Source organism: Erpetoichthys calabaricus, chromosome 10 (genome assembly GCF_900747795.2).
Source record: "Erpetoichthys calabaricus chromosome 10, fErpCal1.3, whole genome shotgun sequence".
Taxonomy (NCBI): domain Eukaryota; kingdom Metazoa; phylum Chordata; class Cladistia; order Polypteriformes; family Polypteridae; genus Erpetoichthys; species Erpetoichthys calabaricus.
This window is the reverse complement of record NC_041403.2, coordinates 149,208,532-149,329,411: the sequence shown is the minus strand read 5'-3', so window position 1 is coordinate 149,329,411 and position 120,880 is coordinate 149,208,532. Positions and strand designations below refer to the sequence as shown.

Below are 120,880 nucleotides of genomic sequence, written 5' to 3'. Positions count from 1 at the left end.
GACCCCCTTTTGCCTTCAGAACTGCCATAATTCTTTATGGCATACATTCAACAAGGTGCTGGAAACATTCCTCTGGGATTTTGGTCCTTATTGACCTGATAGCATCAGGCATTATGCGAATCCTCCACATCCACCACATCCCAAAGGTCTTCTATTGGATTGAGATCTGATTCCCGTGGATGCTATTTGAATACAGTGAACTAGTTGTCATGTTCCAGAAACCAGTTTGAGATGATCTGAGCTTTGTGGACATGGCGCGTTATCCTGCTGGAAGTAGCCATCAGAAGATGGGTACACTGCGGTCATAAAGGGATGTGGTCAGTGACAGTACTCAGGTAGGCTGTGGCATTTAAATCGATGCTCAGTTGGTACTAAGGGGCCCAAAGTGTGCCATGAAAATTTCTCCTACACCATTACATCACCACCACCAGCCTGAACCATTGATACAAGACCCTAAATCGAGACTCCTCAGACCAGGTGGGTGACGTTCTTGACACTCCTGTTCCAAGGTTTTGTCGCATGTAATAAAATGCATTCTGACAGATGGCATATAATACAGACAGTATTGCCTAATAAGTACATTTTTATAAAATAAAATTATAGGACGCAAAACAGACTGATATATAACATATTGTAATGTCCCAGCCAGGTTGAAGGCCCTTGGGAGTGACTGTTGGGTCCGATTGAGGGAGGGCAGTCTACAGCGCGGAGGACTGACAGTGGGTTATGATTGACACGAAAGGGGGAGGGGACCCGGAACGGAGGGGGCGGAAGCAGGGGTTTGGGCTCGAGAAGGAAGGGGTTGTTGCATTACGAAGTCGGTGTTTTGTTTTTTTTTTAGTTTTTCTTTAACAGCGTCTCTTGAAGTCAGAACAATGAGAGAATTATAGGCAACTGTACATAGTTCAAGTTCAAAGATGTTAATTTTTGCTGTTACAACCCTGCTACAATATCAATCCCACTGCAGACCACTGAGTAATAAGCACACGAGAGATGTGCTTGAGCAAAAACCAGGAGATTACACTTGGGGAAGAAACAAAAATTGTAGGTCAGACATCAAAAGGGCAGAAAAACAAGACATCAAGGCGCAAACATTGCGGAGAAAGTAAGGGTCTGGAAACAAAGCAAAGGTCCGAAGAGCCAAGGCTAATGGACAAACGTCCACTATCAAAAATAATCCTGAAGAAAACCCAACAAAAGGCTTTTTGATTTGTTTAAATGTTAAGATGGCAGTGCACAGACACAGGTATCCTATATGGACGAGGGAAGTGGACCCACTATGTCACGTGACCCCCACCAAGTCACATGACAGGCAACTGCCTAGTGACCAGAAACTACATGACCACCACTACGCCAAATGAGAAAGGAAACAAAATGGAGCTGCCTGAATAATAACAAACAATAAAGAATAAGAAAAACGAAATACTCACAAAGACAAATGATCAAAAATACTGAGAATCAGGACAGAGATCCCCCTCTTAAGGTATGGTCGCCAAATGTGCCCTAAAGGGTTGCATGGAAAAAAAAAAAAAATCGGTAAAACTGATACAGCAAGCTGGGAGCATAAACATGAGAAACAAGGATCCATAACCTATCCTCAGGACCCTTCAGTACCAAGGTGCTAAGTCCTGGAATCCCGTTTTTTGGGATCTACAATTTTCTCTAGATCCATCTCTAAGCAACACTGCAAGAGGTGGTGGTCAAGCGGGTGTAGACAGAAGAGATGATAACACAGTTATCATGAAATGTGTGGTGAATTTCTAAAGTGGGCAGGAAGAGACAAACTAGAAGGAACCGTTGGCACCATCCTGATGATTGTATAGGGACCAAGGTGTAAGTATCTCAGCACAATTTTTCTGGGAAGAAACCCTGAGGTGGGTATTTGACGTGGAACATCATAACCAACTCAGTTTTCGGGGGACCCATTTCTTCTTTTGTCAGAGAGAGTTTTTGACAGAAGTTACTTCATTCAACAAGTTTTCTCTAGCAACTTGCCATTTTCGGTGTGAATCTTGTAGACACTTTGAAGGACTAGGTACAGGTAATGTAACAGAACTAATGGTGATGAGATTTAATTTAAAGCTGTTTCAAACCATACACTACTCCAAACGTGGAAAAACCAGCAGGGATGGACAATAAAACATTTCAGAAAAAACTCAGAGTGAAGTCAAGCAGAATGACCCCTTTTATTGGCTAACTAAAAAGATGACAATATGCAAGCTTTCGAAGCAACTCATCTTGCCTGAAGAAGGGGCCTCGAAAGCTTGCATATTGTCATCTTTTTAGTTAGCCAATAAAAGGGGTCATTCTGCTTGACTTCTCACTCCATTCATAATGGCTAACACGGTACAACACCCGAGTACTACAGAAAAAACTGGTAAGGCTGGAACTCCTTCCACTCATCCTGCCCATCCATCGCTTCACAGATCCTTTTCTAATTCTTGATTCACCCTCTCAGTTTTACTGGTTACTTTAATGGTGATAACCAGAGATTAATTTTGATTTGATATCAAATTTCTTTCCAAAATTCTTGCAAAATTGAAAATAAATTGGTGGCTTTGATCAGAAACAATACCATTTGGAAAACCACAAAGTCAGAAGTATTCTTTGAATAAATCCATCTGCTAATTTTTCAGCAGATGGAAGTTGTGAAAAAATGGGCACACTCGAAAAACAAATCTACAGTAAATACTATTAAGAGTACAACTTCTGGACGGAGGTACATCTCTTAAAAAAAAAAGGGAGCTTTAATCTCAAGGTCTTTCAGGAGGAGGTTTAAGAAGCAAAATGGACATGAAAGACATTAGTTTGTCTCTTATATAAGGCAGGGAACAATGGGTCACGTGACTACGGAGTCAAATAATGGGCAAGAAAATGGTGTCACCTGAATGATAATAAAGAAAAAAAAAGGATTATTCACATGAAAATTTTACCATCTATATATCTATATCTATCTATATATACAGTAGAGTCTCACTTATCCGACCTTCACTTATCCGACATTCCGTATTATCCGACGTCTCATCGCAAAAAAACAAAAAACAAAAAAAGCATCAATCGGCAACAAGAACTGCGAGTTGCGAGCGTGAACATAGTCTATTTTTTGTTGCTAAGTTCATTTTTTTTCTGTTGTTTTGTTGTAAATTATGATTATTAGGTTCATAATGTGTAAAATTATAACCTAGTTTGACGTTTAAAAGGCTTTTTCTTAACACCTCCCATTATCCGACATTTTCGCTTATCCAACATTTTGCTGGCCTGTTTATGTCGGATAAGCGAGACTCTACTGTATATATATATATATATATAAATATATATATATATATATATATATATATAAATATATATATATATATATATAAATATATATATATATATATATATATATATACAGTCATAAGAAAAAGTTTGGGAACCCCTCTTAATTCTTTGGATTTTTGTTTCTCACTGGCTGAGCTTTCAAAGTAGCAACTTCCTTTTAATATATGACATGCCTTATGGACACAGTAGTATTTCAGCAGTGACATTAAGTTTATTGGATTAACAGAAAATATGCATCATAACAAAATTAGACAGGTGCATAAATTTGGGCACCCCAACAGAGATATGACATCAATACTTAGTTGAGCCTCCTTTTGTAAATATAACAGGATCTAGACGCCTCCTATAGCCTTTGATGAGTGTCTGGATTCTGGATGGAGGTATTTCTGACCATTCTTCCACACAATTTGTGAATTTCCCCTTGGGATTAATAAAGTATCTAATCTATCTATCTATCTATCTATCTATCTATCTATCTATCTATCTATCTATCTATCTATCTATCTATCTATCTATCTATCTATCTATCTATCTATCTATCTAGTTCAGTTCAATTTGATGGACAGCCTGCTTCAGATCATCCCATAGATTTTCGATGATATTCAAGTCAGGGGACTGTGACGGCCATTCCAGAACATTGTACTTCTCCCTCTGCATGAATGTCTTTGTAGATTTCAAACTGTGTTTTGGGTCATTGTCTTGTTGGAATATCCAACCCCTGCGTACCTTCAACTTTGTGACTGATGCTTGAACATTATCCTGAAGAATTTGTTGATATTGGGTTGAATTCATCCGACCCTCGACTTTAACTAGGGCCCCAGTCCCTGAACTAGCCACACAGCCCCACAGCATGATGGAACCTCCACCAAATTTGACAGTAGGTAGCAGGTGTTTTTCTTGGAATGCGGTGTTCTTCTTCCGCCATGCAAAGCGCTTTTTGTTATGATCAAATAACTCAATTTTTGTCTCATCAGTCCAAAGCACTTTGTTCCAAAATGAATCTGGCTTGTCTGAATGAGCATTTGCATACAAAAAAATAACCATCACGCAGAACCTTCTTGTTCTGTTCACCTGCCCGTTCTCTGGTTTCCTAACACTTTTAAACACGTTTCTGACATTTATTAACCCTTTTATACTACTTTTAAGGCAGATGCTATATTGTAATATGGACAGCATACCAAAACACTTTATGCATAATAACTATATTAACACCTAAATGACTACGTGACCCCCAAGTCCCATTTTTCTTCCAAGCTGTTAGGTGCCCGATGGAAGTCAAAAATTTTTGTCCAAAGGGGCAGCAGCCCTCTTAAGTCCCAAACAGTCAACCAGGACCTCTCTTTTTAGGGAAAGTCTAGAAGTGGAGATGAGCCACCTGAGATCAAGATATCTGCTCCTTGAACCGATGTCGTATGGAGAGGCAAGTCTAGCTATATCTTGCTAATGCCTTTGAACCTTTCATAAAAGTCACTGCAAACACTGATATTTTCTGACATGTTGCAGATGATCAGCAGATAACCTTGTAGCATGAGGAGATAAATGACAAGGACCGACAACAGCAACTATTAACAGCCAATGAGACCAGAAGAGAAGAACCAGGAAGACTTGGAACATTTACAAAAATGACTTTGACGAAGGCTCTTCGTGTTGTCTGCCCAAGAAATGAGCAGAGAAGTTGGTAGGGTCCCGGCAAGAACATAAGCACTTGTTTGATGTGCCATCCGAATATAAATCTCAACCAGCGGCTCCAGCTAAATTCTGGTAAGTGAAAAGTCACACGAAAAAAAGAAATTACTTCTCACGTGTGTTTGCATGAGCACACGGAAATCCCTCTTGGAGAATGATCTTGTAATTTGTGAACCCTCTTGGAGAATGATCTTGTAATTTGTGAACCTCGTCTCTACTCGATTATGTACTTCACCCACCACTTCGTCAGCAAGTGAACTCTGTGCTGTCACTGCCCAAGCACTTCTTGTCGGTTGCAAACTGAAAGCCTTTGGGTTACACAGAAGTGGGCAGCAATAGGAGAAGCCCCTTACCCTGAAGATGGTACTGCTTATTAACTACAAGAAGCACATTTCTGTGTCTACAGGTTCATGATTGGTTTTCTCCCAGCCTCATGTGTTTCTGGACTATTTCATTCCACCTCACAAAAGAGTGGAACCATTCGTTTCAGTCTAGGAATTCACTCTCTACCGCAAACTGGCAAATTTTGGGTTACATAGGAGGAGGAATTTCCTCACACTGTAGATGGTACCAGCTCTAAGTTGCAAGTGGTACATATTCGCGTGTATAGTACAGTACTCGGACTATTACAAAAGAGAATGTTGTTCAATGTGAATGGTACAGTGATTTGGGAATTCTGAATGTTGTGTAGTCTTCCCAATAGGGTTTTGGAACTTTGAGTAACCCATTTATGTCATAATTTTGTTATAATTATCTCACCCTCTTAATTTATAGTGGGCACTACCATTATGGCTGGATTTTGTGTATCATTGTCAGCATGTGATAACTGGACGTCATGATGTGCAACATCAGTGGTCAGGGTCATACACTTCCTGGTTGTCCATCACGTCAAGAGAGGTTTACGACTTGATATTTGGTACTGAGCATCAAGACTTTGTTCTCTTCGGTAGTTTTCACTTCAGCACCAATAACTACTTGTTATGTTGACCTCAAGTTTTGTAACATTAATCTCCTGGTCCTCCTCAAATTCTTTAATTTTCATTTTCCAGCCCAAGCTGAATAAACCCTTGCCTAGTTTCAGAAGTGGGTACTGGTCTCTCTGTTCAGTGTCTGGCTTGATTAGGAACAATTGTGTGGGACAAATTCTGGATCACTTTGTGTCTGATAGTAAAGGTACCCCTAATAAAAGGAAAAGGCTCACCATTACATGCTAGGCTACAACACTTGCCTATGCAATTGGATCCCGGATTTCCTGACAGATTGACTCCAGACAGTTGATGCCAGAATCCCCATCTCCACTGAGCACTGGTGCCCCCCAGGGTTGTGTATTCAGCCCACTTCTGTTCATTCTGCTGACTCACAACTGTATGTCTACATAAAGCTCTAACACCATCACAAAGTATGTAGATGATACAACGATGGTGGGTCTCAATAGTAATGGAGATGAGTCACCTTACAGAATGGAGCTACGACAATTGGTGGACTGGTGCAAGTGCAGCTTTTTGTCTCTTAACATGGATAAGATGAAAGGGATGATTGTTGATTTCAGGAAGGCCCATGCCGTCCACTCCCCACTGCAACATCAAAGGTTCAGCAGTGGAATTAGTCAAGAGCACCAAATTCCTCGGTGTGCAGCTGGTCGTTGACCTTACCACCTCCATAGCCAAAGAGGCATAGCAGCGCCTCCACTTTCTTTGATGGATGAAGGAGGCAAGCCTACCCACCCCCAGTTCTCACCACATTCTACAAGAGCACCAATGAGAGCATTCTGTCCAGCGGCATCACCATCTGCTTTGGGAACCGCAGTGTCTCTGCCTATAAGGTCCCATAATGGCTAGTGGACATAGCAGAAAAGATCATTGGGATCTCTCTACCCTCCATTAAGGGGGTGAGGGTGTGCCTTTATGTCTGATGTCACTTTTGCCGATATTGACATTAAACACAAGGGGCCTCATGTATAACGCCGTGCCTAGAACTCACACTATAACATGGTGTAAGCACAAAAGCGGGAATGTGCGTACGCACAGAAAAATCCAGATGCAGGAATCTGTGCATACGCAAACTTCCACATTCTTCCGCTACATAAATCCCGATCAGCATGAAAAGTAACGCACGTGCCTGCGCCTTCTGTCCCGCCCCAACTCCTCCCAGAATTACACCTCTTTGAATATGCAAATCAATATAAATAGCCCTTAAGCTCAGCCTTCTGTGAAAAGACAATGGCAAAAGCACGGGGGGGACTAGAAGAATTTCAGCGAATACCAAGTGGAGGCAAGGAAAAATGTACTATTTGTTGGTTTAAACAGTGGTATAATCAACAAAAGGAAGTTGATCGAGTGACATTGTGAACTTGCGCTTTTGAGTTTCTCCGACACTAAGTCGCACTGTGCCCGAAATAAAAAAGTTGTCACATATCAAAGTCGGTGTGAAAAGGCGACTCGCAGCCCACCGTCTGAGTGTCATATGAAAGCTTATTAGGATACAGGGAAAAAAAATAGGCACACAGTGGGGAAAAAAAGCACGAAATGTCAACTTTTAATCTCAAAATTTCCACTTTAATCACGTAGTTTATTTTGTCATTAAAGTAGAACATCATAAACTTCACCTTAAAATAGTTTATTTTACTAGTTTCTCAAATCTCATCGTAACTAAAGTAGCACGTTAAATGCTTTGTTCTGTGTTTGATCTTCTATGTGCTCTATGTGTGTGAATCACTACGTGCTTCCGTTCTTTCTCTTTCTCCGACAGGACACAGAATCCATTACATTCGTGATATTACAGCTCTCTGAATAATTAAAATACTGAGATGTATACGTGATATCTTTTTCATAGGAATGAAAGCATGTTATTAAACATGGGAACACGGTGGTGCAGTGATTGTTCATATCTCACGCAAGAGGCTTGCCGCGCCATGCGCAACCTTCGATGAAATAATTTATTACACAAGTTCTGTCTCTTTCAAAACGTACTAACCTCCAATTCCTGTCCTTGCTTTTCTTTCTCCAAATACCCAATCGCCACACAGTCAGCTCTGTAATAGACGTTAAGCCATCTGTAAGCTTAGAACGCCGATTCTTCAAAACGTTTAAGGAACATTGAAATATCTTCGTAGTACATGTTTAATTATTCTATCCGTCTATCCTTCCAGTGTCGCATCAGCACCAGTAAGAATACAGCGCAAGGCAGGAGCAATCCGTGAACTAGCTTGCGCTGCGGCACAGTGTCCTCACTTGTTTAATTATTAACGATACAGATTATTTACATGAAGTTAAAAGTTTTATCTGTATACTATAATCAACATATTTTGCTGAATTTCATCTTAAAAATGATATCGTCATCATGCACGCTTTATAAAGTGGCACAGGTTGTGCAATTTTATAACTGTAGTGGGATAATTGTACTTATCAGTACAAACTGTTCTAAAAGGAGCACTTGATGGACTGATTGAGTGCGTTTATAGTTCTTGGGATGAAACTGTTTCTGAACTGCGACTTCCATACAGAAAAGGCTTTGAACTGTTTTGCCGTGGCTGAGGCAGCATGCTTGATACTGTATACCGATAATTCTCTTTCCGATCAGCTGCTGCTGTGATTCCCCACTCAGATACAGTGATATAAATACTCCGAGTGGTGCAGTGAGAGTAATATGGAAAAAGGTGATCCGCTGTGGCAACCCTTAACGGGAGCAGCTGAAAGAAGATGCAGTGAGAGTAACAATGGTAAAGCAGTTATGGTATTTGGAATACTATGGCTATTCCCTGGACCATTATATTGCTACAGGTTAATTACAATCAGATGCATTACACTAATAAACAATATGCAGTTAATTTCAGTGTATTTATAAAGCCACGTGAGGAATGTGGGTCTAAGAAAGAAAGGGTAACCACACAGGAACAGTAGCACTGCTTTGACGCTGGGTGCCGCCAGTCTGCAAAACTGAGCGGAGAAATTGCATACGCCAGGGTATGAGTTACCGTGGAAGTGTGCGTGGCTTTATGCCAAGTTTAGGTTTTATACATCGCGATTTGAGCGTGGAAAAGTTCGTATGCAAGATTTCTGTGCGTACGCACCGTTTATACATGAGGCCCAAGGTGTCTTGCATTACTGCATTATATACGCAGCCCACAGCAACAGGCCTCTGTGTCATTTCATTTATTACATCTCAATGGATGCTCTGTTGTTTGTCTGAACATTTTTAACAGAGTCTAAATTTGAAGATTTTATCAGTATTTAACAGAGGGGAATAATCACAAAGAGCTCCTTTGCAGGAGAATGTCAACCATGCAGACATTTATGCTACTGAAATTTCTTAAAGATCCTGGATTGGACAGAAAAAATGAATAATTTATGCAAAATTAGAAACTGATCCTCAAGACAGGAGATCGCAGTAATATAGCATTAGTGATGAGTGAAACTGGCGAGTTGTGCAAAACCACCGCTAAAATTCATAATGGTTAAACATGAAACTCACTAAAAAGAGTAAGGGTTTTAAAGTCTTTTGGGGTGAAATATTGCTCTCTAAAGCTTCATTCACAGTTCTGTGTTTACCTGTGTTCTTTTCTGTGGTTGCAAAATTCATGCAATCCATCACACTCAAACTCAAATCTTCTCTTACCAGGTGGCTCTCTGCCTCATGTTGTGGTCTGACTCAGTCCATCATGCCATCTAGGATGGAAAAATGGCAGAATAAGTAGAGTCCGTTTGTTACCCTGTCATTGTGTTCGTCCAGCTTCCTTGATGCAACTCTTAGACCAATGGGATGGGCCAAGTCCTTGCTTCATTCGAGTCCTGTTTCAGCATGGCTCAGTCCCTTCCATCCCCAGCCGGACTGCCCTTTCATCTCAGCCAACTGCGTTACCCCAGGCTAGCTGGCCGGTTAAACTCTGCTTTACATGCAAAGGTTTTATTCGATACTGTACATGGACTGGCTTAAACATAAAAGTATTAACATCATCTCTCTATTATATAAAACAATCCTGCGATGAGACAAGACTTTTTGGAAGAAGTTACGCAAGATGAGACTTTGGCCATGAGATATTTTTTTCAAGTCACTCCCTCCTCTAAACCTTATTCAACCATGCACACCATAATCTCATCTGCCATTCGTGTGAATGCTTTTGACAGACAAAATTCATAGCTGATAGAGCAGAAACTGTACCATTTTCCTCACTTTAAGTTCCCAATTAAAGAAGACGTATTATGTTCAAATCTTATTGAAGAATTTCATCATGAAGGGTTATCAACAGAAAAAATGAGTATACGGGCAATCCTAGCACTGAGAAACAATGAAGTCAAACGAATTAACACCAAAAATGTCAATCGGTTACACGGCAAATTGGTTAAATGCATATCGATAGGCTACGCTAAAATAGTTGGTGGTGATCGTGTGGAAGATGAAAACATCAACTTACAATACCCCGAAGAATATCTACAATCGTTAACACTGTCCGGTCTTCCACTGCACAAAAATTACTGGAGAAAGAAGGATGTATCCAAGAAAGGTAATGTAGTACATCTTCCGCAGATAACATTACACAACAAAGGAGATCTTGATATGCCATTCATATTAAAACATTAACAGTTTCCCGTTAGAATAGATTTTCCAAAGACAATTAACAAATCTCACAATAGAGAAAAAAAGCGATATTCACTCACGGGCAGTTATACGTTGCATTGTCACAATGAAAGTCCAAACACAGAATCAAAATTCAATGCGATATTGACGAAAGTTTAATTTAAGAAATTGTTTTTACTGAAGTTTTACAGTAAAAGTGTAAGTTTAAAAAATATTTGCCTGTTAATTTCAAAGCCAAACAGAATGAAATTGTATTGCACATTGAATAACTCTAATGTAACATGAAAAATAATTTACTTTCAAATTATTATGTTTTACTCTTTTTTAGTATGGTTAATTACTCACTGAAATGTAAAATAGTTTTATTATACATATGTAACAATTCCCATGAAAATAAAAATCTGTTTAAATTGTACATTCGCATCCCCATAAGCAAGTGACAGAACCGCAAAAGAGGCTAGCACCTACCGCAGACCCGGGGGTTGGCGAGCGAAGCAAGCAGGGGGCAAAGCCCCCCTAGTTTAACAAATAAAGATAAACTGCAAGAGATGTTTATCACACAAGATATTACCATTGTACTCTTTCCACATTTTTTAAGGATTTGTTTTTATTTGTGAGGAATAATAAAGAATGAAAACTCTAGTTTTTAATAGCTGGCTGAATATGACTTGAAACTCTCCAGTGGAGGATCATTCTTGCTTCTGATCAACTATTAAGCAAAAGACAAAATGGCTCACAAGATAGTGGGCATGTGTTGGAGGTGAAGTGTATTTTGAAGTTTTTCAAGCTTAGAGCAAGCACAGGCTCATTCGGTAGATAAAAGATTACATTTGCAATGAGAGATAAGTGCCTAGTGTTAACTATTCATGAACCTATTTACTTACTACATATATACAGTCATATGAAAAAGTTTGGGAAGCCCTCTCAGCCTGCATAATAATTTACTCTACTTTCAACAAAAAAAGATAACAGTGGTATGTCTTTCATTTCCTAGGAACATCTGAGTACTGGGGCGTTTTCCGAACAAAGATTTTTAGTGAAGCAGTATTTAGTTGTATGAAATTAAATCAAATGTGAAAAACTGGCTGTGCATAAATTTGGGTCCTCTTGTCATTTTGCTGATTTGAATGCCTGTCACTGCTCAATACTGAATTACTTACAACACCAAATTAGTTGGATGAGCTCGTTAAGCCTTGAACTTCATAGACAGGTGTGTCCAATCATGAGATATAAAGGTATTTAAGGTGGTCAATTGCAAGTTGTGCTTCCTTCCCTTTGACTCTCCTCTGAAGAGTGTGACAGCATGGGATCCTCAAAGCAACTCTCAAAAGATCTGAAAACAAAGATTGTTCAGTCTCACGGTTTAGGGGAAGGCTACAAAAAGCTATCTCAGAGGTTTAAACTGTCAGTTTCAACTGTAAGGAATGGAATCAGGAAATGGAAGGCCACAGGCACAGTTGCTGTTAAACCTAGCAGGTCTGGCAGGCCAAGAAAAATACAGGACCGGCATATGTGCAGGATTGTGAGAATGGTTACAGACAACCCACAGATCACCTCCAAAGACCTGCAAGAACATCTTACTGCAGATGGTGCATCTGTACATCGTTTTAAAATTCAGCGCAATTTGCACAAAGGACATCTGTATGGCAGGGTGATGAGAAAGAAGCCCTTTCTGCACTCACGCCACAAACACACAGTCACTTGTTGTATGAAAATGCTCATGTAGACAAGCCAGATTCATTTTGGAACAAAGTGCTTTGGACTGATAAGACAAAAATTGAGTTATTTGGTCATAACAAAAAGCGCTTTGCATGGCGGAAGAACAACACCACATTCCAAGAAAAACACCTTCTACCTGCTGTCAAATTTGGTGGAGGGTCCATCATGTTGTGGGGCTGTGTGGCTAGTTCAGGGACTGGGGCCCTTGTTAAAGTTGAGGGTCGGATGAATTCAATCCAATTTCAACAAATTCTTCAGGATAATGTTCAAGCATCAGTCACAAAGTTGAAGTTATGCAGGGGTTCCAACAAGACAATGACCCAAAACACAGTTCAAAATCTACAAAGGTATTCATGCAGAGGGAGAAGTACAATGTTCTGGAATGGCCGTCACAGTCCCCTGACTTGAATGTCATCGAAAATCTATGGAATGATTTGAAGCAGGCTGTCCATGCTCGGCAGCCATCAAATTTAACTGAACTGGAGAGATTTTGTATGGAAGAATGGACAAAAATACCTCCATCCAGAATCCAGACACTCATCAAAGTCTATAGGAGGCATCTAGAGGCTGTTATATTTACAAAAGGAGGCTAAATTAAGTATTGATGTAATATCTCTGTTGGGGTGCCCAAATTTATGCACCTGTCTAATTTTGTTATGATGCATATTGCATATTTTCTGTTAATCCAATAAACTTAATGTCACTGCTGAAATACTATTGTTTCCATAATGCATGTCAGATATTAAAAGGAAGTTGCTACTTTGAAAGCTCAGCCAGTGATAAACAAAAATCCAAAGAATTAAGAGGGGTTCCCAAACTTTTTCATATGACTGTATTTCTCAAGATCCAGGCTATGGTTGGCGCCTGCCACGGTGTAGTGATTCCCCTGTACTCTGTGCACATCAGCAGTCACGACACCAGGATTTCGATGGATCGCCAGATGGACGAACATGATGAAGACGATTTCCTATGAAAGCATTTGGATTTTCTGTGATCGCAAAGCATGTTGCAAAAATAAAAGTAGTAATAGTTTTTTGTGCGGAAATGCTGTTAGAGTACAAGAGTTACTCATCCTCTCAATCATTTCACTTATGCAGCACTTAAGTTTTTTTTAAGTTGGCAGGTCACAGTATTTGATAGAAATTTAACAAAAAAGCAAAAATATATTAGTCACTGCTTGTCTACTTTGTTTCAGCACATCACACATAATTTATGACACTAAAGCATATAACATGCCAAAATTTAAATAAGCATGCCTATAAATGTTGTGGCATGTTTGCCTAACAACACAATGGTAATGGGCTAATGGTTTGCGCCAAGTTTGTATGGCTGCACTCTTAACGTGGTTAGGTTTCTCTCAGCACATGTCACTTGGTATCACAAAATTAGCCCAGTGAGGTTCAGTGTATTAGTGCACCCTGAAAAGAATGGATTGGTACCTATAGCTGGACACTGCATTGAGCTTGAACATGGATAAGTGGGATGTAATGGACAAATATCGAATCCTGGCATTCGGGTGCCTTCTATTTACTTTTCATTTAAATTCTGCTTTCATGATTTTGCTAAAAGTAAAAAACAATATAATATGATTTGTCTTACTTTCAGCCTTTACAGATGTGGACAAATTTGTTATTATCTTTACAGCTCATTGAAAAAAAGTGTGTCATGCCTCCTGAAAACTGATAAAATTCAAAGCAGTCACCCTGTGTGCCTGCATGCTTTTGATATGTCATCGAGTAAAGCCAAGCAAGTGTGAAGAGAGATCAAGTATTGCTGATTTTACAAAGAAATTCTAAAACAGTCTGGACACGTTTGTTGGTACTCCTAGAAAGAAAAAAAAAAAAAAAAAAAAAAAAAATCAAACAATTGGATTCAAGTGATTTTTCAAACCCGTCATTTTCTTTAATTTGTATCACACATATCTCTAATTGTGCAATCAGTCATTCAGCCAATTTAAATGGAGAAAACCCATCATTCTGCTGTTTGGCACCATCATGTCCCACACCCTGAATACGGGCCAGAGAAAGTAAGAGAGAGTTGTCTGAGGAGATCAGAAAAAAAATTTATAGACAAGCGTGTTAAACGCAAAGGCTAGGAGACCATCTCCAAGCAGATTGATGTTCCTGTGACAACAACTGCAAATAGTAAGTAATAGGCCCATGAGACGGCAGCCAACCACCCCATAACAGAAAGAAAGAAAAAAAAAAAAGACCCCAGACTGGACAGAAGGATAGTGAAAATGGTAGACAAAAAGTCAGTGACAACATCCAAAGAGATAGAAGCCGAACTCCAAAGTCAAGGTCCATCATTGTGTGATTGCATCCTCCGTTGTCTTTTAAGTGACAGTGGAATCAATGGAAGAAGACCCAGGAGGACTACACTGTTGGAAAGAAAAACATAAAACGCCACACTGGAATTTGCTAAAATGCTTATTGGCAAGCCACAATTGTTCAGGGAGAATGTCCTTTAGACAGGTGAGACAAAATTGGAGCTTTTTGGCAAGTCACATCAGCTCTGTGTTCACAGATATCAAAATTAAGCTTTCAAAGAAAAGAACACCGGACTAGCTGTGAAACACGGACAAGTCTCTCTGTTATGTTCTGGGGCTGCTTTGCTGTGTCTGGCACAGGATGCCTTGAGTCTGTGCAGGGAACAATGAAATCTCAAGACTATCAAGACATTCTGGAGCAAAAAGTACTACCTAATGTCAGAAACCTCCATCTCAGTCACAGGCCATTGTCCCTCCAACCTGATAATAAGTCAAAACACACAGCTAAAAGCACCCTAGAACGGCTAAGAACAAAATATTGGACTACTCTGAAGTGGCCGTCGATAAGCCCTGATTTGAATCCTAACAAAACATTTATGGAGAGAACTGAAACATGCAATTTGGAGAAGACCCCTTTAACCCTGACAAAGCTGGAGCTGTTTGTTCAGGACGAGTGGGCCAAACTACCCACTGACAGGTGTAGAAGTCTTACAGAGAGCTCCAGGAATCACTTGTTTGCAGTGATTGCCTCTAAAGGGTGCACAACAAAATATTAGGTGAAGGGTTCCTTCATTTTTGTCCAAGCCATTTTAATTTTATTATTAGAAATATTCCATTGAATCAAAACTCTAAAGCAAAGTCTGATTTTTGTTAAACAGTGATGGGTGCCATTTATTTTTGTCAGATTCAAGTTATTTTAGAGACAACTCAGAGTTCTTTTTTCATGGAGGAGTACCAACACATTTGTCCAAATCTGTACATCAACAAAGTGAAATTTCTACAAGAGGTTCTAGAATTTTGATATCTGCCTTGTTTCATAGTGTTTACATAAGGTGGCCACCTTTGTTGTATACCACTCCTTAGAAATGCAGTATTACACCACAGTCAATTTCCATGTTGGCGGTGTTGTTTTGCTACATTCTTAATTGGAAATTTGTAAATGTGGAACTTCACCTTTAAACCACAAGGTGCATATTTAATCAGAATTCATTTAGTCTTAACTGAAATAATGTAGTATGACATACCTATGGAAACATGGAGGTGTTTAGGAGAGATGGCAATGGAGTTTTTAACCAGATTGTTTAATGGAAGCTTGGAAAGTGACAGGATGCCTGAGGAGTGGAGAAGAAGTGTGATGGTGCCAATATTTAAGAATAAGAGGGATGTGCAAGACTGCAGTAACTACAGGGGAATAAAATTGATGAGCCACAGCATGAAGTTATGGGAAAGAGTAGTGGAAGCTAGGTTAAGAAGTGAGGTGATAATTAGTGAGGAGCAGTATGGTTTCATGCCAAGCAAGAGCACCACAGATGCAATGTTTGCTCTGAGGATGTTGATGGAGAAGTATAGAGAAAGCTAGAAGGAGTTGCATTGCATCTTTGTGGACCTGGAGAAAGCATATGACAGAGTGCCTCGAGATAGGAGCTATGGTATTGTATGAGGAAGTCGGGAGTGGCAGAGAAGTACGTAAGAGTTGTACAGGATATGTACGAGGGAAGTGTGACAGTGGTGAGGTCTGTAGTAGGAGTGACGGATGCATTCAAGTTGGAGGTGGGATTACATCAGGGATCGGCTCTGAGCCCTTTCTTATTTGCAATGGTGAAGGACAGGTTGACAGACAAGATTAGACAGGAGTCCCCGTGGACTATGATGTTTGCTGATGACATTGCGATCTGTAGCGATAGTAGGGAGCAGGTTGAGGAGACCCTGGAGAGGTGGAGGTATGCTCTAGAGAGGAGAGGAATGAAGGTCAGTAGGAATAAGACAGAATACATGTGTGTAAAAGAGAGGGAGGTCAGAGGAATGGTGAGGATGCAGGGAGTCGAGTTAGCGAAGGTGGAGGAGTTTAGATACGTGGGATCAACAGTACAGAGTAATGGGGATTGTGGAAGAGAGGTGAAGAAGAGAGTGCAGGCAGGGTGGAATGGGTGGAGAAGAATGTCAGGAGTAATTTGTGACAAACGGGTATCAGGATCTACAGGATGGTAGTGAGACCAGCTATGTTATATGGGTTGGAGACGGTGGCACTGACCAGAAAGCAGGAGACAGAGCTGGAGGTAGCAGAGTTAAAGATGCTAAGATTTGTTTTGGGTGTGATGAGGATGGATAGGATTAGAAATGAGGACATTAGAGGGTCAGCTCAAGTTGGACAGTTGGGAGACAAAGTCAGAGAGGCGAGATGCTGGGTATATTGGGAGAAGGATGCTAAGGATAGAGCTGCCAGGGAAGAGGAAAAGAGGAAGGCCTAAGTGAAGGTTTATGGATGTGGTGACAGAGGACATGCAGGTGATGGGTGTAACAGAACAAGATGCAGAGGACAGAAAGATATGGAAGAAGATGATCTGCTGTGGCAACCCCTAACAGGAGATTAGATTGATCATGTTTTTCACCATAGTATTATGAAAGAAAATGTCCGTTCAGCAAAATAATTCAAGTAGCACCTAGACATTGTTCAGGTACAAAAAGCATGACCATTATACTAAGTTAAGGCAGGATCAAGTGGGTCAAAGGCAGAGGGTTAACCGATTAGCCAAACTAACCAACAAAACTGAAGATCTGAAATTCTGTGAAACCTTTGACAGAAAGAAGACCATTGTGATTCTAGGACCATGCCTCAAACTAAGTAACGGAGGAAATATAAATAACGGTCGCATGATCTAGACAAGGTTATTAAACCCTTTCAAAAAAAAAGTACAAAAATCCACTAGAATATAAGTAAAAGGAATAAAAAAAACATTGGCATCCCTTTCCAAGAGCAGGATGATCTCATAAAACCTCACCCAAGGCCACTAGGAGAATAATACAAGAGGATAAAGATAATCCTAAAATAACATCCAGAGATTCACAAGCCTCCCTCATAGTAGTGCACTGATCAACAGTAATGCCATCTCTTACTAAGAAGAAGCTCTTTCTGTCAAAAAAGAGCAAAACTGCCTGCCTGAAGTTTACCAGAGACCAACTACATAAACAACCCTGAAAAATTCTAGAAGTTCATCCTCTGGACAGATGAATCCTGAACTAAACAATATGGGCACAACAAGAGAGCCCAAGTGCCTCATTTCTAAAGCGTGCATTAGCACAAAGTGAGACTTGAAACGTGAGTACACAATGTTCCACGCAGATGTCGAGATTTATAAAAGAAGTCTTGACGGACAAAAGTGCGTGCGTATATTTATGGCACCTCTGACCCATGCATAAGCAACATTTTGGAGAAACTGGGAAATGACAACCTCAATGGTCAAGTAAGGAAATGTAGGCGAACCAACTAAATGATGACTCACATGCACAATTCCTATCATAAGGCTTTATGGTGATGTGCGTTGATGTGATAAACATATTTATTTACAAAAGACAAATGTGATGTACAGACTGTATTTTAGAACCATTTTATGATGGCTAATGCTGTGCATTTCCATGGAAGAACTTTGTCTTTTTTTTTTTTTTTTGTCAGTTTGCATCAGCTGCCTGTTGCCACCTCTCAGGGAATTGGCCGACAGGTCAAGAATATCTCAGCCAAGCTTCACTCCATCATGCCCGTTACATTAGAAGCCATTAACCGACATAACATCCAGTTTTCGAAAGGTGTGGGTCTGCATAAATAAAAAAAATAACATTTTGCCAGGAAATTTATAGCAGTGTCTGGTTCTCCTAATGTAATCAGAACACTTTATTACAGGTATTTTGCAAAAAGGGCACCTAGTAAAATTGAAGCTCCTTTTGTAAACTGAGCAGTCACATTCCATTAATATTCAATTCATCTGTAATGCTGTGATGAGGCTGACAAACCTTGTGGCTCAGTGGCCTGGGTCAACCTTTAATTAATTTATTGTGATTCATTTCAGTATCGCTTAGGCAGATGTGAAGGTGCTGTACGCGGTGACTGGCATGTTGGTACAGTAACTGGCTGAACCCTCAATATTTTGAACGGGCTGTACTACTCATTGTAAAAGCAATCACATATGTACCAGGTGATAGGGGCTACAGGCACAGATGATGGCACCTTACGCCTATTGTGGACCCCCTAGAGTGAAGAGTATAGGCACTATAATGCCACACATGGTCTTGCGCTCCAAGTTTCGGAGCACAGCCAGATACTCCTGAATGCAGGGGACAGGGTCCTGACACATCAGGAGGGAGGGCTGCTCTACCAGCCAATGAAGTTCTGTAGCATCGAGACTGCATATGTATAAGGTTGATTAGCATACTCCATATATAGATGTTTCAAAGGTGTGTTTAATGCACATTAACGTTTGCATAATTACAAGGTGATAAAAACGGTAAATTACATAGAAACACGAATACTCCAGGGTTTATAAATCTGGAGTGTGCATATGAGGGAGGACCCAATAATAAACGAGAATATTTTTCTAGAGATTGGAGGAGCATTAGTGCCGACGTTTGCCGGTAGGAAGGTTTGCATCATTTGGTCAGGCAGTAGTCTTAGAAGTGCTCAAGCGATTGTGTGATGCAGTGCTGAGAAAACAACCCGAATTGTGGCGATCAGGCGAATGGCTTCTGCATCACGACAACGCTCCTGCATACACAGCATTGCTTGTGCGGCAGTTTCTCACAAAAAAACGGATGACAATGGTTTCCCACAAGCCCCCCAACCCTACTTCCTGGACTTCACACCCTGTCATTTTTTTCTTATTTCCAAGAATGAGAAGGGACCTTAAAGGAAAGCGTTTTCAGGATGTAGAGGAGGTCAAGAAGCAAACGATGGAGGTACTGAAAGCTCTCACTTTGCAAGAGTTTCAGAACAGTTGTGAACAATTAAAAATATGGTGGAACAAGTGTATTGTGTCTCAGGGAGAGTATTTTGAGGGTGATTCAATTTTGGAAATGTTCAGAGAAATTCTTTTTTTTAATTCTTGTTATTTTTGTGTCCCCCACTCGTATGTGTATTTTCCACACAAATTTTTAAAACAAGTCCCCAAGTTTTGAGAAAGAACCAAACCCAGCCTACCATCAACGACTGGTTTGGGGCAGTATTTACTTAAAGGAATACTCCACATAAAAATGATGTTTTTATTATATGTTCTTTACCCTGTGTGTTTCATAGTGATGGCCAAGAAAAAAATTTCGATCTCGTGTTTTATGCAGAATGGATATGACAAACTTTGATAGAATGGCTGAAAATGGTGACCAACACCGAAAACGGCAAGCAATATCAAAATTATTTATTCAAATTATTCTCATGTCACATGCTCCACACGTCAAATTATCCAGCTGGAGGCACACAACAGGTAAAACAGATGTGTTTTTTTGGTAAATATTGTTAAATAAGAACACTGTATACAGAGGAAGCAAGTCCATTGATCGAGAGAACCGTAAAGAGGACTGAGTAAAACTGCTAATGATAACTGACCATTAGAGGCGACTGTGTGTTTGGTTGTTGTTGTTGCTGCTAAGAGAGACAGAAAATATACTGATGGAAAACGGTAAATTTACTTTTGCACACCGGACTATCTGGTGTATTGTTAAATAAGACTGTTAAAATCACGTTTTACGTGTGGGAAGTTTTTATCAAGGATATTTAGTTGGCTAACAAAATTACAACACAAGAAAAATGTGTCATATTGGTCCGAAACTTGCAGGATGGATAGGTGGTCATGGTCGAGTGTGAAAATGATTACGAGCACAACACATATACAACTGTGTGAGTTAAGTCCCCATGACTTTTCAAACAATGTGGGTAGAAAAGGTGTCTGCAAAGGGTGCTTTACTGAATGACTGCTAGCAGTTGGTATACCCTTGGGGACTAAACATGCCCTGGCCAAGAGAACTTCAGCCATACCTCCTCCTCTCAGACTCTTAACAAGGGACAATTCTGGGATGTGGGATGGTGGATTACCCTTCTGGACAATCAGTGTTCATATTGTATGAACTGACAGCACTGTGATGAGAGTACGGTGTCAGTGAGTAGAGGAGGGTCACACCCTGTGAAGTGCGGATCTGGAGCACCAGGATGCACAAATGATTGGTAGTGAAGAGATTTTGTGCACATGGTAACAAAACACAGAACAGCCACATCAAAGACACCAGCCCAAAATTTCGGGTCTATTACATATCTAATGGTGTCTGCACATTGTTAGACGCTATCTGCAGCAACACCCATTGCTTCAGAAACCCTTGACCCTCGACCACAGGCATCTGTGACTGCAAAGGTGTCAAGAATTTGACAGGTGGATCTGCTCTGGAGACACTGTGGTGAAAGGCTCCTGGAAGTAAACATTTTGCAGATCCACATAAACCCAGATCCAGGTGTTATTAGTGTGGGGGGCCATTGAGTTCCAGGTCTGTTCCCACTACATATGCATTGCTGGTACCTAGACCAGCAAGTGATACATCACAGAGGCGCTGGAGGCTGGGGTGGTACACTATCTGTGCAGAGGTACCCAGTAACTGACCATAGGAGGTGACTTTAAATTCATAAAGGACAATTGTGAACCACAAGTGGCGCAACACATCCTACAGTTCCTGGATGACCATCATATCCCACTTCTTTCCTGTACTGCAAGTTCACTAGATTTGTCCACCATTAAGCAGATCAAGGACGTGGTTGGACAAAAACTGGCAAGCCAGAGACAACAAGAGGTTACCATAGATGAACTTTATGTGTTTGTGGAATGGCATGCTATACCTTATGTCCATGCCAAAGCATGTACAAGCAGTTATTTCGGCTCATGGTAGATGCTGATTAATGCGCATTTAGAATATGTAAGTGAGCTGTACTTGTAAGTAATCTGCCATACATATACTGTTTTGAAATCACGTGTCTTACTTTGCTTTGGGATTTTAATGGCCAGAACTGTTCATTAATTAAGAGTTCAGGTTTATATAATGTCTATAATATAATGACTACCTGGAACAGTTTCACATGCTTTCTGCATGGTAGAGCAGGCAATGGTATCTTCAGAGTTGGCCAGAAACCTACAAACTGGTAAGAAAGAAAAAAAAAATGAACACACATAAAGTCGCTATAAAAAGCAAATATGCAGAAAAGGTTCATGGTACTTTCTTTTATTACTACAATCTATTAAGTCTGCATTACATTCTTACACATGTAATCAAAATTAACAAAGTAAGAACTTTTTAATAATAATAAAATATGACTGTAAAAAAAGGTTGTTTTGCACATATACAGATTATTGTAAATTGATATTTAAGACTGCCCCGCAATCTTGCAGCAGAAAGTAAGCCGGTGTAAAATTCATTCGGCATTACTGGCACAATGTGCCAATATTATTAAAAAAAAATAAAAAAATTATATAATATATATATATATATATATATATATATAGCTAAATTAAAAAAAAAAAAAAAAAACACATTCAAGGTGTTCTCTATTTATTCAAGATTTTAACTAGCTCAAAAAAGTAATGGTGCTGTGTAATACTCTGATAAATGTTTTAGCAAGTGGCAAATACAAGTTCAAAAAGCAAAGGGGGCGTGGCAGATGTGTGTTTAAACTGCCTACACTAAACAACACTGATTAGCCATGACCTCAGACACTTAAAAATAATTGTATTTCAAAAGGTTAAAAAAAAAAATTAAATAAGTGCAATAAAATTTGAACGTTTTCCATATGAGTCACAATGTTGGGCAATTGTGTTCACGTGCAGTACATATTAAGGCAGATTTATACTTCACCAAGAGGTAAACTTCTGAGGTTCTGTGTCGCACTAAATTGAAATCAAAATATCAAGTGCAGACACGCACACATTTCAAGTAATGGATCTGTCTGTGCTGTCGTGCCCGTAAGGACCAAGTGAACCCGTCACAGCAGAAACCCAGAGGGGTCCATTCAAGAGAGCACAAAAACCGAGAGAAGGGTGGCCCTCCAAAGTATATTTCTCAGGACTTTTGGGGGGAAGGTTAGAAGTGTATTCAGGCTCTTGGCCCTTTCAAAAGGCACGTTTCATTGCTAACTTTGAATGTGTCACGCTTGGTAATTTTCTTCTGCTGACGTACACAAAATAAGCCTTGATCACATTCCTCGCTGAAGATTTGATCTTCGATCAACGTGGCCAACATCACTGTTATAGCTACTTGAACAAATAGCGGCTCACGTTAGTCATGAGTAGTGCAGCTTTCTGTGTGTGCCATTTATAGAAGCAAACATTATGTGCAAGCATATAGACTATGAATGCTTCTAACTGCCGCATGGGCTATTCAAGTTCACCCAAAGTTCTTGTCTGTGTGAAGTATAAGTCTGGCAGTACAACGTAGCCACAGGCTTGACAGAAAAGCTCACATACAGTACATGATGCCATTGCATACTGCAGTCACTCCCAAATCTGTGAGTTAAGAAATCCATCCTTCCTCAAAATTCTGATGATGATCAGTTCACAATCTGCAACCAAAACACTCCAACACGTTTCACAAGCTAGCTCTTTTCGTGAACTGTTGTTCCATTCCTTGGTGTAAGTCAGGTTTCATTTACTATCTCCCACATACAGAGCCTGCTGTACAACAAGCATGGGCAATAAATTTCAAAAGGCATTCTGTGGCAGAATAAGGGACAGTAATAAAGAAAAGATTTTCACTACTTACATCGTTATTTGTGCATTGCAAAAGCAAAAAAACCAAACAAAAAAAACCAAAACAGCCTTCATAAACTCTTTAGCATTGAGCCTGCATGCAACCTTATTTCGTAAGCAGGATCACCTTGGGAATAGAAGGAAAGGTCTCCCAAGCCTTTACAAATGGCGACTCAAGTGAGGGCCCACCACTCCACACCATTAAAAACAATGAAAGCCAAGAAGGCATTGGATGTCGGCATATTTGCAATTTTAAAGCCTAACGTAGCAGCTTTCAAGTGCACCTCACCGGAGAAAAGGCAAGAAAACAGTCTGTTTTGAGTTCTTTTACTTTAAACACTGACAGGTTTCCTATTAATATTTTAAAATATCAAATAACAGCATTTATTGAGGCAGCTCTGGTCTAAAGCTACCACAAAAGAGTTATGTGGGGCCTAGAGAGAGAGAGAAAAAAAAAAAAAAAAAGATTGATAATTTAGGAATAAATTATTCACCTTAAAAAAAAAAGGATAAGTGTGCGTGTCTGTCTGTGTGTCCATCCAGCTCAAATGTCTCTGTCATTCCAAAAACATCTGTAGTATTAAAATGAATTGCATGTGTCATTCCACCAGATTGTGCATCACAAACATTAAAACTGCTTTTAGGAAACCCATATCAAACTGTGCATGACAGAGACATATGCATTGTATGGTGCACTGCAAATGTTAATGCTGGGTTCTTAGTTGATTATTGATTATTAAGTGATCTATTAATACACTTTGACATAAATCTGTGATGTAGAGACAACCTCTTCAGGATCCTAACCATCTGGGAGTTTGAATAGAACCAAATGAACTTATTATAGATGATCAAGACAATACGATCATGACAATGACAACAACATATTTACTCACGACTACTTAGAAAATGAGGATACATTGCAAATTATGTTTATTTTTAGCACCTGGAACACAGGTAGATCAAGTAACTTACTCAGGTTTACCCAGCCAGTCCAAGGCAAAGACTAAACCACAAGGCTGCCAGTTCAAACTCCAATGTATTAGCCACTTCTCTTCACTACCTAACAGATGCAAAATGGAGAATTTTGTGAAATTTACAATATAAAGCACAATTTACATTTGGGAAATTCAAGTGCAATTTGCCAAAACCCTTAATTTTAAGGGCAACCACGAGTTGTAATTACAGGCAAGTTTAAAAGTTTAAAGTTGGTATTTTTACATGTACAGGTCAGTTACAGAGGAATTTAAAAGTGGGAGTTGACTTTATTTTGTATCACTGGCTGTATGCTTTGGATCATTATCAAGCTACATTATCAAACACTTTTGAGAACTTCAAAGAAATGGCTCACAACAGCAAATAAGATACAGTTGATATTCTAATGCTGCGTTCCATTTATGTTGGAAGTAGGATGTTGGACCGGGGAATGACGTCACACCTGAGTTGACCGTGTTCCAGTAAATCATTCGAAAAAACCAACATGGATGCGTCCAGGAAAACGTTTGCCATCCTTGCTCCATCTGAATAAATCGTACTTGATACCAACGCATTTTGCAGTATTTTGTGCATCCCAATACTGTAGCAACATGTCCACGGGTAGAAGTTGGACAGTACTGCCTACATGGCTGATTTAATAAGACAAATAGACAAAAGTGCTAATAAACAGTACATATTACAGCTTTCACTAAAGTTTGCGGTGCATGTCACCATTTTGGATTGACGTCATGATCTGAAGTCGGACAAACTTGGACTTGACAGACCAACCCTGAGTTTCCGAGTTGGAAGTCCGACTTAATGGGGCATTCCAGTTGAAAATTCCGACTTCCCACTTCAAATGGAATGCAGCATAAAACAAGGCATTTTTTGAAGACCAAGGCTTTGGTGAAGTTAATGGGAGAGTCACAGGCTTAATGCAGATGTGACCAACTACTAACTTTTACAAATACAAATGCATCATAAATATTTCCTAATACTTAGTATTGCTTAAAATAATGAGATTAAGAGACAAAATAATCTTATTCTAAAGCATCTGGATAAAACATCATAAATAAAACATATTAGACTACTTAACACTCCTACATTGCGCATCTGGAAACCTAAAATACAAATTGCTCAGACATAAAATTAAAATATCAACTTTAACTTTAGAGCTTTAGGAGGGCAATGTGTAAATATACAATTTATGTACATTCTGCACTTTACAGATTTTTCTCACAAATAAAACTGAATAATGGGGCCAAATTTATTGAAAATGTATTTATTGAAAATTTGTAACGTCCGATTACAAATTTTAAATTGAGAAACTATAGTCTGAGTAAACATCGTTAAACGTTTTCAGACTATAGAAACACAGCATGCAGCATCAGGGTCCAAGCCCTTATTACTAGAACAATCACAAAGCAGGCTTCCCAGATTTACAAACCTGGAAACATCTTCTATAAAGACATCCAATGCAAATCAGAACCCTACAGACTCATTATTTGCGGCAGAAAAGCTTATGAAAGATCCTTTCAAATGTAACATATTGAAGAGAAATTACGTTAAAATAAGCTTCTTGTGTCGTTTCCAATCAGGTAAGCTTCAACCTACTATTAACTTCACAACTTAATGCCAAGTCTTGGCTATTTAAGGGCTGAACAAGTTCTGTGAAGGTACAGCAGAAGAGAAGTATCAGCTGAGGAGAAGCCCAAGTCTTAAGAGAACCCTTAGCATGAAACTAAGTAATGACGATAATGGACGTTTATGGAAGGTTCTTTCCAGGAAGACTAGAAAATACGGTACAGGGACCATTGGAAGCTTGTTCAGTGAAGGCAAAATACCCTGCATGAAGCAGCAAGACATATGAATGGTTATTCTTTCATGTAACTTCTAGTCTGCAAATAAATGGTTATTTATTGTGAACCGACTGTATTCCCTTGTTTCATTTACACAACTGAAGAGTTTAAATTCTGTCACTGCTAACACTAGAGCTGAGGCACACAAAAAAAAAAAAAAACCTGACAGAATAGGAAGTGAAGTTCAACCTGCTGTGAGTCAACATGGCATGTCTGACAGTGAAAATGTAATACAAGAAATTCTAAGCCTTGTCTCAAGATTAAAATGCGCTCAGCACTACAGCTACTTTATAATGCAAAACAAATGCAAGTGTTGTGTAAAAACTGCAGTATATATGTGTATGAATGATTTGAAAAAAGGCCCATTACATTAAAAGTAAACATTCTATTATTATTACTTCAACCCTAACTTTGAAATGTACCTGTGTATGTCACTTTTTATGCGGATGTAATACAAACCAAAATATTAAAGGTTTAGAAACAAAATTTGAGTTTTTGAGAAAAAACATTTGGCATGGAATATTATCCGTGTCTCCCCGATACATCCTTTCAAAACGTGGGGGAACACCTTAATCTATCTACATTTTACATATAGTGCACACAGGTGTATATATGCCACACACATATATACACAAATGTGTACACCAAGGGGCATCAAAAAAGATCTCTAGGGTTTTAAAACGATATTATCTCTTGAAATATGAAACAAAACACTGTCATTTTCTCTATAAAAAGTGCAGAGGATCTTGAAATGTAATATTCTTTAATGAGTCTCTAAGGCAGAACTTGTTTTTTAGGTCTATAGTCTGTGGAGCAACCTACCAACAGCAGGAAGATCGACAAAGAAGCAATTGGAGAGTGTCAGGCTTTAAGTCCTTTACATTTTATATAAAAGAAACAACTAAAGCAAACAAAATAAAAGCGAAATCACAGCAGCCTTCCAACCTGAACACCTCTCATCCCCTCATCAATCTCCACAAGTCCATCATCCCGTACTGTGGTGCTCAGAGAGATAGGATCAGTAACGGAACATTTCAGCCACAAATACATGCTCACCTTGTGACCCTTTAGGATACAACATGAAATGCAAACAACGTTTGCATATTTTATATATTAAAAAAAAAAAAAATTATGGTGTTTTGTTCCACATTAACAGAAATGCATAGTTTTGAAACCTAGGAGATGTTTACCATGGCTGTATTGACACACACTCACATAAACACTATATATATCAAATATGTATATACACAAAACAAAAAAGCATACAATTGTGATACACACACATATATACATAGATTCCGTTACATAAAGCACTGAAAAATAAAAATAAAATAAAAAAAAAAAAAATCATGGAGAACTTTTGTTTATTTAATTTTGGTGCAACTCCTGATAATTAAAGCCCTGAGATTATGTTAAACAATCCTGTGGACTATTACAGTATAAAACCTGGTTTGCATTCTAGAAAATTAAAAAGTTCTGTTATTGGCCCTGCGGAGTTGAGGTCCCACCAAAAGGTGCTAGTGAGAACATCTTATCAAGTTATGAAATATTTTGGTAGCCATTTGTTCTGCGATGTCAATGGAAAAAGGCTCGGTAACAGACGTAAGCACCGAGTGCAAGTGCAGTGTAAAGACACACGTTAGCTAACAGCCTCTTCGAAGCGGCCACGGAGTTGCCATCTTCTGCCTCTTCTTTACTTCTGTTCTCAGAGAGAATTTTTTGTCCATCAACTATTTCAGACGGGATCACAGGATCTTTCTCTGCTCTCCTCCTCAGTTCTGGGTTTTCACTGGAGATGGAAAAAGATATAAATCTAAACTCTGTCACGTGGAAATTCAAACAAACTATTAAACACAGATTCTACCAACATTACAAACAAAAAGAACAAAGTTAAGATATAAAAGCATTTCAAGCATTCCTCACAACTCATACCTCTCAGTTCTGAAATCAGCCCTTGTTGTTCTTCTCTGGACTTTACTTGCGCTGCTGTGTCTTTTTTTGCAGCACAGAGACCAAAACTACACATAGTACATCTGCAGTGCATTATAAATCTTTGGCATAACCTCCTTTGACTTGTATTCACACATTATGCTATATAACCTAACATTCTGTAATGTCCTGAAAAAGGAAAGCAATGCATTTGAGTATCAAGAGCGCACATTAGACTGGCCTCCATCCATTTCTATACTACCATTCATGAGACTGGCTTCCATCCATTTCTACACTACCATTCATTGCTGTAGCTACATTTACTGGACGTCCGCTATCTCCTTGATATCACCTCAGGCTACTAAGGTACTTCGAAACAAAGGCTTTCCCCCCAACTCCTCCAGCCAGTGTCTTTCTCCACATATTTATGATATACTCTATATGTGACTTATACTGCGATGGACTTCACTGGTAATGGTACTCTTCATGCTTCCATATTTTTAAGGGGTGAGGATGTAATCCCTCCTCTTAGACGGTTTTCTTTTGTAAAGCGGGTGTGGATTAAAGGGATTAGGGAGGTGGTATGGTCTTGGACCCTTTAGTTTGTTACATGTGCATCAAGTGCTGCTGTTGGACTACATGTCATCTGTGATTTTGTATTCTCTTCATGCCATCCTTTCAAGGCTGTCAAAGGAATCAAAACAAGTATTGATTGTAACGTTTTTAAAATGGTTTCAATAGTCCTGTTTCATGACAATGATTCTGCAGCCTACATAATGAATATACTTCCAAGTTTGTTCTATTTTATGACAATTGAGCCTTGTAAGCAACAATTGGCCATGGGTAAATTTGCACCCTCATTTCTTTACTGTCTTATTTCTAAATTATGGAAGCAGTAATCAGTACAATACAAGCCTGTTAACTGTTGCATTTGAAGTTGGGATATGACATTTGGTTTTGATTTTTCTCCGCAGGTTAAAACATAACTTGTAGTCAGATAAATGTTTAATGCATTAAAACAAAGGTCTGTAATTATATTTATTTGTATGCCAGTTTTATTCAGCACTGTTCATTCGGGGCCAATACTCTTTAAGACTTGGGCTCGGTGACTCCCTCGTTGCGAAGTATGCTGCCATAACATATTAATCTATCACGTTTGAGTTTAAAATTATATTTCATCCCATTTACTACATAAAAGGCAGACACCATAACTTGTCTGTGCTCAAACAGAGGAGCTACTCCACTGTGTTCACATAATTGATGTATTATAGTAGAATGTGAATGTGGGAGGTTGACTAAAGTGAAAAGTTTATTGGAGACGGCAGGTTGTGATAGGTGCTTCAGAGACGGGGTCTCCATGAATGCAGCAGCACGGTACGTTTTCCTTTGAGCTGTTATCTAGTAAACTGCGGTGGGCAGGCGCCCTGCCCGGGGATTTCTTCCTGCCTTGCACCGTGTGTTGGCTGGGACTGACTCCCGAAGACCCCCATGAACCTATGTTGGGATATAGCGGGTTGGATAATGACTGACTGACTGTTATCAAGTAAAGCACGACTCAGTACAGAAATGAGTATAATGTGATTTATTTTTCTAAACTTTCAGGACGACCATGTTTTGTTGCAGTTTCCTCATACTGTTGGAGAACACAGCTCAAAATTTAAATCCGCCTATATAAGACTATAATTGCAGGTGTGTGTGGGGAGGGGGGGGTGGGGTGGGGTGGGGGTTGGTATAGTTTTTGTGATGGGCAATGTTGAATTGATGTCAAATTTCTTAATGTTGCATCAAATATTTGACATTTTAGTATTGTGACAAATCAATGTCCCTCACTTTCCAATTCTTGCACTATGGCTGAAATGGGAGTTTCTCCATGGAGGCTCTTGGGACGTGTACATGCTAATGTATCAAGCTTTGTGTTTTAATATTCTTGAACACCACAAAACTGATGTTGCATTATTATAGGAACTGTTTCTTAAAATCGATTATGCAGTTTAGAAAAGTGGTATCATAAGGCCAAAATTAAAATTCTCAATTTTCGTACACAATGTTTTAATTAGCTGAAATTGATGACAAAAAACACACTTATTTCTGTTTTCTATTTGGCACCTCATAAAAGTAGACATTTTCAATACCAGAATTGTCATATCTCTCTGAGTGGAAGCTAACATGGTTACTGGTTTATTCATCAATCAGTCCCTGCCTCATCCACATCACTCACCATTGCTCATCTGCTATGTCACTTTGCACTGGCCTAGGCTTGGTGAGTAACTGCTGGCCGTTAAACTCCTCTGCAATATAATGTTCAAAATGGCAGAATTGGCACTCCAGCCACCAAAAAAAAACCAAAAAAAAAACTTGCACTCTTCCATTCCATCTGATCTGCTGTGGTGCTGAGGTGTCACCCGTTGCATGGCTGCACTCGGGTCCTAATCTGTGATCTGGAGGTGGTTTGTCATGTGGTAGGTGCAGTAAAATATCAGACCGTGCTTCTAACCTCCTCCTCCTATGAAATCACTTTTCAGAGACTTTTATAATGACTACTGCATGCTGAATTCCTCATTCCAGTACTCTAGTACTAAATAACTACATGACCTAGAACAGGGACGAATTAATTTAGACCAAGATGGATAAGTTACTGGAGAGACTTCAGACTGTAATTCTCATTTAATGTGCCATGTTGAACTACAGTTCTATCGTGTTTATATTTGCTACTTAAATCAGGGCAGCTCTGAGATTCTGGCTCTAAAACCCCATGGAAATGAATTCCTGGTTTCCACTCTTAATATTGTAAAAATGAACACTAGCATTAAGCAAATGACTGCAAGAAAATGAACCATGAATTCTGGTAATTATATTCCAATGTATTTTGTAAATCACAAATTATATCTTCTAATTATAAACATTATCTAAATAGCCATGCTGAAGAAGATACCCAGCAGGATATGCAATGAACACTTTCCAAGTTAAAACCAGTATTTGTGAGTATGAGCAATAGAAAGGCACCAGATCTTGTTCGCCATACCCCTGATCTGTATTTCACATTCTGTAACCTGTGGCTCCTTCTCATGCATACATACATATTTGATATATTTCATCTTCTATTATTCTTATATCATGAATAAATTGTATTATTTGGTTTATTGCAGCAAAACCATTTGGGTTGTTTGTTGAAATATAGTTATTCACCATATCTGAATAAAAAACAGAAAGCGAGTTATGTAGATATTTGCCATTCATAAATTGCACAGATCTCTTTGTAGTTCTGGCCTCCTGACCCGAAGGTTAAAACAGAGACCCCTCATTCATCCTACAACTATTAACTAAGGATGAGGGTGCAGAGTGTTTGAAAGTGCCTATTAAATCTACCGGTCTAAGAAGGTCACATTTACTTAGGCTTTGCTGCCCTCTTATGAACACTTGCAGAAATAGCATCCAGCATTTGACAGGCTTTCTGTTCAAAAGAAAGAAATGGTTTGAGTGAGGTACAGTATATTGAAGAATACAGCATTTTCCATTGCCATAAAGGGTATAAAAATGCCCCAGTAGCAACTATATCATTGAAACAAGATCATAACTCATAATCCGTCCTTCACAGTAGGTCACGAGACTCCATAAATGAACATCTTTTGTTTTTAAACTTCAACAGTATTTCAGTGTGCTTAATAGTAGTCCAAGGAATGCACATATTTATGTCTTTTGAATAATGACTGAACAACTCCAGTATATTATTTTTGTTTGTCATTTAATACTTTAAGAATAATTTTTCCTTAATTTTACGGCATCTGCTGTACAAAACGTATGCTACTTGAAAAATGTAATTCCATTTTTCTGAATTTTAGTGATCTTGAACTAAACCTAATATACGAGGTGTGATCCAAAAGTTCCCGGAATGCATTTATTCTGCAGCCAGAAGGGTTTGGTTATATCAATCGCCGCTAGATAGCAGTTCAAGTTGTCCTTGAGAGCTGTTATCACGCGTTATGACATCAGCGCAGTTGTTTTTCAAGTCGCAGTTCTCATTTAAACTTTGGTTGTGTCTGTGAAGGGTTGTTCATGAAAATGAGTGATTTGAAAGAGCAAAGAGTGTGTGTTAAATTCTGTTTTAAACTGGGAAAAACAGAAAAAGAAAGCCATGAAATGCTGCAACAAGCATTCTATAGGGATGTTCTACGGCACAGGTGTCAAACTCCAGGTCTGGATGGCCGCAGGTTTTCATTCTAATCTTTTTCATAACAAGTGACCAGTTTTCACTGCTAATTAACTTCTTTTCTTTAGCCTTGTTTGAAGGATTCAGTCCCCTGAATTGATTCTTTACTTCATTAAATGACAGCCAAACAGAAATTAGACATGAAACGAGCCAAAAGATGACCAATTAAACTGGGGATTCAAACTCCAACCAGTTTCTTAATGAGATGCTGATTCTTGTTGTCAATTGAACCCGTCATTTAATTCAATGGCTTGTTGCTGCTCTCGTTCTGCCACAGCAGACATTTCCAAAACTGTAGGCCACACAGGTAAGAGGTTATCCCTGGTAAGCACTCTTAGGGGGGCAGTAAGAAGTGGATACCACTGTGACTTTTATGCCTAATCAAAATCAAAAGAATACTTGTTAACATGACAATACACATATATTCAGTTTGCAATATTTTAAACGACAGGCACTTGTATCTTTTGAATATCAATTGTAGGAATATTTAGACAGCTGCAAAATGTAATCATATTAGATAGAACTTAACTTCATACCAAATAATCTAATCTAACAATTCCATAGAAAACTGTCTTTTGATATTAATTCAAATCTCTTCACTTAATGCAACTGGCTTCCAAGACATGTATATCATAAGTGTCAAAAATACATCTATACCCAAAAACACTAAACCTATCCGTTAAGAAGGATGACAAGATCATTGAGTAAGGGATTTGAAGACAAATATATGTACATGCTCTCAAACATAATATTAACATACTCACTTCATCAATGAAAAATTACCTAAAACCTATTTGTTGATTATGATCATAATCATATGTGAATGAATTCTTTAAGCCAATTTTAGTAATTCTTCATTATAGATTTAAGACAAACTTTAGCCCGTATATTAATTTATGCAAGAGAAACTATAATCGTATTTCAAAACAACCACATGCTAATTAGCTATGCAAACATTGAATGGCAAACCTTAATCTACTGTACAGAAGCAGTGCAAGTCATGCTATTTCTTTCATTACATACCTGTAGACATTTATTGCAGGTATCTTCTGTTCCATTATTATGTCTGTGGCCTCTGTTTGTAATGATTTTGCTACTATTGGTGAAGGGGGGAAAAAGACAGTAGGATCACATGTTCTACCATTTGGTGCATCAACCCCAGGACGTTTTGGAGGGCGAGGAGGAGGAAGTGGTGGTGGGGGAGTGAACTCTGGCGGAGTGTCTTCCTCATTAGACAGCTCCTTCCAAGATTGCTTTAAAAAAAATAAATAAATAAAATAAAAAATTGATTACACCTAGCTTTTCATAATGTGATTTCAAGACATAGTTACTATTATAAGAACAAGGGTAACAGAGCTGGAAATATGTATGGAAAAAGAAAATACAACTATTTGAAATTTTCACTAAACTGCTTGTCTGTGCAGAAGCATGTTAAAATAACAGAATCTATCTACTATATAATAAAAAAGTAAGGCCTGTGTGCCCAGTCCCTCTGCGAAATCCGATTGGGTCAGTTAGGCTTAGGTGTCACGTTTAAAAAGAGGAAGTGTGAGTGTGACAACCACAAGGAGGAGTAAAGAAAGGCGTGAGGGGACCACTAAGAGCAACACCTTCAAAAGATGGAAAATATCAAACTAGACAGGAGGCAAGAAAGGCACCTTGAAAATAATGACAGTCAGAGAAGCAGGCTTTATGGAAACGTGCTTGAGAGACTGAGTGCTCTGAAGTGACGTTCACACACACACGCGAATAAAGAAAGGCACTGAAGGTACACGTAGAACAATAGACAGAATAATGAAAAAATACTTATTGCCTGTCTTTGACAGGTATTGTGACTAGTAGTTTAATAAAAAATATCTTATTCAAAACATTCCTTTATTCCCATAATAAAGAGTAAAAGAGCATAAAGAACACCAATTTCTTTATTTACTTGACTTTTAGCATCCCTTTCCATTATGTAGTGGTAAACTGAAAACAGGTAATCTCAGAAAATAAATATTCTCTGAAATTATTAAATTACTTAGATTTTCAAGTCTTCACCCTTTCACATCAATGCCACCCCTCCCTATTACGGTTACTGTGATTTCCTTGGGATCTGAAAATTCACAGTAAAAATAGTAGGTCTGGAAAATGGGAACTGGTGCTTTGATATTCCAGGGATTTTCTGACAGCATTAACGAAACGAGCCTTCAACCTGGCAACTTACCAATAAATTTCTAGAACTGCATGTATAAGTGAAAGTGGCTATTGATTAATTAATTAGAAAGGACACATGTACCTAATAAATCATCCATCCAGTGTAGAGTATGTGTTACACCACTAAAAAGGGACAAAATATACAGTCAACTCCGGAATAATTCAATACTCTCGGTGCTCAAATTAATTATTAAGTTAACTGAATTATCAATATAGCTGGACACGACTTAAGTAATTTTTTACAATACACGCTTGCCGCAGCGCCCCAAGGATTTTATTAAACTTCTTTCATTACTGAAGGCATGTTATTTAACATTTGAGAAATGATCTGAAAAAGCATCTTCATGAAGCTGAACAGCTGAGAGCAAATAATAACCCAGTGTATCAAATAACACAACAAACTCTTCTTTTTTTCCTCCCAATACTACTGCACGTAAACAACCGATGGATTGTGGCATCATTAAGAACATCAAGCATTTCTACCGAAAAAGGCTAAAGCAGCTGACGGATCATTTCTTTCAATCTGCTGGATGCTGTAGAGCTTCTCTGGGAATCACGGGATGTAGTGAAGGAAAGCACAATCGTCAGCTGCTTTTGTGCAGCTGGATTTTTCCATGAAGAATCAAATTGCGCAGAAACTCCTTCCGAAATTACGGACGACTTCTAGAACATCTTTTCACCGACTTTAGGATCTCTTTAGTGTCCCGCCAACCCCCCCCCCCAAAGATGCAACACAAAATCACGTGAAGATGGCTCAAGACCTTTGCGCATTTGTTGAGAACTCCTCGGCTGTAAAAGTAAAGCAGACATTTATCACTCAATTTTTTGCACCCGTAAAATGAATAAATGCAATGTGTATTTGGGCAGTAGAATATCGAGTTGTGCAGATTTTTTCCATTGGGGATGCCTAAATTTATCAAATTAAGTAGATTATCGAGTAACCCGATATCGAGTAAAAGGAATATTTTTTTAACGTGCCACTCTGAATAGTTAGTCGGGGTCATGGCATTTTATCTCGTTAACCAGATTATTGAGTTAAGCGGTATTGAGTTATTTGGAGGTGACTGTAGTTCATGATCGTAGCTGTAAAATATACCTGCACAGATGAGTCACCCAAGATGCACTTGGCTCCTTCAATAACTGCCAGGTAGGAAAATCTGAGCTGGTCTGCTGTCTGAATTAATCCCATACGATATTTTCGCATCTCTAACAAAACATCTCTAATTCGAACCGATGAAGGATCTTTTCTAAGAGACATCTAAAAGAAACAGAAAAATAGCAAAAGGTTATACATTTTATAAAATATTTCTACTTAAAAGACAGCTGCAATTAAATAAAAGATTACCTACGATAGCAGTATTACAAAATTATAAGAGTTCTCAATATCAAAACAGTTAACTGCCAAGTGCATATTTAAGACTGTGATTTGCATCTCTTGTTATTTGGTGTCTTCACTTTTCTTGATTATATCCAGTCCTGGGAGTTATAACGGTTCATACCGAAAACCATTTTTTATTTTTGCTAAGATATGGATTTTTCTTATACTGCAATACCGGTTTAAATAGCTTAAGCGACGTTCGGAACGTGGCGCAGCGGAAAACTTTTTTACGGGGGGCCTTTTCTCACTGCTACACCGCTAAACACGCATGCAACGGAGTACATGCGCTAGTGGAGGTATTGAGCGATGACAATGGACAGAGAACATTCAGAAACTAAAGCTGTAGCAGATGATGTAATTGAACGTGATGACTCATGAGAGCTTTTGCCGAAAAAAGGAGCTGCGTCTGTTGTCTGGAGATACTTTGGTTTTAAAAGGTCGGATGTAGACCAAACAATTATTTACTGCAAATGCTGTCGAGCTAAAGTTGTCGCTGGAGCCAGCAACATGAGCAATTTGCTGCACCACCTTTGGTGTACCATGAATGTATGGAACTAAGATTGGCACCCTCCATGTCCTCAGGTAAAACTGAAAAAGCTAGAGGACACTCGAGTCAGACGTGTTTGCCAAAGGTGCTGCCTACAACAAAAAAAGCAAGCGGTGGATCGAGATAACCAACGCTATTACAATCCATATACCTAATGTGTCAGTGGACAGAGTTTGGTAACATTAACAGAAAGTGTGGTTGGTTCACAAAAAATATTTACTATTTATTCCTTTTCTAAGACATGTTCAGTGCAATATAACTTTTGAAAAACACCTCTGGATATTTTACTAAGTCTAAATGCCTTTTTTGGATGGTTGAAAATATGTTGTCAAAATTATAGTTTAAGTTGTTTGCAAAATTTGTTCAATAAAAAGGTTCTATATTTTGACTGCAGCTATCATGAAATGTGATTCCTTCTCTTTATTAGTGCCACTCCCTTGAAAATTATCACTTTATGGGGTCATGCAAACCTGTATCAATATGTGTGTGCACATTAAAATGTTTTTTTGTACAATGTACAATTCTCATGACGGTGGAAAAGGTTATTCTTAGCCAGTCTACCACAGAAATTGCAGTGGAAAATGTCTTTAACATCCACTCATGCACGGGAAAAAAATACCGTAGAATACAGTGAAACCGGTATCATTTTTGAAAAATACCGTGATATAGAATTTTGGTCGTACCACCCAAAACTAATTATATCTCTACCTTCCTCACGTCTATAACCCCGAAAACAAATGCCGTTGTTCCCATGTTGACCAAAAAATAATACCAAAAACCATTCATTAAAAAAAAAAAAAAAAATCCCATTTCTTGTGCTGCACAATCCATCTTCTATTCGTCTAGCTGTATGTTCACTACCAGTTCTGGAAAATACTCTCGTGAATGAAAATTAAATCCTCTCAAACATGATTGGCCATTTGAACTGAAGAGTTAGTCATATTTTAGTACTTTGTGGCACATCCCTTGCATGCAATGACTGCTTGAAGTCTGAGAATCATAAACACCAGGTGCCAAGTATCTTCTCTGGCCATCTTTATATCTGAATTGTTTGATTAGTAATTCCCAAATATTACGGAGGGCATTTTTATTGACATAACTGTTATTATGGTGCAAAATGTCAGGCAAGTGTAGCAGTCATTCTTTTTAACCCGTGTGAACAACTGAGTTTGATTCTGCGGACAGAGAGTATCAAGCTGCGTGTACTCTGTTTTGTGAAACTGTTGTGTGCCAAACATGACGTGTACGGTATCACTTCAAAATGAAGCATGACACAAAATTCAGGGATGCGGTAAACAGAGCAGAATAGGCCAGGATAGCAATAGTAAAATCTGAGAAGTAGTGTGTTCAAACCATTGTGCAACACTAGAACTCAGTTTATAGAAGGCAGCTATAAACTCTCAGTATGTATTGCCAAATACAGAAAACAGTTTACAGACTAAGAGTACTTGAAAAAAACCTTCCAAAGCAGTGTAGAGGTTTTACTTGATGACTTTCTAAAAAAAGAAACAATTCTGTCCAGAATTAAACATTTGCCAATTTCAGCAAGATCTGTAGAAAGGCGTATTTCTGAAATGGCAGAACACGTCCATTTCCAACAATCAGGTGTCACTGACAGATGCACCAGTGATCAGACATATAGAAAATATTTTCCCTTACAACAGATGGTACCCTTGCTGTGGTGGGGAAGCAGAAGCGGTTTGTGAGTTTAATTGAAAATCAGATCAGTCACCCAGTCACAACGTTTCACTGCATTATTCACCATGAATATCTAAGAGCCCAAATATCTCCAATTGGGCCTCTGTTATGGACACAAGTGTTAGAAGTGTCAACTTTCGTATCACTCATCAGCACACTCTGAATGCCCGCCAACAGGGGTAGCTGATGTATTAATAATTAGGATGCTACTAGTTATGCTCACCAGCTGTTTTCCACTTCACAATTAAATGTGTTCCTTTCAATATTTTCATATTCTTTCTTTTTTCTTGTTTTCTGTTCCCAAAGCAAACATAGCTGGAATCTGGCAGCTCCATGGTCACTGCTCTCTCTCCCTATTGTCTCTTCTTCTCACCTATCCTAGCCAATCTCATTGCTGGTACAGAATACTGACTCTCGTTCATCCACTCACAACTGAGATTTTCAAACTTTATTAAAAATAAAATAAATTTGAGGTACACTGGGTTACACCTAGTTTTGCAATTTATGCATTGACCCCAAAATGCAAAAACTGGGAGTCATACCACTTGCACTTCAGAACAGCTAATCCACCTGAAGCTAAGCACGTTTTGGCTCAACCAGTACTAGGATGGGTGCCAGCAAGGAAAAAGCTAAGGATGCTGCTGGAAGAGACCATCGGGGTGGGTCATTACCTTGTGGTCTGTGTGTGGATCCCAATACCCAAGTGCAAAAACAGGGGCAGAGTTCTGAAAAAATGGTGCCTTCCTTTTGATGCAACTTAAAACCGAGGTCTTCACTCCACGTACTCATTAAATATCCATGGGCATCTTTTCTCAACTAAACTGCCCACCATGACCTCGTCCACTCTGAAACCAGTATTCATCCCCGGCTTCTAACTGGCTAACTAAGGTAACTATCGCTAAATAATAGCTTGTTCAATTTGGCTATGAGCCCATTTAAAAACAAAGGTTGGTTGGAACAAAATCCTGCAGCTGCATGGGGTCTCCTGGACTAAGTTTGAGAACCCCTGATTTAAAGCATTTAAAAAACATGAATGGCTGGATTGTTGTAACATAAAAAGTTGCAACTTCAAATTTGACCACTAGATGACAGTACTACAAAAAGAAAGTATTTTTAAATTTTGTGTGCAAAAGAAAAGTAAACAGGCAGAGATGGGGTTTATCAGTGTCTGGGTAGGAAAACTAGACATAAGGGAAAAAAATACAGAATTATACCTTCCTGCAATTCATTTATTACAACAAGCTGATTACACATTTTTTAAGTGCTGTACAATACAAAGCAGCAGATGCCATAAAATGTAAATTAATTATGCTAAGAAGTGATTGCTCTGTCAAACACAAGGTATCCAGAAAGTACTACAAAGTACCAACAAACAACTCAAGTTCTCACGTCCTTGCACTGCCTCCTTTAAACATATAAAGCCTTAAATGACCATGTCACTGGTTACTTATCTGAATAAATCATTTGTTACAAACTATAGCACACATTAAAATCAAGATGCCAGCCCACTTAAGTTTCCAAGGATTAATAAAATAACTGTGGAAGGTCGAGCTTTTATTTACAGGGTCCTGAAGCCGTAGGATGATCTGCCTGATTATTTAAGAGATGCCCCTTGAGTCTCAGCTTCAAAATCCAGGCTAAAGACTTGCTACTTTAGTCTACCATACTCCAGCAACAGTAGAGTTGATGTGCATAGTGCATCTCTGTTTTACAGTCATTTGTACTAAAATAAGTAAAACAATATTTATAGACTATTAATTATACGATCTCTATTGGCAATTACCCTCATCTACACATTCAGTTTTCAATTTAGCTTCTGTGGGTTATAAGAGAACCTCCCATAGACTATGCACTAAAATATAGGCAAAAGATTTTAACATAACTAAGAAAATACTTCAATGAATTTAACATAACCTAACGCATGGCTATTACGACACTATACAAAAAAAAAAATTGTATTTTATTGTATTTACCGTATATACTCGCATATAAGTCGGGTCTCGAAACCTGAAAAAAGTCGATCATAAATTCAGACCCCGACTTATATGCCCGTTCAAAAATACGACACTTAGTTTTTTTTTTTTTTTTTTTACATCTTCTTGCTTCCTCCAATCTTGCATCACATCAAATTTTGTTGCAGCAGCGCAGTTACCAGTTTCTTTCGCCTCTTCAACAACTTAATTTAAAACCAGCTTCATATTTTCTTCTGATCGAATGCTCCATCATAGATAAGGGATGATCTTACGATAAAGGTGTATGAGGGTGTGAGATACAAAAAACACAAAACAGTGCAAACATTGCTTCGGAATAGTTTGGGTATTACCGTGTGGTCACGTAGGCACAATACATAGAATAAAAGGCAGTGTGCTCTGTGGTTACTCTCTCAGGTGGGCGTTAGCATAGCATAATCTCTTGGACCAATAGCGTCAGTTTTCCGCATACAAGTTATACGACAGACATTATAAAATATCAGAAATTATACGGTAAAATCAAGCCCCAACTTATCCGTGGGAGAACGTAAACGCGAGTATATATTGTAAGACCAAATATTGTACAAGTATTAAAATAATCTGCAAAGCAAAGCACACTGAAATGCACATTGCAAAAAAAAAAAAAAAAAAAAAAAAAAATGTAAATCACTTGTACCTGCAGAAAATGAAACAATTTCACATTTCCAGATGTGCATATAGTACCATACAAAAATAAACAAAAAAAGTATTTAGCCCTCATACTTTTCTTGATAATTTCAAAGTGTCACAGCCTGGGACTTTGTTCCACTGAAATTATATTTGTGATTTTCACCTTTAGCACCTCATAGTAGCCCAAAAACCATCAAAATTCAGAAGCCAGCTAATTTATAAGCTACATAAATTTAAGTAAGGAAGTACATCTTCTCTATTGTTAAATGGCCATATCTTATGTGTTCATTAATGTTATAACTATTTTACATTAATCATGTTGTTCTGAGATTTCTCAGCTAAGTGACAGACAGACACTGAGGTAAGGTACTCACTAATCAGGATGCCAGAGAATGAGGAAGAGCTGCATGCTAATTAGCATAAGGCAAGTAAGAATTTCTCTGTACTCAGGGTCAATATTGTCACATGTACCATTACCCAATAAAAATTGTTAAGACTTAATCTGCCATAAATATTGGCGCTCTGCCTCACTGAATAACGAATCCACTAGCAAACCTAAAAATTTAAATTATATTTCATTTAGATCAATGATTGTCTGTGTAGTTCTTAATTCCCCTGACAAACAGGGAGGAATATAATAGTAAAATGGTGACAACTATACATTACCTTAAAAATAAAGAAAGTCAAAAGCAATAAATCATGACATAAATATACTATGAACTTATTCACTGTAATGTAGCCTCACTTCTCATGTGTGTTACAGTACCATGAAAAATGGAAAATAAAAAAACAAGCATATTGCCCTTTTCAAACATTTGGCTGCCTCAGAAATAGATTTAAGTTTTTCTTTTCTCTCTTCACATACAAAGTACAGAGTTAGAGGTGGGAAGTTACTAAAAAACATTTTAGCCACTACACCAGTGCCAACTTACAAGTATCAAAAAATCTTAAAACAATTCATTTTATAACTATAATCCATAATGACACTGTACAACAATGTTAAAATAAAAGTCAGATAGAAAACATGTTGTATATCTTACCAGCAGGAGACAGGTATCTGCAAGACAGAATGTCCCAGACCGGCCGATTCCTGCACTACAGTGCACAACCACAGGTCCTTGGTCAGAATTTAGGCATCCTGACTCCCGAACCTTGAACAAGAAATTGAGGAAAGATGCAGGGGATTCAGGAACTCCAAAATCGGGCCATGTTGTGTAATGGAAATGTAGTATAACTCTACTTTCCTGTGTCTGTGAAATGAATAAAGAAAATCAATTATTAACTTGTAACATTTATCAAAGCCATCATTTCATTATTTCAAAGGAACAGTGCATGTGTGTAATTCAATGAAAATACTAGTTATTTAAAATTGTTAAAACTAAATACACCGTGTCAATCAAGAATAGGGTATTAAGGGGCTGTTAACACCCCCTTACCTGAGACCACAATAACAAACACTTGTTATAAAGGCAATTCAAAATTATTTAAAAAGGGACATAAACTTACTTTGAATTAGAACTGCTAGGAAGAAGGGAGTTCCCTTTTTGACATTTTACAAAAGATGTATAGTTATTCAAAAGGTAAAGGTAATCCTGGACCTTTACTAGCTGAGGACACAGAGAAGCCTGGTGCTGCTCACCAGGTATTCATTACAGATTGGTTTGCAATTAAAGTTATTACTTTACACATCCATCACCGAATCCACTCAATTCAATTCAGTAGGAGCCCCTGAACATATTCTAGTAGTAATGGGTATGAAGAAAGAATCTTCATTCTTCTGCTTCTTCTTTCGGTTGCTCCTGTTACGGGTTGCCACAGTGGATCATCATCCTCCATATCTTCCTGTCCTTAGCATCCTTCGCACAATATACTCCGCATCTCTCCTCTGCACATGTCCAAACCAGCACAATCTCGCCGTTCTGACTTTGTCTCCCAACCGTCCAACTTGAGCCGATGTTCTAATGTACTCATTTCTAATCCAATCCATCCTTGTCACACTCAATGCAAATCTTAGCATCTTTAATTCTGCCACCTCCAGCTCTGTCTCCTGCTTTCTGGTCAGTGCCACCGTCTCCAACCCATTTAACACAGCTGGTCTCACTACCGTCCTGTAGACCTTCCGTTTCACTCTTCCTGATACCCGTCTGTAACAGATTATTCCGGACATTCTTCTCCACCCATTCCACCCTGCCTGCACTCTTTTTCACCTCTTCCACAATCCCATTACTCTGCACTGTTGATCCCAAGTATTTAAACTCATCCACCTTCACCAACTCTACTCCCTGCATCCTCACCATTCCTCTGACCTCCCTCTCAAGTACACACGTGTATTTGGTCTTGTTCCTACTGACCTTCATTCCTCTCCTCTCTAGAGCAGATCTCCACCTCTCCAGGGTCTCCTCAACATTCTCTCTACGTTTGCTACAGATCACAATGTCATCAGCAAACATCATAGTCCACGGGGACTCCTGTCTAATCTCGTCTGTCAACCTGTCCATCACCATTGCAAATAAGAAAGGACTCAGAGCCGATCCCTGATGTAATCTACCTCTGTCACTCCTACCGCAGACCTCACCATGGTCACACTTCCCTTGTACATATCCAGCGACAGGGGATGCACAAACCCGTGTATTGCTTCATGCCAATCCCAAGCCCAGATAAATGGGGAGGGTTACGTCAGAAAGGGCATCCAGTGTAAAATTTTGCCAAATCAATATGCGGACAACAGTACAATGCAACGATCTATTCTGCACAAAAGTAAAATCATATCTCAAAAGATGGCAAATACCAAAAAAACAAGAACAAAAAAAAAAAAAAAAAAAAAAAAAAAAAAAAAAGAAGAAGAAGGTCGACACTAGTAATTAAAATTATTTTTCACTAGCTGCCATGAAAATGATTAGACAGAGACATGTCAAGTAGTTTGAGGAGGACTCTAGCATATCTGAAAATATCCAAAGCTATTTCAAGTTAGAAATTGTCTAATTTTTTATGCCATGTTATTTCACACATTTTACATCAGGAACTGTTTTGGGGCACGGCGTTTAATGCATGCCCCGTTTCAAGATTCATCTTATCATGCAGTATTGTAGATGACACATACATCAACAAGGTACAATCAATAAGTTGTAATACTGGCTGCCATGGGGTTGTAAGCCACACACTTGCGTTTTATGTAATGGTTAAAACAGCTAAATGACAAAAAAGTCTACTTTTAACCAACAAAAAAATGAAATGTTTCCAGTTTCAAGGTAAATTATCAACTGGAATACCACAGGTCATTACAGTGATCAAGAACTTAGCCACAGTGTTGTGCTCTTCTGCCTAAAGTAGTTAAGAGAAGAAAAATAATCTCTTAAATGTGATGACAGATGAGGTGGTCCAGTAACAATACAAAAATGGAGGAAACTATGAATGAAAACTGAATGCAAACTGTAAAAAGCTGCGGGGCTCAACATTTCTTGCAGAATTTGCAACTCACACAAGATCTCAAACAGGTCAGTCACAGGTAGTCAGACAGGACAGTTTAAGAGTCAAACTAACCTGTACACAAGTAGAAATTCAAAAGGAAAGCTGCAATCTACAGAGAGAAAACATGCAAACGCAGGGTTAAAGAGCAACACAAGACTGCACATAAGCAAAGACAGGATCCAAGATTTTAGACCTGAGAGGCATCAGACTTTGCCAGTCTCATTTCATATAATAGTCAAACAAATGTCACGCAACAAGCTTTTTCAGAATCTGACAAGAAGTTAATAATGCTGCCCTCAAATAAAGATTGAATTTATGTCCTATATGGCAAACTGCTTCATGCTGGGCTTTTTGATCATACACCTCTCCAAAACAGAAGGGGGTAGAGTTTGATTTAGCATGACACATATGTGGGATAGAGTATTTATTGCATTTTTAACAGAACCTTGATTACTTATTGCAATGTAATTAAAAAAAAAAAAAGACAATAATGACAGGTGAACAGGGAGCAGTGTAAAGAGGGTTAAGTCATTCTATGGGGCAGTCAGGAAAAACTTCTCTGGAGCCAGGTTTAGTGTCATAGCTGGATTTCAAATTTCCCTCTGTTTATTAGTTGCTTTACTAAGTATTATTTTTCTCACTTCTATCTTTCAATAAAAAAAAAAACGTTCTTTTTATTATTTTAGAGCTCACTTTGTCTACTTTCAGTCTTGGTTTAGTGCAAGGGTCGCCAACTCCAGTCCTGGAGGACCACCGTGGTTGTAGGTTTTCGTTCTAACCCTTTTCTTAATAAGTGTCCTGTTTTTGCTGCTAATTAACTCCTTTTGAACTAATTTGTTTTGACCTGGGGGGTATTTTCCGTACGTTGCTTAAATCATCCGAGATCAGATGCCTCATCTTGGATAAGTTAAATGCCAGTGAAACTCATCCGGGATAAGTCGGCTTTTCAAACGCAGCTGTGTAGTAGATTAGTCGAGCTGGATCTAATCATCCGAGATGAATGCGCACGCCTGCACTGATTGAAAAGCCCATATATATTGAGTCTAGAAAACATGATCAGCAAGTCTTTGATAGGATGTAACAAAATGACGAAAGAACGGGCGCATTTTTTTTTTTTTTTCGCACAAGCAGAGCAAGACCTTTTATTCGAATGACAAGAAGAATTTCAAGATTTCATATGCACAAGAGGTAACACTGCAAAAGCAGCCCAGACCAGAAAAGACAGCTGGCAAAAAGTGGCCGACAAATTAAACACTAAGTAGTGTGCATTGTACTTACTGAATGCAACGTTTCATTTCCTATGTGTCAGATTAATTATTATGTAATATGTCAAAATTCCAGATCAAACGTGAGCACAAGGAGAACATGGGAACAGGTTAAAGTGAAGTACAAGAATATACTTCAAACTGGTAAATATTGGTATATAACTATTTAAAGAATTGTTGACATAAAGAATCATATATAATATAAAAAAAACATTAATTCTAAAGCTAATAAGAAGGTAGACAAGCAAAAAACAGGTGGAGGTCCACGCGGTCCAGACCTAACCCCTGCAGAAGAGTTGGCTCTCCAGCAAAATGCTCATCGCCCTGTTTCTGAGGGCACTCCAGGGGGAAGCTCCTCCTCAGAACCAGTGGCAGGATGCAGTGGTCACTTCATTTCAGGTAAAGGATGGTCATTGCATATATTTGTCATCGATGTATGCCATAGGTATGTTCCATATAGCCCTCTTTTTTGTTGGGTCAGTTGTAGGGAATGTCATATCCCTAGAACTGGTGTCTGACCAATGAGAGATTGACGAAGGTCAAATATTTGATGAAGACACTGTGTCTGATTACTCGGATCTGCGTATAATCCAGTGCCCCAATCACATTTGGAAATCCTGGGGAATGAGAATGTTAGGCTGATTGTGGGATTCTTTATGGAACTGTGGGTGTTTTAGCCTGTGTTTTACCTACCTGCAATGGCATGAAACGCCTCTTTTATTGTCTGCACACGCAGGTGTCCAGGAAACACTATGAAAACCCAAAGGAAATATTTCAGAGTCAAACAGACTTTATGAATTGCCTGGCAAACTGCACTTTTAGATAGATTTTCCACATCGCCTACAGTATATAAAAAAGTGCTGCTCGCAAAAAACCTCAAAGCAATGCATACTGTCTCTGTGGTTGTGACAGCCCGACTTCACCTAGTTTGACTTCGAATATAAGGTGCTAAAAAATCTTTGAGGTACAATATTCCCCCTCAGCTAAAGCGGTATCTTTCGAAAAGAATTTCCTCCTGGAGCAATAAAGGATCTTGCTGATCGCGCAAAACCCTATCTATATGAAATTCTCTTCTTATAATTTGTGCACCGATATCAATTGGTCGCTCATTCATGAATGGCAAAGCCATGACTGAATGAATTCCACGTACTGACACTGATTAAGTGTGTGAGCTAATCCTTGTTTACATAGAACAAATATGCTCCGAGCAGGTTTGAGGATTTGGATGTGCTGCTATGACAACACATCCAGCAAGAGTTTCGAAAAACCGATAGATCCAGGATCATGCCAAATCGTCAACAATTACATCCAACTTAACGAGTAATCCACGTACGAAAAATATACCCCTCTGCTCTTGAAGACTCAGACCCCTTAATTGTTTCTTTTTCCTTAATTAGCAGACAAACAATAACGAGATACAAAATGAGCCAAAACAACTGGTGTCCATCATACAATATCTGAAAATAAAGAACGATGAAGGTCTTGAGAATGTCGATCTGCTCAGGGTCACAAAACATTTTAACAGTGCTCTTAGAAAAGAGAAAAATGAACAATTTCAGAAATTTCTGCTAATGCACCATGAGCGCAGCAACAAGCCAGAGAATTAAAGCATGGGTTTAATTAATGACAAGAACTGGCACCTCATTAAGCAGCTGGTTGGAGTTTGGTCTTCTGTTGGCTCACTCACTTCACATTTCATTTCTGTTTGGGTGCCATTTAAGGAAAGAAATAAAGCAATTCAGAGGAACAAATGTTTAAAAAGCAATTCAATTAAAATGAATTCACAAGAAGTTAATTAGCAGCACAAACAAGGCACTCATTAAAAAAAAAAAAAAAAAAAAGGGGTTAGAATGAAAACCTGCAGCCACGGTGGTCCTCCAGGACCGGAGTAGGCGACCCCTGGTTTAGTGGACTTCTAGAATGCAATTATTCAAAAATATGCAGAGGACAGAGTCATGGGATTTTTTTCTTTGCAGTACCTTCAGTTTCACGCAAACATTATAAGGAAAACAGATTCTAAATATGTGATGCAGTTTATTAGCGGAAAAAAAAGTGTAGCTGAAAAATATACTTATGTATAAGTATATTTAAAGTATAATCACAGCTGTATAATCATAGTGCGATCTATCAACAGAGAAAAACTACCTTGCTGTAATCTGGGTTTGATTCTCACATATTACAAGTAACGTTTTCTTTAATCAAGCATTTCCCTGATTATTTTTGTCATGGCCCCCAACTGGGGCCACATTGTTTCAAGTTATTTATTGCCATTTGGGGTTCTAGGCACTCGAAGGGAAAAAAAAAAAATGAATGCAAAGAAAGTTTTCCGATAACGACTATTGCTATATAGTAAAGGTATAATATATTTAGGGGGGAAAAAAAAAAAAGTGATGTGAAATTTGTAATTACTTTTTACCTTTACAGTTTCTTACTTGGGTGATTCTGGGTAACTCGCTTATGACATTTTATATGTAGGTATCTGACTATCAAGACTGAGCTAAGTTGGTAGAACACCAGATATTCGCTTTATATGCTACTAGATACTAATTTTGTCCATCAACAGAGTAAATCTACAAAGAAAATACACACATACTGTAATACACAAACACGTAGGTATGAACACACAGAGATGCCCAAGGTTTATTACAAGAACAATAAAACCACCTTTGTTCCTCCACAAGATGATTAAAGTAACAAAAACCGAGGTCAGGATAAGAAAAGGACAGAACACTGTGGAAGCCAAAGGATACCGAGAAACGAGTAACTGAAGAGGCGATACAAAAATGAAAATCAAATGCAGAAAATATACCATAATCAGAGCACAAATTATATCGCTAGGCCCTAGTTGTTTGACAGTTAATTATCATTAATTACAAAACACAGCTTTAAAATCCACCGACAGATAAGGTGGTATGCAAACGGCACCTTATTTTTATATTGTTACTAGCATCACAATAACAACTAACGAGGCATCAAGTCATTAAGTAAATAAAAATAAATAAAAATAAAAAATAACTTCAGAAATAGATTCCTCATGTGTCAGAACCCTGACAATATAAAATAAACTGCACAACACACACATTCTCTTTATACATGTTGTCACGCACGAGCGCTTAGGGAGCCGCGGAAGGACTCAATAGCGAGCGCGAAACCCGGTGCAAAAAGGGAATGGCAGGCATCTAACTTCTCTCTCTCTTTTTTCCCCCAGAAAGAAGGAAACGCTGACACCCTAATACTCCCACGATAACAACACTTCCTCGTTCTCCTTCCCTCTGATGACATCACGTTTCCCAGAAGACCATTCATCTCCTTACCCAGCATTCCTCGGATTGGATTCCGGTCCCCCACTATAAATGTTCCCCAGTTTCCCCCTGTTGGTTGTCGAATGTCGATGTGTACTGAACTAGTGCTGTTTTTTTTGGTTTTGGCATACTGTACAGTATACGGGGCCAGAAGCCCCAACCCTTTATCTTGTCTCTGTGCTTAATTTTACAGTGTATAGTATCAACTGCAGGAAAATATTACTTAGATGACTACATCCTGAGAAACCGTATATATGCACACTTTTATGGACAGAATTTCTAGGCGCAGCCAGGGTGTTGAGGGGGTCCGGTTTGGTGGGCTCAGGATTGGGTCACTGCTTTTTGCAGATGATGTTGTCCTGTTTGCTTCATCAGGCCGTGATCTTCAGCTCTCTCTGGATCGGTTCGCAGCCGAGTGTGAAGCGGCTGGGATGAGAATCAGCACCTCCAAATCCGAGACCATGGTCCTCAGCTGGAAAAGGGTGGAGTGCCCTCTCAGGGTTGGTAGCGAGATCCTGCCCCAAGTGGAGGAGTTCAAGTATCTTGGGGTCTTGTTCACGAGTGAGAGAAGAATGGAGCGTGAGATCGACAGGCGGATCGGTGCGGCATCTGCAGTAATGCGGGCGCTGCATCGGTCTGTCGTGGTGAAAAAGGAGCTGAGCCGCAAGGCGAAGCTCTCAATTTACCAGTCGATCTATGTTCCTACCCTCACCTATGGTCATGAACTATGGGTAGTGATCGAAAGAATGAGATCGCGAATACAAGCGGCTGAAATGAGTTTCCTCCGCAGGGTGTCTGGGCTCTCCCTTAAAGATAGGGTGAGAAGCTCAGTCATCCGGGAGGGGCTCAGAGTAGAGCCGCTGCTCCTCCGCATCGAGAGGAGTCAGATGAGGTGGCTCGGGCATCTGATCAGGATGCCTCCTGGACGCCTCCCTGGTGAGGTGTTCCGGGCACGTCTAACCGGGAGGAGGCCCCGGGGAAGACCCAGGACACGCTGGAGGGACTATGTCTCCCGGCTGGCCTGGGAACGCCTTGGGATTCTCCCGGAAGAGCTAGAAGAAGTGGCCGGGGAGAGGGAAGTCTGGGCATCTCTGCTCAAGCTGCTGCCCCCGCGACCCGACCTCGGATAAGCGGGAGACAATGGATGGATGGATGGATATATGCACACACACACATGCAGATCTGCACATAAATATATTATAAATGGACATCAGAGTTTAAAATAATATAGGACTTTCATTTGTAATTATTTTCTCATGATTGCAAAAGTACTGGAAATAATCAGTTGTGTGGCAGAATTGACAGGTGTCTCAGCAAACTTTATGTTTCACTCTCAGCACATTTTTTCACATTATGTATTGTTCTGATATCTGCCAGTGTTACTCTAGACTTTTAGTATTTTGTTTTTTTAGGTCCTTTCATTACTCTCTGCTATGTACTGTAAATGGAGCATTTTCATCATTAAAGAGCTAGTATGCACTGTCACAAGGGATGAATGTCAATCTGCCCACAGAATGCTTTGCTCCCAAGTGAGCACCAGGTGTTAAACTGATCTCACAAGGAATGTGAAAAGTGTGCAAGTGTGGAATCAACTCAACAGGGGAATGAATGTGTGAAGCGAAACGGCCCTTATACTTGACAGAGCAGAATGTAATTATTTTTTGTATACTCAAATTGAAGGAAGCAGGAATCAAAGTAATTCAAGGAACAGTGGGCAGAGGGACTCAAAATTGACTTAAACACTGAAAGTAAAATGTTTTCGTGCAAGGAATTTGTTCTTAATTGGGTATTGCTAAAATAAGCAGTGGCCCAGTGCTAATCCTTTTGTGATCCAACTTTTAATTCATATAAATGACGAGACAAAAATGTAACTTATTAAATGGTTTCATTTGCAGAAGACACTAAACAGGTAAACATGGACGGAATTCTGAGTTGGATAGATAAGGAGGCAGAAGCAGTTTAATGTAATTGTATTTAAACAAAAAACAAAAAAAGCACAGTTTTACCTAATTTCAAATATAATTAGCAGTTGGATATCTGAAACTTGAAAGTATTCTTTAAGAAAAGGAATTAGGAAGTGCGCTGTCTCATATAGCGTAAAACAAGGATTTTAGATTATATAGCACGCAAGGTCCAGTACAAATCAATCAAGGTCAAGTATAAGCCACACAATCCCCTTTTCAGAAAATCACATACAGTTTTCGCCTACATATCATAAAAAAGACAAATAGCAGTGCCAGGGAATGCTGAATGAAGAGATCACACTCACTCGAGTACTGCAAGGAATATCTAAAAGGTACAATTATCTTTTTCAGTTTAAGCATTCAAAGAATAGAAGTTAACATGACAGTAGTGGTAAAATTCTAAAGGGAATTGGTACGGTAAAAAAACAAAAAAAACCAAAAAAAAAAAACCACTTATTTACTTTAAAATGAGTCCTTCATCTATGACACACGTACACAGATTGTAATTTTTCTCCAGAATTTAGCCTTAATCATCTTCAAAGTATTTCTTCACATTGTGACCCATGAATATTTTGATGAAGTCGTCAGGCAGCTGTACTCTGAGATCTTCAAATCTCAGCTTGACTTTTTATTATATGAAGAGGCTGATAAGCTACTGTAAGTTGGCTATAAAGCTATTCCTTCTCAAAATCTTCATGATTTTTAATTGGTGTACAAATGTCCAGAGTAATCAGTAGGGCATTGTGTATCATTGACCAAGCTTCTAACCACAATATCATCATGGGAGATAGTACAGCATAATTGGCAAGTCGGGGTGACAACTAAATATAACTAACTTACTAAAAAATGTAATCAAAAAAAAGGAAAAGGAAAAAATGAATCATAAGGCATCACCTCACTTTCATTGTCTGGCCTCCAGATGACTAATAGACAGAAGTGCAACACAGCATATCGTTGACTATAAGCTTTCAATTCCCCTTCTACTACATTAAGAATTTTTCTCCTTTAGTTCATTAAGTAGGTATCATTATTAAGAGCGTAAGGAACACATAATGGATACAATGACCATTTTAACATTTTTTCTCTATGAAACTACTTGTTTAAGAACCATATTTTGTAAAACTATTCTATAACACATTAAGTAACAGCACTTACTGTTAAGTTCTTTAGCTCCAAATGCCGTACTGTATAATAGGATTTAACATCCTCTGAAATAAATGTCAGCTGTAAATTTACATCTTCAAACACCATCTCTTTTTCAATTTCTTGGGGCCAGTACTGAGCACATTTCATCTGTATGGAATAATAAGAAAAAAAATATTCACTCATGACATACTGTTATTTTTGATCTGTTTGTAAACTAAGATTAAGCAATGAAGTTTAATTCATTAGATTGCTATAAATTTTAATCAGGCTCAAAATAAAACAAAAAAAGCCTACTAATTTTTCTAATTTTCTAATTAGGGGTAAAACAGAAGTATGGTTTCCTCCCAGTCACACAAAGATCACACGGCATAAACTAAACACAATAATGATTCACATAGGAAATGGATTAAAAATGTCATAATTCGTCGGACACCTTTATGCCCAAGGTAAAATATAAAAAGTGTATATGCATTTTATATTACACACACACACACACACACACACACACACACACTCATATGAAAAAGTTTGGGAACCCCTCTTAGCCTGCACAATGTATAAAATTAAATCAAATGTGAAAAACTGGCTGTGCGAAAATGTGGGTCCCCTTGTAATTTTGCTGATTTGAATGCCTGTCACTGCTCAATCCTGATTACTTGCAACACCAAATTGGTTGGATGAACTCGTTAAGCCTTGAACTTCATAGACAGGTGTGTCCAATCATAAGATATAAAGGTATTTGAGGTGGTCAATTGCAACTTATGCTTCCCTTTGACTCTCCTCTGAAGAGTGACAGCATGGGATCCTCAAAGCAACTCTCAAAAGATCTGAAAACAAAGATTGCTACATGTCTTCTGTTTGGATTGTGACTTTCAGTCTTCCAGAACTCCTCGTATCAGAGTTTCTTCCAATTCCCAATTGCCTTTGGATTGTGTGGGACACCACTTTACTCACTGACACTTTGATTTTTTTTTTTTTTTGGCAATTTCTCTAAATGAACGGCCTACATTTCTAAGGGTAATACTGCTTTGTCTCATTTAAATTGTTAATTTCCATTCTCATGCCATTATCATTGAATTTATAACTTTCTACAGTGAAGTATTGTCCAAGTAGTGCTTCAGAGGGTGTAGTAACAGTCAGTTCCAACTCTGCTTTAAGACAGACAAGAGTTTTTAAGTAATCAAAAGAAGTTTATTTACTTATTAGAAATGAAGAACAGGCAGGTTAAATAGTTTGGTCAAAGTAAGGCACCAAGTCTGATGTCTGAATCAGCAGCCTTGTGGAATTCAGTCCAATGTACCGGCCAGAGTTCTCCAACAAAGCGCCAGAAGCAATTATTGTTGCGAACAGGCTTTTGTATATATTATGTGTCTTAAACTACAGAAAATACAACAGCTATCTCAACAGTACACCTGTCCATACAAAACATTGTTTAAAATCCTTAATATAAATGGAAAAAGCACAAAGTATCCACATATTCTTTCTAAGATATTAGAAAAGTGGTCAGCAACCTTTTTTAGCCATAAGATCACCTTTTGAAATCAAAACATATCAAACATCTACTGTCACATATTATAGTCAAGTAGCAGTAACAATCTGCCATATCAATTACATAAACTGACTGCTTACTTACTTTATTAGGGTGCTGACAAATATGGCCTTAACTTTCAGTAAAATGCCTGTGGCTGCACATACCGGCAAGTGCTTTGTAGTCTGGAGTAGAGGCTGAGACAGAACATCTAATCCAGTCGGACAGAGGATCATCTGTTAGGCAAATGTTTGTCACATTCCCCCAACTTTACCCATCAAAAAATTTGGCCCCATATTTTACTGTTTTCAGAGTGCATAGTACAGCACGATTAAATACATCCAGTGTGTATGGCTCATTACTTTAGCACTGCATACTAGTGTTTAAAGTGCATTTTTTAATTCTTATAATATTGTCTAATTATACAGAATTCCAGATTTTTTATTCATCTATCTATATAATGCATTGCAGTAAAAGTTGCATAGTTACAGTAGATCTGGACCACCCTAATAATTAATATATAATTATATATATGAGTGAATTAGTGGTATCTGGCATATATATATATATATATATATATATATATATATATATATATATATATATATATATATACACAGTAATCCCTCCTCCATCGCGGGGGTTGCATTCCAGAGCCACCCGCGAAATAAGAAAATCCGCGAAGTAGAAACCATATGTTTATATGGTTATTTTTATATTGTCATGCTTGGGTCACAGATTTGCGCAGAAACACAGGAGGTTGTAGAGAGACAGGAACGTTATTCAAACACTGCAAACAAACATTTGTCTCTTTTTCAAAAGTTTAAACTGTGCTCCATGACAAGACAGAGATGACAGTTCTGTCTCACAATTAAAAGAATGCAAACATATCCTCCTCTTCAAAGGAGTGCGTGTCAGGAGCACAGACTGTCACATAGATAGAGAAAACAATCTCTAGCAAACAAATCAATAGGGCTGTTTGGCTTAAGTATGCGAAGCACCGCGGAACAAAGCTGTTGAAGGCGGCAGCTCATACCTCCTCCGTCAGGAGCAGGGAGAGAGAGAGAGAGAGAGAGAGAGAGAGAGATAGAGCGAGACAGAGAAAAACAAACATGCAAAAATCAATACGTGCCCTTTGAGCTTTTAAGTATGCGAAGCACTGTGCAGCATGTCGCTTCACTAAGCAGCTGCACAGAAGGTAGCAATGTGAAGATAATCTTTCAGCATTTTTAGACGAGCGTCCGTATCGTCTAGGTGTGCGAACAGCCCCCCTGCTCACACCCACTACATCAGAATCAGAGAAAGCGCAAGAGAGATAAAAAGAAAAGTAAGTTGGGTAGCTTCTCAGCCATCTGCCAATAGCGTCCCTTGTATGAAATCAACTGGGCAAACCAACTGAGGAAGCATGTACCAGAAATTAAAAGACCCATTGTCCGCAGAAACCCCCGAAGCAGCGAAAAATCTGCAATATATATTTAAATATGCTTTCATATAAAATCCGCGATGGAGTGAAGCTGCGAAAGGCGAAGCGTGATATAGCGAGGGATCACTGTATACATATATAAAAATGCCAAATACCAAATTAATTCACTCATCACGAAATCTCCAGAACCATGAGGACTTGATATTTGGAATGTAGGTTACTCTTGGCCCATAGGTGCTCGCTAAGAAACGGTTTTAAAAATTTTTGTGCTCCAAGCACGAAATTTCGTAATTTTTTTTTTTTTTTTTTTAGACCTGTTTGGATGTCTGTTCGCTTTTCATGACAGAACTACTTAAAGGATTTAGATCTGTTTTTTTTTCTACGATTTGAGTGAACATTCCGTTGATATTGCGACTACTCTCATTGCGCTAAGAATCATAGTCTGCTTGCAGGAGCAATATATTTGCGCTAATCCAAGACAGAGGCTGCGGCTTGATGGGACGGGATTGGATCCTCCTCACTGTCCTGTTTCACTAATACACGGGCAAAGCCGCAGAGGATGGTTAGTATGTATACACATTCATATTATGTTATATTATATATTATATTATATTATATATAAGTAATTGCACATATCTAATCCAGATTAACTTTAATTCACTTAAGACTACTGTTGTATAGCATTCTTTAGTGCTTAAGAAACATGACTGTACAGACTTTTCATACATAAAAAAACATTTTATGAAATAAAAAATTTACAGATTAATATCTCTGGCTAAAATGAAGTTGAGGCTGTGTTAACAGAGATTCATTTTGGGGGGAGGCTATGGCCATTAGACAACAGGTGAGCGGGCAACAAAAACACCATCCATCCAATTTCTAAACCCACTTTATTTTGAATACGGTTGTAGGGTTGCGGCTGGAGCCTAGCCCACCTTTAACAACATTCTTGTTACTACTGCAATGGCCTTTTAAGGTTAAGGAAATTTGTTTTTCTAAACCTAAAATCCCAAATGGATAAAAAAAACTATGTGCATAGTAATCAAGAAATCGTACACACATCCATTACAGTCAGTTTTTCCTACCTCCGACAGCAATGTGGGCATTTGCCTAATTCTCAAAAATGAAAAGGACTGCCTCATTCACCGCTTAAAAAAAATCTTTGCATAAAGAGAAATTAGTTACAAGTAACACAGACTACTGTATATTGTCATACAAATGTTACTGAAACTACAAACATAAGGAGAGCATACAGACTTCACATAGACAGGGATTAGGCACAAGGTCTAAGCCATGTATGTTGGATGAGTAGAGCTGCACCACCAATTACTGTTCTATTATGTCACTCCAGCAAGCATGTTTAGGGGAACACTCCGATTAAGATCCGACACACAGAATATTATTATACAGTTTAAAAACAAAGTAAAAAATAAAACTCTTCCTGATACAGAACACATCAGAAGAAATCTACTTTTAATTACAGATAAACCTGGGCAAAATACTTACAGAACCTTTCTCTATGACTCTGTTCAACATGACCACACCATGGGTACGCTGTTCCCACACCATTTCCCAAAAATGTCCACAAGTGTTGGGCAGTGGACCCTGGGGAAGAAAGAAAGAAAGAAAGAAAGAAAGAAAGAAAGAAAGAAAGAAAGAAAGAAAGAAAGAAAGAAAGAAAGAAAGAAAGAAAGAAAGAAAGAAAGAAAGAAAGAAAGAAAGAAAGAAAGAAAGAAAGAAAGAAAGAAAGAAAGAAAGAAAGAAAGAAAGGACAATGTTAGACTTATTCTAAATTTTAACAATGTAACTTTTCTCCTCAAAAAGGGTTCTCTCAAATCAAATAAGATAAAGCAGTTTTTGTGTAAAAATGGGACCTTTTAATATATTTAAGCAACAAATTGTCAAAAATTTGTATCACAAAGTTAAATTAACAAAATGTTAGCATGAAAAAAAAAAAATTAAAAAGGATCACACACCATTATTTGATAATTGATTCACCAATAAGAATACTTGAAGGGAAGTTCACCCGTTTCAGTACACACAGTTAAATAATGTTGTGAATGCAAGAGGACAAAAAAGTGAAATAGTTGTGATAAACTCACGTTAAGACAGGGTGAATATGCCAGCTCCACAAAAATAGCGATCACACTGTAACTGAGCCTGGTTTCAGGAAGCTATGAAGAAGCAGTACTCACCAACGCGCTACAGTGTCACTCATGAGGAAACATAAATGGAGCCCAAACTATACTTTGGCCACAACTGTTTGATCAAATAGCATATCAGCAAGATTATTTCTTAGAAACTATTTCAGCAGCTCAAAAGGTAGTCAAACTTTGCATAGATTACATTTTAAAATGTAATATAATGTGTAACTTACAAAGTGGTTGTTACAGTGAAAGAATTTTATTCGTCCTGCCATCCATGGGTATTCAAGATGGCAAATAAAGGATATAGTGGACTTGCACTGGGAAAAAGTAGTTGTAGTATTTGTAGCAAAGGTTTATGGCGTCACTATTATGTTATTATGATAAAGTTGCATGATAGAGGCCTTTTATTGACATCGCTCCCTTTGCAAATGTGCTTGAGATTTCCCCCCTCCCCCACTGCAACACTAACAGCAGAATAAAAAATATTCATATATTACACACTTGGCAGTGGTGTTAGTAGCAGTAATACTGTTACGCGTATAGAAATATTTACTTTAAAACTGTTTTGTGCAGTGCTTCAAGTGGAACCAAATCACTGGTGGTACTCTACATATGGCAATTCACTGAAAGTTGCTCAAACAGTTGAGGGCTGGGGTAGTCCCCCATGAAGATTTCTGGCAGAAGTGCCAGTAGTCAAAGGTACACTATGAAAACATGCTGGTATGGTGAAACCTACATTGTTGTGTCATTGCGAATCCGTAACAATCAGTGAAGGTCCTAGTCCCTCGTGAAGATTTCTGAAGAGGAGCTTTGTACTTAATGTTACACTAAGAAAATGTTATGGTACCGCGAAACTTACATCGTTCCATCCCCGCGAAACAATGACAATATCCCCCGTGAAGAATTCTGAAGAGGTGCAGGTATTCACTGGTACCCTAAGAAGAGGTACCAGTACTCTATGTTGAAACTGGAAGAGATGCCGATACCGTGTACTGGTGAGGAGACCCACTCCAATCACTGGTTTAGTGTTAGTGTTGACAGGCTGGCAACTATACACATTTTGGCTCTCCCACTCACTACTAACAAATAAGGTGCAGCAGCCAACTTAAATTTTTTATGACAAATTAACTTTGACAGATGCTCCCACAATTAAAAACAGATTATAGTTGCGCAGTATACCAGCACTGAAAATATACAGCAGTAGTAGCATTTTGTTAATTTCAGCGCTGGAAGTAAATTGTAGTTTTCAAGCACCTCACAGTTATTTCTAAGCATGACTGGAACCCCAGGGAACCCACCAATCCTTGTTGAAATATATCAATTACATATTACTCCAATCACCAAGGAAGAACAGACTCTTCAAACATATTTTATATATCTCAATACGCTGGAAACTCAAAGGGGCGAAAAGCTCAGCATAATGATCTGTAGGGCAAAAGGAAGGCACGCATATTTGCAGGCTGGAGGAACTAAACAGCAGTGAGATAGGAGAGGGGAATGAGTTATCCATTATTTGCTTCTGCGGTGTTTTCGTACAAGTACAAAAGCTTCTATTGATACTAAAGTCAAAGTTTTAGTACTGATTAAGTGGGGTGACAGGTTGTTAAAAATGTCAACCACATTTTTGGTCTTGGCCATCAAAAGTTGACCCCTCCTTGCCAAGCCTGGCAACTGTTTTTAAAAGTTAGTGGTGGGCCCACCATTTTTGTTTCCACACTTGCCCTTTGCACTTCTGAAATTCCATGAAGGAATCTTCATAACATTATGCAATTATACCAAGACAAATCCATCCATCCATTTTCCAACCCGCTGAATCCGAACACAGGGTCACGGGGGTCTGCTGGAGCCAATCCCAGCCAACACAGGGCACAAGGCAGGGAACCAATCCCGGGCAGGGTGCCAACCCATCGCAGGACACACACACACACAAACACACCCACACACTAGGGACAAATCTTCTATTGTTATGAATGTTACCAAATATGTCCACTACACTGTCTATGTCCCATGTGTGTGGCTGTCATTAATAAAAAGTAAACACTCCATAATATGAACAAGTACTTTAATAATCTTGTCACTGTACCTTAGATTTTCATCAGAATGTCTGCATCTCACCTTCCAGAGTTATCAAAGAAACCAATAAAACTCCAGAATTAAGTCCACATGTTCAAGTTCTTCCATGTAAACCCTGAATACAATGAGGACTGATTTAGGTCATTTATGTTAGGTAGAATAACTAACAGGGGGCTGGGTGGTCTCGTGGCCTCGGAACCCCTGCAGATTTTATTTTTTTCTCCTGTCGTCTGGAGTTTTTTTTTTGTTTTTTCTGTCCTTCCTGGCCATCAGACCTTACTTTTATTCTATGTTAATTAGTGTTCCCTAATTTTATTTTCTTATTTATTTTGTCTTTTCTCACTTTCTTCACCATGTAAAGCACTTTGAGCTACATCATTTGTATGAAAATGTGCTGTAGAAATAAATGTTTTTGTTGGACTATGTATACTGGACAGCTGTATACAATATGAAATGCCTGTTGTCTCAACTACTTGCCAAGCAATAAAGAAGAAAACGTTTTGACCTTATCCTCGATTGCCTAAAAATACTGAAGTTTTAGTCGCAGCAATCATTTTGCGTGGACTGTGACATGCCAAATTCTAGAAAACAAATTAATGACAGAGTGAGTTCTCAAAATATTAGCATACTCTGTGAACAGTTTTGTAAATTCTATGAACATGCACTTATTGACAGACCCTGTCACGCTCTGTCCTCTAACTTCTGTCAGTAAAGTAGTGACACTCCATCTACTAAACACTTGTGTACAACACGTGCTTCCCCATTTCATCGACGTCTGGCACACTCGATATGTTCCACTCTACCCCTGCCAAGAATTTTCCGTAGTGCGCACTCACTTTAAACATGGGTTCCTTTTAAACACTTTTGTTTATAAATTTTGTCACATGATGGCTCAAAATATTCACTTTTTTAGCGTTGCAGTATGTAAATCTAAAAAGACTGTTCTCTTTTTCCCTCATTTTCATAATGAATTTGACTAAACAGCTGCATATCTGTTACAACATCCACTTATCCCAAATTCCAGATGCAACCACCCAGTTAGGAACCCCTGACTTAAACACTCCTTTGAAATCTGGTGTCTTTAACATGCCTTATTAAGCTTTAAATGGATGCAAAATAAGCTATTGGCTACACAATTGCTGCAACCACTGTCCGGCTTTATTAGCAAGCACATCCATACAAATGGACTGTCAATGCATTAACACCATTGAATCTGTCAAATTTTATTGTACTAAAAAAGAAGGTCCTGCTCTTTTTTGTTAACTTTCTCAGACTAAATTTGGGCACTGTTCTACTTTCTTCTTTAATTTTCAGCCCTTCACGCTCTTCAAAACAAAGATATAATTTCTCTGAATTCCTTTCCACAGTATGAGAGTTTCCCATCCAGCCTTAGTCTGCCAACTTCCGTTCTGATCCAACTAAACTGCTATTCTATACAAAATAGGCCGATTTAAAACGACAAAAATTATATAGTTTTATGAATTACAAACAGCAGAAATACATTACTTGAACAATTTCAACAGCTGTCTTTCTGTACACAATATGACTCCTCTAAGCTTCCAATTCTAGGAGTCTAAATAACAAAAAGAAATGGGTTCAGTTACAATACTGGGCAATAATGAGCAATCAGGTACATTTAGTATCAACTGCAGATAGTTTCTGTCAAGAAGGTATTCAAAATGGTGTACTCGAAAGCTTGCTGACCAGTTAACGTTCATAATTTTGTCCTATTACTTAAAGTGTGGACAATTTTATCTGTAGAGATCCAATTAAACTGGGTGTCTCTGTGCTTTGATGGGCGTCTCTGTCTATAGCCGATAGACAAGCTGCAGCTTTACTTCTGTGCTGGGAATTCCACTGGCACTGTGCTTGCTAGTTAATAAATAAATACATTTAATAAAAAAAAATGTGCGCCAGGGCAGTGATACCCCTGTTAAAGACTACACATTATTTCTATGTGGAATAGTTAACAGTAGCCTACCTCGCTTTAACAAAGCACATTGCTCCTCACTGCTTATTCTAAATTTTACAATGAAAAAATGCAGCACATTCTTAATGAGAGAAAAGAAGGAAAAAGGGTCTGGGGCCATGATAGCCACCACTTTTCTGCAGGTCTCTGAAGAGGTAAATGACTTCTAAATTTATCAGTCAACTAATAACAGAACAATAAAATACTGACTATTTTCAAACATTAAAGTATCATGCCACATCAAAGGGATAATAGTGTATACTGGGATACCTGGGAATTTCTCCCTTTTTGTTAACTCTTTTTATTTATAGATGAAATTTACAGCCAGTATATTAAAGTCAAATGCTAGGTCAAAAAATGCACATATTACATTTTAGTTTTTCAAAGTATAGGTTCAACAAAGGAAAACACAAGCTGAATTTATAATCTAGGAATGCCTAGATATATTTTCAAAGCTTCTCCTTAATGTTAAGGGAGGGAAGGAGCATGGAACTTGACCTGGCCCTGTTCAGATCCTCAGTAATAATTCAAAATAATAATTACATTTATTTAGTGATTTTCTAACCTACTCAAAGCACTTTACAAAGACCGTGGGGATCCACTTCAAACACCATCAACGTATAATATCCACCTTGATGAATAGCAGCCATTCCTGTGCTGGCACCTCAACATGCATTAGATATTAGGTGGTTAGAGTGATAGTCAATCAATAGGGGACATGAGATGATTAGGGAGCGAGAATGACAAGGCCGTGGTGAGCAATGTAGCCAGGACATTAGGGTACAAACTATTCTTCGCCAAAAACACCCTGGGATCTTTAATAATCTCACAGAGTTAGGACATCAGTTTTATGTCTAATTCAAAGGGTGATGTCAATTTTTAATATCACAGTGTCTCATCAATTCACTGGATCATTAGGAAGCACACACAGACCACAGGGTAAGTGCCTCACCAGTACCTCTTCCAGCAATAATCCTTATTTTTTCTACATGTTCTTCCAACAAAGTACTGGCCAGGCCAAAACATGCTTAGACTCAGGTGGATTACCTGCTCTGAAGTGAAGGTGGCATGGCTGCTGTTAGCGTAGCAGAGGAGCTATGGATAAATATAGCAATGAGAGGAACCAATCAAAGTGATTTGGGTGTGTAAATTACATGCCATGTAAGGTAATGGGATCCAACCACACATATATATATTATATTATATATTATGTTATATATGTCCGAGGTTCGATTCCCGAGAGGGAGTGCAGTGGAGTGTGTACACCTGATGAGCCCAGAATGAGGGCGAAACACGTGTCGTGTACTCTTTGCATTTATTTGACAGTAAACTATTTCAACCATTCTATGATCTGCTCCTCACAAACTGAGGGCACTGTGGCGGATGTTAGCAGATTGCTGACCAACCACAAGCGTTACCTGGTAGGTAACCACCCATTCAATCAGATTGTGACACAGACTACGAATGCCGTGAATATATATATATATATATATATATATATATATATATATATATATATATATACACACAGTGGTGTGAAAAACTATTTGCCCCCTTCCTGATTTCTTATTCTTTTGCATGTTTGTCACACAAAATGTTTCTGATCATCAAACACATTTAACCATTAGTCAAATATAACACAAGTAAACACAAAATGCAGTTTTTCAATGATGGTGTTTATTATTTAGGGAGAAAAAAAATCCAAACCTACATGGCCCTGTGTGAAAAAGTAATTGCCCCCTTGTTAAAAAATAACCTAACTGTGGTGTATGACACCTGACTTCAATTTCCGTAGCCACCCCCAGGCCTGATTACTGCCACACCTGTTTCAATCAAGAAATCACTTAAATAGGAGCTGCCTGACACAGAGAAGTAGATCAAAAGCACCTCAAAAGCTAGACATCATGCCAAGATCCAAAGAAATTCAGGAACAAATGAGAACAGAAGTAATTGAGATCTATCAGTCTGGTAAAGGTTATAAAGCCATTTCTAAAGCTTTGGGACTCCAGCGAACCACAGTGAGAGCCATTATCCACAAATGGCAAAAACATGGAACAGTGGTGAACCTTCCCAGGAGTGGCCGGCCGACCAAAATTACCCCAAGAGCGCAGAGACGACTCATCCGAGAGGTCACAAAAGACCCCAGGACAACGTCTAAAGAACTGCAGGCCTCACTTGCCTCAATTAAGGTCAGTGTTCACGACTCCACCATAAGAAAGAGACTGGGCAAAAACGGCCTGCATGGCAGATTTCCAAGACGCAAACCACTGTTAAGCAAAAAGAACATTAGGGCTCGTCTCAATTTTGCTAAGAAACATCTCAATGATTGCCAAGACTTTTGGGAAAATACCTTGTGGACTGATGAGACAAAAGTTGAACTTTTTGGAAGGCAAATGTCCCGTTACATCTGGCGTAAAAGGAACACAGCATTTCAGAAAAAGAACATCATACCAACAGTAAAATATGGTGGTGGTAGTGTGATGGTCTGGGGTTGTTCTGCTGCTTCAGGACCTGGAAGGCTTGCTGTGATAGATGGAACCATGAATTCTACTGTCTACCAAAAAATCCTGAAGGAGAATGTCCGGCCATCTGTTCGTCAACTCAAGCTGAAGCGATCTTGGGTGCTGCAACAGGACAATGACCCAAAACACACCAGCAAATCCACCTCTGAATGGCTGAAGAAAAACAAAATGAAGACTTTGGAGTGGCCTAGTCGAAGTCCTGACCTGAATCCAATTGAGATGCTATGGCATGACCTTAAAAAAGGCGGTTCATGCTAGAAAACCCTCAAATAAAGCTGAATTACAACAATTTTGCAAAGATGAGTGGGCCAAAATTCCTCCAGAGCGCTGTAAAAGACTCATTGCAAGTTATCGCAAACGCTTGATTGCAGTTATTGCTGCTAAGGGTGGCCCAACCAGTTATTAGGTTCAGGGGGCAATTACTTTTTCACACAGGGCCATGTAGGTTTGGATTTTTTTTTCTCCCTAAATAATAAAAACCACCATTTACAAACGGCATTTTGTGTTTACTTGTGTTATATTTGACTAATGGTTAAATGTATTTGATGATCAGAAACATTTTGTGTGACAAACATGCAAAAGAAATCAGGAAGGGGGGCAAATAGTTTTTCACACCACTGTATATATATTATATATATATATATTATATATACATACACACACACACACAGTGGAACCTCGGTTTGCGAGTAACTTGGTTTACGAGTGTTTTGCAAGATGAGCAAAAATTTTTAATAAATTTTCACTTGATAAACGAGCGAGGTCTTGCAGTTCGAGTAGTTTTTCTGCTGAGCGTCATGTGATCACAACTGAGCTGATGGTTCTTCTCTCTCTCTCTCTCACTGCGGGATTGTGGGCAATCGTCTCCTATTCTCCGTCTGAGTCGGCGTGCCTCACTCATATAGTCAACGAGCGTATAGTGTTTACTACAGCATTAGCATTGTGACTGTGTGTGTGCGCGCGCGCGTGTCTGTATATGTGTGCTCGCGCGTGCGTGTGTGCTGTGACGTGCGAGTCCCCGTCTTGCACCCTAAAACACGAAGCTGAGTCTCAGTACTTTATAGCAACAAGCTTTATTCAGCTTGAAACAGCAACAGCGTGGTTATTTATACACAGACACAGCAATCAGGCAGGGCCCTGCACATTTATAATGTTCCTTGTATCACCCATTGATGGCAGGCTCTTATAGCGTGTCTGCGATCTTTTCGGATTCGCTTTTACGGAGAACTGCTACAGCACTGGGAGACTGCGATTGCTTTGGGGCGCTCTTCCGCGTGTAGTCCCGTTGGGTGCAATCCCACAAGAGTTTAGAAACTTACTCACACCAGCCATGATTCTTTTCAAAGGTAAAGTGCAAATTAATTTGTTTTATGTATTTTTACTTTAATTATTTTGTATTAATCATTTTTATATGAATAGTTTTGGGTTGTGGAACAAATCATCTGAGTTTCCATTATTTCTTATGGGGAAATTCACTTTGATATACGAGTGCTTTGGACTACGAGCACATTTCCGGAACGAATTATGCTTGCAAACCGAGGTTCCACTGTATATGGAAAACTGTTCCTCTCACAGCCGTTCTAAAAGTGCCTAGAAATTAACGAGAACAGCATACAGACTTGACAGAGTTTATTTTTTATCTCCAGCCTAAGTAGTGTTTGTGTTTTACTTTGTTTTTTCTGTCCTCCTGGCCATTCAAGCTTACCTTTTCTTTGTTACATACTGTATAATACTGCCTAATCATATTTGTTTATGTTTTATATTAACTTCATTTTATTTAATTTTGTAAAGCACTTTGAGCTACATTGTTTGTATGAAAATGTCCAATATAAATAAATGTTGCTCTTGTTGTTAAAGAAATCTGGTACGAGCCTGCTACAGCCACCATTCTGACCAGGAAAGGTGGGCTAAAGGTTTGCAGTAGAGAGAAGCTGTAATTGTTAAGTACCCCAAAACTGTAATGGAGATTTACCTGTGTGAGGATGTAGTTGCGCTGAGCTTCCTCCATGGAGATCAAGCTGGCATTAATGTAATCATTATCACCCAGCTGTAAACGAATTCGGCTGTGGTCAACTGTGAGAGAAAAAAAGATTGTGCACAACAATATTATTAAAAAAGAAAAAAAAAATAAAATAAAAAAAACGCATCTCCAGTCAATGTAAAATTACACAAAACCACCTGTTAAAAAAGGAATGTAGATAAGCATTCAATTTTTTGTTTTCATATAAAAATGACAAGTTATTATTTTTTAAGTATGGGATCAATTTTTCAAATTGAATTTAGACTACTTTCAAATCTGGCACTAAGTCAGCTACAGACATATGAGACTTCAATGTGACCCAAGTTTTAAACATTTGAATAAGAACTGTCAGTAGATTTACACACCCAGCTAATTTTAATGACCCCATAAACCTATAATTTTAAATTTTGTTTTTGCACCCGCATCCAGCCCTGCATGTTGGCCCTCCAACCTGCAGGGAAAAACTTGGGGGTTGGTGGCAGAATTGGCACTCCAGCCACCATAAGAAAACCTCACAGTGTTCCACTCCATTTTAACTAGTGTGGTGCTGAGGTGTCACCCGTTGCATGGCCGCACTCGGGTCCTAATCTGGATCCTGAGTTGGTTTGTCATGTGGTGGGTTAGGCAATGCACTGTATCAGTGCATGCTCCTATCCTCTTCCTCCTCCTCATATCTCTGCATTTAAAATTAAGATGGATGTCTGTACTGATCCTGACATGCCAATTGAAAGAAACCGAGGTAAAGACTTGATACTATGCAATTTTTGACAGAAGCACCATGCTTTAAGAGCACAGTTTTACGGCGGCGGCCGCCGCCCCCCCCCCCGAGAGATTTTTATAGACAGATATTGACAGACCATTCCCCTTCGACATTATGTGACTGGCAAACCATTGATTTGCATCAGAACTGTTCACGTCTTGCCCCCACCATCTTAGTTCCTCTTTCACATTCATAGTATCTGCCGCGGATATACAAAAATGGAGTCATTTGCATTTGCAGTGTAAATGTAGCCATAGTAGAGTAAAAACAGGCAAAAGGAAAGTGGAGGAAAAAAAAAAACAACATCATTTAGTGGCCAGGAATGAATACATGTTCAGAGTTATGAACAACCATCTACATGCTGCCAGACCTACAAGAAGCCAGTAAGCAATCTTCTTTCCTAGGTTGGATAAATGAAAGAAAAGGCAATTTGGAATGGCAACATTTTCCAAGTAGAGTTAATTTCACGAAGTGGCATGACCTCCAATGGACTGATCAGACTCCCTCACCTGACATGGTATTTCTATCTTAGCAAACAGGAGTCACGGTCACAGAAAGAAAAAAGTGTACTAATGGAAGAATAGGGAAGTGTCAAGAAGGGTTAAGGATGTAGTTATGTACCCAATTCACTGCACAGAGGTGGCAAGCAATCCCATACATTCATAGCCCTGTGCAGGTGACTTCCTATGTATAATTATTTCTGTGTTATAAAGACACAAAGGGGCTCCGCCCCCTGCTCGCTTCGCTCGCCTACCCCCGGGGTTGGGTAACCTGAAATACATTGATGAATGTCTGAGATATATCGAATTGTAAAAGGTGTAGATGACGAACAAAGGAAGTAAAGAACCCATACCATGGCACATTAGAAGGATCTATTGGAATACTTCTTTATACACAACATTGGTAGTAAAATCGTTGAAAGAGTGCGTCATCTGGATCTAACACGTAGATCTGTGCATATTTGCGTTTGTGATTTGGCTCAGGGTCCACTGTTGCAATCCGATGTAATATTTGTCTACATACGCGAAAGCAGCATGGGCCATCGCCAGCTGGTGGCCTGATATTCACCCCGGTAGATGTAAAAGCAAATAAACTATTGTAGGATCTAATGCGGTCCATAATGTTTTTACTTTTGGGTACATTGTTAGTTAGAAACATTCGTAGATATTAAGGATATTCATCTAAAGGAGGCAGTCTAACCTGACCCCTTTGACAACAACGTGTAAACTCTTTAGTTGTATTGCCAGTTGTTTCCTCAGGGAAGTTAAGTGAATGACAATGATAGCAAATGATATTCATTAATCCTAATGAATGGTCATTAATAGTGGACGCACTTAAAACCAAAAAGCTGTCAACCTGGGTGGGACGCTACAATACTTTCTAATTTTACTGCTTTCATATTGTGTACCTTTGTCTGCATGTGTATCGCGCCATTGTTCGTTTGAGCGTTTTGAATTGCACTGCTTTCATAATCTCTTATCTGCCTTTTTTTCTCTCCAATGCCTTTGGGTGTCTATTCTCTGTATTGTGCTTATACGCTTTCTATGCGCGGAGAGCACATGATTTGTGTGTTGGAATTGTTTCAATTTTATTATCTTCACTTTTACTTTAAAGCTTCATTAAAAACAATATTTTCTGGAGACACATTGTGACAACGCAACGTATAACTGCCCGTGAGTGAATATTGTTTCTGTTTCTGTAATAAATAATTCGAGTTTTTCTGTTTGTTCGTGTGATTTATTGATTGTCATAGCAAAAGCTATTCTCACGGTAAACTGTAAACATTTTACTACGAATGGCATATCACGATCTCCTTTGGTGTGTAATGTTACTCGCGGAATATACACATCACCTTTTCATTTTGCCTGTTAAAATTTGCATCACTTCTCCGAGATCATCAATATACACCTGACCGAATTATGTACTCTTTGAAATTTAACTTGTCGTTCCTTTAACTGTTGTGGGACCACAGATTCTCATAGCATATGGTCCATTATTGTGTAAATCCACGTTTTATCCATTGAATGATGCGAATGCGAAAAGACTTTTGTTGTCTACTCTTTTTTTCAGACCTCAATTTGGCCTGGTATTTTTTCAATTACACCTGGTTGTGATGATTAATCACCTTTTGTTTGCGGAAATGCAATCGTTTCTATCTTTTCTTTGATACTGTAGTGACTGACATGACAAAGTGTCACAAAAGTTTTACCTGAACAATCGCTGACTTCCTAACCCCAAACACAACTTTCTAGCACCCTCTCCAACGCCCCCCCTATTACCGCATGAAATCAATACCCCGCTATCAGTCTTCCGTGCTGTACTCCGCCTTCCCTCAATCAGACCTAACAGTCACTTAAAACCAAAAAACAAAAAACACACTTACTGCAGCACTGGAGTAGGAGGGAGAATAATTACTGCCCACCAATCTACCAAAAATGAATTTCAGGACCTGAAATACACCACTTTTTAATATACAAGGCTTTCTTGCTTTCTACGAAAATGGATGTGGTAGTTGGTGTCCAACCAATAGGAAGAAGCACATTGAAGAATTACATGCCACAGATGGAGAACTACCTTGCCTGACTGCATCTTGGAGATAGTCTAATCATTCTCTTGAAGATTTGGTTATTTATTCAATCCCAAACAGGTCACCAATTTCAACTTGTTAAACAAGCCTTACAGATTTGTTAGAAAAAACAGAAAGTAGCCGAAGAAAAACTATGAGGACTGGTTGAGAACAAGCAAATGGCACTCCAGCAGTGACCTACCCAAGATTGGATTTCACTCTACTGGAGTGTTAACTAGCACAACAGCCTGCTGTTACAAAGCAACTGCATTAACCACAGCACCGTCACACTGCCCTGGACCTGAGAAGCAGCTGTATTCAATGTATGCACGAAGCTGCAGTGATTAGTTTAACATTTGTGTATATGGGAAAAAAAAAAAGCACAAAACAAGCATCCTTGCCTAAAAACAGATTTACTTTTTCCAGGTTTCAAGGTGTAAAAGGTGTACACATGGCTGCCACCGGCTTTAAAATTAGAAGAAAGCAAACATGAAAAATTATATAAAGAGGGTGAGAAGAAAGCTGATAGGAAAATGGGACAATATTTGCCCACAGGACCAGTTAATTGGAGGAAAAGAAAAACTGTACACCTCAGAAACTGAGCCAATCTGAGGCAAAGGTTTTGCTCCAACTCTTTTAGGATGGATGTCGACTTTTGTCGACACCAGGAGTTGATATTCAGGGGCAGGAGTCAAAAAAAATCGATAAAACTCACCGTTACATTATAGGTAGACCCTCTTTGCTAGGAGGACTGTTACACTCACTGATTTGCCGTCAAATCCCAGAGTGTATTTGAGTAGCATAAACAATGACTAGGATTGCATCGACATTGGGCGAGACAGTGAAGCGGATGTGCAAAGAAAAATACTATCATTGATTTATTGCGTATCGGACACTGACTTCTTGAACTCCTATTTTGATGCAAGTGATCTGGAGATCGAAAATGAAAAACAGGTACCTGCATCAACTGATCGTGCAGTTGAAGTGCCTACGGCAGCGTTCATCTGGAAGGACTACACAGACACTTATTGAACTCAGATTTTGATGCAAACGATCTGGAAATTTGAAAAACGAAAGACAGGTGATCAGGTGATCGTAGTGCTGGACACGCTCGTGTAGCTGATGCGCCTACAGCAACGTTCACCTGGGAGGACTACACAGACATAGATCTGTGGGAGGAAAGCTGGCAACTGGACTTCATCAGACGACGCGATGTTCTAATGGACACTACGGATTACCAGCCACTCGACTACTTCAAGCTGTTGTTTTCCAGAAAGTGCCTTTCAGCTTATGAATGATGAGACAAACAGGAATGTAATAAGATGAATTTACATGCTGTAGGGGCTCATGGAATATAAAACATTTTATGTTGATTTATGTATGAAATCATTGCTTTGTGTGCTTTTCAGAAAACAGAGTTCTTTCAAAAAATGGTCAGTCCTGGGACAAAAGTAAAAAAAAATTATTAGCAATAAAAGAGTTAATATGCTCAGGGTGGAAGAGACAGAGACCATCTGTCACAGCCAAATTACAAAAGGTGGAGTTGTGTTTCTGAGAAACTGTTTGTTAACTTTGCTCAGAGTTCTGTGAGCACACAAAGACAGGGGGCTTAAAATGAACAAATGGGGCTTGAATATCAAGGAAGTAAAGGGAGGAACACAAAATAACTAGAAGACCCCTTATTAAGTTTAATAGTAAACCAGGTAGGGTGCACATTAGGTTTCAAATCAACCACAGAGTAAAGGCCTGGTGATTCAGTTGAAAGTCTGACAAGGACACCCTTTCTTTGCGACCTATCATGAATCAGAGTCTTTAATAACTCTAAAAGACAGACAGAAGAAGAGATGCAACTTCAGATAAATACTTTATTAAGAGGCAGCACAGCACTGACAAAATAAAAGTGCAGGACTACGTTCATTCTAATTGTTAATTATGGTTTGAAATAAGCAGTCCCTTCCTATGTAGCCCTAAAGCTCTTAAAAGACAACAATAACTGGATTAGGAGTGGGCTGCATGGTCTAACATTTGTATCACTGTGTAAATGAAAAATTCTGATGGGTTTCACTGTAATGCACTTGTAGATATTTTATAGACAACCGGATTTTTCAAACAAATTACTGAATAATTACAGATGTGCCTCTTATTCATCAAAATTCTTATTAATGCTCTGCTACTCAAATTGTATTGACTGGAGGTGGTTACCTCTTTTGAACCAACAAAAAAATACAGCTGCATAATCTATCTCTCGATAGCTCATTCGCTCACATCACGGCTGCCAAGCAAACACAACACAAGATCTAGCATCTTCCAGCCCTCTGTTCCTTTTTAAAACAATCAGGTTACACCACCTAGTATTAGGCTCGCTTATATTAAACAGTTCACACACAAGTTCATACACAAAGATATTATGTTTAAGACACATAAAATCACATTTCATGTTCCCTTTCATACAGACATTTTGTGTTTTATGTTCAAAAGTGTTTGCAAGTTTTTCCAAAACTTTTTAGCACAGCAGTAAAATAGTTTTCTGAAAATCTATAATGACAGATTAACATGTGCAATATCTATATCTATCTATCATATATATACCAGCAAACCCGCGATTCTCGAAAGAATCGCAAATACAAGAATGGCAATCACTTTGTTCCCTCCAATATTTGGAGGGAAGAAAAATCATGGAGGGTGGGTGCGTCCTGGGAAAGTTTTCATTTAATTAAATAAATATTTGTACTAAAGCGGTTTCTTTTTGGAGCCGTGACGCATCTGGTTCTGGTGTTTCAGAAGTGCGTTGTAGGTGCCTGCGTTCATTGTTTTTATCCAAGCGGTCTCATTTTTATTTTTCTACTGGCTGTGTCGTTAGCTAGAAGTCGTTTGCTGATGGTGGTGGATTCGCGTGCTGAAGTGACCATGGCGGCGGATCTGGGCTTGGTGGGCTACATTACTAAACTAAGGTGGTATATGCGGTGGTGTGTGTGGTCGCGTTCGGGCGGGGGTTGTACTGTGTACGGTTTGCTTGTGGCCTCTGGCATCTGTGCATATATACAACCTGGCGTGCACGCTTTACCTCAAGATTAGTTTACAGGTTGTGTTGTGTTGTTTGGGCACCACCTACTGACTCTGGGAAGCCGCTGGGTTGGACTCGGGGGCGTTGAGGCGCAGCATGGGTGCGCTTTCGGTGCTTCTTCCTTGCATATATACAAACATCACTAAACGAAGGTTGTAGATGTGGTGGTGTTAGCGTTCGGGCGGCGGTTGTATTGTGACCTGAAGTTTAGTTTACAGGTGGTGTTGTGTTGTTTGGGCACCACCTACTGACTCTGGGGCGCTGAGGCACAGTGCGCATGCGCTTTCGGTGCATCTGCCATCCGTGCATATATACAACCTTCGTTTAGTAATAAATATATAAAATCCAACGTCTCTTTCTGTCTGTCTGTCTGCTTTTCACGAGAGAACGGATTTAGATTGGATTTTTTTTCTATAATTTGCTTGAACATTACGGTTTATTTTGCAACTTCTGTCATCGCACTAAGTATCGTAGTTCACTTGCGGGAGTGATTTATTTGTGCTAATCTGAGACAGAGGTTGCGGGCCGAGGGAAGCAAAATTTCAGGAGTGGAAAGCTGGGCCTTGCCTCCGCTCAGCTAGCAAACAAGAGAACTACTTAATGGATTTAGATTGCTTGAACATTCCGGTTGATTTTGCAACTTCTCTCATCGCGCTAAGAATCATAGTTCGCTTGCAGCAGCGATTTATTTGTGCTCATCCGAGACAGAGGCTGCGGGCCAAAGGGAGAGGGAAGCATGATATCAGGAATGGGAAGCCAGGGGGTGGCCCTCCTCACTCACACGCCAGCCTCCATTCGAAACGGTCTACCTCTAGCCATGTTTTGGAGTGTATCTTGCCTTCACTTAACTAGTGATACCTATTTGTTTATTGATTTTTAAAGTTTGTCCTGTTTCACTACTACGTGTTAGGAGCCGCTGGAGACAGCTACACCAGTACTAAATTGGATACTTCAATGTCCTGGAATGAAAGGAAGATATTAATGGCCAGGTTTTTAATCAAACTGGAAAATGTGAAGGACAAATAGAAAATAAGAATGACAAATAAAGGAAAAGCAAAATATCATATCAATATATATTTTTATAATTTATCCACTCCAATAACTTTTTCGATTGGAGCCATGAGTAGAAATACACTCGATAGCAGTTAAGAGGGATGGCAAATGGTTCAGGTAGGAGTTCAATAAGGCAGTATCATCCTGAGCGGGACTGGGCAATTCTTCAAAAAATAATTTCACAATTTGAAAGTTATAATTTTCAGGAAACAAAATAAAAAAAATTAATATCCAAGGCATTGTTATTGAAGTTTCTGGTTTGTCATGGCTGCAATGGAGGCAAACACATCACATCACACAGTTTTAACAGAAGAATAAATCTGAAAGGCACTATATGTTAAACAGATAGATATCAAAAAGCATGATATCACAGACATGTAGATATTGATCCCCAAATGAAATTCACTGGCTCAAGCAGCAACACCCAACCTAAACATGCAGTGCAAAACAGTTCAAAACAAGCTGGAAACTATTGTGCAATATACACAGAAAATGTTCCAGCTTCCCATCATGATGAATAGTTCTCTAGAAGGACAGCACATACCTCAGTTCAGCTTTTCCTCTATTTCACTGTCACAGTGACAGGTTTTTGGCTTTGCTCCTATCTTTCTTTTGGCAGTTTGTGTCCACATTGTTTGTGTAAGTCTCGCTGTCTCTTCGCTTTATTCTTTTGGATTATTCATACCGACTATCACAGCCCCACTCCCCTCCTTATTATGCAATATTAATCAACTTGTCTCTCTCTTTGCGCTATCCTTGGTTACCATTCTTTTAGAGATATTACATGATAATCTAATCCTGCTACTATGTTTTTTTCTTCTGGGGGCGTCTCCTGAGGGTGGGACATCTTTCAGTTCAGGGCCCTTGGCAGTGGACTGCCTCGTCTGTCCTGTATAAATAGAATCATGTAGTGTGTGTGTGTGTAGCTTGCTCATTTTCCTGTGTATAGAAATTTTCTCTCACCTGCCAAAGATAGGCAAGTTAAAATAAATTGGAAAGGTGTGGGTGACTGACTGCTTAGATGGATACCAGAGATCCTTCTTGTCTTCTGTCTAGTGCTGTATAATTAGGTTCTCCTGCCCCACAATCGTACAATGGATAAAGCAAGTTAAGAAAATGGATGGATGGATGTAGTTTCATTACCACTTACCTCAAATCATCCTACCTATGCCTAAGTTCAGACATTAAAAATGTATTATACATTATTATTTAGAAAATAATTCTAAGTTATATGTGTACTTTTAAACAATCTTATTTTCTGTTTGTCATAAAATCTTAAATACTGGTCAAGTACTACAAAGAAATGGTCCTCGCATTTTGAGACTTAGAAAACCAACTCTTTATTTACGGACTAGAATTCTCTTAATTATATATCTTATACTCTAAGTGTGCAATAATTGTTGTATACTATTTATTAAACGTTATTCTAATTTTAATTTGTTTTTCAAGTACAGTATATTTGACACCTTCTAATGAATTTTGAGTTAAATCCTTTTGGATGAAAATGTGCCATAGAGATAAATGTTGTCGTCGTCCTCATCAGAAAAGCCATTTTGGGATCTACAGATAAGTAAGTAAGGCTTTGAAAGGAGTAGAAGAAAAAGCAACTCCAGTGAAACTATATGAGTATATAAAGGAAGACATGACTAAATATGAACTTACGGCAGTCTTAAAATATTAATTATATTCATTGAACAACTCTGAGGCCTGGTAAAATATCTTAAAACTATATAAGAGAGTGAGGTTTATGTAGGTTGGCTTGTATATACAACTAATATAAAGTGGATTCTTTAAAGGCTGCCAAAGTCCCTTGGAAAGATTCTCACAAGCATCACAAGTTGGGTCTTGCTGTTAAATTCCAATGTGTCTGCCTTTGCTTTTCTGTGCACCCATGTCACTCATATCTTACTCATGTTAATCACTTTTTCCCTCTTTTAACTCTCTGTGCTGTCAAATCAACATATTTTATATATTCCTTTACAATAAGTTTCATGAATTTCACTAAAAAAAAGGGTACAAGCGCTATCAAAAAATAAAACCTAAACGAATATCCTTGAATGAAAATGTGACTGAACAATACAAAATACTCTTGTATTCAGCAAAAGATTTATAGAAGTTAATCTTGAGATTGAACCACATTGATATACCTGTAGATTAAGTGGATTGATGAATCTTACAATTACATGTAAAGTTGCCCCAAAGCCCTAACTATGGAGAAGTAAGACAGGTACTATCCACTGAAAAGAGGGAGAACCACTTTCTCTGATGACAAAACTATGATCTCTGCATAACACTAGAATTATCAGAGCCTACGAAAAAAACTTGTAGATCCAGCCCACCTTAAATCCATTCACACCTCTCCCTCAGCGTCTTTTGTCCTGTAAATGTGCCGATTAAGACAAGCAGCCTGCTATTCCATCCCCCACCGCCACAGAACGTGCACAAAGTTCTCCCAGCTATGCCTTGATTGATTATCTGGGAGTGAAGTGCTGGAGTTTTAGATTGGAAATAATAGATCGTTATTGGAACACATGCATTTCATGTGTGTTCCGTTTCTAAAATAATCTGTGTAAACACATTGTTAAAACAAACGTTTTTTCATATTTTAGTAGTAAATGACAAAATGTTGGCATTAACTATATAATGTGTGAAGCCTGAAGTCCAAAGATCAAATAAACACTTTCACAAAAGGTTCAAGGATGATACAACAGCTTCCGTGGCATAGTGGTAAGACTGCTGACTTGTAATCAAGAGTCCCTGGTTTGATCCCGACTTGCCTCCTATATTGCCGTTTTCAGTAGAGAGCTGCTCTTATTGTTAATATTATACAGTACACACATACATTTGGTTTGCGTCTGTAACAGACGGTGTACATTTATAAGACTTGTAAAAGTTACATTTTCTTTTTTTTTTTTAAACTTTTATTCTCTCAGTCACGATCACGATACATACGACCACCCTAGGGATCTGACGCCGTTAGTTTTTATTTGAAACTGGGAGTAACTGTAGATGTGAGTGGTGTTTTGAGGCAATGGACCTGGACATTCTCTGATCTGGAGGGATAAAAGCTGACACACAAATGCTGGTGAATCTGCCTTCTTCGTATCTCACCGTCACTTGAATTTTTTTTTTTTTTTTTCAGTTTTATTGAGTGTTCCTGCTCACGCTGAATTAGTATGCACCTTATGGTCTATAATGTCAAAAAAAACAGAGATATAGGTATATATGATATTTGGAATTATTCATTTTATGATCTGTATAGTACATTTCAGAAACCACTGTGGCCTAGATGCAACATTATTCATATTATTCATATTCATTCGCATAACACCACGTGTTTTTTTCCCCCCGATCTTGCCAGTCCCCACATGTTGCTGTTTTTTTTGTACTCCAGGACATGCAGAGGCAACAATAGTACAGAGAGGTCAGTTCAGGGCTATATGCAATCATCACATTCAAATGTTAACAGTTCACACACACGCAAGGACCGTCCTTCCTACATTTATGACATGTGTACCTGGTGCAATGTACACACTTCTCTTTATGCTGTGGTTTCTATTACAAACCTGAAAGAGAGACAATATATGTGACATTTTGAAGAAATCATTTTATGACCTGAATAGTACCAATCAGAAATCATCATCGCACTAATGCAATACTATTCGAAAATGAACAGCGTCAGATTAGGTGTGAATTTATGCTGGCGCGGTTACTTAGTGTCAGATCAGGAGGGGCGGGGTTGGGGGGGATACAGCGTGATTGTGATTCAGAGAATAAAACTGAAAAAAGCTAACTTTGACAAGTACAATAAATTTATACCCAATGTCCCATATACAGTATTTGTCTCTATTTTTTCTCCGTGCTGCGCTGACATCGTGCACCAGAAGGCATAAGCTTATTCAGTGCATGCAGGAACACGCAGATGGCCGGTTGCTTGTGTTATAACACGCTTGACGTGGCAGTGATCAACGCACATGTACTGTGCAAGGCATGCACGGAGGCCACTGAGAAAAGAAGAGTGTTCATGGTTCACCTTGCAGAGGAACTTCATCATCACATCTTACTAGAAAAGGCGATGGAAAAAGAAAAGGAGGATGCAACATCGACAAGCTTCTGTTCCAAGACAGTTTACTTTCCTGGGGAAAGCGGCTGAGTCAGTGTCAGGCGCCCTTTCAATGTAATAGGAACCCAAGCATAGAGAGAAGTGTGCGCATTGCAACAGGTACACATGTCGTAAATGTAGGAAGGACGGTCCTTGCGTGTGTGTGAACTGTTGAATGTGATGATTGCACATAGCGCTGAACTGACCTGTCTGTACTATTGTTGCCTCTGCATGTCCTGGAGTACAAAAGAAACAGCAACATGTGGGGACTGGCAAGATCAGGGGAAAAAAAACCCATGTGGTGTTATGTGAATGAAGATGAATAGTTTTGCATCCGTGCCACAATGTTTTCCGAAATGTACTATACAAGTGATAAAATGAATAATTCCAAATATCATATATAACTATGTGTCTGTTTTTTTTTTTTTTTTTCTTTTTTTTTGACATCATGGACCATAAGGTGCATACTAATTCAGCGTGAGCAGGAACACTCAAGTGACGGTGATATACGAAGAAGGCAGATTCACCAGCATTTGTGTGTCAGCTTTTATCCCTCCAGATTTGAGAATGTCTACGTCCACTGCCTCAAAACACCATTCACATCTACAGTTACTCCCAGTTTCAAATAAAAACTAACAGTGTCAGATCCCTAGGACGGTAGTATGTATCGTGATCGTGACTGAGAGAATAAAAGTTTAAAAAAAAAAAAAAAAAAAAAAAAAGGTGACTTTTACAAGTCCTATAGATGTACACCGTCTGTTACAGACGCAAACCAAATGTATGTGTGTACTGTATAATATTAACAATAAGAGCAGGTCACTACTAAAAACGGCAAATATAGGAGGCAATCAGGATCGAATCGAGCACTCTTGACTACAAGTCAGCAAATCTTACCGCTACGCCACAGAAGCTGTTGTATCGTCCTTGAACCTTTTGTGAAAGTGTTTATTTGATCTTTGGACTTCAGGCTTCACACATTATATAGTTAATGTCAACATTTTGTCATTTACTACTAAGGTATGAAAAACGTTTGTTTTAACAATGTGTTTACACAGATTATTGTAGAAACGGAACACACATGAAATGCATGTGTTCCAGATAACGATCTATTACTTCCACTCTAAAACTCCAGCACTTCACTCCCAGATAATGAATCAAGGCATGAGCTGGGAGAACTTTGTGCACGTTCTGCGGCAGTGGGGAATGGAATAGCAGGCTGCTTGCTGCTTGTCTTACTCGGCACATTTACAGGACAAAAGACGCTGAGGGAGAGGTGAGAACGGATTCAAGGTGGGCCTGCTCTACAAGTTTTTTCATAGGCTCTGGTAATTCTAGTGTTAACCACATTTTGAAACTCTGCTAAAAGGGTATGTATACATGACATAAATTCCCCTTTGGCACTAACAGTGTTTCTTTAAAGATTACAGATGCCTCTTATTAGTACCATTTTCCTACTATGTAACAAAAAGGTATTGTTTAAGGTTGTACCACTCCCCAAGCTGGCACTATTACAGTATAATATGCACTGCCAAACTAGAGCGGCAGCAAAGAGAGAGAAAAAGAAACAAAAGTTGAGCTAAATGAGAATTGTTATTATACAGTAAAATAAGGAACTGTACAAAACAAACAAACCCCCAGTATACACAGTACCGTGCTGCAGCACTTCCACCCCCACAAAAATCACAACACCCAACAAAATACACCATTAATACACAAATGTGAGAAAAAAAAATTAATAAAACCAGAGTCCATTAAATATTTCCTATTATGCATAATCATCTACAGTCCATTATTGTGAAGGATGCACCGAGCCGTACCTCATGTCCTGGGAATCGTAAACATACACATTCACTTAGGCTAGCCCGTCAGTTTATGATTTACAAAGCCTTAAATAATCTCGCTCCATCCAATATTTCAGAATTCTTCTCACCTTACACTCCAAATCGTAACCTTAGATCTTCAAATGAGTGTCTGCTTATAATTCCAAGAGCTAAACTTAAAAGAAGTAAACCTAAAATCTGGAATAGCGTACTGATAGAAATTCGCCAGGCTAATACGGTGAAGCACTTTACTGTGGGTTTTTTTTTTTTTTAATCTTGACCGGCAGCCAAACAATAATGAGATGCAAAGCACTCAAACAGATGACAACAAATGAATTATGTGGCAATTTCACAAAAATGTATTGAAATGAAGAAAATTCACAGTCTGTTAATTAAAGAGTTCCAAAGCATTCAAAGGCTTGTTTAATCATGGTTTAAAATGATGCATTTAATATCTAAGTATATGAGTCATTCACATAACACCTGCAAATTGTAAAGCACTCCAAGATTGGAAAAGTGATTTTAAAATGAGAAAATCAAAATTGGGACCACACAAATAATAAAACAGGAATTTTCTTGTGGAAATAAAGCCAGTAACAAATGGTTGTAATACTACTGATCTGACTAGCAAGATATTTAATAAACACATAATGCTAAAGAAAGAATGTATTAAAACTCAAAGCAGGAGTATTGTCACATGTAGAGAGTATAGTGAAAAATGTTAAATGTCCCACAATACACCTCAAGTCATGTTCTGTGCTCTTCTAATCTCGCCACCACCTAACCTGCCACTGCCCTGTAACAATGAGTCTCCCAATTTTGTTTTCTAAATTTCAAAATGGAATTAGCATCATTGTAACTATTAGTGTCCTCTACATAATTAATTCTAATAAGGTGTACAAGTGTATAAAGATTAGGGTTCTTGTAAATATTATCCAAACTTGGATCCTGCTAAGTATTCTTAGGTAAACTATGCCATGTCCAGTAAGATGATTTTGCACCTATTTGTACAGGAGATTAAATTTATCAAGCATAAAACCTTTCGGGACTCCTGTTCTCATAACATCTGCATTACCTGCTTATGAAATAATGTTGCAAATTTGAGTTTTTCCCTGAGAAGAAAATTATTGGTGAGTACCAAGGGTACAAGGAAACGGGCAAACCCTAAAAATTGCTACTATAGTAAATAGGGATGATTTTTATTTATGCAGTGGTGTTGCCATTTGGGCTCAGACTGACTGCACTGCAGCTACTAAAATTGCAACACAGTAGTACTCCAGGGCTAAATAAGGCATTGTAATCATGTTATATGAATAAAACACATTGTTCATCTTGATTTATTAGCTTAAAATTTTTACAAGACACGACATTTCTCAACCAGTGCTAAGGCATTTATGGTAGCGTGAGAAGGAAAAGTCAGTCTTCTGCAGAAAAGTGCAAGTCTTTAGTTAGACAATATTTGTGTGTTAAATTCAACATGTTGGTATGATTAATGAAGCCAACATCTAACAATAATAATAATTTGGTAAATGTAAAAGAGTATATTCTACTAAGTAAAAATGGAGTTGACATTCATTGGAAATACAGGGTGGCGCAGGAAAACAGGAAATTTTCAATTGACGTTCAATGCATGAATAAACACACTACAAAATACATTTAAAGATGAAATGTATTGTACAGGATATGCAATTAAATGATGGTAATCAATATTCATTTTATGTTTTGAAGAAATCATAAAGGTGTTGTTCATTTCTCTGTACACATTCTGATAGCCTGTTGTGGAAATTCTGCCTTGCTCGACGTAACAGGGCTGGAGGAATGCCAGCAATTTCCTCTTCAGTCTTCCTTTTTAGTTCAGCAATGGTTGCTGGACGTCAGCGCTACACTTGGCTTTTAAGATGTCCTCACAGAAAAAAAAAAAAAAAAAAATCAAACAATCTGGAGATCTCTGAGGCCATGGAAAGTCACCGTGGTGTGAAATGACACACCTTCCAAATAATCATCGAATAGTTGCCATCGATTGTCGGGCAGTATGCAAAGCAGCTCCACCTGGGGACTTCTTTGTTAAGGCTGAACCAGTTTCTTTGAAATTACGCACCCATGTTGTAATCTCATGAGCAGACGGGACTCAATTGTGACTTCCTAACTGATAATGATGCTGAAATTCCCTTCGTGCATCAGTCACACTATCACCATTCTTGTAAAAGACTTTCACAGCGAACGCTCGTTGTGCACCACTCCACTGCTCCATTATAACTAATGGCAAGGGGTTCTAAACAAGGTCGCATTGTTCCCAAACAACTGCCGACGCCACAGGGTCACCAACACCTAGCTCCAAAATTTCCAGTTTGCCTGAGCCACCCTGTATTTGTCTCTATTTCACAGTAGTGACAATAAAATGGCAATTAAAGATAGTGGTCATGCACAAAGTAATGAGAGGTAAATGTGCTCTAACGTGAAAGCTTCAATGCTGTAAAGGCCATGTCACATTATGAGACTTTTCCAGTAATTTTCAGTTGTGGCTAGTGCTGGGCGGTATACCGGTTCATACCGAAAAATGTTTTTTTATTTTTTTTATGATATGGATTTTTCTTATACCGCAACACCGGTTTAAATTGCCTAAATGACGTTCGGAACGTGGCGCAGCAGGAAACTGTTCAAGTGGGGACCTTTTTCACTGCTACACCGCTAAACAGATTTGTTGCACTAGGGCTCTTTTTCACTGCTACACCCCCAAATAGTGGGCGGTAGCATAAGGAATGCTGCGTGGTGAAAATGGACAGAGAGCCTGGAGATACTTTAGTTTTAAAAGGTCAGATGTGTAAATACTGTTTCTATACTACTGGATAATACTGCAAGCCAAGTTGTACTTGTTTTATTTGTTTTCAATACAGTGTAATGTACCTGGGTACTGTGTAATAGTGTGACGACATGTTTTCAAACCCTATCATAAGTTATATAGCACATTAAATGCTTTGTGTTAAGTGATTCTTAAACTGACTTCTTCTTGCACTAAGAGGAGGCGCCGGCAGCGAACCCCGCACAGAATACATTCACTTCATGATCTTCCTTCTCTCTGAACATTTAGAATGCTAAAATAAATACTTAATATAATTTTCATGGTGAAATGCATTAAAGCATGCATTAATCATATGGGGGCACGGCGGCGTGCCTGCCTTGCATTTGCATGTTTTTCTGGTGGGTTTACTATCACTTTATGGGGCAATGCAAACCTGTATTAATACTTGTGTGCACATTAAAATGTTTTTTTTGTACAATGTACAATACTCTTGACAGTGGAATAGGTTATTCTTAGCCAGTAATTCCAGTGGAAAATGTGGTTAACATCCACTCATGCATGGGGAAAAAAATACCGTCGAATACCGTGAAACCGGGATAATTTAGAAAAATACCGTGATATAGAATTTTGGTCATACCGCCCACCCCTAGTTGTGGCCTAACAGTACTAACCTGGAAGCAGCTGGTAGTAATCTCTCGATGAAGCCAGTAGTCTAATGTGACAGACCCACTGACTCACTCGAACTAGTTTGCAACTCAACCGGATAAAATTCTGTCTTTAGTTGTAGGGGTGGGCTCTGCATGCATAAAAGCGGACAACCAATGAATGCTCATTCGGAAGTACAATGGATACAAAGTTGTGACAAGAAATGCTGGCGTTTCAAATCTCAAACAGTAAAGGTCATTTGTCTGATGTCTCACAACATAATGTTAAAAAGGAAAATAATTGGCTAAGATTGTGGCTGAACTCGTTATAGCTGTTAACCCTTCAAACAGCACTGACTCCATCAGGCAGCACACTACTGGCTGTCACAAAAAGGGGCGAGTACGACTGCGTTCGGCACTCAGACAGTAAATATGATATGTGCAGTGATAGTCAGTTGTTTAAACTGACACGATCCGGCAATATGATCAGCAACTGCGGTGGGGAAATCTGACATACTCCACAACTGAATGGAAGTCGAGTAAAGTGAAATTGGCTTGAGTGGGCTAAAAATCCACAATGGTTTAGGAGTTTGTATTAAGACCCTAGGCAAAAGTGCTTAGGCTGGCAGAGTAAATATTAACAACAAGTTACAGAAGATACAAATTCTACAACTTCTGCACCAGAAATACAGACTGACCAGTAACGGAGTACGGCACAATAACATGCAGTGAATACACTTGACTTGAGCATTCATAGTTTTCATACTGTTTCTCTGTACGTTTAGCATTTGTTTGCTGCTTCCTGAGCAGCTCTTGTTTTCTCCACCCTATCAGCCTGCCTCTTCTCTTTTTATCGGCATCTTTTCACGTTCAAACTGATTGTCAGTGTTTGTGTTGCAATTACTTAGTACGTTTGCCTTAATTTTTCCCTTAAGCTGGCACTTAAGTCCTCAATCTGCCTCAAAAGAATGATTTATGATATAAAGAGGTAGAGGAAGTGACGGCAAAGGTGGTAGGGAATGAGAATGGAGCAATCCATACCCATCCGCCCTGCTGGCAGCCACCGACAGTTGATTCTACAATAAAATAAAATAAAATAAAAATAAAAAATAAAAAAAAAATAGGAATAACCTTGGAGGTCAATCATCACCCCGAAAGTAGATAATAGACTTCACTTAGTACATGTTTACCAAATTTCAGGGCAATAGGTCAAATGGTTTGCGAGCTACAGGCGATTTAAAATCCCGGACAGACAAACAGACAGCCACAGTACTGTATTATATGTATAAAGATGGCGCTGTCTAATACAATTAGGAAGGAACTGTTATAGGTTTACAGAGTCATTGACACATGTACATAGTATAGTGAAACTTTTACTTGTATTTGCTAAGCAACACAAGACCATTCTCCAGCACCATGATTTATATATAACATACATATAATGTGAATTTCCCCTTGGGATTAATAATGTATCTATCTATTATCGAACATCAGAACAATTAAGCAATCACAGTGCGTCAGCTAATTCTGTAACATACCGGTTTCAGAATGCAACATATGCAATTACATTTAACATTAAACGTCTGTAAGAATCATGTGATCCTTTAAGAAATTATACAATTTCTGACTGTCTTGGGAAGAAAGAAAAAAAAAAAAAAAGGTATTATAAATTAAATTGCATTAAGATACTGTGCAGTGGTAATAAATTCAGATACTCACAAGGGCTCACGTCTCTGTAGCGATTCCTGTTTTTGTTTTCCTGAAGCTTTGCATATTTACAGGGCATATCTACAGACTGCTGACGTATTGCCTGTTAAGAAGAGACTGGTGTCAAACTCGTTTATCAAACACATGAGGTTAATTAGTATTTTTGGTGGAAAAGAAAACTCTGATTGAACTATAAAATAAAAATTACTTTCCCCAAATACTCTTTAAAATTAAATTTCAACATTACATTAAACAAAAGTTTTTTTTGCTTTTTTTTTTTTTTTTTTTTTTAAAACATCAAAATGAATTTCGGACCATTTTGAACCAAAACAGGAAAAGGAACTACAATTGTTTTGGTTCTTAAGATAGCTAAATGTATTGGTTAAACAAATGAGATATGTGAAAAGAAAGAACATATACAAGGGATGTTTAAAAAAATTTCCGCACTTTTTTTTTTTTTTTTTTTTTAAACTGTATTTATTAAGAATTTCAAAAACAAATGACATCACTTTTCTACATAGTCACCTTACTTTGCGATGCTATTTTACCAGTCACATGACACTCTCAGACACAACCAATTACTACTCATCCCGCTTTCATCGTTTCCAATGAAAATACAAAAGTGCAGAAACTCTTTGAACGTCCCTCATACAAAGCACAAGACATTTACTTCAGAAAAAAGTTTGGTAAGACTTTTAGAGAGTGCAACTTTTATGAAAATATGACCGGTCAAGTGAAATGGCTAGGGGCAGGAGGTCTTAAATCTTTTAATCTGTGGACCCAAATAAGAAAAATGTATACTATACTGGGACTCAAGAAGATTTCTTTCATAATGACAGCAGAGCAATGGCCATATAATAAAAAAGTAAAAAATCCTTGCATTCATTCAACATCATTTCTCACATAAATATTACTAAATGAGAAAGGAGGAACACAAACTTATTGTTAATAAAACAATAATTATTATTCAAAATAGGGAATAGAGTCCAAAGGAACATCACTGCTAATATAAATATTTAGTTTAAGGTTTAGTTAAGGTGAGTTAAATAATTTTTCTTTATAACAGGTGCAGAATGACGCTATAATTATTTTTAAAAAGATAGTACTACAGAATAAGGAATAAAGGAATGAATTAATCAATGCTCGTCTTTAATAACATTTTTAACAGCACTTCTCAGATGAGCTCCACAATTAACATTCTTCTAAATCAGTTTGCCAATTGTTCAACATATCCTGTTTTTTTTATTTAACAATTCAGTAAACTGAGAGCAAATGTTAAATCGTGTAGCTGAATTGTTTTTAAAAAGATGCACTAATTGGATTTTAAAAGGATAAATTTTGAAGAACTCAGCCAAAATTCACGCCTGCCAATTTACATTTACGTTTGACATTATGCTGATTGCCCAAATCAGCTCTACAGCTTGTCTCGCCTTCTTGATATTTTCTTGTCATCTTACAGTGGTCCACAAAAACACATTCTTCACAGCCCCAGTAGAATTCATCCTCTCCAAGGAAAGTTAAACCTAATATAAAAAAGTCTTTGCCCTCCTGTTACAATTTTTTCTTTGACTAGTGAAAAACACTGGAGATACATTAAGTACAAATTCTGTGTAGTAAAAATTATGCTTTAGACAGTCAGTTTGACCAATGAATATAATAATGATTAGTCAGAGGAAGGCATTAAACGTTAAAACAGCTTGACCCAGAAGCACACTTCCTAGAATCAAAAGTAACACAAAACAAACACAGTAGTTACAGCACAAGCAGCCTTAGAAAATATTAAAGATAAGGGTCACAGTAGACAAGGGAAAGTTCAAGGACTGAAAGACAAAGCTGCTGCAATCACAGTTGCATTAAGAGGCCAAGATGAATCACAATAAAAAAAAAAAACAAAAAAAAAACTGAAAAACAGACACTAAAATAGCATTTTTAAAAACATACTTCAGCTACTTATTTAATTACATTAAACTTCCTTGTCAAACAAGGCTTCTTTAAGAACAAAGATCCAGGCAAAATGAGGCATCCATAAGAGGAAAACAGGTATAGTTGTTAACAGCAGCTAACAAAGACACTATAAGACTAAAACTTACAGTATGGTAGGCTTATGCAGACATATTCAGCTGCATGATACTGCACTGTAAGCCTCATTATGTCATGAAAACCTTTGCTGCAGCATTGCCCTGCACGATTTCATTGTTTTACTTATCCAATTGATCTACTTGCTCTAAGCAATATTTTGTGAAGGACCCTATATTATCACTAGCACAAATTCGTACAGCTCCTATAGAATTTTCTCAGATCTTTAGTCACACGACATTACAATAATAAAATTGTTGTAACACAGACTTAAAAATGACTAAAAAAATATTTCCAAAAGAACATTTTGTACACCATCCACAATTTCAAGCCCAAGTAAACAGCATAAATTCTATATACATATATAGTCATGCAAGAGCGCATGGGGAGCAGCTTAAGGACCCGACGCGCACCGCGATAAGTCGTGCCAGGGGACAACAGCAGTGTACTAACCTCTCTCTTCTTATTTCTGTAGAAAGAACAAAGCACCGCCGCCATAATATCACCAGGACGACTAAAACAGCCGCAGCACTTCCGGGTACCTTTCTGCCCTCTGGTCCCTGTTTGATGAGGTCAACCTCCCATCCATCACCACATTTTTCCCAGCATCCCACTGTTTAATTTCCGGTCCGACCCTATAAGTTGTCCGTCTACCCGTCCTTATGTGTCTGATGATTTTGTTGAAAATTGCGGACCTTATTTTGTTACAGTATACGGGGCTAAACACCCCAAACCTTTATGCTTGTCATTTGTCTTATTACAATATATATATATATATACATATACACACACCTCTCTATATATATATAAAATCCAACATCTGTGTGTGTATGTCTGTCCGCTTTTCACGAGAGAACGACTGAACGGATTTAGATCAGGTATTTTTCTATAATTTGCTTCAACATTCCGGTTCATCCTGCAACATCTGTCATTGCGCTACGTATCATAATTCACATGCAGTACCGCTTTATTTGCACAAATCTGAGAGACACGCAGCAGGCCGAGGGAAGGGGGGCAGGGCCCTGCTTACTCACGCGCCAGCCTTGGAGCGTACCTTACCTCTGCTTAGCTAGCGAACAAGAGAACTATTTAACGAATTTATATCGGATTGTTTTTCTATAATTTGCTTGAACATTCTGGTTGATTTTGCGACTTCTCTCATTGCGCTAGGTAGGGCTGCACGATTAATCTTTTTTTTCTCATGATAACGATATTTATGACCCACGATCAGTTAATAAATATCGTCGCGATTTTACAGTATAAAGACCAAACTGTTTTTTATGGGCTGAGTTTACGGATTGGACTGCGTCACCATGACGTTACTGCGTCTAGATTGCAAGCGCTTTCTGAAGCAGTAGAAGTCAATAGCAGCAATAACAGTCAGTCAGAATAAACATATGATGGCGGAGCAACGTGCAGAAGTGCGATCGTTAGTTCCTAAAAAGGGGTCATACTCAGTTGTCTGGAACTATTTCGATTTCGAGGAATGTGATGTTGATCAGGTACGAGTCTTGTGCAAACTTTGCTCCTGTTCCGTCCAAACGTCCCAAGGTAACACAACAAACCTCATCAACCACCTTAAAAGCCACCACAAAGTACACTATCAAGAATTTTAACGACTGAAGGCACAAACAGCAACAACAAAAAACTACCAGCCATCCACAACACAGACAACAATATCAGGGACATTGTTCAACGCAATACCATATCTGCCTAGCCAGTACCGCCACTCCCTATACGCAGAGTACGCAGTCTGCGTAGGGCACCAACTCCCAGGGGGGGCACCATCCCAGCTGCTCAAAAAAATCGTTTTTATATATTATAATAATAAATTAATATTAATAATATACATATACAAATAAACAAATATAAACGTATATATTGCATTTTACGGTGAACGCAGAGTAGGCTAAGCACACGTGATGACGCGCGCGCCCTAACCTCTGTACCCAAATCTCTGGATTTCTCTGCGCATAGCAGTGACACTCCCTGTAACTGTTGCCTCTGCTGAGCGAAGTTTTTCTAAAATGAAGCTCATCAAAACGTACTTGCGCTCATCTATGGCACAAGAGCGCATGAGTGGTCTGGCAATTGTCAGCATCAACTCTGAATTAGCAAAGGCTTTATCATATGAAGAGCTCAATTACGACTTTGCCTCAAGAAAAAGCAGAAGTGTGCCTTTGTAAATTTTGAACTTTGGAAAGCTCCAGCAGATGACAGTGTTGATTTTATTTCAGTTTATTATTGTTTATGTTATTTATTATAAATGTTTTATTTAAAGTGTAATTTTAGTTTGTATTTTTTGCTGTAGAGCTACAATTGTAATTTATAAATGATACAATTTATTTATGTATTTACTTTTATTTGAATAAAGTTCTATTTTGGCCCCTATAGTAGGTGTTTGTTTTATTATTTTATTTTTACTTCCGTAATATTTGGGGGAGGGGGCACAAAAGTAAATTTCTGCTTAGGGCACCCATTTGGCCAGCAGCGGCCCTGTGCCTAGCTCGCAAAGACACCGGGAAATAACAGAGGCGATCACGTACCATATAGCCAAGGATATGTGTCCAATAACCACCGTGAGCAGTGAGGGGTTTAACAAAATGATCGCAACACTTGATAAAAGATATAGCATTCCCTCACGCAACCATTTTTCCAATGTTGCGCTGCCCTCGCTGTATGCGAAATGCCGAAAAGAAATAGAAAGAGAATTCTCAGGCTCAGCCTTGAATATTTTGCTGCCACGACCGACTTATGGTCAAGCAGAACTGCGGAACCGTATTTGAGCTTGACAGTTCATTTTATTGACAGCGAGTTTGAGATGAAAAGCAAGTTTTTGCAAACTTTGTTTTTCCCACAAGACCATACAGCGGAGTTTATTGCAGTGGGCCTCAAAGAAGCGATGTCCGCTTGGGGCTTGGTGGAAGAAAGACTTGTGTGCATCACAACGGACAACGCAGCTAATATGATTAGGGCAGCATCTGTGAATAACTGGCCGAGGCTACACTGCTTTGGTCACAGACTTCATTTACCAAAGGAATAATCATCATTATTAATCGTGATAAAAATTTTGAGCAAATAATCGTGATAATCATTTTTTCTGTTATCGTGCAGCCCTAGCGCTAGGTATCATGGTTCGCTTTCGGGAGCGATATATTCATGCTAATCCAAGACAGAGGTTGCGGGCTGAGGGGAGGGAGAAGAGTGACGTCAAGAGTGGGGAACCAGGGGCAGGGTCTTCCTCACTGTCCTGTTTCACAACTACGTACGTATAAATAAATATATACATACACATGTATTTTAAAAATGTCCTATGTGAGCATTTAAAAAAGTGTTCTATTCTTTGCTTTGATCTGTGTTTTTGGAAATGTGTGCTCAATCTAAATGTGCATGATTAACCTGGCTAGGAGCATGATTTGGGACTCTTTAAATGTCTAAAGAGGAGTGCCATAGAAGTCTAGTTTGCTAGAAGCTTGTCTACCGTACAGTCTCAATGATCCTGCTCATCCTAGTCTTATAAAATCAGTTTCAGCACTTTGATGTACAATTTTCATTCTGCCATGTAGAACAAAAAGAGTGCAATACACAAGAGCATTTGTGTCTAACACAATGAAACTGTTTACTTGTGAATTGTGACTCAACTTGAACGGTATATAATTAATTGATCAAAATGAAGGAAATTTTTATGCAATCTGTATTTTTCACCCTCTATAACTTACTTTACATGTCTTTTTCAAGGCTGAGATTATATTTTTATAATCAATTTCTTATCCAAATACCCAGATGCATTTTCTCATTTTGGGAACCATGACACTGGTGCGTGCTTTGTGCCAATTTCTAATTACTGTCTGTGCCGAGTTCAATGCTCTCACCATGTACAAGTGTATCCTCAGGTTTCCTGCAGAGATGTGGATTTTACATTCATTTGTCACACTGAACTGCCACGGTGTGTGTTCTCCACTAATGCTTTCCCACCTAAACCCGACATCACATTATAAGAATCAGAGGTATGTCAGTCTTAGCAACTGCAATGATTTGGGGGTAACCAATTAAACAACTTTGACTTTTTAAGACAGATTCACGTTTCCAAAGTATCATTCTCTCGCCCCTTTTTAAGGACCGTCAATAATGTGCTGCCAGACTACGCTAATGCTACATGAAAGCCTTATACAGTAACTATGGAGATTTTTACCCACAATCTCTGCTTTTTTTTGTTCCATTCTGTCATGGAACATAAAACAAAATAATCAGACAGATGAGCCTCTCTCTTCTGTTTGTGAGGTCCAAAACACCCGTGTTCGTTATTCCTCGTACCTGTATTTCATGAATTGTACTTCTGGGTGGTCAGTCATTGATTGTCAATGCTCACCTCTACACCTTAAGACAAAATAAAACAATTTTGTCAGGGTAAGTCACATACTGGTCACTTGCAGACCACACAATTTACAGAAAAGGGAGAGTGCTATGACGGCTCAAGAGTAGCTAAGATGTCTGTGCTTTGGGGGTGTTGTGTAATGTGATATTGTCTCCTTCCTTGAGACCATATCAAAAAACACCTCAAACCTCAACTTTTGTTCATTATTTTCTCCCCAAAAGAGCAAAACAAAGCTTAAACAGAACAGAATGTTCCTTGGTCCCAATACCAAAAAGTAACCACCAGTATGATTTTTGTTTGATTTAAAAATGAAGATATGATCTCATGAGAGTAATAATAATAGGATATCTGTAATCTGAAATACCAAATACCACAGACTATTCTTAGTTCATTTTTAAGATGTGTGCAACAAGTGATTTTACAAAGGAGAAGGGCACCTTGATGCTTTACTTAAGATTAGCCACATGAAATTTGACTTGGTGGTCATCATACAAATAAAAAATGAATACAAACATTTATAAATGCAGACACCAGCAACCACCATTTCTTTACAGCTCCCAAAAAAGTAATTTAGCTTAAACATACTTGCACATATCTGTCAAATTAATTCAGAATAAGGTCTCTTAAACTTATTTTTTTGGTCACAACCCACTCTTGGCCTTCTTAGTGCCCTCCAGATCCATTCCAAGACAAGATAGAACTTTATTTGTCCCCAGGGGTGTTCATCAGAACGGGGGAGGTCTGACCCCTGTGGAAATTGTCACTGACCAGAATGGAGGGGACTGAATCGAGGAAGGTTGTCAGAGCAAAGTCAGTTGCTTAATCAACACGGAGTAACCCAACGCAACTAACTTTGAAAACTGTACCAGGCACATTTGTATGAAATGCAATAGCAACTCACGACTCACTTGTGGAAACCTGTGACATGACCCATACTTTAAGAATATCTTGTTTTAAAATGTGATTCCAGAAGAGTCTTCTATTTTCCAGGTTTTCCTATTTTATATTATATACAGTGCATCCGGAAAGTATTCACAGCGCATCACTTTTTCCACATTTTGTTATGTTACAGCCTTATTCCAAAATAGATTAAATTCATTTTTTTCCTCAGAATTCTACACACAACACCCCATAATGACTACGTGAAAAAAGTTTACTTAAGATTTTTGCAAATTTATTAAAAATAAAAAAATTGAGAAAGCACATGTACATAAGTATTCATAGCCTTTGCCATGAAGCTCAAAATTGAGCTCAGGTGCATCCTGTTTCCCCTGATCATCCTTGAGATGTTTCTCCAGCTTAATTGGAGTCCACGTGTGGTAAATTCAGTTGATTGGACATGATTTGGAAAGGCACACACCTGTCTATATAAGGTCACACAGTTGACAGTTCATGTCAGAGCACAAACCAAGCATGAAGTCAAAGGAATTGTCTGTAGACCTCCAAGACAGGATTGTCTCGAGGCACAAATCTGGGGAAGGTTACAGAAAAATTTCTGCTGCTTTGAAGGTCTCAATGAGCACAGTGGCCTCCATCATCCGTAAGTGGAAGAAGTTCAAAACCACCAGGACTCTTCCTAGAGCTGGCCCGGCCATCTAAACTGAGCGATCAGGGGAGAAGGGCCTTAGTCAGGGAGGTGACCAAGGAACCCAATGGTCACTCTGTCAGAGCTCCAGAGGTCCTCGGTGGAGAGAGGAGAACCTTCCAGAAGGACAACCATCGCTGCAGCAATCTACCAATCAGGCCTGTATGGTAGAGTGGCCAGACGGAAGCCACTCCTTAGTAAAAGGCACATGGCAGCCCGCCTAGTTTTTTTTTTTTAATAAATTTGCAAAAACCTCAAGTAAACTTTTTTCACATTGTCATTTTGGGGTGTTGTGTGCAGAATTCTGAGGAAAAAAAATGAATTTAATCCAGTTTGGAAAAAGTGATGCGCTGCGAATACTTTCTGGATGCACTGTTTGTGTGTATATTATAAAAATATATATATTGCATTCGTAGTCTGAGTCTCGACGACCTGAATTGTGTGGGTGGTTACCTACCAGGTATGCTTGTGGTTGGTCTGCCATTCAGCAAACATCCGCCACGGTGCCCTCTTTCAGTTGCAAGAAGTTCACTGACGTCCGATTATATATATATATATATATATATATATAAATATAAATATATATATATATATATATATATAAATATAAATATATATATATATATAGATATAAATATAAATATATATATATATATATATATAAAGATAATTATATATATATATATATATATATATATATATATGATATTAATATATATATAAATATATAGTATATATATATATATTTAAAATATAAAATATTAATATATATATATATATATAAATATAAAGATATATATATATATATAAAATATAAATATATATATATATATAAATATAAATATAAATATATATATATATATAAATATAAAATATAAATATATATATATATAATAAATTATATATATATAAATATAATATATATAAATATAAATATATATAAATATAAATATATATATAAATATAAATATATATATATATATATAAATATATATATATATAAATATATATATACAATATATATATATATATATATATATATAAATATATATATATATACAAATATAAATATATATAATAATATAAATATATATATATATATATATATATATATACAAATATAAATTTAAATATATTATATATATATATATATATATATATATATATATATATATATATATATATATATATATATACACAGTGGTGTGAAAATCTATTTGCCCCCTTCCTGATTTCTTATTCTTTTGCATGTTTGTCACACAAAATGTTTCTGATCATCAAACACATTTAACCATTAGTCAAATATAACACAAGTAAACACAAAATGCAGTTTGTAAATGGTGGTTTTTATTATTTAGGGAGAAAAAAAAATGCAAACCTACATGGCCCTGTGTGAAAAAGTAATTGCCCCCTAAACCTAATAACTGGTTGGGCCACCCTTAGCAGCAATAACTGCAATCAAGCGTTTGCGATAACTTGCAATGAGTCTTTTACAGCGCTCTGGAGGAATTTTGGCCCACTCATCTTTGAAAAATTGTTGTAATTCAGCTTTATTTAAGGGTTTTCTAGCATGAACCGCCTTTTTAAGGTCATGCCATAGCATCTCAATTGGATTCAGGTCAGGACTTTGACTAGGCACTCCAAAGTCTTCATTTTGTTTTTCTTCAGCCCATTCAGAGGTGGATTTGCTGGTGTGTTTTGGGTCATTGTCCTGTTGCAGCACCCAAGATCGCTTCAGCTTGAGTTGACGAACAGATGGCCGGACATTCTCCTTCAGGATTTTTTGGTAGACAGTAGAATTCATGGTTCCATCTATCACAGCAAGCCTTCCAGGTCCTAAAGCAGCATAACAACCCCAGACCATCACACTACCACCACCATATTTTACTGTTGGTATGATGTTCTTTTTCTGAAATGCTGTGTTCCTTTTACGCCAGATGTAACGGGACATTTGCCTTCCAAAAAGTTCAACTTTTGACTCATCAGTCCACAAGGTATTTTCCCAAAAGTCTTGGCAATCATTGAGATGTTTCTTAGCAAAATTGAGACGAGCCCTAATGTTCTTTTTGCTTAACAGTGGTTTGCGTCTTGGAAATCTGCCATGCAGGCTGTTTTTGCCCAGTCTCTTTCTTATGGTGGAGTCGTGAACACTGACCTTAATTGAGGCAAGTGAGGCCTGCAGTTCTTTAGACGTTGTCCTGGGGTCTTTTGTGACCTCTCGGATGAGTCATCTCTGCGCTCTTGGGGTAATTTTGGTCGGCCGCCACTCCTGGGAAGGTTCACCACTGTTCCATGTTTTGCCATTTGTGGATAATGGCTCTCACTGTGGTTCGCTGGAGTCCCAAAAGCTTTAGAAATGGCTTTTATAACCTTTACCAGACTGATAGATCTCAATTACTTCTGTTCTCATTTGTTCCTGAATTTCTTTGGATCTTGGCATGATGTCTAGCTTTTGAGGTGCTTTTGGTCTACTTCTCTGTGTCAGGCAGCTCCTATTTAAGTGATTTCTTGATTGAAACAGGTGTGGCAGTAATCAGGCCTGGGGGTGGCTACGGAAATTGAACTCAGGTGTGATACACCACAGTTAGGTTATTTTTTAACAAGGGGGCAATTACTTTTTCACACAGGGCCATGTAGGTTTGGATTTTTTTTCTCCCTAAATAATAAACACCATCATTTAAAAACTGCATTTTGTGTTTACTTGTGTTATATTTGACTAATGGTTAAATGTGTTTGATGATCAGAAACATTTTGTGTGACAAACATGCAAAAGAATAAGAAATCAGGAAGGGGGCAAATAGTTTTTCACACCACTGTATATGGTTGAAATAGTTTACTGTCAAATAAATGCAAAGAGTACACGACACGTGTTTCGCCCTCATTCTGGGCTCATCAGGTGTACACACTCCACTGCACTCCCTCTCCCTCTCGGGAATCGAACCTTGGACGTCAGTGCCAGAGGCGATGCCCCTAACGTTGCGCCACGGCGTGTGGTTCGTTTATTTGACAGCATGTAGATCGGGGTAATTACATTCACGGGGCGCTGACGTCAGAGGTTCGATTCCCGAGAGGGAGTGCAGTGGAGTGTGTACACCTGATGAGCCCAGAATGAGGGCGAAACACGTGTCGTGTACTCTTTGCAGTTATTTGACAGTAAACTATTTCAACCATTCTATGATCTGCTCCTCACAAACTGAGGGCACCGTGGTGGATGTTAGCAGATTGCTGGCCAACCACAAGCGTTATCTGGTAGGTAACCACCCATACAATCAGATTGTGACACAGACTACGAATGCCGTGAAAATTATATATATATATATATATATATATATATATTATTATTATTATATATAATTTTGGTGGGGGTGGGTGGGTCTATGTAACTAAGTCAGTATGATCAAATCCACCGACACATCAGCTTCCTGGACATTTACATCAAAAGAAATAGTGACACCACCCTGACCACAAGTGTTTACCGCAAACAATGCTACGCAGACAAGATTCTACACTTCGCCAGCAACCACCCGGTATCTCATAAACGGAGCTGCGTGAAAACCCTATTTAAAACGAGTCCACACTCATTGTAATACCAAGGAAACAAAAATTAATGAGAGACGCTATCTCTTCCAACTTTTCACCTCGAACGGATACTCAAAAACATTCATTAAATCGGAGTCTACACAGCAGACGCCAAAGGAATCAGCATACAATCGACTTAAATCAGAACCCCCACCTGGCATTCACTACCTTATCACCATAATGTGTCAGAAGGCACTGCACGCACCCTGACCAAGTGGGGCATCAGAATAGCACATAAACCCACGAACAATCTGCGCATGGTCCTGTTTAATGCTAAAAACAAGAAATCGACAGCCGAAACACGAAATGCAGTTTATAGTATTCCATGCAATTATTGCTCAGCGGTATACATAGGACAAACGTCAAAAAGAATCTCAACACGTGTACAGGAACATCGCAACGCCGTCAGAAGAAAGGACGCACTCTCTTTGATATATGCACATACTAAATCGACAGGACACACATTCAACTGGGACAACGTAAAAGTAAAATTTAAGGCCAGTACTAAAAGTGCCAGAGAGTTGGCCGAGTCTTGGCTATCAGATGAAAACGCCATCAACAGACACTTGGACATAAATCCAGTATATGCCAACTTAAGAAGGACATGTACACAATAATTAAACTATACAACCCCCCCCCCCTTGATCATACTGACTTAGTCACCTCCACCCCCCCCCCCCCCCACTGAATGTGTTGCCATATATTGCCTTTGATTCTTGTAAGTCTAAGCATTATCCTCTGATGAAGACCCCCGATAGGATACGTGATTAGTTTTTTCTCCCTTCGTGGATCTCCAGCTGCAAATATGCAAACCGTATCACAGACCTTCTATTCCATATATATATATATATATATATATATATATATATATATATATATATATATATATATAAATATATAAACTGCTCAAAAATATTAAAGAAACACTTAGAAAACACATTTAATCGCAATGGGAAAGAAAATTCTGCTGGCTATCTCTACTGATATGGCAAAGTGTTTGGAACGAAAGGATGCTACATCATTTGATGTAAATGAAAATTATCAACCTACAGAGTACAGAATTCAAAGACACCCCAAAAATCAAAGTGAAAAAATAACGTGGCAGGGAGGCTAGTTCATTTTGCTGAAATTTTATTGCAGCAACTCCAAATCGTACTCAGTAGTTTGTATGTCCCCCATGTGCTCGTATGCATGCCTAAAGGGGTCAGTTCACACTCAAAATCAATGAACACAATCTATACAGAATGCTATTCTATGCAATTTTATTAATATTTAATAATAATTCATTACATTCATTAAGTGTTTTCTCGCTACTCAAAGCGCTTTACATAGACAGAGCGGAACAACTGGTGGGCCGCAGAGGCTGCAGGTTTTCATTCTAACTCTTTTCCTAATCAGTGACCAGTTTTCACTGCTAATTAAATTCTTTTATCTGTAATGCTTTTTTCCCCTTCATTTTAATGTGTCAAAAACAGTTTGCTTCGTTTTAAGAAAAAAAAAAAAATAAAAAAGTCACTAGTAAAAAGTTAAAAGACAAATGGTAAGGTCTTAGGTGCTAAGTGAATTCTTTAAAGTAGAAATCACAGTAATCTAACACCAGCCTGTAACTGAAGGCATCTACAATAAGAGAAGTCTGTACTTTTCTTTTCCTTCTTTTAATCAATGTGCCTCTAAGTAAAAACGGGAAGGTCACAACAGTGAGATTAATAGTAAAACGCAGCAGTCACTATGTATATAAAACCTGCGGACAGCAACTGTCCTCTATTACTATCCAAAAAGAGTAAAACAATACTTATAAACTAGGAATACAATTCATATTGCTTCAAACAGTGTTGAATATCTCAGGATTTATACTTAACCAGGCACACACAAGTTAAATCACTGGCACTTTGCTTGAATGCATCTATGATGTGTAAAAGAAATAAATGACTATTACAGCTCTGATAGTGCAGGCTCCAGCTACTTCTGATGAGAACATCCCATACCCAAATTGCCAATGCCGCAAAGTGAATGTGGTTATTGACAAATCACTCCATAGCTCATCTCTACATCTTGGCTCTCACGCTCGTCCAGGAGACACGTGCAGATGGTCTCCGAGATACTGTGTACTACTGGATGAAGGTTAAATTTCGAGTAGAATCCCTGACAACCCAAATCAGAAAACTAACATTTTTCATTTTAATTACTCACTCTGGAAAATACACAACTAATAAGTGTATGGAGACTATAAGCATTTTGAAGCATATACATCACTCAAAGCAACTAACTACATGCTTTGCTTCTTCACACTGTTTGCAACTCCTGTTATGCTGGTGGTGTGTTTTTTATATGCCTGTTGCCACAGAGTCTGGCTTATACTTCTTGTTCTCATAGGTGGCGGGAAAATGATGAAATGAGAAGTGTTGATAACTCTCAAAAAATGTTCTGCGGATCAGACTGTCTAGACACTGATCAGTTCAAAAGTACTCACCAGAAAAGAAAAAAAAAAATCATTGGTATAAATCAGCTGGCTTTATAGTCCACCAGGAACACTTCCGGATTGTCTTCCCAAACAACGGCCACAAGCTTTTGAACAGTATCAGCAGTAGCAAGTACTGTAGTTATGGCGTTGTGACCATTAAAGCAATTTGTCTGCTTGCAGAATAATGCACGAAAAGAACAAGACTAAAAACTACATATTTTACAGTAACAACAAGGGGTGCAAGGAGATGGAGGAACGAAATCTGTGCTTTACGGCAGACTGGAGGCAAGTGGCACTTGAGCAATTCTGCTACATTGTTTAAGTCTATTGTGGTGGCACACTCTCTCAGTTGCTTCGGCCATTCTTCTGTACAGTAATCCCTCCTCCATCGCGGGGGTTGCGTTCCAGACCCCCCCACGAAAGGTGAAAATCCGTGAAGTAGAAACCATATGTTTATATGGTTATTTTTATATTGTCATGCTTGGGTCACAGATTTGCACAGAAACACAGGAGGTTGTAGAGAGGCAGGAGCTTTATTCAAACACTGCAAACAAACATTTGTCTCTTTTTCAAAAGTTTAAACTGTGCTCCATGACAAGACAGAGATGACAGTTCCGTCTCACAATTAAAAGAATGCAAACATATCTTCCCCTTCAAAGGAGTGCGCGTCAGGAGCAGATAATGTCAGAGAGATAGAGAAAAGCAAACAAATCAATAGGGCTGTTTGGCTTTTAAGTATGCGAAGCACCGCGGCACAAAGCTGTTGAAGGCGGCAGCTCACACCCCCTCGTCAGGAGCAGAGAAAGAGAGACAGATAAAAACAAACAACCAAAAATCAATACGTGCCCTTCGTGCTTTTAAGTATGCGAAGCACCGTGCAGCATGTCGCTTCACGAAGCAGCTGCACAGAAGGGAGCAAAGTGAAGATAATCTTTCAGCATTTTTTGACGAGCGTCCGTATCGTCTAGGTGCGCGAACAGCCCCCCTGCTCAATCCCCCTACGTCAGGATCAGAGAAAGTCAGCGCAAGAAAGAGAGAGAGAAAAGTAAGTTGGGTAGCTTCTCAGCCATCTGCCAATAGCGTCCCTTGTATGAAATCAACTGGGCAAACCAACTGAGGAAGCATGTACCAGAAATTAAAAGACCCATTGTCCGCAGAAATCCGCGAACCAGCAAAAAATCTGCGATATATATTTAAATATGCTTACATATAAAATCCGCGATAGAGTGAAGCCGCGAAAGGTGAAGCACGATATAGCGAGGGATTACTGTACATACACTCTGTCCAGCTCCACCACATTCTGCTCACTCAAAATCAGAGGCAACTCGTCTGCCACTGAACTCCATGAGCTCACTGTGCTGACCCAAGGCCAGAGTCCACATCCAAGACTCGCCACACACCCACTTCACAGGGCATCATCCCACTTACAATATTTTGGTATCCCCACCAACTCTTACTTGTGCTCAGTCACTCAAGGAAAGAGAGTGCATCTCTCAGTTTCTGAGCTGGGGCTGCTACAATACAAAAACGGCTCATAGTGGTGATGATCTACAGCATGTCACAAAAAAAAAAACCAGCAGAAATCATGTCTGGAAATGCTTTATGTTTGAGGCCGGAGAATTTCAGCGTGCATTTGTGGGAATTGTACTTATTATAAAAAAGGTCAAAACACACACATACAAACAAACAGAATTTCATTATTGTCACTTTTAACTCATTATGAAGTTAGATTCATATGCATACTTTCAGAGTACAATGATGTGAAAACAGCATAACAAATGCTTTTTTTTACAAAAGCTCTGAAACAATGGATTCACGTAAACCTAACAAGCTTGATTTCACAAAGGAAGCCTTAAAGATCTACACAAACGTAAAATAGGAAGGTCAGATTTGGACAATTAAAGCACCAGTAGATTATGACATTTGAATTAATTCGACTAATCTATTAAATATTACTATTTGGTATGAGTTGCTGTTTTAAAAAAAAAAAAAAAAAAAACGCAAATGATGCAAATATAAATTTTACCACTGTAACGGTTACAAACCAGATTTTAAAAGCATGTTGGAAAATAGCTTTAAAGTGTTTGTTTAAATGAACATATCACAAATTACCTACCTGTAATTTAACTATACAGGTAGGTCTGCATTTGTATTTTTGGCATTGATTTTGAGCAGTATTTTCTGTAACGGAAGAGAAAATGTCAGAATAAATTTAGTATTTGGCTCTAGGTATTTTGGCTAGGGATCTGCACCCTGCTGGTTTGAATCCCATAAATGCCAGCAGGGATTCTACTCCGTTGGGCCCTTAACCTGCAATTGCTTCATCCACTGTATGACAATCTGCATCCAGCCCTGCAAGCAAGTCCTCCAATTTACAGGGAAAATTTAGGGGTTGGTGGCAGGATTTGCACTCCAGCAGAGACAAAAAAACCTCACAATGCTCCAGTGGGATGCTGAGGGGGTCACCCGTTGCACTTGGGAACCAATCCAGAAGGTTCGGCATGTGGTATCAGCACATACTCTCAACATCTCTCTCTCACGGTAAGATAAATCAGGTAGGCAGTGCGTGAATATATCATTCTTTATAAACCCTGTGCTGAAATCCCACCAAGATTATAACATCCCCTCACTTATGGCTACACTGATGGAATCCTCAAAGTATATCACACATTAAATTCAAATCTTATACTGCACTTTACACCTGTGTGTATTCATCATGTAACTATTTGATTTGATAAATTACTCAGAACGAAATGGAAGAGAAAGTGAAGAAATGAAAATTACTCCTACGTTTCAGGCTTCAAATGCTTTGGATGATATCATTAAAAAGGAAAATAAAAATCTATGATTTAAGCATGACCTGACAGTGTAGTGTTTAAGGCTTTGGACTTCAAACCCTGAGGTTGTGGGTTCAAATTACACTACTGACACCACTGTGTAACCATGAGCATGTCACCTGACCTGCCTACACTCTAACTGGAAAACCGAAAGAAATGCAACCAATTGTATCATTCATTCAGTCGGAGCTTTCAAATCTTAGCTGAAGACTCACTACTTCAGTTTAGCATATCCTGACTAAAGCTGCTAATTAACTGTAGAGACTTCTTCACGGTTTGAATCCCATAAATGCCAGAAGAGACTCTAGTCTGTTGGGCCCTTGAGCAAGGCCCTTAACCTGCAATTGCTACATCCTGGGTATGAAAATCTGCATCCAGCCCTGCAAACAGGTCCTCCAACTTAAAAAAAATTTAGGTGTTGGTGGCAGGATTGGCACTCCAGCCACCAAAAAACACCTCACACTGTTCCAATGGTGTGCTTAGGTGTCACCTGTTCCACTTGGGTACAAATCCAGATGGTTCAGCAAGTGGTATCAGCGCATATTCCCAACCTCTGTCTGTCTGTAAGATCAATCAGGTAGGCAGTGCGTGAATATATAATTCTTTAAAAACCCTGTGGTGAAATCCCACCAAGATTATAACATCCCTGCATTTATAGCTACACTGGGGGAATCCACAAAGTCTATCACACATTAAATTCAAAACTTATACTGCATTTTGACATTTATGAATGCCAATACTAATTTACTTACGTCAGGGGTGCCCAACTCAGATCCTGGAGGATCAGTCACTACAGGTATTCACTATTAGGGATCAGGTTTTGCTGCTAATCAATTTCACTTAATTGGTTTCCTATTTAAGACTCAGACCCTTTAAATCAGGGGTGAGCAACATTGATCCTGGACGGCCACAGAGACTGCAGATTTTTGCTCCAATCCAATTGCTTCAAGTGAAGTTATTTACTGCTGATGAAGCACTTGTTGCTCAAGTGACATATTTCTGCTTCATTTCAGTTGTGTCGCTTGTTAAGATTTTGAACTCTTAACTGCTTATTTCAATCTTAAACAGCTGCATTCACCCTTTTTAGTTTCTCTGTATTAGCAATAACAGGCAGATGTCAAAGGAACTAGCAGTTCAACATCTAGCTTGTTTCCATTTACACCTGCGTGTATTCATCATGTGACTATTTGGTTTGATAAATTACTCAGAAGGAAACTGAAGAGAAAGTGAAGAAGTGAAAATTACTCATATGTTTTCAGCTTCAAATGATTTGGATGATATCATTAAAAAGGAGGAAAAAAATCTATGATTTTAGCATGATGTGACAGTGTAGTGTTTAAGGCTTTGGACTTTAAACCCTGAGGTTGTGGGTTCAAATCCAACTAATGACACCACTGTGTAACCATGAGCAAGTCACTTGCCCTGCCTATGCTCCAACTAGAAAACCAATTGTATCACTCCTTCTGTCTCATATTTTAAATCCCGGCTGAGGACTCACTACTTCATCTTAGCATACCCTGACTAGAACTGCTGATTAACTGTACAGACTGCATCATAGTTAGTCATTGTGGGTTCGCTTCCCGGTTCCTCCCTGTGTGGATAGCGCTTCGAGTACTGAGAAAAGCACTATATAAATATAGTGCTAATAATAATAATTATTCATTACAAGTAATATGATAGTTATAATTTGTTACTAACCCTCACCTATTCTGTTTCTGGGTACTGAAATGTGGCACTTGGTGTCACTGCCCACCTGACAAATTGTTTTCCCTGCCAAAGAAAGGTAGGTAGGTAGGTAGGTAGGTAGGTAGGTAGGTAGGTAGGTAGGTAGGTAGGTAGATAGATAGATACTTTATGACTGATGGAGGATCTCAAGAGTCGTTGGGTAGAGGGGTCCTTTAATTGGATTGGCTGGCCCAGCACTGACTCCGCTAGGGAATGGCCAATAGGGGGAGGCAGCTTGATGACCGCAGTCTCCAGGACTCTGAACAAATCCAAATCATATTATGTGATATCATCTACTGTTGAATTCTGCTCTGTACTTGCAATATTTCTATTGTACAATTGTATTGAGGAATACTTGTATGTTGTTCTGTGTATTGTATCTTATTTACCTCCCTTCTTTTTGAAACCCACTGCACGCCCAACCTACCTGGAAAGGTGTCTCTCTTTGAACTGCCTTTTCCAAGGTTTCTTCCCTACAAAAGGTTTTTTATTTTTGGGAGTTTTTCCTTGTCTTCTTAGAGAGTCAAGGCTGGGGGGCTGTCAAAAGGCAGGGCCTATTAAAGCCCATTGCGGCACTTATTGTATGATTTTGGGCTATACAAAAACAAATTGTCATAAAAAAGGGGGTAAATACAATACAACACAATACACAGAACAGAACACAAGTAATCCTCAATACAATAGTACAATAGAAATATTACTAGTGCAGAGCAGATTTCAAAAGTAGATATTACATAATAGGATTTGGATTTGCTCAGAGTCCTGGAGACCTCGGCCATCAAGCTGCCTCCCCCTATTGGCCATTCCACAGCTAATTGGATTGTATTGCATCAAAAATGTGGTTAAGTCACCTTGGATAAAGGCGTCAGCCAAATACATAAATGTAAAATTGCAGAGTTAAAACACTAACAAGGCATGATAATAAGACCTGTTATTGGCAAGGATTGCTTTCCAATTAAGCAACTGGGTTGGAACAAAAACCTGCAGCCAGGATCACCCTTGACTTAAATGCTTAAATGACAGTTGGTTAACTACTTGATGGGTATGCCACTATTTTTAACTGTTGTTACTCTTATTACATTTTATATTCTGAAACAGAAGAAAACAATATTGTTCAGAGTACTTTTAATAAAAAGCTGTTGAATGAGAATTTAGTTTTTTTCTGTGATATCAAATAGGTATTGAGTGCTGTACAATTTTGCTAGTATTGGTATAAAATACAAAAATTCAGGTATCATAACATCCCTATAGAGGAGTGCAAACTACTAAATTTTATGTGTGGTACAATCCAAGCAATTTGACAATGTATCGTTTTAATTTCACTAAAAGCATGTTAAAATGATCCTTATATTTTTTACTGAACAAAATAGGAGCGATACATTTAATTGTTTTTGCATTGTCTTTTCTAGCATAACAAACCCTTTAAAGAGAGCTGGGTATTTAATTTCTTTCCCCCCATTGTCATACTGAGAACTTGTCCAACCCCCATTACACTACATGACTTTTCAGGCAGAGCCTTCATTTACATATTCTTAGTGAGTCACAAACAGCTGCAGCACACACATGGTGGATGGCTGTGCAGGGTGACTGACATTCTCAGCAGCTTGGTTATAGTACTCCTCGACTGATAGCCACCGAGGCAGACTCTGCAGTTTTGAGTGCAAAAAGTGACAACCAATGTGCATTCATCCAAAAGTACAACGCATGCAATGCAGAATCACGGTGGGAAAAAAAAAAAGCAAAAAGCAAAGCCAGGTTTCTGAATTGGTCAAGCAACAGCAAGACTTCTCTGCGTAATGTTTTATGTTTAAAAGAATGGAAAAAGGAAAAAAGACAAATCAAAACTGTAACTGCATGCTGCCACCAGCACTATCAGTTGGCATGTTAATTTTCTATCCATAGGAAATTTAAAATTGTTAAAAAGTCAGGAGGGAGTCATGTAAATCAGTCACCCCATCTTCAAGGTAACAAGACCCAGAAACTGCTCTCCGATTCAAAGTCAAAATGTGTCACGCCAACCTCAGTGGATTACTTGTGCAGATTAGGGAGCGTTTTCTGCATTGTTTGGCCATTATAACAGATATCCTACATACTTTAATCAGCTTTTATATGATGTGTCATTTTCTTTCCATAGTTAAGCTGGTTAGAAATTTCAGTCTTGGCCAAAAGTTTTGAGAATGACACAAGTATTGTTTTTCAGGAAAGAATGGTAGCAAAACATCCTACGAGAGCAACTTCTCCCAACCATCCAAGAACAGCTTGGTGACCAACAATGAACAATCCAGCATGATGAAGCACCAGGCCATAAGGCAAAAAGTGATGAATAAGCGGCTCAGGAAGCAAAACATCAAAATTTTGGGTCCATGGCCAGGAAACTCCCCAGACCTTATAATCCCATTCAGAACTTGTGGTCATTCCTCAATATGCGGGTGGACAAACAAAAACCCCCAAATTCTGACAAACTCCCATAATTGATTTTGCAAGAATGAGCTGCCATCAGTCAAGATTTGGCCCAGAAGTTATTTGACAGCATGTCAGGGTGAATTGCAGAGGTCTTGAAAAAAAAAGAAAAGCCAACACTGCAAATATTGACTCTTTGCATCAACTCAATATAATTTTCAATAAAAGTCTTTGAAACTTATGAATATACTTTAGTATATCACAGAAACATCAGACAAAAAGATCTAAAAACACTGAAGCAGCAAACTTTGTGAAAAGCCATACTTGTGTCATCCTCAAAACTTCTGGCCACGACTGAATGCATTTTAACTGAATTAAGCTTGGCTTTAGAACACAATTGTGTGTGGCAAATGCATATGAGAGGGGGTACCCAAAAATAACCGGAATCTGTACCTGGTGTGCAATCTCGACTTAGATGCGAATTTCACTGCTCGGTGTTGCACACTTACAGTATTCCATGGCACTCTGCAAAGTGGTGTTGCTCTATATGGTTCATAAGCCAACCTGTGTTGGTGCTTATTAAACATGTTCTGAGATTTTTGTGATGGGTGATCATAAAGAACAGCGAGTCTGCGTTAAATTCTGTTTTCTCTTAAGGAAAACAACTGCTGAAACTGTAGTGATGCTTGAAACTGCTTGTAAAGAGGAAGCTTTAAGTAAAACACAGGTCTACAAGAGGTTTTAACATTTCAATTTTTTGTACTGTGGAGGAAGTCAAAGGGGAAAAAAAATTTAAATCACTGCAGGCATTGGACAGCTTTCCTTTTCAGTGATTCCAAAAATGTTTCCACCAGTGGGAAAACCGTTGGGACAACTGTATTCATTCACATGGAGAGTACTTCGAAGGAAACTAACATTTCGCTAAGTAAAAATTAAAACAATTTATTTCTCAATTCCAGTTATTTATGGGTACCCCCTCATACCCCATGTTTGTTTCTGAAGAAATAACTGACATGAAATATACCAAACTTATCCTTTAATTAATATTGTCTGTAAAACACAAGGACAGGTCAAACAATGCCCCCAAAATAATGTTATTAGTAATAATTTATCATGTACTCCAATAATGCTAAGTTTAGACACTCCATTCCTACCAACATTTTATATACACAATTCCTCCCTGTACTGATTAAACACTTTTGTTCATAAGAAGGACTGCTTCACTGTATGACTTACTAATGACTATTAAAAGGACCAACGGTCAAGACATGGAAGGGACATTGGTCCAATATGGAAATACATGCTGATAAAATACCTCAAATGTATTGCAAAGGTTGCAGATACAACAGTCCTTCTGAAGATTTCATGAAGGACAGTGAACACATAAAAACTTACTTTCCGTTACCACTTTACTAAGTATCACATGTCTCCACACAATGAGTGATGGTTAATCTTTTTGGCGAAGGTTAATTTAGGCCACTAATAAAATCGGACAAACGTTACCTAAAATGTTACGTTAGCAAGCCAGTGGCTCTTAAAGTGGTCCACAAGCATGAGCCAAGGCGTCTGCAAGATGACAATTATAGTATCAGAGCAAAGTGACTTTTAAACTGCTCAGGTGTGTCAATCTGTTATAAATAAATACTTGTATAACAGCCAGGCTGTTGTCCGACATCTGAACTATGAAACTAACTTAGCTACATAAGCAGTGGTAATACAGGGAGACTCACTCGAAAAAGGCCCCAAATATTCTGTAATAACTCTGACTTGGATGAAGCAATCTGAACAAAACATTGTGCAATGTGCTCCTCAGTATATGGAGCTTCAAACAAGCCAGGATGCCCCAGTGTCAGAGCGATGAGGTAGGCGCCGGACAGCAGTCATGACGTTTAACCTCCGTTTCCAACTTCTGGGTGCATACCGCCCGTACCCCTTCACTCAGTCACTCGACTTCTCATCAGGATGGTGGTGTACAGTATTGATGCAAGCCTATTGGGTCACCAATTTGTTTAAGCGATGTCAGAATCAACTGGATGATTGAGAGTTAATGGAAGGTTACTTCCAGCAAGACCGAGCAACATGTCACACATTGGCAAGGAACATGGCAGAAACCGAGTCCTTCTTCGACAATAATTTCAAAGGTGCTTTGGCCACCACGGTTGCCAGATCGGACACCACCAGACTTCTTCCTTTGGGGTATGATTGAAGGAAAAGTTTAATCGGGACAAGCCTCTAACCATGGAAGATTTGAAGGAAAACATCCAACGTGAAATTGCTGCTATTCCCCCTCGAGATGCTTGCCGATACTTTCAAGAACATGGAGCTCTGCATTGAAATGTGTCTGTCAGAAAAGGGAAACCACTTCCAGCATCGCATGTAATACAATTACACGTACGTCAAGGTATAGAGCGTATTTTTTGGTTTAGATTGCTTCATCCTAACGGGAATTACAACAGAATATTCTGAGCTTCTTTCAAATGAATCTTCCTGTACTAGCACCATGGTTTACACAGTCCACTTCTCTTGAAGTTGGTATCAATTGTGTTTCATGAACTTTGCCATATGCAGGCAAACGGAGGAGATTCACAATGTGACATCAAGACCTTTATATACACACATATGCATCTGGTTCTCTTTTAGTAAGCTGTACACTGCTATGTTGCTGGTATTATATGCAAATAGTCCCTACCCCGACTCCACCTCTCACTTCTGGGCCAGACTGGCACACACTTCCACGCATAGACGTGTATAAATAAATAAAATGAGATAACCTAGCCTTACACTTTTCAATACCTGTGATTTTCATCTGCAGGTTTCCTAACTAGGGTGCTAAGGCCTTCCCTGTTGCTGCACCCAAACTATCGAACACTTCACCCTCCCAGATCCAAAGTCAAAACTCCTTTACAAACAACTTGTTTATTCCAAAAGGCCCGTGCACTGTCAGCCAACTGTTCCACATATTTACTGCTTTCAATTTTTCTTTAGTTCATACGGATTACAATGTTGGCTAATGTTTACGTATTTGTTTAATACTGCAGATTCTACTAATGGTCTGTTTTAATTCTGTCAGTTGATGTTGAGTGTCATGCAAGGCTCCTTAAGTAAAACTTATTATTAACAACTGGGTTGGAATAAAACCTTGCAGCCACTACGGCAATCAAGGGCAACATTTGAGGACCCCTAGACAAAAGTTACAACTTTTACTCCAGTGATGTTTCTTCCTGTTCTGCTTCTGTTCACTTTCTTTCCCTTGCTTAACACTTTGTCAAACTCTACCCATATCCATTCTAACCATTATCAGTCTCTAGGAAGGTTTCTCGCTTAAATTTACTTTGATGTCAGCCTGGACAGACCACCTTTGGCCATTGTAATCTTTTTAATTCCATGAGGTGGGTGATAATTGGGACATTTGCTGCATCAGTGCTGGCAGACTGTCTGCTATTACACAGTCTTCCCGGTTGTGGGTTATTGTGGATCACTGGCTGAAACCTGGGGCTTTGAAATGCAAATCCAGAAAAATGGATTCAAAGTTTAGCATTTTCACATACATTATGTATAATAAGGATGGTTACTGCAACATGAAATAACACAATTAGCTACTGGCCATAGGATGTCCACGGTATCTTTTTTTTTTTTTTTTTTAAAAAGGAATCTCCACCCAAATGATGTTTTTAATTTTTTACTTAACCCAAGTAGTTTGTACTAATGGCCGAGAAAAACATTTGTTCTCAGGTTTTCATTTTGAACAGACAGACAGACAGACAGACAGACAGAAGACAGACAAAAAAGTTTGGGAACCCCTCTCAGCCTATATAATAATTTACTCTACGTTCAACAAAAAAAAAAGATAACAGTGGTATGTCTTTCATTTCCTAGGAACATCTGAGTACTGGGGCGTTTTCCGAACAAAGATTTTTAGTGAAGCAGTATTTAGTTGTATGAAATTAAATCAAATGTGAAAAACTGGCTGTGCAAAAATGTGGGTCCCCTTGTAATTTTGCTGATTTGAATGCCTGTCACTGCTCAATGCTGATTACTTACAACACCAAATTGGTTGGATTAGCTCGTTAAGCCTTGAACTTCATAGACGGGTGCTGTCCAATCATGAGAAAAGGTATTTAAGGTGGTCAGTTGCAAGTTGTGCTTCCCTTTGACTCTCCTCAGAAGAGTGACAGCATGGGATCCTCAAAGCAACTCTCAAAAGATCTGAAAACAAAGATTGTTCAGTCTCATGGTTTAGGGGAAGGCTACAAAAAGCTATCTCAGAAGTTTAAACTGTCAGTTTCAACTGTAAGGAATGTAATCGGGAAATGGAAGGCCACAGGCACAGTTGCTGCTAAACCCAGCAGGTATGGCAGGCCAAGAAAAATATAGGAATGGCATATGCGCAGGATTGTGAGAATGGTTACAGACAACCCACAGATCACCTCCAAAGACCTGCAAGAACATCTTGCTGCAGATGGTGTATCTGTACATCGTTCTACAATTCAGCACAATTAGCACAACGAACATCTGTATGGCAGGGTGATGATAAAGAAGCCCTTTCTGAACTCACTCCACAAACAGAGTCGCTTGCTGTATGCAAATGCTCATTTAGACAAGCCAGATTCATTTTAGAACAAAGTGCTTTGGATTGATGAGACAAAAATGGAGTTATTTGGTCATAACAAAAAGCGCTTTGTGTGGCAGAAAAAGAACATGGCATTCCAAGAAAAACACCTGCTACTTACTGTCAAATTTCGTGGAGGTCCCATCATGCTGAGGGGCTGTGTGGCTAGTTCAGGGACTGGGCCCTTGTTAAAGTCGAGGGTCGGATTAATTCAACCCAATATCAACAAATTCTTCAGGACAATGTTCAAGCATCAGTCACAAAGTTGAAGTTATGCAGGGGTTGGATATTCCAACAAGACAATGACCCAAAACACAGTTCAAAATCTACAAAGGCATTCATGCAGAGGGAGAAGTACAATTTTATGGAATGGCCGTCACAGTCCCCTGACTTGAATATCATCGAAAATCTATGGGATGATTTGAAGCAGGGTGTCCATGCTCGGCAGCCATCAAATTTAAGTGAACTGGAGAGATTTTGTATGGAAGAATGGTCAAAAATACCTCCATCCAGAATCCAGACACTCACCAAAAGCTATAGGAGGTGTCTAGAGGCTGTTATATCTGCAAAAGGAGGCTCAACGAAGTATTGATGTAATATCTCTGTTGAGGTGCCCAAATTTATGCACCCGTCTAATTTTGTTATGATGAATATTGCATATTTTCTGTTAATCCAATAAACAATGTTACTGCTGAAATAGTACTGTTTCCATAAGGCATGTCATATATTAAAAGGAAGTCGCTACTTTGAAAGCTCAGCCAATGATAAACAAAAATCTAAAGAATTAAGAGGGGTATAAATACATAGATACATAGATAGGTAAGCCTGTGGTACTGCTGAGGTGTTATGGAAGCCCAGGATGCTTTGATCGCGGCCTTCAGTTCGTCTGCATTGTTGGCTCTGGTGTCTCATCTTCCTCTTGATTGATTCTCTATGGGGTTTAGGTCAGGTGAGTTTGCTGGCCAATCAAGCACAGTGGTACCATGGTCACTAAACCAGGTATGGATACTTTTGGCAGTGTGGGCAGGTGCCAAGTCCTGCTGGAAAATTAAATCAGCATCTCAATAAAGCTTGTCAGCAGAGGAAAGCATGAAGTGCTCTAAAATTTTCTGGTAGATGACTGCTAACTTTGGACTTGATAAAACACAGTGGACCAACACCAGCAGATGACAAGGCTCCCCAAATCATCACTGACTGTGGAAACTTCACGCTGGACCTCAAGCAACTTGGATTCTGTGCCTCTCCCCTCTTCCTCCAGACTCTGGGACCTTGATGTCCAAATGGCATGCACAATTTACTTTCATCTGAAAAGATGACTTTGGACCACTGAGCAACAGTCCAGTCCGTTTTCTCTTTAGCCCAGGTAAGACGCTTCTGACGTCATCTCTGTTTCAGGAGTGGCTTGACACATGGAATGCTGTGACAGTTGTAGCCCCCCCCAATTCCTGTCCTTACTTTTCTTTCTCAAAATACCCAATCACCACACAATCAGCTCTGTAACAGACGTTAAGCCATGGAACATCAAAATATCTTCGTAATGTTTAATTATTCTATCCATCTATCCTTCCAGTGTCGCGCCAGCCACAGCATGAATACAGCACGAGGCAGGAACAATCTGTGAACGAAGCTCAAGCTCACTAGCGCTGCGGTACCGTGTAGTTAAAGTTATATCTGTATAATAAAAATATTGTATTTTGCTGCATTTCATCTTAAAAATGATATCGTCGTCATATGTAAATACACGCTTTATAAAGTGGCTCAGGTTGTGCAATATTATAACTGTATCAGAAGTACAGTTACCTCACGGTAACTTGCAAGTACAAACAGTTCTACAAGAAGCACTTGATGGACTGATTGAGTGTGTGTATAGTTCTTGGGATGAAACTGTTTGTGAACCGCGAGGTCTGAACAGGAAAGGCTGTGAAGCGTTGGTTGGATGAGAGCAGTTCAAATAGAGAATGGCTGAGGCAGCGTGTGCTTGATGCTGTATACCGATAATTCTCTTTCCAATCAGTGTAGATCTGTGATTCGCACTCAGATACAGTGATATAAATACTCCGAGTGGTGCAGTGGGAGTAATATGGAAAAAGATGATCCGCTGTGGCAACACCTAACAGGAGCAACTGAAAGAAGAAGAAGAAGAAGGTGCAGTGAGAGTAACAACGCTAAAGCAGTTATGGTATTTAGAATAGTTTGACCACTCTGTGAACCATTATATTGTTACAGGTTAATTACAATCAGATGCATTAAATTTATGAACAATATGCAGTTAATTTCAGTGTATTTGATAAAGCCGCCGTCGTGGATGTGGATCTAAGAAAGGGTAACCACACAGGAACAGTAGCACTGCTTTGACGCTGGGTGCCGCCAGTCCGCAAAACCGAGCGGAGAACTTGCGTACGACAGGGTATGAAGTACCGTGGAAAAGTGCGTGGCTTTACGCCAAGTGTAGGTTTTATACATCGCGATTTGAACGTGGAAATGTTCTTACGCAACATTTCTGTGCGTACGCACCATTTATACATGAAGCCCCAGGAGTCTACAATATTGAACTTTTTCATAATATTCCAATATTCAGTATCTCAGAAAATTAGGTTTTCATTAGAAATAAACACTTGAAAAATATCACTCTGTGTGTAATGAATCTATACAATATAGGAGTTACCAAAAAAAAAATGTTTGGGTGGAGCACTCCTTTAACAAATTGGTCCTTATATGAAACATGACTTTTTTTTTTTTTTTTTGCTAGGAGACTATTTTGATAAGTTAAAATATTTTTTATATTTTGTAAAGTGTCATTTGCTTATATGAATACATTACCAGCCATAATACCTGTTGAAGACAGGTATTTTCAGCACCTCTCCTCTGTATTTGTGTGTCTGAACCTCTCTTCACTGGTGCTCCCTCTCTCAAGCACATTCCCGTAAAGCCTGCTTCTCAGACTCCGTCAATATTTTCAAGGCGCCTTTCTCAACTTCTGTCCAGATTTTATGCTTTACGTCTTGAAGGCGACACTCTTAGTGTGTGCATTTACTTCTCCTCATGCTTCTCACACTTGCACTTCCTCTGTCGTCACAACACCAAAGCCAAACTGACCAATCAGACTGCTTTGACGGACAGGACACACAGACATTAGTGTTTTATTAAACAGTTCTAAAGTACTTATTGTTAATTCTGGTAACATAATTGAGGAGTATAAAAAATTTTAAAAAAAAAGTGGGATTTGGATACACACACACACACACACACACACTATATGTCCACAACCTTATGGACACCTGATCATCACAACCTAAAAATATTGGCAGCCCTGTACTTCTTTCAGAAAATGCATTGCTTCTCCCAGAAAATTGTTACATTAACAAATGCTTTGGTATTCACAGGTTTATTTCTTTTGTTTGCACTGGAACAACACAAAAAGGCAAGGCAAAAAAAAAATATAATAATAATCAGATTTATTACCATTGCACACCGAACAACTGAAATGAACTTGGCAAAACTATTGGAATCCTCAACTTAATATTTGGTAGCATGCCATTTCCAAACAATAACCAAAAGAAAATCGCTTCCTGTAAGCATGAATGAGTTTGTTAAACCTTTCTACTGGAATTTTGGACCACATCTTGTTTGGCCAACTACTCCAGGTCTCTCAAATTTGAAGGGTGCCTTCTCCAGAGGTGTTCAGTGGGATTTAAATCTGGACTCACCACTGAACACTTTCAGAACTCTCCAGTGGTTTGTCTTAAACCCATTTCTGTGTGATTTTTGAAGTATACTTTGGATCATTGTCCATCTAGAAGACCCTTGACCCCCAATGGACACTAAGCTTTCTGACACTGGGCCCTTCTCTGCACTCCAAAATTCTTTGGTAGTCTTCAGATTGCATGCAATGCACAAGGTCAAAGCGTCCAGTTCCAGGAGCAGCAAATCAACCCCAAAAAGTCTGTGAACCTCCACCGTGTTTGAAGTAGAGGCCGTGTTCATTTCTTTGAAGGCCTGATTTTGCTTGCTGTAAATGGTACAACTTTACCAAAAAGTTCTACTGATTTGGTTTCATCTACCAAAAGGATGTGGAGTCCTTCAGGTAAGATTTGGTAAACTCTAGTCTGGCTTTGTCATGTCTCTGTGTCAGTAGGGGCGTCCTCTTTGGATCTATTACCTTTTCCGATGGCGACAGATAGTACAAGCTTAAACTATTGTACCCTGCATCTACAGGCTGGCTGAATTTGTTTAGAGTTTCTTTGAAGATCTTTATCCATTATTGGAACACTCCTTTGTTGCAATTTCTTATCAATTTTTCTCTTCCATCCATGGCAACAGAAGTTCGCTACTATGCCATGAGCCAAACATCTTAAGGACGTTACAAAGGGTGGACAAAGGTACATTAAGATCTCTGGAGCTGGACTTGTGCTTTTCAACAATTTTATCTGGCAATTCTTTGCTCTTCTTTCTTTTCTCCATACTCAGACAGGATGACTGAGCTTTCACTCTTCCAGGAAGGCTTTCCGCAAGAGTCTGGAATAAGTCAGAGAATTTAAGGCCATTCAACTAACAGAGCATTTGTAAAATCAGGTACTGATCTTGGACAAGAAGACACATGGCTCACAATTGACATTCCAATTCATCAGCAGGGTTGAGGTCAGGAATCTGTGCAGTCCACTCAAGTTCCTCCATGTCTTTATGAACCGGCCTTTGTGCACTGAGGTACAGTCATGCAGGAAAAGAAAAAGGCCATCCCCAAACTATTGTCATGAAGTCAGAATCGTACAATTGTCTACAATGTCTTTGTATGCTGTAGTTTTAACAGTACCATTCACTGGAACCAAAGAGCCTATCCCAAATGCCGGAAAGCAGCCCCAAGACAATTACCCCTGTTGCTACCAGACTTTACTGCAGACGGGAAGGTAGCACTCTTCCGGCATCTGTCAAACCCAGATTCGTCCATTACACAGCCAGATTATGAAGCGTCACAAAGATGATTCCACTGCTTTAGAGTCCAATAGCAATGTGCTTTACAGCACTCCAGCCAATACAGTCGACTTCACTTAACTGCACGTCGGGTAAGTGCAAGCTCTGCTTAGCTGCACGTGACTTGCACGGTCCCTATTTGTATAAAGTCAAGTAAACGGGCAATAACGTTGGATAAGCGCACAATCTGCTTAAACGCACTTACATTATTGATCCCATTGCTGTCTTCTCCAGCCAAATTCACTTGGTCTCTTCACATCCACTAGTCAAACAACAATATTGACTGAGCTCAAATGATGTAATCAGCGTGCGACGATGCAAGTAGCCTGGCTCTTGTGACTGGCTGAAAGGCGATGGATCATTCAGGTGCTAATGTCCAATCCCACTACTGTACTCACGCCTAACAGTCTACAGTGCAGCTACTAGGCGTACACTGTAGTCATTTTGGAAGTGTATTTTTACGTACATGTAAATGTCATCTCAGAACTGCCAACGCTTTAAACAAAAGTCTGTTAGCAACGAATGACATTACGGATTAGCCTTACAACTGTGATAAGTTAGCTGTCGTGACTTTTGACTATGGTGTCGACTTTGTCATCCTATGCGCAAAAATCATCTCTGGATGAACGCGTTGATGTCTTAAACAGACAGGGTGAGTCAGGTCTCTGTTGTGAAACATTATACATTTCATCCTAGCCAGATTTCTCGGATTTATAAGAATAAGGAATCGATATTGCAAGACCGGCAGAACGACGGCAATCCGGACAAAAAACGGAAAAAGAAAAAGACGTACAGGTAGATCAGAGCAGTTAATGTGTATGTATGTGTTATACATGTATCCACTATATTCTTCACCGTAGCCTATTTTAATGAATGTTTTATTGCGTTTAACTAGGCTAATAGGCAGGGTAACTGAATGGTCAACTTTCAGGACTGACATGTTGCACTTCTATTAAGCACACGCGGCGATCTCATCTGATGGCCGTGCACTTAAATGGAGTCAACTGTATTTGGAACTGCATCATGATCTTAGGCTTGTGTGCAGCTGCTTGGCCATGGACACCCACTTCATGGGGTTCCCATTGCGGAGTTCTTATGCCGATGTTGGAACTCTGCAGTGAGTGGTAAAACAAAGTACAGTCTATTTGTACATGCTATGTGCTTCAGAGGCCATTCTGTGTGTGTCTATGAGGTCTACCACATCATGGCTGAGCTGTTGTAGCTCCTTAATGCTTAGCACTTACAGTTGACCAGGACGGATCTACCAGAGCAAATATTTCACGTACTGACTCATAGCAAAAGTGGTATCCTATTACAGTGCCACGACTAATGTCACTTGTCTTCAGTTCTTGAGCATGACCTGCTCGACTGCCAGAGTTTGTCAATGGTGAGTGCATGCATACGTGCTTGACTTGTGCACTTGTTAACAATGGGTGCAGTAAAAATATATTAAGTCAGTAATTTGGAGGGGTGGACAAATATTTTTAGCCATAAAGTGTATATATTACACACACACACAAATCATTATAGAACTATAACTACCTTAGTAATGTTTCCAGAAAAAAACTTAAAGCAAAGATAACAGATTTAGTTAATTGTAAACAACACTTTGCTTTCTCTCCCTTATTTTCACAACACTTGAGACTTAAAAAATGTTTACTTGCTTTGCTGTTTTATGGAGGAGAGTTTTAAAGAAGATAAAGCAAAAAACGCAATCACTTAGCAATAAATAAGATCCAAGATTAAATCAAAAGGATATAGGAACGACTCGAATCACGATGGTTCTGAAGTGCAGACAAGATACGCTGCCACTTGTGCAATTCTGTATCCATCACAGATTGGAAATGAGATGGGAGATTTCTCCCTAGTAAATGTAAAACACCACTGTGGTTTCCTCCTCTTTTCCCACAATTAAATTCACTTTTTGGCGAGGTTGGAGTTTTCTGGAGCTTAAGGCCACAAGGTGGATCCAATTAGTGAAAGCAACTTTTCCTTAGGATGTCTGCACACATTCAAGAATAATCAGTCAGTCACACCCATAAATACAAAGAGTGATCAAAAGCTTTAAGCCTGAACCTGACAGGTGTCATCTTCAGTGCTGCTTTTTAAAGGAATACTCCACCCAGAAATGTTTTCTTTATACATTACTTAGCCCATGTACTTTGTAGTGGTCACTAAGAAAAGACTTTAATGTCATGTTTTCAGGCAAAATGGAGAGAAAGAAGTTTAAGACATCATGGAAGGTTAGTGCTATACAACAGCAAGTGATGTGTCCATAGGGGAAAAAAAATAAAAATAATCACATAATCCACATGTCCATTACCCAGTTATGTTCAAAATGCATGCTTTTTGGCTAAAATAGTGTTACTTCCTGAATTATCAGCACACACATAAACAGGAAACTTAAAGCCTCATGGGAGTCACTTTTTTGAAATGAAGACAGGACTCTTGACTCTTCTATAATGTCATAAATGTTTTATCTCAATTCTTCCTGAAAACATGATATTAAAAATTTTACTCAACCACCACTACAAGGTACATTGGGAAAAATTATTATATTTGGTTGGTGAATCTAAGCTTTTGGTATTTGTCATCTGTGTCTAATTCTTGTTTCAGAAGCAAGTCAGCATTCATACTCAAAACCACAAAAAATGCTACAACTAAAGCTCTAATTGGCAACGGCAAAGAAAAACATACTTTCAAAAATTTACTTTTAATTAGTTAAGGTGTACCAGGACCAAACCCCCATCATGTACCACAGTCAAGAGATGGCCTGCAAAATTCCATTGTGACAGAGTTGAGCCGGGGCTGGCAAACCTTCAATATCCATGGCAGAAAAAGCATTTCCAGCATGAAGCAGATCATAACTGAGAACTTTAGAGTGATGGTACGTACATAAGATATCAATATAAACAATTACACAAGAAAAAGGTCTGTAAAGGACAGGTGTCCAGAATGTTGACTCCTAAAATGAAGCTTCATTACATACGATACTCCAAGGAAAATCTTAAACTAATTCATTCAATCTCAGAGCAAGTGAAGAAATGTTTCATATCTGAGGAAACATCTTGCATATTGTAATCTTTCTAGTTAGCCAATAAAAGGTGTCATTTTGCTTGGCTTTTCTCTACATTCATAATGGCTAACACGGTACAACACCCTAGTACTGACCTAACAACTGAAACAATTAATGTATATTAAACAAATTCAAGGTCTAAAATAACGCCTGCACCATCAAGGACACAGGGGTGTAGTCCATATTACTTACAGGCCTCAAAGGGCCTGTATAACTGGTCAATATTACATTGGGTTGCTTTGGCATTGGCTGCAATCTGAGAAAGGCAGTAGGGAAAATTGAAGACCACCCCCTTTCACAATACCCCCCCGCTCAAAGTTGCACATTTGCAAATGCTGTTGTGCAAAGCAAGGTCACACCAAATTGTACTTTTCACACCTGGCTTTGTATATTTATCAGCTTGTTCCCATATCTAAAGTATCACCTCACCAGGACATGTTATGCCCATGATGAAGACGTCAAGGCAGATACAAGAAAGACAAACTTGTTTGTCGGCCAAGGAACAGCTATGTGAATGTTAAATAAATGGTATTAGTGATCACAACTACACAGAAAAACAAAATTTGTTGTGCTGCTGGCATCTCTCTCAATAGGTCAGACTTGAACCTTTTTTAGTCACCCGTCATATATACACCAGTTATATAAGTAGATTAATACTCTGATATTTCTATATATAAAGATCTACCTTTATGGTAAAGTCAACTACCTAATTTACTGTTACCTGTCCCCAACACCTTTTTATAGTGTTGTAAATAAACCTGGATTAAGCAGGTTTGAATGTGAATTGATGGCACATCAAGGGAAACTAGAATCTGTAATTTAAAATAACTAGGTGATGCAGGTGACATATTTCAATTCTCTCAAGGTTATACCATTACCTATACCCATCTGACGAATATAAGCTGCCAAAAAGGGTGAGAAAACTAAATAAAGTAGCAAATAAAGCCGTACAATTACATATAAGGCAATAAACGAAATTACTCGGAATTAAAATTATGCAAATTAGGTCTACAATGCAGAACTGGAAGCGAGACCGTTATATTGGCAGAAGTTTTCCTCTTTTTCATGCATGTGCGGCGCAGGCACGCCCTTGAAACCTTGGTCCTGCCTTATGTCCCATGCTGCCGGGATCAGCTCCGACCGCATTGGATAACACGGGGTCGAAAATGATAGGTTGGTGGGTGGATATTAAATTCCAAAAATAAACATGTCAACAAATTTAGCAAGAAAAAAAAAATCGACTCTTCTTTAGAAAGATGGAAATGGCAAACTAATGTTGGCGTAATTAAATCACACCACAAAATAATACAGCGCACGTAATCAACCCCCCGCTCAAGGAGGTCGTTTTCAAGAGTGCACACCAAGATACAGCACCGGCAGCTGCTAGCAGAAATCTCACTTTGTTACAACATGCCAGTAAACAAGCCTGTGGGAACACGAAATGTCGACCTTTAATACAATTTTGGAAAAATGAACACGAAAACTTGATTTGATGAGACCTTGCACACGAAGGCAAGTCCGGACGGTTTATTTCACCAACACCGTTTTCCTGTTTCACATGGATTCTTTTGCGAACCATTTCAGCGGGAACCGCTGAATTTGTCCCTAAAGGATCAGTCATTTTTTTTAAACCAGCAACTTATAAACAACAGCCAAGCGCGCGCGCGCACACACACACACACTTACTGTAACTATATTTCATGATTCCCCCACCCCCTCGATCTTCCGGGTTCCCTTCCATATCCGATGCGGTCCTGTCCCTCACCTGGTAAACGGAGTTCCAATTCCCACTCTCGTCGATCTCTAAGAACTCGGCTTCCATCTCCGTTGCCATGACCAATGCCTCCAAACTCCTTCTCTAAACGTAATGTTAAATAGCCGCGGCGCGATCAAAGCCTGACAAATTATTACGATTCCAATAAACGACGCTGCTCAGCCGCTCCTCTTTGTGCCTTGCGCTCTGACCGGAAACGCACTTTTGCTCCTCCTACTTTTCGGCAATCCCACACTCCTATTGGTGAATTGATAGGGAAAGTCCTCAAATTACCAATCAGAGGCTGCGGGAGGCGGGCTTGTGTAATCTCGTTGAAGATTAACTGCGATACGTGCGTATTCGGACTCAGAAGAAGCTTTTTCACGCGTGTCTATTCGAACATCTTTTTTTTTTTATTTAAATAAAACAGTGTATAGAATATAAGACTGCGGTAATGCAGAGCCAAAAAACTAACCAACACGGGGTACTTCCGTTCAGTTTAGAATAGTCAGCCGAGCATATGGGACATTGGACCAGATTTAAATTCTTTAAAACACGAGGAAAACATGCAAAGTCTGTATTGATTTTTCTAAAGGGTGTCCAAACGCTATTTGCCTCATCATCGTGCTGTGCAGTTTTCCAGCATTTGCTAACAACATTCCATATGTGAAGGAGAACCTGAGCCGAGACTGGGAGCGCTGGGAACCCTAGTTCACACGAGTCCAGCTTGGAATAAAACCTTCTTACGTTGTAATCTCAATTTAAATAATAGACATGGTGCACAATCCCACCCGGCATATCCTTTATATTAATCTGATTTCTTTTATTTGTTTTTATTGAACAGTAAAGTTAATAGATATCTGTCCATTTGTGACAAGATATGTTTTGCATGTCGTTCACTTAAAGACGTCAGAAAATTTTGCATCAGTTTAGTCTTTCGGTATGCTATGGTAAATTATTCAAATAGTGTATTGTATTTTAGTTTTTAAGATTATTTTTAATCAAAGTTTTACTTTGGGATAATTTGCTCTAGGCTACACAGAGACGCATTTTATAGTGCCTTTGCACAGAGCTGCCTCTGCCAGGCAAAGTAAACATCGAAGATGCTTTGCTACACGCAGAAGCTACAGGCGGTACTTGAAATCGTGAACCGTGCTTTTGTTTTCTTGATGGTCTTTCCTAGTGGTAAATCAGAGCATGCAGGGTGTTGGAAAACACCCCTTGTGCATCTTCACCAGGTACCTCAAGCTCACAAGCGTTTTGCCCCTTAACCTGTACACTATGCCTGAGCGGGAACAACGATGGCTAAGTTAGCCCTCACTTGCAAACAGGTTCCA

General features: G+C 38.7%; 1 protein-coding gene across 1 annotated transcript; it reads right to left on the bottom strand.

Moving 5' to 3' along the window:
* Positions 1-27,343: 27,343 nt before the first annotated feature.
* On the bottom strand, positions 27,344-119,769 carry ptpn1 (protein tyrosine phosphatase non-receptor type 1). Its single transcript, XM_028812084.2, has 9 exons — positions 119,556-119,769; positions 84,112-84,202; positions 65,536-65,636; positions 56,359-56,457; positions 51,911-52,048; positions 41,797-42,006; positions 35,591-35,752; positions 33,322-33,551; positions 27,344-27,951 (listed from the first exon to the last, which is right to left on the bottom strand). Exons 1-9 carry the CDS (start codon positions 119,622-119,624, stop codon positions 27,738-27,740), a joined length of 1,314 nt encoding a protein of 437 aa, XP_028667917.1. The 5' UTR covers positions 119,625-119,769; the 3' UTR covers positions 27,344-27,737.
* Positions 119,770-120,880: the final 1,111 nt, after the last annotated feature.

What these genes read in the sequence shown, in the direction of transcription:
- ptpn1 (XM_028812084.2), bottom strand. Translation starts at nt 119,624, where the DNA reads ATGGCAACGGAGATGGAAGCCGAGTTCTTAGAGATCGACGAGAGTGGG. An exon ending in TGGAGCTAAAGAACTTAACA is followed by an intron (nt 42,007 to 51,910) that starts GTAAGTGCTGTT and finishes TTCATTTCACAG; the next exon opens with ACACAGGAAAGTAGAGTTAT. An exon ending in CAGATACCTGTCTCCTGCTG is followed by an intron (nt 35,753 to 41,796) that starts GTAAGATATACA and finishes TGTTTCTTTTAG; the next exon opens with ATGTCTCTTAGAAAAGATCC.